Source organism: Toxotes jaculatrix, chromosome 2, assembly GCF_017976425.1.
Source record: "Toxotes jaculatrix isolate fToxJac2 chromosome 2, fToxJac2.pri, whole genome shotgun sequence".
Lineage (NCBI taxonomy): Eukaryota > Metazoa > Chordata > Actinopteri > Toxotidae > Toxotes > Toxotes jaculatrix.
Window position 1 is genome coordinate 10,110,198 of NC_054395.1, and position 121,162 is coordinate 10,231,359.

The 121,162-nt window shown below is 39.7% G+C and overlaps 8 protein-coding genes across 12 annotated transcripts; 2 read left to right on the forward strand and 6 right to left on the reverse strand.

Moving 5' to 3' along the window:
• The first annotated feature begins 3,309 nt into the window (after positions 1–3,309).
• Positions 3,310–11,346, forward strand: ttll10 (tubulin tyrosine ligase-like family, member 10). Its single transcript, XM_041061600.1, has 12 exons — positions 3,310–3,531; positions 3,771–3,921; positions 4,181–4,299; positions 4,483–4,580; positions 4,675–4,682; positions 5,937–6,052; positions 7,600–7,786; positions 7,900–8,071; positions 8,549–8,689; positions 9,992–10,108; positions 10,192–10,285; positions 10,515–11,346. The coding sequence occupies exons 1-12, from the start codon at positions 3,330–3,332 to the stop codon at positions 11,219–11,221; spliced, it is 2,112 nt and encodes a 703-aa protein (XP_040917534.1). The 5' UTR covers positions 3,310–3,329; the 3' UTR covers positions 11,222–11,346.
• Positions 11,347–11,951: 605 nt separating this feature from the next.
• Positions 11,952–38,288, forward strand: LOC121194719 (probable pleckstrin homology domain-containing family N member 1). Its single transcript, XM_041057721.1, has 11 exons — positions 11,952–12,490; positions 14,766–14,865; positions 16,110–16,256; positions 34,049–34,135; positions 34,300–34,387; positions 34,480–34,616; positions 34,726–34,872; positions 36,250–36,333; positions 36,632–36,707; positions 36,837–36,913; positions 37,604–38,288. Exons 1-11 carry the CDS (start codon positions 12,396–12,398, stop codon positions 37,733–37,735), a joined length of 1,170 nt encoding a protein of 389 aa, XP_040913655.1. The 5' UTR covers positions 11,952–12,395; the 3' UTR covers positions 37,736–38,288.
• Positions 38,289–38,674: 386 nt separating this feature from the next.
• Positions 38,675–57,297, reverse strand: arhgef19 (Rho guanine nucleotide exchange factor (GEF) 19). The gene is made up of 16 exons (XM_041057708.1): positions 56,962–57,297; positions 44,783–45,473; positions 44,178–44,669; positions 43,362–43,497; positions 43,191–43,276; positions 42,820–43,076; positions 42,524–42,684; positions 42,254–42,406; positions 41,797–41,926; positions 41,536–41,610; positions 41,349–41,438; positions 41,078–41,241; positions 40,477–40,635; positions 40,290–40,369; positions 40,107–40,211; positions 38,675–39,916 (listed from the first exon to the last, which is right to left on the reverse strand). Exons 2-16 carry the CDS (start codon positions 45,450–45,452, stop codon positions 39,762–39,764), a joined length of 2,913 nt encoding a protein of 970 aa, XP_040913642.1. The 5' UTR covers positions 45,453–45,473; positions 56,962–57,297; the 3' UTR covers positions 38,675–39,761.
• Positions 57,298–60,169: 2,872 nt separating this feature from the next.
• On the reverse strand, positions 60,170–77,099 carry ano11 (anoctamin 11). Its single transcript, XM_041054113.1, has 24 exons — positions 76,968–77,099; positions 76,286–76,406; positions 75,981–76,174; positions 75,762–75,869; positions 75,091–75,227; positions 74,949–75,006; positions 74,751–74,861; positions 74,489–74,654; positions 73,329–73,419; positions 71,079–71,175; positions 70,845–70,988; positions 70,097–70,234; positions 68,707–68,805; positions 68,374–68,476; positions 67,872–67,983; positions 67,721–67,775; positions 67,456–67,553; positions 65,142–65,278; positions 64,840–65,045; positions 64,616–64,752; positions 64,284–64,374; positions 63,745–63,928; positions 62,607–62,629; positions 60,170–61,454 (listed from the first exon to the last, which is right to left on the reverse strand). Exons 1-23 carry the CDS (start codon positions 77,097–77,099, stop codon positions 62,613–62,615), a joined length of 2,736 nt encoding a protein of 911 aa, XP_040910047.1. The 3' UTR covers positions 60,170–61,454; positions 62,607–62,612.
• A 3,523-nt stretch (positions 77,100–80,622) lies between these two features.
• On the reverse strand, positions 80,623–96,662 carry plekhm2 (pleckstrin homology domain containing, family M (with RUN domain) member 2). Of its 2 annotated transcripts, XM_041051574.1 has the most exons (20): positions 96,065–96,662; positions 93,897–94,003; positions 93,564–93,673; positions 93,348–93,447; positions 93,052–93,139; positions 92,790–92,964; positions 91,962–92,021; positions 90,201–90,483; positions 89,286–90,092; positions 89,132–89,201; positions 88,381–88,471; positions 88,073–88,137; positions 87,641–87,729; positions 87,256–87,388; positions 86,704–86,894; positions 86,428–86,493; positions 86,120–86,279; positions 85,184–85,363; positions 84,242–84,358; positions 80,623–84,067 (listed from the first exon to the last, which is right to left on the reverse strand). In XM_041051574.1, exons 1-20 carry the CDS (start codon positions 96,122–96,124, stop codon positions 83,930–83,932), a joined length of 3,090 nt encoding a protein of 1,029 aa, XP_040907508.1. In that variant the 5' UTR covers positions 96,125–96,662; the 3' UTR covers positions 80,623–83,929. The 2 variants fall into 2 exon arrangements, with proteins under 2 accessions (XP_040907508.1, XP_040907516.1); XM_041051582.1 differs by lacking the exon at positions 91,962–92,021.
• A 624-nt stretch (positions 96,663–97,286) lies between these two features.
• ddost (dolichyl-diphosphooligosaccharide--protein glycosyltransferase subunit (non-catalytic)) lies at positions 97,287–102,239 on the reverse strand. Its single transcript, XM_041066949.1, has 11 exons — positions 101,986–102,239; positions 100,966–101,076; positions 100,778–100,864; positions 100,585–100,688; positions 100,380–100,474; positions 99,792–99,885; positions 99,417–99,565; positions 98,899–99,046; positions 98,654–98,774; positions 98,374–98,480; positions 97,287–97,977 (listed from the first exon to the last, which is right to left on the reverse strand). Exons 1-11 carry the CDS (start codon positions 102,218–102,220, stop codon positions 97,828–97,830), a joined length of 1,401 nt encoding a protein of 466 aa, XP_040922883.1. The 5' UTR covers positions 102,221–102,239; the 3' UTR covers positions 97,287–97,827.
• Positions 102,240–102,701: 462 nt separating this feature from the next.
• zbtb17 (zinc finger and BTB domain containing 17) lies at positions 102,702–111,184 on the reverse strand. Of its 4 annotated transcripts, none has more exons than XM_041065448.1 (15): positions 111,041–111,184; positions 109,826–110,070; positions 109,470–109,649; positions 108,750–109,079; positions 108,551–108,640; positions 108,052–108,335; positions 107,581–107,723; positions 107,175–107,475; positions 106,885–106,972; positions 106,001–106,117; positions 105,748–105,868; positions 105,384–105,514; positions 104,954–105,217; positions 104,683–104,772; positions 102,702–104,088 (listed from the first exon to the last, which is right to left on the reverse strand). In XM_041065448.1, the coding sequence occupies exons 2-15, from the start codon at positions 110,028–110,030 to the stop codon at positions 103,649–103,651; spliced, it is 2,784 nt and encodes a 927-aa protein (XP_040921382.1). In that variant the 5' UTR covers positions 110,031–110,070; positions 111,041–111,184; the 3' UTR covers positions 102,702–103,648. The 4 variants fall into 4 exon arrangements, with proteins under 4 accessions (XP_040921382.1, XP_040921373.1, XP_040921401.1 ...); XM_041065439.1 differs by having other exon boundaries at positions 108,750–109,082; XM_041065467.1 differs by lacking the exon at positions 109,470–109,649.
• Positions 111,185–111,568: 384 nt separating this feature from the next.
• hspb7 (heat shock protein family, member 7 (cardiovascular)) lies at positions 111,569–115,925 on the reverse strand. The gene is made up of 3 exons (XM_041045921.1): positions 115,511–115,925; positions 113,255–113,379; positions 111,569–113,031 (listed from the first exon to the last, which is right to left on the reverse strand). The coding sequence occupies exons 1-3, from the start codon at positions 115,674–115,676 to the stop codon at positions 112,852–112,854; spliced, it is 471 nt and encodes a 156-aa protein (XP_040901855.1). The 5' UTR covers positions 115,677–115,925; the 3' UTR covers positions 111,569–112,851.
• Between the last annotated feature and the right edge of the window lie 5,237 nt (positions 115,926–121,162).

Below are 121,162 nucleotides of genomic sequence, written 5' to 3' on the forward strand. Positions count from 1 at the left end.
AAATAATGGGTTGTGTAGGGACACCATTGCTGCAGGCTGCATCCCTGTAATTGCTGAGCACTTCCTGGTACAGACGGCAGTTGAGATGACATGGGAATGGGCGAGTCTCCAAAGACACACACACCTTATGGTGTCACCGCCCCGAGACAGACAGACAGGCAGGCAGACAGACAGGCAGGCAGGCAGGCAGGCAGGCAGACAGACCAGCAGACACACATACATTTTAGAAAATGATCAATTTTCATGTGTTTCATTTCCATAGCAGCAAATATATGTTTTTGTTTCTCTGATAAAACACATGAAACCTTGTGAAAACACATTTTCTTCCACTGTTGTCTTTCCGTGTAAAATCCTTTGATTTCCCCCAGGAAGTGATGCAGTGATATAGGGTATTTTATGTGAGTGGTTTGTTTGGAGTAAATAGAAGAAAAACTGAGCTGGTCGTATGAACATTAGTAGGTGCCAGAAGAGAGCACCATCTGCAGAAAATAGGGAAGTAATTAACATTTTAATCATAACATATGTAGTACAACAAGAACAAGAAAAACATGGACTCATAGAGCATGTACATTTTCACGTTCACACATGCATTTTCATATATACACACACACACACACACATACAGGCGTGTGTGCACCTCTTGGCAGATGGTGAACCATGAGGTCGACAGGGCTGTAAAACAAGCCTGTTCTCTTTGTCCACCTACGCAGCACTTTGCACAGTGTGTCTATCAGATGGCGGCTTTTTATCAAGGTGTGGCTGACACTGGCTCCACACAAAGCTCTGTGAAACAGGAATATGGGAGGCCCGCTTCTAATAACTGGGGTGCCATGGCTGGACTCACATCGTTTGTCAAACAGCTCTCTCTTATCGCTGCCATTTTGCACGCAGCCACCTACAGTAAATGAGACGTTTACAGCCGTGTGCATGTAAATGACTGGACTGACAACACTGTCTGTTGACTGTTGCTTCCTTCTTGTAAATTTAGTTGTGTGAAATGTGTGACAACATGCTCTGCATGGTGTGATGACACCTGCAGTTGTATGTCTTTGACCTGAGCAATGGAGGAAAAAGTTGACCTTGTTTTTTAAATGGGTTTTCTTAAAGTACATTATCACTTAGCCACAAGCGAACCAGAGCCTTTGAACCAATATTTATATTTTATTCTACCCTGTCAGCTGCCAACATCAGTCTCTTTTTATACCCATAAACCCTTGCATTTAAGGCATTAGCATTTAAATCCTTGCATTTTGGGGGCTGTTCCCCATTTTGTTATGGACAGTTCAGTTCTGGTATAACACTGCATAGTTTAAAAGACCTGCCATATATATGTTCTAAATGCACTCTACTAGGCATGATTGTGCATTAAAACTACAGCGGTGTGAGATGTATGTGTTGCTCATGGCTACCCGTCTGTATGTGTAATTATAAGGTTGCATAGATGCTGGATCTAAGAGGCAACCACCCCAATTATCAGGCTGTTGGGAGGAAGAGGAAAGATTATGCATAATTACCAACTGTGGCTGGGCTTGGGTGTTTCCTCCTGAGTCAAATCACTGAGACAGAAGGTGATTAGTGGATTTGCCATGAGAGCAGACAAATACTATGTTGCTCAACTGCATACTTGCTACTGGATTTGACTCTAGACCGTATGATTAATGCTAATGTCTGCCAAAAAAAGAGACAACTCCAACAGTGATTCAGCAGAATGCATTAATGCTCAAATATGTTGATGGTCACAGTCAAATTATGTCTGGAGGCTTAAGGTTTTAACAAGGTGAACTTACAGTTATTTTGTATCTTAAAGTTTTGAAGATGGAATTAACTTTGATGGTTTGTGCTCATAATTAATTATTTTATCCAGTACTGCACTTTTCTTACAGAATCTAAAACTTAGGGACCATTACTTTTCTAGTTTAAATAGATGAATAACTGTTAATGCTTTAAGGTTTATTGGAGAAAAAGATATGGGGAAGCATAAGGACCAATAAGTAAAGCATACTCAACCGGTATAAAATGTAAGTGTAAAATATAAGTTTGACACCAGAATATTTACGTTAACACATTTGTCGCTTTTCTAATGACACTTTGCAAAACAAATGTCTCTGAACCAGCAGGAAATATTATTTTACCCTTTGTGTCAGGACATAATACCCTGGAAAACTGGCAAATCCGTTTTGATTGACACTCTGCTCTCATGTTACCATAGGGTTCACACAACAATGGCCTACAGGCAATTAATATTGAATGAAGCTAAACTTAGAGGTGGGGTGAGTGTGGGATACATAATCTTGAGTTGTTAGTTTGTCTTGTGCTGCTGTTGTTGTAAGATTCAGTCTACAAGAGGCAACTGTTGCTAAGGGCCCCATTACCCGAGTAACCGGTGATTGTTTACTTTGGTCTTCTGGGTTTGCTTACTTGCAGCGTGACAGACTATGTCTGACTTCAGTGGGCTAAACTGCAGACACACCATGTTATTTCACCCTCTGTCAAGCCTGTGGGTTTGCTGTTTGTCTGGGCCCTGCAGTTGGACTACAAGGTTGAGCACACATGGCGGAAAAAGAGTGGACTGAGTAGGTTTTCTTGGAGTTTGGCTGCTCATGTGTGTGACACTGGAGTTACAGGTAAACCCCCTTTGTTTCCAAATGTAGCTACAATAAGGTCATAGTTCAACTCCTGTCTTCTAATACAAAACATCACATTTATTTCCAGATGGTGCATTATATTCACATGACATTCTCTTTTAAAATGTTATTGCAAAATGTTATATGATATTCAAACTCTGCATAAATACATATACAGAAGTCTTACATGGCAGTCTGGCCATTAGTCAAAAATCTGCTTAACATGCTGATGTGTAGTGGGTATCTCCAGTTTGTTGGCATGCTAACATTTTCCAGTTAGCACTAAACATAATGTGCAGCTGAGGCTGATGGTAATGTCATAAGTTTTGCAGTTATTTGTTAATAAATCAAAATATTATACAAATTAAATTTTGGACTTGATGATGGCGCTAGATGGAAAGTTTCACTCAACAAAGTTATTACAGTTCATCCTCAGGGGGCCAGGAATACACCAAATCTTCAGCATATTCTGACTAAAAATAAGAAACATCATCACCTCATGCTTTATCTCCATTTCTTACAACAGGGACACTGCACACTAAAAGAGGTCCACCTCTCCTCCCATGTTGGAACATAGCCATTGCCAAGAATCTGCTTTAGCACGCGGATATGTCATCTGAGTCCTGGGTGGAGACCTGCAGTGAGGGCCATGGAGAGGACACCAGGCTGGAGAACAAACTAGATGAAGGGCTGGAAAAAGAGCAAATGGACATTCCCTGTGTGGACAATCAGCCCAGAGGAAGTCTGAGGCATGGGGTATCTGTGTCACTTGACCATAGTGGCAAGCAGGAAGTGACATCAGAAGGTGAACTGGAGCAGGTCCAGAGGAAGGCGACGCCGACTCTGGGAGAGAGAAAGAGTGTTTCCCACACGACAGTCAACCAGGAGAGCCGTGCCCGAGGGTCAGGTGTGTGTGTGTGTCTGTATGGTAAACCTTTATTGTAGCACATCAAAATTTAAATCTACAAATTTCAACACTCAAAAATGCATTTCCCATTCGTACATTCATACATTGTACTATGTATTGTAAATGTGTGTCCATGTGAGTGCAACAAAACAAAATATTGATGTGCATATGTTAGAGCTTATGTGTTATGTGAATGCATTAATGATTTCTGTGTGTGTTTGCGTTTGTAAAAATAACAGGTGCTTGTCTGGTGGAGCGATATCTCCGTAGGTCCTTCCCCAGGGGCTTGTCCAAGTGCTCCTACCCAGACAAGAACAGGGAGCGGCATGTAGACGAGCCACGGGGGCCTGGTCCTTTCTACTTCTTTGGAGGAGCCAATGGGGCTGAAATGTAAATAGAAAAATTTGAAATTAAAGTGCTGAATGTTCAATATTTTAAAAGATATCACACATCCCATGTAAAGTTTTCCTATGAATTGAAAATGTAAATCCTCAGAAAGTTGATGATTTGATTTTACATTTGAGCAAAACAACATTCACATGCTATATATTTCATTTAGTTTTTAGATTTTTGTGTTCCCCCTGTCTTCTGGACTGTTGTGGGATTAAAGCTGAAGTATAACTGAGTTCCTCTGGGACTTCTCCTTTAGAGTGAGCAGTTACTGTGAGAGCAGAGGGTGGAAGAGGATTTATAACAAGCACAGAGAGGATTTCAAACTCAAGTGGTGTGAAACCAAATCACCAGCCAACTACTACAACTTCAGAGAAGGTAGTGAGAGTGCACAGGACATGATCTGGATCTTATGTTTTACTATATTTACTACACCATACATCTGTATCTCATGTTTCATTCCTCTTTTTAATTCTGTTCTCATTTTACATTTGGTCGAAGCAGGTTTATCACCTTCCGTTCACAGAAAGAAATCTTGAAATCCTCATATGATGTTTCCAGGTGAACAGCTGATGTACCAGATTCCTAACAACAAGGTGCTCACCACTAAGATCGGCCTCCTCAACAGTCTGCGAGAGTATGAGCGAGTCTGCAGCAAAGTCAGCCACGGTCGAGGTCTGAGGTGAAGTGGACGGCTGTTTTCCTGCTGTGTTTGTCTCCTATCGCTCTCTTACCCAGACTAATCATATACAGTCTAGGTTGTGTTGCTTTGTGGATAAAATGTGCTATAGAAATAAAGTTGAACTGGCTTGACTAGGTTTCACTTTAAAGTCCCCTTCTACTCAAAAATAATTTTCTTCTTGTTCCTCCACTTATTATATTTCCACACTAAAAGGCTGTTTTCACACTTCTGTGCTGAAGGTGGAAAGTTTCTCTGAGCATGCACAAGCTGATTTTGTGACTTCACAGCTAGTTTTGAGGCGAATCATAGCGCGATAACCTGAAACCTCTGGGACATATAAACTTCAGATGAACTTTTCGTTGAAGTAGGAGACAGGAGGAGACATCTTGTGTCCCGTAGTTGCCCTTTTGAAGGAAGGAGAAGGCGTAGGTTCAATTTTACTGAACCAAACTTTTATTGTGGAAAAGTCAAATCAGGCACAAATTATTATTTATATTTTATATATATTTTATTTATACGTCTAAAAGGAATAGTTTTTACATTTTGTAAAATACAGTTGTTTGATTTATTGTGGAGATCTGGATGTCAAGATTGATAGCACTGTGATGTCTGCATGCTAAATAAGACGCTCCAGCCAGCAGTCGACTGGAAACAGGAGGAAACAGCTAGTTTGGCTCTTTCCAAAGGAAGAAATCTGCTAACCAGTGTGTCTAAAGCTCACTAATTAACATGTTATATCTCTTAATCTTTCTTTAATTCATGCAGAAATCAGTGGGTAAAAACAACACACTGTCATTTTACCACAGTATAAATATATTTTATTGTGTCTTTAGAATAATTAACTAGGTTAAGTCAAACAGATTTTAAAATATCCAAGTTTTGCTGGCAGCTGAATATAGCAATTTATCAGCAATCATACTAATAATATGAATACTGACAGATTCTTCTATTGGATAATAAACTAATGCTATAAAATGTATTTCTGTGTTCATCACCTGTGACGATATGATACAATAGACCATACAGGCAGTTATAGGTTATATGGTTCTTCCTCTCTCTCTCTCTCTCTCTCTCTCTATATATATATATATATATATATATATATGTGTGTAAAAAGTCAAACTTTTTATATATATATATATATATACACATATACATATATGTATGTATTATTTTCTGAATATGTTTTTCCTTCCTCCCAGGCAGCCACTAGCTTCATTCTTTTCTAAAATCATTTTGTAGTATCAGAACTTGCTTGAGTCAGTGACACACTTTTCTAATCCTTCCTTAAGGGCAGTTTCAAATGTCTGAGAACACGCAGATATTAATCCAGGCTTCCTCCTTGTTGTGTTGTACTTTACAGGAGGCTGAAAATGGAAGAGTTCATTCCCATTACCTACCGCATGGATGTGAAGGAAGAGAGGGAAGCTTTCTTTGCCCAACAGGAGGGTAAAATGCCCACACACATCCCACCAACATTACCTTCTAACCCATTAGTATCCTCACGCACGCAACAACAACACAACACTGGTTCAACTGGATATGTGTTTTGTTAACAGGCTCCATTTAAAAATAAGACCTGTCGTGCATCCAACAATGAAAAGACACAGAACAGTTTGTGCTCGGCAGCGTTAAGACAACAGTTGCCTTGGTGATTGTTTAATCAAGAGGCTGCGGACGTTGGAAAATAATGCACTTCACCTCCCATAAGGCCCTGATAAAATCACCAGGGGAACATGCTGTTTCCATAGAGATGAGTCAGCAGAGGGCAGGGCTGAGACACAAACACAAGGAGAGACTCTCAGCAGGATCTGGATGTGAAGCTGCTGCAGCACTGGACACGACTGAGACAGATGAAATACATTTAATACAGTAACAGAACCTGGCAAACATTTTCATTTATGTTACAGACTGGAGATGAAATCATTCGCTTGGTTCTGTATTGTTTGCAGCGATTGAGACACACAGCTTTATGATGAGTGGTGTGCAGGTTATGACAAATATGGTTATCAGTAAGTAAACAAGAGAAGGAAGCAGACAGGTGGTTCACATCTCTGGGTGACAGATGAATTTGTGGAAGAGAAGAAAAGAGGAAAGAAAAGGAACAAGAAGAGTGGAAGAGTGGAAAAGAATAATATAAGAGAAAAAAAAGAAGTCAATACTGAAATCACCCCATTTGTCTCTTGTTGACAGTTTCCCACATACATTCTTTTTTTAAGCTGATATGATTTTGGATCATCACTGAGGTGTAGTGTCATCATGTAACGTCTGTGGAGGAAGTTATTCATGCATTTCTAATATTAAGTAGATTTACAGAAGTGTTGAAAAAGTAACCATCAGACAGTAGAATACCCTAGAGTCTCATATTATCCTGTAACACAGGAATATTAGTACTGATGCGTCAACATGTAAGCGGCATTTTAATGTTTTAGCAAATTTCAACTACTTTATATACAGTTGGGCAGTTCAATTTATTGCAATCCAAAACGTTTCATAAACCAATCTATGCTTTGTATGTTTATCTGTAACCCCCAAAATGTAGTTGATAAAGGAAATACTGAGGTAAAGTACAGGTTCCTTAAAGTTAAGTACAATACTTAATGTTTTAATAATACTAATTCACACATCTAGCAAAGGTGAAGAATTGCAGCGTGTGGTTTTTGCAGGCACAATATCCTGCAGAGTTTGAAGAAGTGCATCGAGGACCGAATAGAGAGTGAATGATTTCACAAATGGCACTTCTCATTCACAGAATAAAAACAATAATAGAATAATATTACCTTTATTAATTAATTAATTAAATAAATAAAAAACATCAGGAATAAATTGCTGAAAATCATATTAAACACAATACAGCTGTTTAAAAGCTGTATAGAACAGGAGACCACAGACCACAGAACAGAAAAGCATTGAACAGAGCTTAAATCAGAGCAGAGTAGAATGTGTCATATACGTTTATAGGAATTTACCTGATGTATCTTCGTGACTGTAACCAGGTGTGAGGAACAATGAGAGTTGTATGTGGATCTGTAAACCCACGGGTCTGAACCAGGGCAGAGGGATCTTTCTGCTGAAGAGCCAGGAGGACTTAGCTGCCCTCAGACTGAAGCTGCAGCACATGGAGGACAGCTTGGCCAACAGGAAGATGCATCACTGCCAGCCTCAGGCTCACATCGTCCAGCAGTGGGTGTGATGAAATGAGAAAGTGATAATGAGCCATAAAAACAATACTGGCATACAAAAAAAATTGGTAATCTAGTAAATATCTTGATGGTAAACTGTCATTTTGCCCTCAGTTACATTCAGAGCCCGCTGCTGCTGAAAGGGAAAAAGTTTGACGTCCGCTCTTACCTTCTGATCGCCTGCACCGCACCTTACATGGTCTTCTTTCGGCATGGTTATGTGCGACTAACCTGTGACCTCTACGACCCCAGCTCCAACAACCTCTCTGCCCACCTGACCAATCAGGTAGACCGACTGCAGTACTGTGCACACTCTGCTTAAATATCCAGGTTAAACTGGCACGTCAAGCTTTAAACCAAGACTTTTAGATGATGGATCCTATCAAAATAGATTAGAAAATGGGTCATGCCAGTGGTGCTTCTCAACATGGCTTAACATGTGGTCTTGACTAACATATTCAATGTTAAAATAAGTCCAAGCTGTATAACACTCTGGCATTTTGGTTTCTGCAAGGTAATTTCCAAAAGACACAAAAAAATTTAACTTCCTTGCAGGTGCCGGGTTAGTTCTGTTTATTGTAAATGTACATAATTTCAACCACAGTTACTGGTATGTCAACATAAACAATAAAGAAGAATTGGAACTTGACAAGCAGTTTTTAAACTGTGCCTTTAAACTGATATTTAGAAATCAAGCATCAGCTGTGGTACCATTCATCTCTCTGCTTTGTGTGTCTCTGGTCCCCCTGCTGTCCGTCTCCAGTACATGCAGAAGAAGAACCCTCTGTACAGCCAGCTGAAGGAGGACACTGTTTGGTCCATGGAGAGCTTCAACGCCTACGTCAACGACAGGTTTCGGGTTGCCAAGGGTCTGCCCAGGGACTGGGTGCTGGGCACCTTTGCAGTGAGTGCTGCTGTGTGTTGTAGCTCTCAGGGACCAATTACCATTTTAATGATGGTTGTTGGTGCTTGCAGCTAATTGAGTTGGTTAGGTTTGGGTGATCTCATCGCTGACTGACAATACATCATCTTATTCCTAAAACAAAATATCACACTTGCTGTTTAGCGGTTGTTTGTTGTACAGTGCCTTACATCATTACAAACAAGGCTTTCTACAGACTCGAGAAACCTCGAGACCACAGTGTAGCTTACTGGTTTAACAGAAACCTGCTACTATATCACAAAGTCTGTAAGTCAATTTGAGAATTGTCTCTATACGTGAAGAGGAAGACTGATCTAAGCTGTAGGTGTGGACTTTTGGAAATTCACAGTCTGTATCTAATGCGCTCTGGAGTTTTTTTAAAATGTTTTTGGAGTGACATCACCTGGCTATTTTGGTTTGAGGCTTGGTGACGACACATCTTAAACAGGAAGCTAGTTTGGAATTTATAACACCAGACACTTCACCAGACAGGGAGGGCCTAATAAAAGATGTTGTAAGGGAAATGCAGGATGCAGTGTTTTGGACCTTAACCCGTATTAGGGAAAAACTGTCTGGATATCTTTGCCTCTGCTGCTCAGGTTTTATCCATTCTTTTAAAAATCTGTCTCTCACAAATCCACCTTTAACGTTATGGATGTGCAATACCAAGTCACTGAAAACAAAAGCTGTTAAAGTAAACAAAACTGCATTACATTGTGATATGATGTGATGGAAGCTGTTACTAGAATAATAATGCTACAGTGTAATTTTGTACTGCCAATACAATCAATATAAGCTGGTCTTTTACATTAAACTTTAACTGAAGTAATCAACATTCTTAGCTTCTCTCCTGAGATCTTTGCTTCTTACAGCTTGTTGTTTTATATTTGTCTCATAACAGCCTCATGTCCAGCTGCAGAATATGACTGTTTTCTTTGAAACACTAAACTCACTGTACACTATCTGCTCAGCACTAAACAGCAGGCACAGACTAGCTGAACATAGTGGAGCATTTAGCAGCTAAAGGTCCATATTTTTAAATGAGTGGTAATGATAACTTTGCAAGGTGAAATGAAATCAGCGATTGATTTACAGCCTGCTCTGATGCCCCCAAGTGGCCGAAAATAAAATTAAGCTTCAAATTGACTCAATATTTTCAGATATTTCTGCCCAGAGCTGTAGACCTTCAGAATGCCTGGAGTGAGGGCTATATTGTTGTTCCACTCTGATGCCTAATGATCAACGAACTGGCTGACTGGTTGTTTTTTCCTTTCCGTGCATCAGAAGCGCATGCAGCAGATCATGACGCAGTGTTTCTTTGCAGTCAAATCCAAGTTAGACTGCCGACTGGGCTTCTTCGACTTGATTGGCTGCGACTTCATGGTTGACGAGGACTTCAAGGTGGGTGAGGCGTTGGCGAAAGTCTGATTGGTGGTCGGTGTTCAACATGTTGATCTGTGACATGTTTGTGTGGTCCCAAATAGGTGTGGCTGTTGGAAATGAACTGTAATCCAGCTCTCCATACGAACTGTGAGGTGCTGAAGGAGGTGGTACCTAGCACTGTTTTGGAGACACTGGGTGAGCACAGACCTCACATCATCTATTTACATTTCACAGAACAGAAAGTCAAATTTAGCAATTTAATGCCATTAAACCACAGATATCCTCACATATTTGTTTGCATGTTACAGTTGTAGTTCCCTTTATAAAACGTTTGTCTAATTTGTGTGCTTAACAGGCTGATGTGTGACAACACCCAACGGCAGGTTTTTTTCATCCTGTGTTACTCTTTCCTGCTCCTCTTTAGATTTAACTCTGGAGATCTTCAACAAGTGCCGTCTCAGGCAGAGAATCCTGCCTTTGGTTAGTCAGAGGGAGTTTGTGCTGCTCTACAACGGAGTTTTCCCTCCTGATTCAGCACTGGCCTGCGACAAGAGCAAAACAAACAATGAATTCTACTACAAAACCACAAAAAAGACCCAAAAGGCTGAACCCAGAAGGTGTACGACAGGAATGGAGAGCAAAAATGTGCGCTCAGCATCCCCTGATAAGCGTGTGAACGTCTCAGAGAGTGGTGATGGACTGTGTAGTTCAAAGTCTGGCCGTCATCCCACCATGTTTACTGCCACCTCTCCCTTTTTTCAAAACTCATCAGTGCAGGGGCCTTCACATTTACACAGCAGCACCAACAGCATACAGACAGTCAGGAATAAGAACCTCAGGCCTCGGGTCCAGCTCAAGCTGAACAAATGTACTTTGCGTCACCATTTGAAAGCCGCAGATGACCTGAAACACTCTAAGACTCAGCAGAACACGCAGATCATCATGTCGCTGTCATCACCAGCATTAAGTGAAGGGACCTCCACCTGCGGCTCTCAGGAGACGACACCTTTCCCTCCTCACGCTGGACCTCCAGTGTGGGTGGACGAATGTGAAAGAGGAAAGGAACCTGGTGAAAAAGAACTCAGAGAGGATGCAAAGAGTTTAGTGTGTGAGAGAAAAGAGGAACTGTGAAGCATGTATGCAAACAGCTGTGATCTAAACAGCTTTGTTTCAAAAAAAAAAATGTGCACATTGGACACCTGGTGCTTTTTTATTTTCTGAGAAATGCTGAGGAATGTTTAATGTGACAATAAAGAATCTATTTATGTCTTCAACTCTGAGAATTGGTTTCATTTTCATGTTGTTTTGTATGGAATATGCTATAAATAGCACCTTTAATTTCAATTTAAAAACTTTTTTTCTCCCAGTGTTTCTGTAGTTTTCTGTAACTGAAACACATAACCTTCACCCTCAAATCAACCGCAAGTGTCAAATGGAAAATACATCAATCAGTCATCTTGCACGTAGCTCCTGCCCTGTGGAAAGACACAAAAACTTAGACATGGTTGTGTACAAACCCTCCCACCATCTTACTGTAATTGTAACCAGGAAGATCAACACAAAGCTCCACTCTACAGTTGTCGTGGCTTGTTGTTTTGACTGCAGCCCTTTACCTCTTAGTTTCATAACTCATAATTATCCGTCCATATTCAGGCTCTATGCATGTAAACACAGGCAGACATTGTCCCATCTCTCCTGACAGGATGCTTGCTCCATCCACGTTTCTCAAGAAGGAGGCTCAGAGCATCAGAGAGCCTGACTTATCGACATAAAAGAGGCGTAGTTTTCTTCTACCGTCACTTGGCCCGCCGTGCCATTCAAAGGCAAGCAGCTGGTCAAGTGACGTTTTTTTTTCTTTGTTATGCTGAAGCATCCGCACGCTCCCTGTGTGAGTTCAGAGAGTAAATTATCAAACTGAGGAAGCTGTGTGCAGACAGCCAACTGACAGGAAGGAAGGAACAGCTACTACGCTGCAACTCGACACAAACTTCTCACTTTTATCTTCAATTCTTCTTCAAAAGCTGCAGCATTCTTTCATTCTTAGGGCTCAATGGAAATACACACTACAGGCTGGCAAAAAAGGGGGAACTAGAGCTTAGCCGCCCCCCACCCCCCTCACCTCCCTCCTCTTCTCCAGTGCACAATATCCTCTTTTGGACCCAACCAGCCCCCGTTTTTATGTTATCTCTTTTGGTTTTAGTGTGGCACACACACACATGCTGGGGATGAGTGCCTGGGCAGATGGTGCTCAGTGTGTGGACTAGAAGCTGAGACGAGACTGACAGGGACAGACTCCTTGTCCATCATGGGATGCTGCAGTGTGACCCAGAGGCATACTGGAGTGGACGAGGTAGGCCCTGATGAGATCGAGCTCCTGGAAATCCCTGGAGACAATTTCGGGTAAGACACGGACACAAATTCACTGTTAAAAAGCTGAAAAAAACTGGTTAAAAATAGAAAAGTACTGGTAGGAAATTTACACTAATGACAGAACTTTGATGCTGGAACAAAATATTATAATGGAACTAAATCTAAAGTCTGAATTAAGTGATGTTTCATGTGCTTTTCATCATAGATTAAGAAGGAGTGAATCTTTTAGCTATGTTAAAATGTGGTTTTGTGTATGGGTGAGTTCTGGAGGAGGAAGCGGTAACTGTCTGTGAAGTGAAAAGAGCACTGTCCTTTATCAGCTTCTCTTTCAACCCCTGTGGTGTTCTGTGGCATTCAATGTGTCATGTTTCGAAGCTGAAAATGTAAAACACGAGAGGAGGTAGTCTCTTTTGTAACCCTTTTCACAGCTGCAGAGCATTCAGTGGTACCAGGATGTACATGCTACGTGCTTGTTTTTGCACAGTAGCAGGATGTGCTTTCTGACACCTTCCAGGTTCTGTAGTGAGGAAAAGGTTTAAGTATAAACCCTCAAACCATCATGAAAACATGTGCAGAACAACAGTTTACACTCAGATGATGTCCATCCATCACCGCCCAGCACCACAACAAGGCAGGCAAACTAATTGGCTCCTATTTGGTCAACATGAACTTGGGAACTCAGTGATGCTGCACTGATGTGATTAGCAGATTACTATAAGACAATGGCTGCAGCATGGTGGGGTTTAATACAGAGTCAGAGCGGTACAAATCTCCATTGGTTCTCAGGCTGGGGGATTAGCAGAGGCTAATCACAACAGTAGCTACCACTCCTTATGTGCGGCGGTTTGATGATTACTACTTATGACCACATGCCACACATATTTTGCATAAACATATTTTGTGTTTTATAGATATACACTTGATCAGGTGTGTGAAGTTTGCGCTCAAATGTAGATTCAAACCTATCACTGAGGTCCAGTTCCATATATAGTAAATGTTAGTGCGCAAACAATTTACACACTTGTGCCTACAGGAAATGATGAAATTTGTGCATGAATGTGATCAGTGGCATCATGTCATTCAAACTGTAAATTTGGTTTGTCACTGGTAGCAAAACTTCTGACGGAGAGAGCAAAATCTCAGACCTGTTGTCACCACCACCCAGAATTAGTTTCAATTTTTTAATTCATTTTAAGTCCATGTTTATGGGGTCCTGAACGTAGCATCAGTGCCACATAGCACAGCAATTATAGCCTCTAGTCTTCAGAGGAGCCTTGACAAAAAAAACAATCTCCACAAGAAAACACAAACAATGATACAATCAAATTACCATAAATCTCAATGACATGCACCAGATCATTCAAGAGTATATGACTGATCCCTCTTTAAAACTGCTTCAACACGAGTGGAAAATGATTCCATTGATGATTCATTTTGAGTCCTGTGGGTAATGTGTTCCTCTCTGATCCCCCAAACAGAAAAAGATGCCTGTCCAAAGGAGAATTTAAGAGATTCAAGAGACAAAAGGGCACCTTACAATTCCTTCTAGATACTCCCAGAGATGCTGAGCCAGAAATCAAGCTCGAAATGAAACAAAATGATCGAAACCTAAATTTTTCCAAAATTTGAATTGTTAGATTTGAGCCATATCATCTATTGTGATTAGCTCCTGTACTTCCTTTGTGAATTGTATTGCGCAATAGCATAAGTTTACATTATACTAAATAATTAACCATTTTTTGTGTGCATGTCTGTTTTAACGATGCCTGATTTTGTCACTTTTCCTGAATGTGTAAATCCTCGACAGCACATGTTCAAAAACCTGCTTAGAGATAGCATGTGGCATGAAACTGGGACAAAGCTTATGTCTGCAATGGACAACGGCTCCAAAATATGGTGGTAAGGGGTCAGCAGGTGGGTCTGTCTCCGCTGTGACTACTGTAAGCTGATTATGTCTAGCTTCTGCCGGGGGGTCAGGACAAGTCAATGAAATTGTGATATCTTCTATTCTTTACTTATTTTTTTTTAAGCTCACTGAGGTCTGCAGCCAGTCTTAGCATGCACCATTTGGAAATACATACACACAGGGACTCATAATGATTGTTTTCACAGTTTAGAGTCTCTAGTCGACCTGAATCATGTGTCTGTGGACATCAGAACATACCCACACATAACATGCACCCATATCCGTGCTAAAATAATACCGCAGCACAAACCACAGAGCCACTGTGCTTTCAGCATTCACTGCTGAAACGTCACAGTGGTGTCTGGTGAAATGTTTCAGTACATGTGTGTGTTTCTTCAGGGTGTGGAGTCCAGGAGAAACCAGGCTTCAGCTGTCAGTGAGGAACAGCAGAGATGAGCAGCCACTGCACTACCCTTCAATACGGCACATGGAACAAGAGGTCACCGTGTGTGTGTGTGTGTGTGTGTGTGTGTGTGTGTGTGTGTGTGTCTGTGTCTGTGTTTGTGTGTGTTTGTGTGTTATACAGGGCAGTGACAGAGACACAAATGGAAACTTCAGTGGTACTTTTCACAGTAGGAACCCAGCATGTAGCTCACTTTGGGTGAAGATTTTTAACACTTTCTGGTGTTCAAGCAGAGTGTGGTGAGATGTGCCTCACATGAATATCAACAGTTTCCACCCGGTGCTGGTATTTGTGTTGAGGCCAGACACACTCTGTTTACACACTGTTGGAATTTCCATGACAAAAAGCGAGAGATGCTGCATTCCCGGTTTGGTGTGATTCAAACTTTACAGGAAATAAAGGAGAGAGGAAACACTGCCACACAAACTTGAGTTTTCACACTTTTTTCCACTTAAATGAGAAATTGTCTAAATATGGAGCATCCAATCCATTCCACATGAGCTTGTACCTCGAACTGTTCTCGATTCTGATTTAAATTTATACATAGCACATGGTTGTGCAACATTTTGCTCAAACAACAACTTCAACAGTGAAACAGTTCAGTTTGCTGCGTAATGCATGACTCATTGTAATGTGGAATATGGGCACCTATTAGTACTGATGGGGGCAGTGTTTTGCGATGATTTAAAATAAAAACTTTAAGTGTTTGTGGTGGGGTGGACCACTGACCTGTCGCCCTTCACAACTTAATGCACTTCAGAAGAAACAATATACAACAGTCCTCTGAGTCTGACATATAATTGACTTATTAGTGATACATAATTGGTGCCAGAGAGAACTGAAAGCATGGATCAGGGGCTTTCCCTTTAGTACCATTCTCATTACTCGAGCTTAAACTTTTGACAACTCCTTCACCTTTATACACCATTATTTCCAGTATGTTCTGGAAATAATGGTGTATAATGTCTTGAAATATTCATATAAAAAATTACATTTGCATAATTCTGAAAACAGTGTATTTTCTTCACACAAACAAACAATCTCATGAAATGTGATTGATTACATTTAATTTCTAATAATAAATAATCACATTTATATACATTATAATTGATTCCATAACTTTTCTACTAAAAAAATAAGTGTTGAACCATTATTAAACATAATATATGAACAAAATATTGTCCACATGTAATCATCTTGAGAAAAAAAAACGAAACTACAAAATCCATAACAGGTAACGATCAACAGCTATGGGCTGACAGTGAGTTTTGTGTCTGTAGGTGGTGCTGTGGGGCAGAACCAGAGATGAGCTGCACCATAGGATTTACTCCCAGCAGCCAATCAGGGGGTGGGAGGGCCAACCTCCTCACATGTATGGAGAGATTATCCACTCCTCCCTGGTGTCTCTCTACAACAGCTACTCACAGGTAACATGGCACTGCATGGATGGGAGTCAGCAGGGTTATGACATGAGTCTCCTCCAATACATTATCTTACACTCAGTCCAGATTTCAGTGGAAGACCACAGGAAAATCTCCAGAAATATGGGGGCAGGGGCGGGCTGACCATCGGCAGGTTCGGGAGGTTTCGCGAACGGCCGGTCTGTTCCCGTGCGGGGGTCTGAACGTTTTTTCACTCCATAAAATGCAGCATCAGTGTACCGCAACAGCCTGTCCTCGCAGCCGCAGTTGGCACAGAGTGGAACGTAATAGTGATGTGTCGGTCATGAATGAAACGGCTCTTAGAGCCGGCTCTTTGAAGTGAACAACAGGAGCTGGCTGCTGATTGGGAGCCGTTTTTTTTTTTCATTTTCACTTTTTTCTTCAAGCCGCACGTGATTGATCAATGTGTGTTTGCGCTGAGTAGAGGGGAGAGGGGCAGTAGTTACACTCGCAGCAGCTGTAGCACATGAACAGGAGAGCAGGAGGGGGAGAGAGATAGAGAGCCAGGAGCTACGAGAAAAGACAACATCGACGCATTAGAAAGGTATAGTTAAGAAAATGAGTGACACCAGGAAAAGAAGTAGTATAGTAAAGCTTCAAAATAGGCCAAAAAAAGTCATACTTTAGTATGGCCTCAAAATATGCCAAAAAAAGTCATACTTTAGTAAGGCCTCAGAATGTCATAAAAAACGTCATAGTATAGTAAGGCATCAAAAATTGCCAAAAAAGTCATACTTTAGTAAGGTTTCAAAATATCATAAAAAACGACATACCGCGGTATGATGTCAACATATGCCAAAAAAAGTCATACTTTAGTAAGGCCTCAAAATGTCATAAAAAAGGACATACCGCGGTATGACGTCAAAATTTGCGAAAAAAAGTCATGTTTTAGTAAGGCCTCAAAATGTCATAAAAAACGACACGACATCAAAATTTGCGAAAAAAAGTCATGTTTTAGTAAAGCCTCAAAATGTCATAAAAAAGGACATACGTCAAAATTTGCCAAAAAAAGTCATACTTTAGTAAGGCCTCAAAATGTCATAAAAAACGACATACGTCAAAATTTGCCAAAAAAAGTCATACTTTAGTAAGGCCTCAAAATGTCATAAAAAACGACAAACCGCGGTATGACGTCAAAATTTGCCAAAAAAAGTCATACTTTAGTAAGGCCTCAAAATGTCATAAAAAACATCATAGTATAGTATGACGTCAAAATATGCCAAAAAAAGTCATACTTTAGTAAGGCCTCAAAATGTCATAAAAAACGACATACGTCAAAATTTGCCAAAAAAAGTCATACTTTAGTAAGGCCTCAAAATGTCATAAAAAACGACATACCGCGGTATGACGTCAAAATTTGCCAAAAAAGATCATACTTTAGTAAGGCCTCAAAATGTCATAAAAAACGACATACCGCGGTATGACGTCAAAATTTGCCAAAAAAAGTCATACTTTTGTAAGGCCTCAAAATGTCATAAAAAACGTCATAGTATAGTATGACGTCAAAATTTGCCAAAAAAGTCATACTTTAGTAAGGCCTCAAAATGTCATAAAAAACGACATACCGCGGTATGACATCAAAATATGCCAAAAAAAGTCATACTTTAATGAGGCCTCAAAATGTCACAAAAAACGACATACCGTGGTATGACGTCAAAATTTGCCAAAAAAGTCATACTTTAGTTAGGCCTCAAAATGTCATAAAAAACGACATACCGCGGTATGACGTCAAAATATGCCAAAAAAAGTCATTCTTTAGTAAGGCCTCAAAATGTCATAAAAAACGACATACCGCGGTATGACGTCAAAATTTGCCAAAAAAAGTCATACTTTAGTAAGGCCTCAAAATGTCATAAAAAACGACATACCGCGGTATGACGTCAAAATTTGCCAAAAAAAGTCATACTTTTGTAAGGCCTCAAAATGTCATAAAAAACCACATAGTATAGTATGACGTCAAAATATGCCAAAAAAAGTCATACTTTAGTAAGGCCTCAGAATGTCATAAAAAACGTCATAGTATAGTAAGGCATCAAAAATTGCCAAAAAAGTCATACTTTAGTAAGGTTTCAAAATATCATAAAAAACGACATACCGCGGTATGATGTCAACATATGCCAAAAAAAGTCATACTTTAGTAAGGCCTCAAAATGTCATAAAAAAGGACATACCGCGGTATGACGTCAAAATTTGCGAAAAAAAGTCATGTTTTAGTAAGGCCTCAAAATGTCATAAAAAACGACACGACATCAAAATTTGCGAAAAAAAGTCATGTTTTAGTAAAGCCTCAAAATGTCATAAAAAAGGACATACGTCAAAATTTGCCAAAAAAAGTCATACTTTAGTAAGGCCTCAAAATGTCATAAAAAACGACATACGTCAAAATTTGCCAAAAAAAGTCATACTTTAGTAAGGCCTCAAAATGTCATAAAAAACGACATACCGCGGTATGACGTCAAAATTTGCCAAAAAAAGTCATACTTTAGTAAGGCCTCAAAATGTCATAAAAAACATCATAGTATAGTATGACGTCAAAATATGCCAAAAAAAGTCATACTTTAGTAAGGCCTCAAAATGTCATAAAAAACGACATACGTCAAAATTTGCCAAAAAAAGTCATACTTTAGTAAGGCCTCAAAATGTCATAAAAAACGACATACCGCGGTATGACGTCAAAATTTGCCAAAAAAGATCATACTTTAGTAAGGCCTCAAAATGTCATAAAAAACGACATACCGCGGTATGACATCAAAATATGCCAAAAAAAGTCATACTTTAATGAGGCCTCAAAATGTCACAAAAAACGACATACCGTGGTATGACGTCAAAATTTGCCAAAAAAGTCATACTTTAGTTAGGCCTCAAAATGTCATAAAAAACGACATACCGCGGTATGACGTCAAAATATGCCAAAAAAAGTCATTCTTTAGTAAGGCCTCAAAATGTCATAAAAAACGACATACCGCGGTATGACGTCAAAATATGCCAAAAAAAGTCATTCTTTAGTAAGGCCTCAAAATGTCATAAAAAACGACATACCGCGGTATGACGTCAAAATTTGCCAAAAAAAGTCATACTTTAGTAAGGCCTCAAAATGTCATAAAAAACGACATACCGCGGTATGACGTCAAAATTTGCCAGAAAAAATCATACGTCAGTAAGGCCTCAAAATGTCATAAAAAACGACATACCGCGGTATGACGTCAAAATTTGCCAAAAAAAGTCATACTTTTGTAAGGCCTCAAAATGTCATAAAAAATGTCATAGTATAGTAAGGCATCAAAATATGCCAAAAAAAATCATACTTTTGTAAGGCCTCAAAATGTCATAAAAAACGACATACGTCAAAATTTGCCAAAAAAAGTCATACTTTTGTAAGGCCTCAAAATGTCATAAAAAACGTCATAGTATAGTATGACGTCAAAATATGCCAAAAAAAGTCATACTTTAGTAAGGCCTCAAAATGTCATAAAAAACGACATACCGCGGTATGACGTCAAAATATGCAAAAAAAAGTCATTCTTTAGTAAGGCCTCAAAATGTCATAAAAAACGACATACCGCGGTATGACGTCAAAATTTGCCAAAAAAAGTCATACTTTAGTAAGGCCTCAAAATGTCATAAAAAACGACATACCGCGGTATGACGTCAAAATTTGCCAAAAAAAGTCATACTTTTGTAAGGCCTCAAAATGTCATAAAAAACCACATAGTATAGTATGACGTCAAAATATGCCAAAAAAAATCATACTTTTGTAAGGCCTCAAAATGTCATAAAAAACGTCATAGTATAGTATGACGTCAAAATTTGCCAAAAAAAGTCATACTTTAGTAAGGCCTCAAAATGTCATAAAAAACGACATACGTCAAAATTTGCCAAAAAAAGTCATACTTTAGTAAGGCCTCAAAATGTCATAAAAAAACGACATACCGCGGTATGACGTCAAAATTTGCCAAAAAAGATCATACTTTAGTAAGGCCTCAAAATGTCATAAAAAACGACATACATTTGACATGACGTCAAAATTTGCCAAAAAAAGTCATACTTTTGTTAGGCCTCAAAATGTCATAAAAAACGTCATAGTATAGTATGACGTCAAAATTTGCCAAAAAAAGTCATACTTTAGTAAGGCCTCAAAATGTCATAAAAAACGACATACCGTGGTATGACGTCAAAATATGCCAAAAAAAGTCATACTTTAGTAAGGCCTCAAAATGTCATAAAAAACGACATACCGCGGTATGACGTCAAAATATGCCAAAAAAAGTCATACTTTAGTAAGGCCTCAAAATGTCATAAAAAACGACATAGTATAGTATGACGTCAAAATATGCCAAAAAAAATCATACTTTTGTAAGGCCTCAAAATGTCATAAAAAACGACATAGTATAGTATGACGTCAAAATTTGCCAAAAAAAATCATTCTTTAGTAAGGCCTCAAAATGTCATAAAAAACGACATAGTATAGTATGACGTCAAAATATGCCAAAAAAAGTCATACTTTAGTAAGGACTCAAAATGTCATAAAAAACGACATACGTCAAAATTTGCCAAAAAAAGTCATACTTTAGTAAGGCCTCAAAATGTCATAAAAAACGTCATAGTATAGTATGACGTCAAAATTTGCCAAAAATAGTCATACTTTAGTAAGGCCTCAAAATGTCATAAAAAACCACATAGTATAGTATGACGTCAAGATATGCCAAAAAAAGTCATACTTTAGTAAGGCCTCAGAATGTCATAAAAAACGACATAGTATAGTATGACGTCAAAATATGCCAAAAAAAGTCATACTTTTGTAAGGCCTCAAAATGTCATAAAAAACGTCATAGTATAGTAAGGCCTCAAAATATGCCAAAAAAAGTCATACTTTAGTAAGGCCTCAAAATGTCATAAAAAACGTCATAGTATAGTATGACGTCAAAATATGCCAAAAAAAATCATACTTTAGTAAGGCCTCAAAATGTCATAAAAAACGACATAGTATGACGTCAAAATTTGCCAAAAAAAGTCATTCTTTAGTAAGGCCTCAAAATGTCATAAAAAACGTCATAGTATAGTAAGGCATCAAAATATGCCAAAAAAAGTCATACTTTAGTAAGGCCTCAAAATGTCATAAAAAACGACATAGTATAGTATGACGTCAAAATATGCCAAAAAAAGTCATACTTTAGTAAGGCCTCAAAATGTCATAAAAAACGTCATAGTATAGTATGACGTCAAAATATGCCAAAAAAAGTCATACTTTAGTAAGGCCTCAAAATGTCATAAAAAACCACATAGTATAGTATGACGTCAAACTTTGCCAAAAAAAGTCATACTTTTGTTAGGCCTCAAAATGTCATAAAAAACGTCATAGTATAGTAAGGCATCAAAATATGCCAAAAAAAGTCATACTTTAGTAAGGCCTCAAAATGTCATAAAAAACGTCATAGTATAGTAAGGCATCAAAATATGTCAAAAAAAGTCATACTTTAGTAAGGCTTCAAAATGTCATAAAAAACAACATACGTCAAAATATGCCAAAAAAAGTCATACTTTAGTAAGGCCTCAAAATGTCATAAAAAAACGACATACCGCGATATGACGTCAAAATTTGCCAAAAAAAGTCATAGTTTTGTAAAGCCTCAAAATGTCATAAAAAACGTCATAGTATAGTAAGGCATCAAAATATGCCAAAAAAAGTCATACTTTAGTAAGGCCTCAAAATGTCATAAAAAACGACATACCGCGGTATGATATCAAAATTTGCCAAAAAAAGTCATAGTTTAGTAAGGCCTCAAAATGTCATAAAAAACGACTTACTGCGGTATGACGTCAAAATTTGCCAAAAAAGTCATACTTTAGTAAGGCCTAAAAATGTCATAAAAAACCACATAGTATAGTATGACGTCAAAATTTGCCAAAAAAAGTCATACTTTTGTAAGGCCTCAAAATGTCATAAAAAACGTCATAGTATAGTAAGGCATCAAAATATGCCAAAAAAAGTCATACTTTAGTAAGGCTTCAAAATGTCATAAAAAACGACTTACTGCGGTATGACGTCAAAATTTGCCAAAAAAAGTCATACTTTAGTAAGGCCTAAAAATGTCATAAAAAACCACATAGTATAGTATGACGTCAAAATATGCCAAAAAAAGTCATACTTTAGTAAGGCCTCAAAATGTCATAAAAAACGACATACGTATGACGTCAAAATTTGCCAAAAAAAGTCATACTTTTGTAAAGCCTCAAAATGTCATAAAAAACGACATACCGCGGTATGACGTCAAAATTTGCCAAAAAAAGTCATACTTTTGTAAGGCCTCAAAATGTCATAAAAAACGTCATAGTATAGTAAGGCATCAAAATATGCCAAAAAAAGTCATACTTTAGTAAGGCCTCAAAATGTCATAAAAAACGACATAGTATGACGTCAAAATTTGCCAAAAAAAGTCATTCTTTAGTAAGGCCTCAAAATGTCATAAAAAACGTCATAGTATAGTAAGGCATCAAAATATGCCAAAAAAAGTCATACTTTAGTAAGGCCTCAAAATGTCATAAAAAACGACATAGTATAGTATGACGTCAAAATATGCCAAAAAAAGTCATACTTTAGTAAGGCCTCAAAATGTCATAAAAAACGTCATAGTATAGTATGACGTCAAAATATGCCAAAAAAAGTCATACTTTAGTAAGGCCTCAAAATGTCATAAAAAACCACATAGTATAGTATGACGTCAAACTTTGCCAAAAAAAGTCATACTTTTGTTAGGCCTCAAAATGTCATAAAAAACGTCATAGTATAGTAAGGCATCAAAATATGCCAAAAAAAGTCATACTTTAGTAAGGCCTCAAAATGTCATAAAAAACGTCATAGTATAGTAAGGCATCAAAATATGTCAAAAAAAGTCATACTTTAGTAAGGCTTCAAAATGTCATAAAAAACAACATACGTCAAAATATGCCAAAAAAAGTCATACTTTAGTAAGGCCTCAAAATGTCATAAAAAACGACATACCGCGGTATGACGTCAAAATTTGCCAAAAAAGTCATAGTTTTGCAAGGCCTCAAAATGTCATAAAAAACGTCATAGTATAGTAAGGCATCAAAATATGCCAAAAAAGTCATACTTTAGTAAGGCCTCAAAATGTCATAAAAAACGTCATAGTATAGTATGACGTCAAAATTTGCCAAAAAAAGTCATACTTTAATAAGGCCTCAAAATGTCATAAAAAACGACATACCGCGGTATGACGTCAAAATTTGCCAAAAAAAGTCATACTTTAGTAAGGCCTCAAAATGTCATAAAAAACGTCATAGTATAGTAAGGCATCAAAATATGTCAAAAAAAGTCATACTTTAGTAAGGCTTCAAAATGTCATAAAAAACAACATACGTCAAAATATGCCAAAAAAAGTCATACTTTATTAAGGCCTCAAAATGTCATAAAAAACGACATACCGCGATATGACGTCAAAATTTGCCAAAAAAAGTCATAGTTTTGTAAAGCCTCAAAATGTCATAAAAAACGTCATAGTATAGTAAGGCATCAAAATATGCCAAAAAAAGTCATACTTTAGTAAGGCCTCAAAATGTCATAAAAAACCACATAGTATAGTATGACGTCAAAAAAACGACATACCGCGATATGACGTCAAAATTTGCCAAAAAAAGTCATAGTTTTGTAAAGCCTCAAAATGTCATAAAAAACGACATAATATAGTATGACGTCAAAATATGCCAAAAAAAGTCATACTTTAGTAAGGCCTCAAAATGTCATAAAAAACCACATAGTATAGTATGACGTCAAAATATGCCAAAAAAAGTCATACTTTAGTAAGGCCTCAAAATGTCATAAAAAACGACATACCGCGGTATGACGTCAAAATTTGCCAAAAAAAATCATACTTTTGTAAGGCCTCAAAATGTCATAAAAAACGACATACCGCGATATGACGTAAAAATTTGCCAAAAAAGTCATACTTTAGTAAGGCCTCAAAATGTCATAAAAAACGTCATAGTATAGTAAGGCATCAAAATATGTCAAAAAAAGTCATACTTTAGTAAGGCTTCAAAATGTCATAAAAAACAACATACGTCAAAATATGCCAAAAAAAGTCATACTTTAGTAAGGCCTCAAAATGTCATAAAAAACGACATACCGCGATATGACGTCAAAATTTGCCAAAAAAAGTCATACTTTTGTAAAGCCTCAAAATGTCATAAAAAACGTCATAGTATAGTAAGGCATCAAAATATGCCAAAAAAAGTCATACTTTAGTAAGGCCTCAAAATGTCATAAAAAACGACATACCGCGGTATGATATCAAAATTTGCTAAAAAAAGTCATACTTTAGTAAGGCCTCAAAATGTCATAAAAAACGACTTACTACGGTATGACGTCAAAATTTGCCAAAAAAGTCATACTTTAGTAAGGCCTAAAAATGTCATAAAAAACCACATAGTATAGTATGACGTCAAAATTTGCCAAAAAAAGTCATACTTTAGTAAGGCCTCAAAATGTCATAAAAAACGACATACCGCGGTATGACGTCAAAATTTGCCAAAAAAAGTCATACTTTTGTAAGGCCTCAAAATGTCATAAAAAACGTCATAGTATAGTAAGGCATCAAAATATGCCAAAAAAAGTCATACTTTAGTAAGGCCTCAAAATGTCATAAAAAACGACATACCGCGGTATGACGTCAAAATTTGCCAAAAAAAGTCATACTTTTGTAAGTCCTCAAAATGTCATAAAAAACGACATACATGACGTCAAAATTTGCCAAAAAAAGTCATACTTTAGTAAGGCCTCAAAATGTCATAAAAAACGACATAGTATAGTAAGGCATCAAAATATGCCAAAAAAAGTCATACTTTTGTAAGGCCTCAAAATGTCATAAAAAACGTCATAGTATAGTAAGGCATCAAAATATGCCAAAAAAAGTCATACTTTAGTAAGGCCTCAAAATGTCATAAAAAACGACATACCGCGGTATGACATCAAAATTTGCCAAAAAAAGTCATAGTTTTGTAAGGCCTCAAAATGTCATAAAAAACGACCTACCATGATATGACGTCAAAATTTGCCAAAAAAAGTCATAGTTTTGTAAGGCCTCAAAATGTCATAAAAAACAACATAGTATAGTAAGGCATCAAAATATGCCAAAAAAAAGTCATACTTTAGTAAGGCCTCAAAATGTCATAAAAAACAACATACGTCAAAATATGCCAAAAAAAGTCATACTTTAGTAAGGCCTCAAAATGTCATAAAAAACGACATACCGCGGTATGACGTCAAAATTTGCCAAAAAAAGTCATACTTTTGTAAGGCCTCAAAATGTCATAAAAAACCACATAGTATAGTATGACGTCAAAATATGCCAAAAAAAGTCATACTTTTGTAAGGCCTCAAAATGTCATAAAAAACGACATACCGCGGTATGACGTCAAAATTTGCCAAAAAAAAGTCATTCTTTAGTAAGGCCTCAAAATGTCATAAAAAACGACATAGTATAGTATGACGTCAAAATATGCCAAAAAAAGTCATACTTTAGTAAGGCCTCAAAATGTCATAAAAAACGACATACCGCGATATGACGTCAAAATTTGCCAAAAAAAGTCATAGTTTTGTAAGGCCTCAAAATGTCATAAAAAACCACATAGTATAGTAAGGCATCAAAATATGCCAAAAAAAGTCATACTTTAGTAAGGCCTCAAAATGTCATAAAAAAACGACATACCGCGGTATGACGTCAAAATTTGCCAAAAAAAATCATACTTTAGTAAGGCCTCAAAATGTCATAAAAAATGTCATAGTATAGTAAGGCATCAAAATATGCCAAAAAAAATCATACTTTTGTAAGGCCTCAAAATGTCATAAAAAACGACATACGTCAAAATTTGCCAAAAAAAGTCATACTTTAGTAAGGCCTCAAAATGTCATAAAAAACGTCATAGTATAGTATGACGTCAAAATATGCCAAAAAAAGTCATACTTTTGTAAGGCCTCAAAATGTCATAAAAAACGTCATAGTATAGTAAGGCATCAAAATTTGCCAAAAAAAGTCATACTTTAGTAAGGCCTCAGAATGTCATAAAAAACGACATAGTATAGTATGACGTCAAAATATGCCAAAAAAGTCATACTTTAGTAAGGCCTCAAAATGTCATAAAAAACGTCATAGTATAGTATGACGTCAAAATATGCCAAAAAAAGTCATACTTTTGTAAGGCCTCAAAATGTCATAAAAAACGTCATAGTATAGTAAGGCATCAAAATATGCCAAAAAAAGTCATACTTTAGTAAGGCCTCAAAATGTCATAAAAAACCACATAGTATAGTATGACGTCAAAATATGCCAAAAAAAGTCATACTTTTGTAAGGCCTCAAAATGTCATAAAAAACGACATACCGCGGTATGACGTCAAAATTTGCCAAAAAAAAGTCATTCTTTAGTAAGGCCTCAAAATGTCATAAAAAACGACATAGTATAGTATGACGTCAAAATATGCCAAAAAAAGTCATACTTTAGTAAGGCCTCAAAATGTCATAAAAAACGACATACCGCGGTATGACATCAAAATTTGCCAAAAAAAGTCATAGTTTTGTAAGGCCTCAAAATGTCATAAAAAACGTCATAGTATAGTAAGGCATCAAAATATGCTAAAAAAAGTCATACTTTAGTAAGGCCTCAAAATGTCATAAAAAACAACATACGTCAAAATATGCCATAAAAAGTCATACTTTAGTAAGGCCTCAAAATGTCATAAAAAACGACTTACTGCGGTATGACGTCAAAATTTGCCAAAAAAAGTCATACTTTTGTAAGGCCTCAAAATGTCATAAAAAACGTCATAGTATAGTAAGGCATCAAAATATGCCAAAAAAAGTCATACTTTAGTAAGGCCTCAAAATGTCATAAAAAACGACATACCGCGATATGACGTCAAAATTTGCCAAAAAAAGTCATAGTTTTGTAAGGCCTCAAAATGTCATAAAAAACGTCATAGTATAGTAAGGCATCAAAATATGCCAAAAAAAGTCATACTTTAGTAAGGCCTCAAAATGTCATAAAAAACGACATACCGCGGTATGACGTCAAAATTTGCCAAAAAAAGTCATACTTTAGTAAGGCCTCAAAATGTCATAAAAAATGTCATAGTATAGTAAGGCATCAAAATATGCCAAAAAAAATCATACTTTTGTAAGGCCTCAAAATGTCATAAAAAACGACATACGTCAAAATTTGCCAAAAAAAGTCATACTTTAGTAAGGCCTCAGAATGTCATAAAAAACGACATAGTATAGTATGATGTCAAAAGATGCCAAAAAAAGTCATACTTTAGTAAGGCCTCAAAATGTCATAAAAAACGACATACCGCGGTATGACGTCAAAATTTGCCAAAAAAATCATACTTTTGTAAGGCCTCAAAATGTCATAAAAAACCACATAGTATAGTATGACGTCAAAATATGCCAAAAAAAATCATACTTTTGTAAGGCCTAAAAATGTCATAAAAAACGACATACCGCGGTATGACGTCAAATTTTGCCAAAAAAAGTCAGACTTTTGTAAGGCCTCAAAATGTCATAAAAAACGTCATAGTATAGTATGACATCAAAATATGCCCAAAAAAATCATACTTTTGTAAGGCCTCAAAATGTCATAAAAAACGACATACCGCGGTATGACGTCAAAATTTGCCAAAAAAAAGTCATTCTTTAGTAAGGCCTCAAAATGTCATAAAAAACGACATAGTATAGTATGACGTCAAAATATTCCAAAAAAAGTCATACTTTAGTAAGACCTCAAAATGTCATAAAAAACGACATACCGCGGTATGACGTCAAAATTTGCCAAAAAAAGTCATACTTTAGTAAGGCCTCAAAATGTCATAAAAAACGTCATATTATAGTATGACATCAAAATTTGCCAAAAAAAGTCATACTTTAGTAAGGCCTCAAAATGTCATAAAAAACGACATACCGCGATATGACGTCAAAATTTGCCAAAAAAAGTCATAGTTTTGTAAGGCCTCAAAATGTCATAAAAAACGTCATAGTATAGTAAGGCATCAAAATATGCCAAAAAAAGTCATACTTTAGTAAGGCCTCAAAATGTCATAAAAAACGACATACCGTGGTATGACGTCAAATTTTGCCAAAAAAAGTCAGACTTTTGTAAGGCCTCAAAATGTCATAAAAAACGTCATAGTATAGTATGACATCAAAATATGCCCAAAAAAATCATACTTTTGTAAGGCCTCAAAATGTCATAAAAAACGACATACCGCGGTATGACGTCAAAATTTGCCAAAAAAAAGTCATTCTTTAGTAAGGCCTCAAAATGTCATAAAAAACGACATAGTATAGTATGACGTCAAAATATTCCAAAAAAAGTCATACTTTAGTAAGACCTCAAAATGTCATAAAAAACGACATACCGCGGTATGACGTCAAAATTTGCCAAAAAAAGTCATACTTTTGTAAGGCCTCAAAATGTCATAAAAAACGTCATAGTATAGTAAGGCATCAAAATATGCCAAAAAAAGTCATACTTTAGTAAGGCCTCAAAATGTCATAAAAAACGACTTACCGCGGTATGACGTCAAACTTTGCCAAAAAAAGTCATACTTTAGTAAGGCCTCAAAATGTCATAAAAAACGACATAGTATAGTAAGGCATCAAAATATGCCAAAAAAGTCATACTTTTGTAAGGCCTCAAAATGTCATAAAAAACGACATACCGCGATATGACGTCAAAATATGCCAAAAAAAGTCATACTTTAGTAAGGCCTCAAAATGTCATAAAAAACGTCATAGTATAGTATGACGTCAAAATATGCCAAAAAAAATCATACTTTTGTAAGACCTCAAAATGTCATAAAAAACGACATACCGCGGTATGACGTCAAATTTTGCCAAAAAAAGTCAGACTTTTGTAAGGCCTCAAAATGTCATAAAAAACGTCATAGTATAGTATGACGTTAAAATATGCCAGAAAAAATCATACGTCAGTAAGGCCTCAAAATGTCATAAAAAACGACATACCGCGGTATGACGTCAAAATTTGCCAAAAAAAGTCATACTTTTGTAAGGCCTCAAAATGTCATAAAAAACGTCATAGTATAGTAAGGCATCAAAATATGCCAAAAAAAGTCATACTTTAGTAAGGCCTCAAAATGTCATAAAAAACGACATACCGCGGTATGATGTCAAAATTTGCCAAAAAAGTCATACTTTAATAAGGCCTCAAAATGTCATAAAAAACGACTTACTGCGGTATGACGTCAAAATTTGCCAAAAAAGTCATACTTTAGTAAGGCCTAAAAATGTCATAAAAAACCACATAGTATAGTAAGGCATCAAAATATGCCAAAAAAAGTCATACTTTAGTAAGGCCTCAAAATGTCATAAAAAACGACTTACCGCGGTATGACGTCAAAATTTGCCAAAAAAAGTCATACTTTAGTAAGGCCTCAAAATGTCATAAAAAACCACATAGTATAGTATGACATCAAAATTTGCCAAAAAAAGTCATACTTTAGTAAAGCCTCAAAATGTCATAAAAAACGACATACCGCGATATGACGTCAAAATTTGCCAAAAAAAGTCATAGTTTTGTAAGGCCTCAAAATGTCATAAAAAACGTCATAGTATAGTAAGGCATCAAAATATGCCAAAAAAAGTCATACTTTAGTAAGGCCTCAAAATGTCATAAAAAACGACATACCGCGGTATGACGTCAAAATTTGCCAAAAAAAGTCATACTTTTGTAAGGCCTCAAAATGTCATAAAAAATGTCATAGTATAGTAAGGCATCAAAATATGCCAAAAAAAATCATACTTTTGTAAGGCCTCAAAATGTCATAAAAAACGACATACGTCAAAATTTGCCAAAAAAAGTCATACTTTAGTAAGGCCTAAAAATGTCATAAAAAACGACATAGTATAGTATGACGTCAAAATATGCCAAAAAAAGTCATACTTTAGTAAGGCCTCAAAATGTCATAAAAAACGACATACCGCGGTATGACGTCAAAATTTGCCAAAAAAAGTCACAGTTTTGCAAGGCCTCAAAATGTCATAAAAAACGTCATAGTATAGTAAGGCATCAAAATATGCCAAAAAAAGTCATACTTTAGTAAGGCCTCAAAATGTCATAAAAAACGACATACCGCGGTATGACGTCAAAATTTGCCAAAAAAAGTCATACTTTTGTAAGGCCTCAAAATGTCATAAAAAACGTCATAGTATAGTAAGGCATCAAAATATGCCAAAAAAAGTCATACTTTAGTAAGGCCTCAAAATGTCATAAAAAACGACTTACCGCGGTATGACGTCAAACTTTGCCAAAAAAAGTCATACTTTAGTAAGGCCTCAAAATGTCATAAAAAACGACATAGTATAGTAAGGCATCAAAATATGCCAAAAAAGTCATACTTTTGTAAGGCCTCAAAATGTCATAAAAAACGACATACCGCGATATGACGTCAAAATATGCCAAAAAAAGTCATACTTTAGTAAGGCCTCAAAATGTCATAAAAAACGTCATAGTATAGTATGACGTCAAAATATGCCAAAAAAAATCATACTTTTGTAAGACCTCAAAATGTCATAAAAAACGACATACCGCGGTATGACGTCAAATTTTGCCAAAAAAAGTCAGACTTTTGTAAGGCCTCAAAATGTCATAAAAAACGTCATAGTATAGTATGACGTTAAAATATGCCAGAAAAAATCATACGTCAGTAAGGCCTCAAAATGTCATAAAAAACGACATACCGCGGTATGACGTCAAAATTTGCCAAAAAAAGTCATACTTTTGTAAGGCCTCAAAATGTCATAAAAAATGTCATAGTATAGTAAGGCATCAAAATATGCCAAAAAAAACATACTTTTGTAAGGCCTCAAAATGTCATAAAAAACGACATACGTCAAAATTTGCCAAAAAAAGTCATACTTTAGTAAGGCCTAAAAATGTCATAAAAAACGACATAGTATAGTATGACGTCAAAATATGCCAAAAAAAGTCATACTTTAGTAAGGCCTCAAAATGTCATAAAAAACGACATACCGCGGTATGAAGTCAAAATTTGCCAAAAAAAGTCATACTTTTGTAAGGCCTCAAAATGTCATAAAAAACGACATAGTATAGTATGACGTCAAAATTTGCCAAAAAAAGTCACAGTTTTGCAAGGCCTCAAAATGTCATAAAAAACGTCATAGTATAGTAAGGCATCAAAATATGCCAAAAAAAGTCATACTTTAGTAAGGCCTCAAAATGTCATAAAAAACGACATACCGCGGTATGACGTCAAAATTTGCCAAAAAAAGTCATACTTTTGTAAGGCCTCAAAATGTCATAAAAAACGTCATAGTATAGTAAGGCATCAAAATATGCCAAAAAAAGTCATACTTTAGTAAGGCCTCAAAATGTCATAAAAAACGTCATAGTATAGTATGACGTCAAAATATGCCAAAAAAAGTCATACTTTTGTAAGGCCTCAAAATGTCATAAAAAACGTCATAGTATAGTAAGGCATCAAAATATGCCAAAAAAAGTCATACTTTAGTAAGGCCTCAAAATGTCATAAAAAAACGACATACGTCAAAATTTGCCAAGAAAAGTCATACTTTAGTAAGGCCTCAAAATGTCATAAAAAACGACATAGTATAGTATGACGTCAAAATATGCCAGAAAAAATCATACGTCAGTAAGGCCTCAAAATGTCATAAAAAACGACATACCGCGGTATGACGTCAAAATTTGCCAAAAAAAGTCATACTTTTGTAAGGCCTCAAAATGTCATAAAAAACGTCATAGTATAGTAAGGCATCAAAATATGCCAAAAAAAGTCATACTTTAGTAAGGCCTCAAAATGTCATAAAAAAACGACATACGTCAAAATTTGCCAAAAAAAGTCATACTTTAGTAAGGCCTCAAAATGTCATAAAAAACGACATAGTATAGTATGACGTCAAAATATGCCAGAAAAAATCATATTTCAGTAAGGCCTCAAAATGTCATAAAAAACGACATACCGCGGTATGACGTCAAAATTTGCCAAAAAAAGTCATACTTTTGTAAGGCCTCAAAATGTCATAAAAAACGACATAGTATAGTATGACGTCAAAATATGCCCAAAAAAAAAATCATACTTTTGTAAGGCCTCAAAATGTCATAAAAAACGACATAGTATAGTATGACGTCAAAATATGCCAAAAAAAGTCATACTTTAGTAAGGCCTCAAAATGTCATAAAAAACGACATGTTATGTATGTTGTCAAAATTTGCCAAAAAAAGTCATACTTTTGTAAGGCCTCAAAATGCCATAAAAAACGTCATAGTATAGTAAGGCATCAAAATTTGCCAAAAAAGTCATACTTTAGTAAGGCCTCAAAATGTCATAAAAAACGTCATAGTATAGTATGACGTCAAAATTTGCCAAAAAAAGTCATACTTTAATAAGGCCTCAAAATGTCATAAAAAATGACATACCGTGGTATGATGTCAAAATTTGCCAAAAAAGTCATACTTTTGTAAGGCCTCAAAATGTCATAAAAAACGACATACCGCGGTATGACATCAAAATTTGCCAAAAAAAGTCATACTTTAGTAAGGCCTCAAAATGTCATAAAAAACGACATAGTATAGTATGACGTCAAAATATGCCAAAAAAAGTCATACTTTAGTAAGGCCTCAAAATGTCATAAAAAACGACATACTGTGGTATAACGTCAAAATATGCCAAAAAAAGTCATACTTTAGTAAGGCCTCAAAATGTCATAAAAAACGACATAGTATAATAAGGCATCAAAATTTGCCAAAAAAAGTCATAGTCATGGTCTCAAAATGTAATTTAATTTATTCAACAAAACAATCTGAAGAGCCGCTTGGGAGCAGAATGAGCCAGCCATTTTTAGTTAGCCGAGTCAAAAGAGCCGGTTCTCTAAAAAGAGCCAGTATTCCCATCACTAGAACGTAACTTTAGACTGGGATGATTCCGTACCGCTGGACTGGGTCAGACTAATATTTTGTACATTAAGGGGGGATACAAGCGGCCCCTCCTAATTTGAGCTGATCTCTGTTTCTACTGAAATGTGATTGGCTCAGTCGTCAAACTGTCAAAAGAAAACAAGAAGAATGAGCAGGGTAAATTAAGAAAGAAGCCACACACACACACACTTTTATTTGACCAAAACTACATATAAGGAACACACAAAGCAGCTTCTTTTCCATGTTTTCATGCTACCAAATAAAGCAGAAATGTAACAGATTTGCCAGTCTTTTTGCCTCTGTTCTCTGCACACACACATACAGTAGTTTTAATTCTTAAACAAACATATTGTTTGAGTATGCATAGTATGTGTGAGCATATGTAGCTTACTTTAGTACACTCTACTGACTGTATATCATGTATATTATTAGATTGTTTTCATATTGCAAATAAAGTATTCATGTTAAAATCACAGCTCCACTTGCGTCCTTTGTGCGATCGGATAAAAGGCCTCTCCAAACCAAGCTCCCGGGCTGAATTTCAGCCCCAGCCTGCCCCTGCTAGGGGGCCATAATTTTAATGGTTTGTTGGTTGTAAAAGTGATCTAGCTGTTGGGCTCCATACAGCTCAACAAAGTGAAGATTAAAAGACAAACGTCTGTGTGACATCTTTTTGTTGAAAAATAGTAACACAGCTTAGTTTCATTGTTGTGAACACAAGAAGACAAACTGTTTCCAGACTGTGAGTTCATGAAGTCAGGTTTAAATGCTGCATTATATTTGTCTCTGCAGGAAACCAGCGAACACTTCCTGGTGTTGTTCTCATTTCACCTGCTCATCCTCTCTCTGGACCACTTACGACAAGACTTGATCTATGAGGTATTCTGTGGGGAATATAACTTTAAAATGATAATCGTTCAGAAATGCGAAATAAAACTAGGAAAACAATGGTTTTATGTTTGAACACAGGATGCAAACAAAAAGCGAAAACTCACAGTCTGTTCATTCTCAGCAGCATTGCTTTGTCTTCTCTTATCTCACAGGGCATCCTCCCCCTTTCTGGACTTACCTTCCAAGCTGCCTCCGTGGACCCTGACACGTCACATTCACCACACATGTTTGAGATTAGCGGTGAATCAGTGGAAATTACCAAGTTCAGCTAAGACATGGCAACACAGTGTAAAATACTGAGCGTGATTTATGTTGTTCCCTCTTTCATCCAGGTCCAATGGTGGATTCCAAGGTGTTCATATGTTCCAGTGCTGCAGAGCTACAGAAATGGAAGCAGCAAATAGAAGACAGGAGATTTAAATCAATGACAAAACCCATGAGTCCCTCTCTCTGCGCCCTCTCCTATCTAGTAAATTAACTCTTTTATTTCTGGTTATAACCATAAAGGCCAAAAAAAAAAAAAAAAAAAAAAAAAAACAAACAGCCTGGTTAATAAATTGTTCATGTTTCTCCCCCAGTTACCATGTGATGTGCGCTGGAAAAGAGAAGAACTGCTTCAATACCTACTACAAGCACCGATATGGCAGTGGGAGGGCTCGCCCATACAGCACATGGGTCAGCCAGGATACATATCTCCTGTCCATATAATCAACTCACAGAGACAGGTAATCAATCTTTCTCTCACTCAGTGTTAATAATCTGCTCTACAGTATTACTTCACAGAGTCAAAAAGTAAATAGTACTACACACATTACACATTATAGTACACAAACATGTTAGTACAGTAAGAAACAACCAGTTGTATGCACAGTACTGTACTGTACATCACTGTATATCACTGTACATGAAGTAATAACTTCATGTACAGTGATTATGACTAAGAGAAGAACATGTGGTTTGACAGGAAAAATCTGTTCCACTGTTCATTTCCACTTTTTATTTTACACTGCATTAACATTGTATTACACAGAGGTTAAGATGCAGTGAATGTCAATTCTATTCAGATATGTAAACAAAGCAGAACCACAACAGCAATATGAAGTCATGGGGAAAAAAAAACAACAAACCAAAAACACCAAAACTAAACACATCTGCCAACCTGCTGCTGACACTCTTCATGGTTCTCCTTAACTGACCTGGTAACTAATGATACTAATTTACACAGATCAGATCATTTGGCAGAAACTTTTAGTGTCAGGCTCCACATAAATTATTATTATTATTTTTTTTAACTCATGTCCTTTCTGGCCTTTCATACTAACCACATTATACTAAATGATATACCAATTACAAGAATCCTTCTTCCTTTTGTGTAAGAAATCAGAACCACATGCAAATTTCCTTTCTGTTGAAATGAGATTGTATCTTAATAAACTGAGATATTTCGTGCCAAACAAGTTTCCTCTGAAATCTGATCTACTGCCCCACAATATGGCATGCACCGTAAAGATTCTCATTATATAATTATTTGTTATGACAACTGTACTAGTTTCAACACGGAAGTGATTTAATTATATTAAAGGATAATTCAGATTTATTACAACTTGTGTCTTATCGGTCATGTAAGTGTGATGGGGCAAAAAAAACAAAAACATGCGTGACGATCAAACACATGGTAAGATAACAGTATCAGTTAATCTAAACCACTTTGTTTAGGGGTAAAACTGAAACTGAGTGCAGCAGAAATGCTGGTAATAACTGCGCTGCTTAAAAACTCTAAGTGTTCACTTTTGTTTTTATTTCTGAAGAATTTTTGCTAACGTAGGAATTTGTTTACAGTCTGTCTGATCATCTGACTTCTTGTAATTCTTGCCCCCTCTGACTTATTATAATTATCATTATTATTATTATTGTTGTTGTTGTTATCAATGCTAATAAGAATGATGGACAAAGTTACAAAAGTAAGATGCAAGTTGTAATACATGTACATATGTTGAATATCATAAATATCCATAAGCAGAGAATATCAAGTGTCACAGTACTGTGTCAATGGCATTAGCTGGGTTGAAAAGATGGCAGTAACTGTGGTTTTGTCCTCTCAGGGACCCCAAGAAAGACTGATGGTTCTCTTCCCTCACGACATCCTGCTGCTGTCAGTTGAAAAACAGCTGAACATAAGATATGAGGTAGTGTAAAATGACTCTATGGGAAAAATCCATAATAATACCTCCTCCATCGCTGTGGTATAACTACGTGTCCAGGTAGTCATTGCACAGCGCTTGTTCTTTTGACACATGACACATGACATATAGCAAGGGTGGAACATTTTGTAACTCAAACCTGCCGCCTGCAACATCAGTAAACGTATTTCAGTCAGCAGCTAAAATTAAATACTTACTTTACAATAATTTTAATGATTTTATAAAGGAGAAAATTCCTGCACAATTTTCAGAATTTCTTTTTTCTCTGTGTCCTCTCTAACAGGGCAGGCTGCCTCGACAAGGCATCAGAGCAGTGGAGCAGTCAGCATTTTCTGGACGACTGGAGTTTGAGCTGATAGGTATACTGTACAAACATGAAAGAAAGAAAACTTTTTTTTTTTTTTTTAGCTAGAAGTAAAATTGGATTATAGCAAAACTACCTGCAGTGATGATCACAGTCATTTCTTATAATCACTGTTTTGTTTTAGGTGAGCTGGTGGAGCCCCTGCAGGTCTCTTGTACCTGCCTGGAGGATTATCAGAACTGGATTTTCCAATTACAACAGGTTAGATTGAAGAATATATTAGACTGCTGCTATGGTCCTTTGAACTGAACATACACAAGATATACACAACTGATTCAATAATGTTTAAAGCTGCATTAAATGGGCAGCAGAACACCATAAAAACACAACATCTGACATATGAACACATTATTTGCTGTGAGCAGGTCAACCAGATTTTTATTTTTCAGATTTAGTTTTTTTTTTTTTGTTGTCAATTGTTTGACTGTTTTTTAGATATTATCCAGCATTTCACAGGAAAAAAAAGCTAAGATTTGAAGCTGCTATAAGCAAGCAGCCACAGAGCGTTTCAGCATCTTTCAGCTCATCGTTTTGTTTTGTTTGCAGCTTGTTTATGCTGCTCCACAGTAGCCAAAAGCTTAGTCAAAGCAGGTTTTAGATTCAAGAGTAGGTAACACATCCTGCAGTTTTCCTAGCTCCTAGGCAGCCACTGGTTTGGTTTGGTTTGGTATGAAAATTAACTTGTTCAAACTTGTTTGAGATCAAGAGCTTACTTTAGTTGATTTTTTTTTTTTTTTTTTTTTGTCCATTTTGACCCATTTCTTGATTCGGTGAAAAAATACTTTCTGAAGTTGTGTTTGCAAAAAACATTCATGTGTGCCAAGGTGAAGTCTAATAACCTTAATTATGAAGCCACTGTGCATCAACAAGGTTTTTGTCTTTGATCTGCAGCCAGACAGAAGCAGCCACACTACTGTGAGTCAAGCTGCACCTCCAATCATGCCAAAGCTGCATAGGAGCAGGAAGGAGCCCCGGGAACCGATGATACCTGCCGAACAGTGTCACATCAATGGACGTAGCTGAATGTTTCCAGAACGTGGAAAAGCTTTAAATTTCACTGTAATTACAAATCTAAAAATAACTGTGTAGATAGCATGTACATATTACTCTTGTGTCTAATTGTGCCACAAAATGGAAGTACAGCAGAGACAGAACTGACAGTCTGAAACATTCTCACCCTAATTTTGATGTATTTGGGTGATTTCGTCACTCTGAGTGGCTGAAAAGATACTCACAGTCCTCTTTCATGTGGGGACAAACAGAAACAAGGCCATGACCTAATTTAAGAGCAGATCACAGCTGGAGAAATGTTAGATGTAGAGTATGTAGAGCATGTAAAGGTTTCAAAAGCAACTTAGAAATGAACAAACTGTACATACAGACATGGGCATAACAGTTTACCTTTTCAAAAATAAACTGTTTATAAATTCTAATGTACAGAGTTTGAAAAAAATCATTATTTCAACATAACATAAAATGGAAGTATCTGTTTTTATTTCAGTGGTTAAACATTTACAGTAGAGTGGAGAAATCCAGTAAACATCCAGTGTATTACAGTATTTATATTCATTGTGGTATTAGAAATTACTCTGACTGCAAAGTTTATAGCTATGGAATGTCATAATATCTGTTACATCTCTTTTTCATATAAATTACTGTCAAAAAAGTAAAGGAACCATTTTCTACTCTTTATACATGAAGCCATCTACAGAAAAGTACATTTACATCAGAATCTCCTTAGAGAATAACCAGCTAGAGGAGCATAAATACACCTGCTGCAACAGCAACCACTTAAATTACAACTAGCAACTTAGATAGAGGGGAAAAAAAGGAGGGTTATAAACATTTCATGTGCCACTGGTAGAGTTTCCGCTTGAATGTTGATTATAGTGGTTCATAAGCTACAGGTCTCAGCTCAGTTACACTGTGCTGTTGATCATTTGGAGATTTAAAAAAAAAAAATTTACACATATTGAGGGAAATGATGCGAGTGATGTAGGCCTACATGTAATTCAGTGCTTAGTGTTCAAAAGCATTATTTTATTCTGCATTATTAGTGTAATACAATAATGTTGAGCTTTCATTCAACTGGTGCTAAACTGGGGCTTGTCAAAGTTTTAAAATTAGTAACTTTGAAGCTAAATTTGCACATTTACCACCCATGTTGCCAATGTAAATGCCTTCCATGGGGAATTTGGTATATTTTTCCACTTCCAACGAGGCTGGTGTTGATTTATCGTTTTTTTTTTGTTGTTGTTGTTTGTTTTGTTTTTTACTGTCAGCAAAATGCATGAAAAGATCAAAACCTTCAATGTTTTGAACTTTCAAATTTTATTTATGTTACAGCAGAACTGTGAGAACCATCTGAAAACTAATTAAGCCACCATGTGGTTGCCTTGTTTGGGCCAAACAGCAAGAGTTCATTCAGTCCATATTGTTAGCAGAGACCATTTGCTGTCCATACAGGGAGGGTGTCATCCATGGAGGGAAATGAACAGGTGCACTGTAGTGCATTGATACTGTTGTATGCTGAAATTAAAGCAGCACTTAGTGTGAACAAAGACAAGCTTTTTGCTGCAAGACAGCTCAAAGAGGGACTGACAGATGACAGACTCTGAGTTAGCCTCACACTGTTACAAGCTGATCTCCTCTGACATGAATCAAGAAATGCACACATGTACCTTTACAAGCTGTGCTGGTAAATGTGCATGCATGTATACCACATTTACATTTGTGAAGATGCTTGAAGTTTTCCTCTGTTTTTAAGAAAATGTATTGAGATGCATTCCCAGAAAGCATGCATACAGTAACTGCTCATACAAAGTTTAGAAACTACAGAGTGTGAATGTGAACTGTGGTCAACACGCTGTATTCACAGCTGTATTCACAGCAAGTGTGCTAAAAGAAATTAATAAGAACAGTCAAAAATGTTGGCTTGTTTTAGAACTTGGAAACTATACAAAGGTCCCACATCCATCTAAAATTAAAACAATGATCAAGAAGCTTAAAAATGAAACTTAGAAACTGAAATGCACCTCAGACAAAAGGGTTAGTCCTCTCCCTCCAGTTTCTGCATGACACATTTGATGCGGATATTTTCTCGGAGGTTGCGGAGTCGTGCACTGCGGCTTGTGATTTCCTCCACATAGGATTTGGGGAACCAGCCCCGTTCCCCATCTGACAGTCTGATGCCTTCTACCCAGCCTGGTGAAAGACAACATCCATCAGACATCAAACAACCCACTACATCTTATTTTCTATTGCTCGTTTAAAGTTCAAACAGACGTTGACGCACACAATCCCAACTTTTTATGGCCACAAATTGCATTATTTTAGGCGCAGGATGAAGTTGGAACACAGTTTATCTGAACGAGGACTTTATCCAGATCCTTACCATCACTTGTAATGGTCTTAGCATGAAGAATGTCGGCCTTTTCCAATGTTAACTCATCGTGCTCTTGGGCCTGATAGCTTTTGATGCACTGAACCTGGGATATATCTAAGAGGAAAAAAAATATGAATGAGAGGACTAAGAGGTTTCTGCTGATCCATGGTGAACTTCCGGCTCTCTACTGACCATCATTCTCATTGGCTTGCTCGATGTCCTCGAGTGGATCAGACGGAAACATCGCTGTGATCCACCTCTGCTTCCCGCTCCTTGGAGAACACAAAACCAACAAGGTTAGTTAGAGCACCGTCAGCGAAGGCATCCAGTTTTGAGTGAATTACTGTTGACAGTATTTGGACACAGTGTTGTTACTCACTCTGTGTGTGATTTGAGCAGGATCTGGTGTTTAAGCTGCTGGCCTTCACACAGCTGCAGGTGGAAGATGAAGCCTGAGATGCCCTGTAGCTTCTGACTAAGATCCTTCACTTTCAGCTCTCCTATCTTGGCATGTACGAAGACCATGAACTTCCATGTACTGCAAAACAAAACAAAAAAAAACAACAAAAAACCCCCCATTATTTTTCTATCAAGATTAACAGCAAACATCAATACAGTACATGACTATTTCACATTCATTCACCTAGAATTTAGTCTCTTTCAAATGATTCTATGGTGATGATGGTGTGAATTTGTGTTTGCTGGAAAATGAAACTGAAAATGATTTCAGCCCTTTAAATGTCACTGTCCTCAGGTCAGATCCATGGGGAGGTGGGTGGGTGACTGATGGGAGTTGTATGCATTGTAGTCTTTTACAGGGTTGTTTATGAGATGATCACTGGGAGGTGCCAAAGTTGGAAATGTTTAAATCCTTCACATGGTTGCTTAATAAGAAATGGAACTAGAGTACAGCCAGCAGCCGACTAGCTTAGCTTAAAAGATCAGTCTTGGTCTCTTTGTATCAACTGAATGTCACTCACTCCTTCCTCCTGGACAGCAGGAGACAGTCATTGAACAGGTGGAGGTACACAGGTTTGGTGGGTAACTTTAGCTTGGATCCAGAAATACTCATCGTCTGAGTGTCCACCTCCAGGAGTTCACCATGTTTCACCAGCCAGCGAGACTGAGAGATCAGAGGAAAGATCTACAAAGAAAGAAAAGAAGTTGCTGACTAATAAATAAATTAAAACAAAAAACAGATGAATCCTAAACCACCCAGACTCAAGAACAATTCAAAAAGATTTTAGTCACCTTTCCCTCAAAATGAATTTTTTTATTGAGGTGAATGAGTTCCTCCATCCTCTTCATTGACTGCACACTGGAGTTACATTCTTTGATGATCTAAGAAGACACATACCAACACTGTCATTACTGTTATGCCTCACCAGTGATAATACTGGTGCTCATCCAACTGGGTATTAGAGATGATAATGACCACCTTTTTCAGCTCATTGAAAGCTTTCGTGGCAGTGTCCTCATCTCGAGAGCCTGGTGTTGTCCTCTTTAAAATATTCTGAAAAATAAAGACGTTTTTGAAGATAAGCCAAGGAGTAAACAATACCCTTGTCAAGCACTGTTGGGGAAGAAAACCTGCTGCGGCAAAATGCTTGGCAGGTCCCAATATTACCCCATTTACAGCTTCACGTAATTGGGTTTCAAGTGCAAACATGAATTCTGCAGTGAATGTTTAATCATGTACCTCCACCAGCATTTTAAGCCGTGTGATCCTCTGAAATGGGAGGATTAGAAAAGAAGTAAGAGGAAGTCTTTGGCAGATAGGGTCCTCCTCCAAACGAGCCAGGATGCCAGGGAAACGAGGGTTGTCGTGCCTGAAAGGACAAGATGAGGAAATTCAGAGAAACACTTTAATGACTTTTAAAACAACTAGCTGAAAATTCCAGCATGCTGTTTACCCTGACAAGAAATCTTCAGCTTACTCAAAACGAACCATCTGCAAGTCAAGTCATGCAGGTGTGAAACAACACCTGAACACCCTTAGAGGAGATTATGGACATCCAGAATGAAACAATTGGACTATATGCATTACATCAATGAATGTGCACAAAGAAATTTTTCCTGCACATATATGTAAGTTCAGGTTTGGGTTCCAAATCAAGCTATGATTTATTATACATACAGTGGAAGCAGTTACTCACAGCAAACGCTGGTACGTCTGTTCTTGGTAAGCCTGGTTGGTTACATAAGGTAAATAAACCCTTCGCAGAGCCGGGCAATGATCCAGGACAATGTCGCACACATCAAAACGAAGAATGTCTTCCTCCAGTCTGTGTTCCAGGTCCTGAAGAAACCTACAGGCAATTAGAGAACAGAAAAGACACTCAGAGAAGGAGACATGATAACTGAGATCTAAAAAAAAAAAAAAAAAATCTGAGGGCAACAGAGATATCAGTGGGATTTTACTTCACCTCTCACTGACATCTTTGACTTCAGGCAGCTTGGAGAAGAGCCACTGCTTATCCTGAGCTCCAAGACACTCGGCGAGCTCCTGCGACAACATGAAGTGGTCCACAGCGATCGTCAAGCTACGGATGTATGACGCTTCAGAAGTCACCAGTTCAAACTTTGCCTGAGTGGAGGAGGACACAGGATGTCAGCCTGCCATGTGGTACATTAACTAACAAACAGCTGTGGCAATCCAATAGGGAAACAAATAAGACCCAAAATACAAATGCCGTTACAAAATGTGAAATGTCTCACTCACCTCCTGTAATTTCCTCTCCTCATTGCTGAAGTTGTCGAGCTGACCACTGGTTCGTACATCAGGTATATCCTGCCACAGTGCAAAAGCAGAGCCTCGTGAGGAACGAAAGGAGCTGGACGGCGACAGATTAGATGGGGACGGGGTCCCATCAGACCCCTCGTCCCTGAGGCCCTCCTCCTCTGTGCCCGGCTCCTTCCCCTGCTGCCTCTGGATCTCTCTGTTGATGGCGACGTCGCTATATTCTTGGTACAGAATTGCTGCAGGAGTCAAGCATAAGAAATGTTAACAATAAGAAACATGGTTTCAGGAAAATGTGTAGATAGATTAAAAAGTTGCAATGGCAACAGCTTAAGGAAAACGTCTCTACTTACAACTGGGCAAAAACCTTGATAAGCGATTCGAACTAGCAACAGTTGGAAGTGTGCCCACGTCTTCTTCAATGGATTTCTTTCGCATTCTGGGAAGAAAATGTGAAATGACATTAATACAAATCTTGTGATTTTTACACATTTTCTGTTGAAATATTTTAAGTCTCTATTTACCCGAGTTTTGTGCTCCACCGATGCAAAGGCATCCCATTGTCATTGCTGGGCAGAGGCGGTGCAGGTCCTACAGGACTGTGGGGGGCGCTATCACTAGAGCCTCCTGAACTGCGGTGCTTGGAGTTGGACTTATTATCTGGGGAAGATGAAAAGCAGGTTGTGCAGAAGTGAGGCCAAGGCACGAAGCGAGGCACCTTATGTATTAAAAAGGGCTCACGTTCATTGTGTTGTACATTCAGTGAACAAATCACTGAACATGCACCATGAAGGTGTGCATTTGTGTGCATATATATAAGTGTAACTACATGAGGATTTAGGTCATTGATTAGGCCTAATTGTCTTGTGCTAACTCCCGACTCCCGTTTGGAGAAATGAATGGCCTCCATGTGAGTGTATCCCTGCGAACAAATCAATGACTTGAATCACTCACACACTCATTGAGTGTATCCCTGCACACACTTGAGAGCTCAACTGAACTGAGAAATGAATGAACAGTTTCAGGAAGTGATTCAGTTCAGTTTGTTCACCCAAAAGATTCGTCCTGTTTAACAAATTGTTTATGAACAACACATTGTTACAGTGCAGATGGTGAGGTTTTACATTAAGTGACATTTTTGTGACTAAGTTCTGGATCTCTTATTCTAAACTACACATTAATGACAAATTAAAGGAAAAACCTGAATAAACAAGTTAAGAAACATAGCAATAACAGATGCTTCCATTCTGGACATGGGTTTGAATGAATGGTTTGATAAATATGAAAATAAGCAGCTTCAATGAAATGTGACCATGATGTTGGGTCTGTTGTCTACTCACAGTCAGGGTTGGGGCTGAGGCTGTTGGTGCTCTGTCTGTCTCTGGAGGCTACCCGTGCTGACAGTGACTTCCCCAGCTTCAGAGTGAAGGAGTTCTTCCTCTGAGACAGCTGAAGTCTAGATATGAGTTCTGAAGCTGAGAAGCGCCTCCGCTCTTGGTCCCCTTGACGGCTGCGTGACAAAAAGCTCCCCCCTGTGGCGCTGGATGTCTCTGCACTACCGCTATCTTCCCTCTCCCCCAGTATTGAGTCCTCTATTATCTGCAGTGGTTCTGAAGGTAAATTAAAAATATCATTGTGACTGAGGTTTGGGAGATCTGCAGCACCATCTGTGGATGACGGACATGAAATGGCCTCCAGGGAAGATAATCCACTGAGGTCCTCCTCCAGGAAAGATGCAAAAGGTCCAGGAAAGATGTAGTCTGCATCCAGGATTGGGCTGCTGAGAGATTCATCGCTTGGGCTGTCAGGGGAATAAACCTGCATCTTTCGCCCTAGAAACAAGAAATAACTTTATTAGATTAAGAGGAAGCATTTAAGTTGTTTTTTTTTAAAACCTAAATTGTTATGTTAACTTTGTCCATAATAAAATAAGCTGCACACTCACGGATGGACTTCTCTTTCAGTGAACCTTGTGATGTCCTCCTCTGTGGCTGGCAAGAGTCTGGGCTCTGAAACCCAGGACCTTCAGGTGAGGACGGTGAGCAAGGCAACTGAGATTCCCATGAGTCACTGTTTGTGTATAGAGAGGACAGAGGGAACGACAGGGGGAGGCTAAGAGCTGCGTGGTGAGGACGACATACTGTTGTGACAGTTCGTGGCTTTTCAGTCTGCTCCTGCATAGAAGAAGTCCCATTGGGGCATTCAAGATCACCATCACCGTCAGGTGTATAAGAGTTCAAATTCTGTATTGTTTCATGTTCATTGTCTGTCCTGTGGCAGCCGTTCTGCATGTCATTGTGTTCGTTTAGCGTGTGTCTGAAACCATTCAGTGGCCGGGAGTGTGTTATACATTGTGCATCTGGAATAACTGTTGGCCTTAGTTTAGGAGTCACTGGTGGCTGTAGCTCAATAAAAGCCAATGTTTCCTGCTGGCACACGGCGACATGCTTGTGGTGGCACGGGTGGAGGAGAGGCCTGTCCTCCTGGGACTCGCTCAGAGCCTGGGACTCTACTGAGCCAGGGATCCACATGCTGGGACTCTCTCCTCTGCAGCGAAAGGCGTGAAGGTGGGGTTGGAAATCAGGAAAAGGTGAGAATCCATACCCAGGGAGCATGGCTGAACGAGCACATGGGAGCTGCAAAAGGAAAATGGAAAAAAGAAAACTTGTATTCAAGCTCTACTTGAATGGCCAACATCTTAAAGGATGGGTTCACATTTTTTCAAGTCCGTCTTTAAACAATAATCACATATACATTAGTCACTTCCAGAAACAACAGTTTCTGGTTGCTGTAATTGCTCCTGTTCATTACTGACCAGATTAGAAATTAAAAGAGAATTTATATAGAAGATATGAATTGATATGCAAATTCTGTTTGGTCACCTCTGCAATAAGGAAATTTAGACTATTTATGAGTAACTTGTACCCCAAATAAATATTATGCTCCATTTTTAGTTTTATATTTATTAATTTATTTTAGTGTTGTTATCTGTGATCATGAGGACAAAATGTGCTGGGATGACTGAACAGTCTAAAGCAAACAAGGGACAAAACAGGGGAAAACTGGAATGTTTCCATAAGAAACAGCAACAAACTACTTATCCAGCAATCAAACATGGCTGACTGGACACAGCTCACTGTTAGCCACTTAGCTTAGTCGTGCCAGAGATTCCTCAGACTCGATTGAGTGTTACACAGTATATTCAGGTATAATGAACAGTAAGCAGAGTTATGTAAGTTTAATAAACTGTTCAGACGGTCTGTGGAGGTTAAGTCGATGAGGGTGGCACAGAAACAACTTTCTAAAATGGCCTCTGTACATTTTTGTATGCAAGCAGCCTCGTTCAAGACGTATGTGCACACACACACACACACACACACACACACACACACACACACACACACACACACACACACACACACACAGAGTAGACTTGAATTAGCGAGATGGGCCCTGAAACTACTGACACGTGCAGGATGTTTCCCAGTCAAACCCAGTCTTTACACAGACACACACACATGCACGCACGGACACACAATCACACACACTTAAGTTTGGAGTAGTGTGTCGGTGTGTCTCATGAGCCGTGTCTTCCTGCTCTAATTAAAGACCTCTCTGCACACAGCATTCAGCCCCTGTACTTAACATCTCTCTCTCTCACTCACACACACACACACATACACACACACCAACACCAGACAGAATACCACAACAGACGATCAGACAGAGGAAGAGAGCATATCCTCCACACTCTCACCTTTCACCTGAAATTTATACTCATCTATCACTCTGGCGGTTGGTCTACCTTCCTGTCAGCCCAGGTTAGCTAGCAGGCACCTTCTCGGATTGAATATTTACAGTGAGCGTCTGTTAAAACCCAGCAGTGGGTCATAAAGTTGGCTGTCCTGACAGGCTGTTTAAACACACACCAGTGGAGCTCAGTCTCTTCTTACCCTCCTGCTTCCTGAGCAGGTAATCCTCAACTTCTGGCTTAAACACCAGGTAAAATGAATGGTGCAGACACTAAAACATTACACACACACACACACACACACACACACACTCCCACATGTACAGAGGGATGCAGGAGAACTAGTTTGATTTTTTTTTTTTTAACAAAGGCTGTGATGTTATTCTTTTCTAATCAAATAACTGTAGATAGCAGCAACCACTAAGCAAAAGAAATCATTGTAGATCATTCTTCTGTTTATATAAAAAATATTTGGCAATTAAAAAAGTAAAAAATTATACTGCAGTTCAAGCAGATAAAACATCCAGCTTGTTTATGAACCTTGCTTTTGTGAAGCACTAAGCTGTGTAGTTAGGAGTTAGCCAGAACAACTGACAGAGCTGACTTCCTGTGTGAATGACAGCTATTAATGTTGTGTTTCTTGCTTTCTATCAGTTCAGAGGATGCAAAATCAAAACAACACAACAAACACACACATACAACTATGCAACTGAGTGTCAATTAGCTGTCTCACATTTAGAGACTCACTCCACCATTTCAAGCCTGTTCCACTTTGTATGATTTAAACAAATTAATTAGCGACAGCTTGTGCCAAAAGCAGCATTTGTTCATTATTCTTCTGTGGACAGTTAAAGGAAACCTAAGCTATTTGTTCTCAAAGGTCAGTCTTATGCTTGTGGCTTTATTTCAGTCAACACTGAATTTTTTTTCTCTGTAAGCTGCTCCCCCATTACCATTGTGTAGTGTACTGTGGGAGAAAAGTACTAATCAAAACGACACTTAAAAAATGGTGATTTTAGTCTGCACGCTGACATTTTTACGCACACTTCACTTTGTCATTATTCCACTGTAAAACTGCAAAACACAGAATCACTCTACTGTCTTTTATGTATGTCTCTTTTATATATTTGTTCACACACACACACACACACACACACACACACACTGCAGATTCTTGGTCAATTATACCCTTCAATTCATGCATTTTTATTTGTAATTTAGAGTTTAATTATCATAGTGATATGCTGTAAATCTTTATGGGATACATATATTTGACATTATAGTTAGTAGTACCACAGTAAACTATATACCTGTAATTTACATGAACATAGGAGCGTCCTTTAAGAGGATAAAAGCATAAAGTAATGCCTTTCCTGAAAGTATAACTTTGTTTATAATGGTGTTTGTTTGCCTGGAGAATCACAGACTGAAAATCATAGTTTACCTTTCTTTTTGTTGAGCGCACATGTGCTGTATGATGTGTTGTATGAGGCTGTTGAAAAGCCACACCTGTTCTTGTGGCAACGGTAGGCTGCCCAGTCAGTCCTACCGCTCTGTGTTTCTCTCTTACACTCACAGACACACACACACACACATATGTTTGCATGTATGCATGCACACACACAAACACAAGTACACACACACACACACGGTAGTGCAAGCACAAATGGTTACCTGTTCCCTGCTGCAGACAAAGGCAGCCTTTATGTGTGTGCCTGGGCCAGGCTGCCCTGAGCACAGGACACCTGAGAGGGTGTGGGAACTGCTTATGCTGATCTACTCGTATAGTGCAGCCACTGAGCCATATAAACACATCGAGACCATGGCTGCATAATGACACAAGCTTATTGGTGTCTGGATGTGATTACTGGCTGGTTATACTGTAATCCTGCTGTAGATGTACAGCATTATCTAAACTTTACTTACTTCTGTCTGCAGTCTGTCATACGAGATTAAACATGACTTATTTCCCTGTTTACAGTGTATTGTCTGGAAATAAATTTTAGTTTCCATGATCGTCTCATCTTTCAATATTATACTAATGAATGAGTGTTCACATAATCCTCCACCAACAGCCAACTCGCCATAAATCAACATGCTCTTTGTAGAAAATTAGGTATATGCTCATTTGATCAAGAAGCCTCAGAGATCCCAAAAACTGACAATAAACCTCACCACCACATTTATCAAAGCATGACAGTCTCCGATTACACGTACTGCACATTCCTCATGCTGATACAAATATATCACGCTATTAAAATTTCAATTCCAAAGACATGTAATTTCCCTTGTCATAGCAGGGTGTTATTTGTGACTGTTACGGACTTTGCTGCCAGTGTTTCCCCCTGTAATTTCACTAGGCTGCTCTAAGACGGCGTGTCTGCATACAGCAGTTAATGAATGGCACTCTGGCATGCCTTTAATGCCAGCAGCCATACGAGGAGCATTTTTAATTGTGATATTTTTCATCTTAAAGGTCTCAGAATAATCCTTTAATGGAGTGTATCATATGAATATGAGCATAAATCCATTGCTGATTCAGCCTCATGACAGAGTCAAATGTTGTGTAATCGGATAATTAAAGTTTGTTTGATGTTTGCCAGGGGGGAGATGAGGGTGTTACAACAAATAGATTTGCGTTGGAGCTGTTTGTGGCTCATGAAGGTGAAGAAACACACTTCTACTCTGTTTACTTTTCTAATGTTAGGGAATGTGATGGTGACACGGCCTTAAAGGGGAAGTCTGGAAGATACTTAATGTTCCACAGAGATAAATGATCATTGTACATCTGTACATGGTAAAATATGTTGCCTCTGAATGTAATCTGGCCAGCTATTACATTCCCTGCTCAACACGTTTTTTTTAGTTGTCTAGAATCACAATCTCTAGGCCACAAGATTGCTATCAAATGAGATTTCTAAGCCTGGCAACAACAGCCTGTTTGGCTTTGCTCTCTGTGGTTGTCCAAGGCTGACTGTCAGATATCAATGTATCATTTAAAACATCAACATCAAACAAGTGCGCCACAAGTCTGGCTGTGACTGTCTCTGACTTTCAAACCAAAAAAAGAACATGGCAGCTGGTTTAGGCATGTCAGTTTTCACCTATCTACTTTTAATTTACTTTTTAAATTCTTCTAATAGTTTATAAAACATATGATGGTTCGGCAGCTCAGTACAGTTCTGACCAGCTCACTGACTATAATCACATACTTTTCATGTCTTCAGCTTGGGGTTTTCCTAGGCTCTTCTTTTCACAGGTCTGGTCTAGTCTACTTTAAAGAATAAGTCTTTGATATTTTTCTTTCAACAAATCCCATGAAAAGACAAAAACCAACAATGAACTGATCCAACTATGAATATGGGCACTGTAGTTTATTTTAATTTATTCCCACATGTAGCGTCCTACTGCTGGAAATACTCACAAGAGCCCCAAATCCATATTAATCCACAGCTGGAAATAGTTGCCAACAAATGCACCACTTTACTGCTTTAACTGCATTTGCTAAAACTGCAGTGTCCAGCTGGTTAATGAAACTAAATATTTGTGACCCATTTTTAAAAATGTATGTCTTCAGTAGAAAAGTTTCTTTAGTCTTTAGTGGGGGTCAGTGCCAACTTCAGGGAAGCAAATTCACAATGTAATGAGAGATAAGACACAAGTATACCAAAAATATAGAAAACAACCTGCCTTATCCTTTAATTGTGCCAAGCCAGACTCACAGTAGGGATAACAGGGCTGACCCCTGCTGTTGAGGGCTGATCAAGGCCAACTCTCAAGATGTTTTTTTTTTTTTTTTTTTACATTGGTCCTGTTTTCTGGAACAAAGTTCCTCAGTACATGAGATCTGCCACTGCATCCTGAAAACATTCATTTTTTTTAGGCTTAAGTCTGGCTTTGGCAGGACAGAGATTTCACACTGCTTAAAGTCACTTTCCATCCTTCTGTTTGATATGAAGACTCAAGACTTTTTCTAACATCCTAATCATATCTACACAAACATGGATGTTGAAAAAAAAAACAACAAAACCCTGATTCCTGTGAACTGTCCGCTATCAAACACAGACAAAAATAGAAAAAATATTTCAATCTGTGTATTTAGTTTAAACATATTAAATTAAATGTTAAGTCAACTAATAAATGACAGAGGTGAAGCAAACTCGATATTCAGTTTAATCATCAAACTACAGTGTGAGCACTTTATCAGACATTTTATCCATTTACTGAAGACTGTGAGCTTGTGAGAGCATTTAATGACTTTCAAAGGTTCATTGTTTTGAGTAGTTTGCACCGTTGAGGTGTGGGTGATTAAAACCTGCATGTCCTGCCAACTTATATTGTATCAAATCACAATGTGGAACTTACATTATGTGAAACTTCCTCTGGAAAATGATAGTGTCTGTTCCCTCCCCCCACACGCTCTCTGTCCGTGAGCCTAAGTCCGGTGTGTTTGGTCAGACAGACTGGAGTGTCCTAACAGTGTGGTGTGACCAGCTCATGTGTGTGTGTGAGATCACAGTTTAACTCGGTCACATCAGACCACTAATTGCCAAGCAGTAGACTAAAGAACCCAGTATTGTCTGCCGAGACAAGACATGACATCATTCAGCGTCACTTCTGGGAAAACCGCCCTCCTGTGTTTTGCAAAACCAGTTTTTGTAACATTTTCTATCAACTCTGTATCAACGTATAGAGATCACACTGCTAACTTGGTAACACAAAACAGCTACAGTTTTTTTGTATAGTCATGGTGAGTTATTGTTGGCTGGTGTCAAGCTCAAACACATTAAATATACAAACCTCAAATCTTCACCACGTCTTTTGTGTGATGATTTTCCATCCAATTATTTTGATGTAATTATTACGTGTTGACGTAAAAATTATTAAGGGCAACTGGGAACTTGCTGTTTAAATACATTATGCAAGAAGTTCCTATGCTTGTTTGAGGCAGGCTTTTTTGTCCATAAACAATGTGGCTTTTTTTTATTTTGAAACAGTAAAACTTCTCTCCCACGTGTCAACTGAATGCTTTGACAATAAAGTTACACTTTTTCCACATCAGTTATTGAAATGATTTGAATTTCTTGGATGTTATTTCAGTAGATTAAGCCAAGAGATTTGCTGTGAATAAGATGAAGGCAATGCATGTAACTTTGAATTTTGTTTGGCACATTTTAAATGTACACCTAAAATACCCGGATAGAAAGCCAGGAAGTATCTTCTAGGTATTTTAATGGGCTTCATCTAAACCTCTCAATCAAGGCAACCTCCTCAATGAGGATTCCACTCAGAGAAAGCAAACCAGATGTCAAGGTGACATGCTAATCTGCATTTTTATGTGTGTATCATCAGAAGCCTGGAGGGTGTGAGAATAGTTGAGCAAATTCAGGTCAGGGAGTTTCTTGGTATTCGTTCCCCTTCCAGCCTCCACCCACTGAGACAGGTGAGCACCCCAGAGGCTATGGAGGAGGTGGGCATGGGGGGGGGTAACCAAATGTTTACACATGGTGTGGGTCCTCCTAATCCTCCTTTACAGCCTCAGGCAACTTACCCACGACCTTCCGAGACACTACGAAGATGCATACTGACAACACGGCTTATGATCACACAGAGCTATGACACACACACACAAGGCACACCTGAATGTGAGTTTGTGTGTGTTTGAGATGCTATCAGCCTTTGATTGAAAGTGACAGGAAGTAGAGGGGCCTTCCCTGACCTTGTCTCACTCAGTGGTATTTCCACTAACAGGAACAGACAAACAGTAATCTCTAATTTAAAAGCCTGAAAAAATGGCGACCATCTCACGCGTAAACGCAAAATCTTTTGGACCTTTAACCTCCCCTCCCCCTCGCTTCACTTTGGCACCATAACAACTGCAGTCAGATAAGCTGACACTGAGGAGACACACAGCCAGGATGATAAAGACACAAAGGAGCTATTGACAAACTTATGGAAATAACCTGATCTAATTATGGTGCTTTGTCATAAGTCACAAAAGCTACCAAGCTGATGGAAGGCCAAGGATCCAACACGCAGTAAATCCAGAAAATCTCATAATCAGTACCTTCTGACAGACAATGGTTATCTGTATGCAATGAGATTCTAAGAAAAGGAGTGATGATTTAGGATTTTTTGGCAGGTTACATGAACATATGAAAGTTAAACCCAGCACCTTAGGAATATATCTTGACCTTGATGGCTTACAGTATTTTCCTTAATCTAAATGTTCAAAAATACACAATAGTCCATCATCAAAAAAACAATTTTACAAGCAGCTCAACGTAAGCCAATTTTATGTTTCATATATAGAAATTAATAACAATGAAATAAAAGTGATGGGCCAGTGTTTAAGGCCCCTCATCCTCAGATCAAATATTTTCCTCAAACTAACAAAAAGTTACAGTGTTACAGTACTGCTGCACTGGGTGACTTGTTCCTTCATTACCATGAGGATGGGCACTGTTAAGTCAACCACATACACTGTCTTGCTGCTATAAATACTCACTAGAGCACCAAATGTGTATTACTTCACAGCAGAAAATAGTCCCCAGCTAATGCACTATTTAAAGCAAGATTATGCAGCAATTTTAACTTAAAATAACAATCCCACTGCACACCCTGAATGTCTTAACTTGGGTTAAGGGGGTACAGTCTCCTGCGAGAAGTGCGTAAGACTTTACGGCACCACATTCAACTATGAGTGTTCAGCTTGCTAGAAGAAGAAGCTTGTGAATTCTTTCTTTTATTTATCAACTTCTTCGATGATTTAACTCACTGGTGCAGTTGCTCGTTTGCTTGTTATCTCATGTAACCTGGTTAATAATTATTATAACTAACTTCCTTCAGACTGTATTGATATCTTAAATGGTTATCAGTAGAGCTAGGGTACATACATTAATACCAGACAATAGCGAGAATTTGCAACAGTAAAGTTAATCTACTTACTAGCGGCCAGCAGATTATATTTTCTGCAGTGTGTGAAAATGATGTGGATTGTGTTGTCACCCCTGACTTTTCATGGCATTTGCTGACAAGAAGAAAGTGTGGAATATAACCAACCTCATCCCTTAAATGTTGAAGTCGTTAAAGTGATTAATTTTCTGTTTATCGACCGACCGTATCAGCACTGGAAGTTTTGTAGTAATTGAGTAACATTAAAAGAAGGTGTGCCATTCATGGATCTGCAGGAACTTCATTTCAGATTTTTTTTTTTTCAGATCTAAATTCAGTGAAAATGAGGAGGCTGGGTACTGTACTCTGTACTCAAACTGTCAATCAGAGCACTTTGATTCCAATCTGATCCTTTGCCACTGAGCTCTCAAGAGGCTGACCTACTTTACAACAAATTGCTGATGCATCTCTTGCATTCATCTGCTCTTGTATTCACTCGCGTGCTCTTCCTTGCTGTTTTTTAGCACTCTGCTCCACTTTTTCCCAGCTGAGCACCAGCAGTTTCTCCCCACCCCCCTTCTCCTCCACCCCACTTCTTGCTTTTATTATCTGGACAGGTATGCACAAGCAATCCACTGGGCTGCCTCTTGTTTTGAAATGTGATCGGGTAAAAGTGGAACACACCTAACAAGCTGACCATCCAGAAACTATTCCATTTTAGCCCAAAGCTGAACATATTCACAATTCAACTCTGAGCACCAGCAGTGTTGTCAGCGTTAGAGGAATGAATTGAGAAAGCACTAAAAAAGTTTTTGTTTTGTTTTTTTTTCAGAAGAGCAAAGACTCCAAACAGACAAACAGACAAAAAAAACATCTTAGTGAAGAAGCTTAATATCTTGCATGAGTACAAATGTGAAAAAAAAAACACTGCATTGGCCAAGTCACCATGTGAAATAACCTGAGGGCTACAGTGCTAGACAGGTGTGCAGCAACGCAGTCACAGCAGTGATCGGAACACATCGCCTCTGGGCTCAAGTTGTTTGAGCTCTGTTTGTTTCACCCTTCATGCATGGGCCAAATATTCTCAGACACGCACACTTACTAATAAATAACGCATCCTGTGCCCTGCTGCCTAAAAAGTGAATGATTTGTGCTTTCAAGGAGTTAGAGCCCTCTGGGAACTTAACTTTTCTATCTACACGTCAAAGCGAAACACATTATTAAATTATTATTAACTGAATGCACAAATAGAAACTCAGTAGGTGGCCTGTTTTATAGGCCATGTTTGAGAACAAGTTCATGTCCTACTTCAGAAGCGCCCAACCCCCAGATGAAACCCCCTGACACAGAGACACTTTTCCACATTCCCTGGATGACTCGGCACACTCATTCCTCTGAAATTGACCACTAAGCTGGGGCAGGAGACAAACAAAGAAACTCAGCTCTACACGTGCAGAAGCAAGGGCTGCTATTAAGGGCCATTAGGGCCGCTGCTATTTAGGCCACAAGCCAAAAGGCTACGAAAGTGACTGAGCGTCCTGAAAATATCACTGTCACTGAAGTTTAAAGGGCAGGTCGCTTTCAGTCAATGATGCTTAATGACTTTAGCCTTGTTTTAACCAGAGCAGTGTGTGCACGTGAACGTAAGCACCACAGGAGGAGCACAGGTAGGATTTGCATGCAGGGTTAGCTGAGGGAGGTCAGGGAGGTAAGGGGTAGGATGAGGGTGAGGTGTGGCATCCTGGATCATTTCCCCACAGCATGCACACGCACGCACGCAAGCACACACGTGCACTCAGACAGCCACTGTCTGAGTGGCAGGTGATGGGGCAGGTGCTCTCCAGACATACAGTTGGGGGGAGGGAGGAAGTGGGAAGAGGGAGGGGCCGTGTGGTGATCTGAGCTATAAATCTGTGAGTGATATGAGCAGGCATGCAGAGTGAAATCAAATCTACAGTAGTGTGCTTACAGGCTAGAAACTGAATCACAGCTCAATGAAATCAGAGATCCTGAATCTTTTTGTTTACCAGTTTGATGACTATTCAAAAAAAACACAAATGTATGGTTATCAGAAGTCTGCCATCAAACAGGGGATCTCCGGCCTGTCATAAAGTGCAGTAAAACGGTTCAAAGTTCTGATTTATGCTTTGTCCTGGTACACATCTACCCAACATGCAGGTGGTGCGTTTGAGTCAGACATACCGTAGTAAATCAGATAATGCAGAAATCACCCACAGCTATCTAATTGTGCTGCAGCCAAAATATGCACCCTTCAGACTATCCATACGCACAGCACCAGTCAACTCACATGACAGTACACTTACTCATCAGGACAGCAGACAGCAAGGCAGCCATCACCTCAGCTCACCCTATTGCTGATGGGTGTTTGAAGGATGTTCAGGACAGAGGTCATCTGTTTCAGATGTGGTTCACAATTAAAGGGAACAGTTTCCAGAGAATTAAAAATTAAAACCTGGTTGCTGAATGTCCTCCTTTTGTTATTGTTTATCCCTCATGAAGCAGTGTCAACAACTTGACCAGCTGGAGGCTCCACATGAGTGAACAAACAAACAGTGAGACAGGGTGAAAGAAAACCCAAATTACTGTGTGCACACACATACATGCAGATCCATGTACAGGCCTCAGTTAACAACCTAAAGGCTCTTGCTTCGCCCGAAGCCGCAGGCAGAGAAGGTGTTTGAGTCTTATGCTAAAATATCCCACAGAGGAGAACAGAGCAGAGTGTGTGTGTGCCACGGCGCCAAGTTTCAGCCATGTACAGTTTTTAACAACCCCTCATCCAACATACTCCAGACATGCACTTACCTGCCCTGCTCGGCAACAACTCATTGCTGCACTGTAACCATCGCATTCAAGGCTCACCTCACTCTGCACTGCCTAGGGAGCTGCTGGAAACATTATTGATGCAAGCAGCAACTTCTTCCAAGAGAATAATTGAATAGAGAAGCTAATGATGCCACTGGCAGGATTTGTGCATCTACTTGAGCTGGATGTTTGCAACTTTTGTGTAGCAAAAAAGTGAAAGCAATGGTACAACTGTCAAATTTCACATTTTAATCCAGTATCCCACTGTAACACACATGCATACGGTGAAGGATCTTATTTAAATGGCCGGTTTGGTTAGTAGAGACAAAACAATGTCCAGGCAAACAGAGTCCAGAAAACCCATCTCATGGTGGTATTGTTTCCTGAATTCTACTGTTGTTTTCAGAGCCTTATGCTGTCAAATTACATGCAATGCACCTGACAAGCTGCACAGTCCTACTTTATCTAAATTGCACCACACAAAGCTCAACCTGCAACGGGCAAATAACACAGCTCAACTTTCACTCTCGGCAGCAAAACTCCCCAACTTGCAGCATAACGGTGTTGACATGAACGTGGAATGTGTTAATAGATTTCACTGTTTTGCTCATTTCTGTGTACAGCAGTCATTGTTTCGGTTTTCAGTACCGTACCTCATTTGCGTTAGCAGTCTAGTGTGTGTGCTGGCTGGTGGCCAGCAGCAGTGTGTGAATCCAGGCCATCCCAGGGTCAGATTGAGCCACTCTGCTATCCATTGCTGCCTTGTGTTCCTCCTGGCTTCTCTCCTCCCTTCTTCTCCTTCAGCTTCTTCTTTTTTTTTTTAAACACAGCTCAGACTTTTCAAATCTGTGCTCTTCTTCCTGATTCTTCTCCTCCTTCTTCTTCTTGTTCTCTTGCTCCTCCAGAAAACAAAAACAGGTTGAAAAACGGCCACCACTTGCTGCTCTCAGAGCTACTTACAATGCAGATCCCCTCTCTAAGCTCCTCTGCTCTCCCTTCCCTCTCGCTCCTTTTCCCTCCCTCTCCCTCCCTCCCTCTCTCTCTCTCTCTGCTACTGTTGGGGAAGCGCTCTCTCATTTTCTCTTTCTCCTCCCCCTCTCTTGCCCTTCCTCTAACTCTAATAGTTATTTAGTGTCTCATTTCAGCACCTGCTTTGAGACAGAAAGAGACAGAGAGAGGAGGGAGCTGACAGAGTTGGAGAGAAAAATGTTGCTCCTCCGCGGTAGTGTGTACCAATAAATACATGAGTTTATGTGATGCTAGTGGGGTCTGCTTTATCAGCGAAAATGAATGCATTGTGCTTCTGTTCATGTACTGTGTGCTATTTACATTTACACATACAAATGCTAAAAGTGCAAAGTTGCATGTTTGTCATTGTGCATGTATGCATTTGCATCACTGTGTGTGCAGATCTCTTGCTAGAAGTGCCTGTGGCTGTGTATGTGTGTGTGTGTGTGTGTGCACCTGCGTGCAGCTTTCATTAAACGTGAGACTGTCAGATGGTGACAGAAAGAAGCTGCTAAGGCATGCTTGAACTCTCTCATCTCTCTCAGTGCTCCCCGCTCGCTGCTGTATCAACTATGTTCACTAATCAAACATGAAAAGAATGGTGGTGGGTGGTGGGGAGTTAGGTCACCTCGGGACAGCAGTTTACTCTGGTGGACGTCTAATTGTCCCCATTTTTTTGTTAGGGGAAAACAAGTCACTAAAGGCTGGAGAGTTGTTTGTGATTTTCCTGTATCTCCCCTTAACTAGCTTTAAAGCTGCACTAACCAGTATTTCTATAACTATGATTAACAATGTATAAAATGATTATGTGTAATGTGATAGGGGTCACTCATAGTGGCAAACCCACAGAGACTCACTCAACTCTGGAGTTCCCCACAGCTTTCCAGAGCTTTTTAGCCTCTTTTAACTTATTGTTTTTGTTTTCTGGCCTGTAAACTCCGCTCTCATCAACCTTCATCGACCCCAGCAGCAGCTATTTACAGAAAAAAGGCACTAGGCACAGAACATAGTGGAGCTTTTAGCTGCTACACAGGAAGAATTTTCTCTCAGTGGTGTAGGTGGAGACTAAATCAGAGCAAATAAGACAAATATTGGACTGTAGTTTTTTGGATTTGACATCTGTTACAAACACACAAACTTGAAAATGCTGATGTTGCTCTGCATCAGATTTATGTGTGTAATTAGGCAACTGTTTGCTAAAGCCCTGTTGATGTTGTTTTTTTTTTATGTTCAGCTCTAAAGTGGAAAAATAAACCTGCAGCTTTAATGCTGGAAAAATTATCTTGTTCCACACTGTCAGACAATATCATATTTATTGTGTTACTCAGCTGCACCTCTAAATTGAAACTATAAAAGGTTCAAGTTCACATTGTTTATGGTTGTGCCATCAAATGGAAACTAACGTAGTCATAATCTAATTTCTTTGTTTTGGTTTCAACATAAAACCTTTTCCAAATACCTGCAGAGAGCTATAATTCAAAATGACTGATTATCAACATTCAGTGGAACTGTGTCCTGATGAAAATTACATTGTGTAATTCAGGATTTTTGTGATTGTCTTTATAAGATAAGATGCGATTGTCACTGATCACTGTATGTAATTTTGCATATATTCTACATATTACAAATATAGGCATGGTGGTGCAGTGGTTAGCACTGTCGCCTCACAGCAAGAGAGCTCCAGGTCTGAACTCCAGTCTGGGCTCTTCTGTGCGGAGTTTGCATGTTCTCCCTGTGCCTGCGTGGGTTTTCTCTGGGTACTCCGGCTTCCTCCCACAATCCCAAAAACATGCATATTAGGTTAATTGGCTTACTCTGAATTGCCCCTAGGTGTGAGCGTGTGTGTGAGTGGTTGTCTGTCTTTGTGCAGGGTGTACTCCACCTCTAGCCCATAGTCAGCTGGGACAGGCTCCAGCTCCCCCGTGACCCTGACGGATCAAGCAGTATAGAAAATGAATGAATAAATTACAAACATATTCTTATCAATAATATCATGATACTGATTTTGCATGTATCATCCAGCCCTCCAATATATCTGCATCATATTTAACCTTTCAGAAATGGATCAGCCTCATCACAAATGCAAATAAAAAATATATTCAAAAGGGCAAATCTCTCTCTTGTGCCATGTGGCAGTATCTCGTTTGCTGCACTGTTACTGTGTGGCTGATTCAGGGCTCGGTTTTGCAGCCTGTGCATGTGAGCAGTTGGTGAATGAGCCAGCCAGTGTCCATAGTGCATACCTGTGCTCACTGACATGTACTAACTCACTCTTCCTGCAGGCCATGGCAGAGGAACGCACAGCAATCATAACAATCAGAAGATGAACGTGGCCAAGAGAGAGAAAGGGAGGGAGAAAGAGTGTGTATATTAAAAAAATATGCAAGACAAGGATGAAATAAGAGACAGAGAGAAGAGAGAGTGATGAAAAAAAGGAGGAAAAAAGGTAATGAGAAAGAGAAGGGGAACGCGGAGAGGAGATAAAATAAAAGTCAGGATTTGCCCAAGGCCACAGCCATTGGTGTGAGTGTGTGAGGGGAGGAGGGAGAGGAAGAGAGAAATCATTAACGAACACCTGTCTGTTTTCTGACTCCTAATAAATCAGCGTCCTCTTAATCTGTCTGCAGGTCTGTTTTGGAGAAGGTTACTGTACGTCCTGTGAGGGGGCGAGATGGAGAGAAGAAGAAGAAAGTGCAGAAGGTAGATGGAAAGGAATGATAACATTTAAAGTTCATCCCTACAGCAAGGTGAGAACAGCATCTCCCAGCTGACACATCAGCATTTCAAAATCCTGCGCTGAGGAGGCATTTGCATTCATCAAACTAGATTTATTTTGGTCTGAAAGGGTCTAAAATGCAAAACAGCTCACACACAAAATATGTCCTATATCGAGGTACTGTTTCACACCTGTTTACAGTATTGTGCATTAGCAACTCTCCAAAATCCTCCATATAAACACTGCACAGATTGAAGTAAAAAGACAAGCATGCTCAGCATTCGTGGACAGTAAACATATACAGTATATGTGCATTGGATGAACATACTGCATTCATTGCAGGGTGTAGATTTTTAACCCATAGTGAAGACAACAGATTTGTGTCAGTACTGTCAGCTCATTATCACAGCCTAATAAAAATTAGCTAAAAAAAAAAAGAAAAGTTTGCCGGTTTACAGTATCAGCCAGAAATTGTAGTTTAACTCAAGTGGTCATCATAAGGAAGAAAAAAACACAGCTTAAGTTTCAACAACAGTTTCAGTTGCTCTGGAGTAGTTGTGTCAAGTCTAATCAAGTTGCTAATAAACAAGTCAGAGCAGTCGCTGGTTTCGGAGGGATCTTCCCCATCTGTAAATTCCCAAAATTAAAATACTTGTTTTAATGATCCTAAATGTTCTGGTGGTCTGACCCACACTAAAAGTCAGGACACCTCAGCCTCTGCTGTATTGGCCCCTCAGTGCAGAGTGCCCCTTTAATGTTACATAAGTTTAGGATTACAGCGCTCACTGTGACGTACTGTAGAGGCCAACTGACAAAACCTGACGACAGTATGATGGCACTAACAATACATGCTGCAAATTAGCCAATTAGCCAACTAGCCAATCAAAACACAACAAATTACTGACATGATGTGGTGTCATTATTGTAGATACTGTCTGTTACATTGAGGATGTTGCATTTTAGCTTAAAATGCCCTTGTTCCAACATCATACTGAGATATTATTAAACTATACTGATCATATTTTTTAAGATGTTTTAGTCTGCTCAGGCTGGGGCCTAGTCGCTGCAGGTCAGTACCCAGAGTGGATGGATCAAGGACGGACCGTGAAGATGTAACCTGTATAGGTCTCATGTGAACATAAGTCATGGATTTTCAGTGAGTCTGCCTGAAAATGTTGGTGGAGTGTGAATTCTCTAAATGAAAACGTGGGTGAAGCCTCCATTACAAACCTGTTTATCATAATGTCCATGCAGCAGTATGCATGAGTATAATGACAAAGAATCCCAGTGCCAAGACAGCATTCCTCTCAGGGAAAAAGTTCACTCATGTTATCCCAGATGCAAAGGAGTGCCTTTTATTCTCCCTGCACTCCTTTTCCACGGTGGAGTCCTAACTCATGTTTCCAAAGGACGCGTCGCTTGCTTCAGGGGAGGCAGTGCAGTTGGGTTTGGACACGGAAGGAATGGGGAAGGAGTCGACAGACAGAGGAGATGATTAGTTCTGTCAGACTTACTACTGTAAGAGATATGGCACTAAAAAAAACATATCCTTGTGGCACACAACGGTCATAAAAGTGACACTGGCTATAAAACATATTACTTCAGTTACTATGAGTTTACATTTTGGTAAATATACTTGTTTATGTTTTTTTAAAGAGTAAAATTAGAGTCGACTTCAGTCTCATGTCTGTGTGTTAAGTATGAAGCAGGAGTCAAAATGTGCTCAGCCTAGCTTAGCATGAAGACTGCAAACAGGGGGGACACAACTACCCTATGTCCAAAGGAAACAAAATCCACATACCAGCACCTCTAATCTTGCTTCTTTAATCTGTACAGAAAAAACATCTATTCACCATTTTAAGGGAGTTATGTGTGAAACTATTGCTTGGCTTTCTTGGCTATGTCATGCCTGTCTACCAGTGGAAATATTTCTTGATAAGCAGCAGACCGGGTGCAGTGGCTCTGCACAGCATCTCGGCGCCAGATTTGCCAGACTAAAACCAAAAGTTGAGTTTACTGACTGTGAGATAGCCTGAGAGACATTCTGTCCACATGCAAATCAAAGAAACAAAATACAACATGCTAATTAGCTAATTAGTCACTAATGTCCTGACACCAGCTCCATAGTTAATAAACAACACACGCATGAGATAACTTACACTGATGAGGCCGTTGTTTAAGTGACAATTCAACAAGTCAACATTATTAACTACTGACTTCGAGTAGTGTCATATTGTAATAATAGCATAAGCGCAAATGCACAATAACAAATAAATAACCTCTATAACTATAATTCCTGGCATGATTCAAGAACCATGTCCACCTCTGGGTGAATTCTGTTCCCTCAAATTTTGATTTAGAAATTGTGGCAGGAGATGATGCTGGGTGTAACTGTACTGTAGTATTGTATGTATTTTAGGCTTTAAGATGAATTAATATCGCTGAATGTTTTATAAACTGATAGTTTTATAATTGATCATTTTAATTTGATCAGTTCCGCTGTCATTACTGAAACAATGACCTCCCTCTCAAGAAAGTTATTTACTTATTTGTGTGTAGTTGTGTGGTACTCACCTGTCCTCATCCAGCAACATTCACTACATGAGACACATGACAACAGCATGGGTCAGAGCACAGGGACACACACACAGATGAGGGTGAATATACACTTTACGGGACTATAATTTGAGCAAACTGTTAATGTAAGGAACTGTGAATCTCTGTGGCAGTAAACAAACTTTGACAGTAGTTGTATTTGAACTGTTCTGCTGTTCACTTCCTGTTTCCTTGCTTCTTGAGAGTAATGGTTTTTCTTCTTCTTTCCAGTGAAATCATTTCCGTCACACCTTTAGGTTAAACATCAACAGCCGTGTTGACAGAGGAAATAATAAACTGTGCCCACAGACATCAGCCATCAGTCTATGGATGCTATCAAATTCATCTGACACTGATATATTTGGCTCAGATCCCACACAGATTACCTTTAATGATCGTGTTGTGTGCAGCGTAGCGGGTTTATGACAGCTAGTTGAGCCGCAGGTGCTTCGCAAATGCTCAGTGGAGGAGTGTAGGTGGGTGGGTGGACTTTTAAAAGCCTTTAAAATGTGGAATTTATTTATGAGAATCAACGGACTGGAGTGACAGGTTTAACACTGTATGTAACCTGTGAACTCTGCCGGTGCATTGTTTTATTGATCACCTGTGTGGAACCACAGAGACAACATACATACTCCAGAACATTTATCATATAATTCTGATATTTAAATTAGATATCATAAAGCGAAATTGAAGTAAATTAGTATTTTATTATAAACTATAAATAGAGAAAGCAAAACAGTGAGGTCTGTGGATTATCTAGAGTAAAAAAGGCAATTTTTCTGTTTAGTTTTTGAAACGTAACTTTGTACTTTTACGCAGCACAAACAAAATTCTGTTCTCCTCTACTGTATCAGGATGGCAGATATGGCAAAAGATATTTCAGAGGTAAGTATCTGAAAACATCAGCATATAAATTAGAAACATCTTCAATCAAAGTGCCTCTGTGACCTTAACAGCCTAATATTTCCCTGACATTAAAACATTTGTGGACCCCTGATCTATAAACCCTAAGAGTCAAAACTTGTTCTTGCCTTAAATCTTTAATTACAGAACAGGAGAACTGTCAGGTTTTATGAATGAGTGTGTGTGTGTGTGTGTCCCATGTTCTACTGACCTGGGCTGGAGGTGCCCGGAGTGGCAGGGACGGCCCCTCGGCCTCGACTCACCAACAGGGCCTCCTGGTTTTCAGCCAGAGCTTGTTTGGCCAGGTAGCGCTCCCTCTTGATCTTCAGCTCCAGGGACTCAGGGACATCGGGTACAATCCAGTCAATTGCTCGCAGCACGAAGAACACCACATGCTGGAGGGGGGGGGCAGGCAGACAGCAAGATATTTGACATCTACATCAGACTGAAGAAAAATATCTGTCCTCTCTAAAGTTTATATTGTGAGGATGGTGAACAGCTGGACTATTTCTCACTTTACAGGGCATGTCAGATACAGCACAACACAAAATGAGCTGACACAGACTGGAACAACTACAACATACACTGAGAGAGGGCTAAATGACCAGAAGTTCAACATGCAACTGGCTACAGAGGAACAGCTGGTGATAAAGATGTGGGCGAAAAATAAAAATGAATAAATTGTGGGCATTAGATTCACTGGAACAGGCAAAAGAAAACAAATAGAGAGTGAAAGCAGCTCTCTCATACCTCAAAAGCAATGATAAAACCAAGTCTGACTGCAAGGAGCTCCCAGTAGAACAGTGTGTAGTTTCCTGTGTTGTCTCTGAATGCTTTATATCTGAAAACAAAAGTAAAATTACTGCATAACATATTGTGTAATGGTTGGTGTGTGTGTGTGTCATATACAGCAGAACAAACTGAACAAAGAGTTAAACATCAGTAACACCACCCTCTGTTGGTCAGGTCTATGATCCGAACGTTTCTGCTAAACGTGAAATGAAATTGAACAGATTTCAGAGGCCAGCTGTGTTTCACCACTATCAGATTACATGCATTAAGTCAAACAACACATAGCATACCTGCACATGGGGTACTCAGTGTAGTTGAGTGGGGCGTAAGCCAAGGTAAAGTTGATGTATCCATGGAGATCATTATTGAACTTGTACTGGTAGAGCAGACGAGGTAAAAAATCGGATGTGAAGGCTATTAGAAAAGCCTGCGGAAGGACAAAATGTAGCGTTATAGAAAAGACATCCATTTTGTCAGTGTCATGGCAATGACACGTTATAATTAGTCCACTCACGTTGGCGATGACGGACAGGTGTGACAAGGCCTCCAGTATGTTGAACCACACTCCGATGTTCTGGGCACGCTCAGCAACCGGCCTCCGATACTCACACACAAACTTGTGCGCGTCCAGGCGAATCTCCACCCAGTTGTTGAGGAGGGCGAAGAGCGGAGCGAGGGGGAAGGCTGCCACGAAGATGGTGATGAACCCAAACTGGAGCACTGAAGCACAAGAGTCATTTTTGTGCGATGAAACACAGCAGACGATTTAAACATGCAGTGATATCACATGCTTTACATTCAGTTTCACATACTCACCCATCTCCAGATACTCTTCAAAGAGGCCCTCACACTCCACCAGCTGGTAGTCTTCCTCCCAGCGCTGAGGCTCATGGGATGCTTTACCCCCCAGCACCTTGGCCAAAGTTCTCTTCTGCTGCCAGGCCTTCACTTTACTGTCCGAGCAGAGAAACAGAGAGCATACATGTCGATGTAAAATAAACATAAACATGAAAACAGTGTTAACATGGAATATTTACTTTCAGCACAGTGAGGTCAAAGGTCAGGCTCATCTACAAAACAACAGATCTGGAGCTGGTAGTGATTCTGGTGTTTTATCTGATTCTAATTTAATATGTTATTTTTTTTCATGTATCATTTATTTTAGTGTTTCATTTTTATTCATTTTTTTTTTATCTCTACTGTTGTACACCGTGATTACAAACTATAATTTATAGATATTATATTACATGGCTAAATGAGTTAGCTTCATTTCAGTGTTGATGATCTGCTGTGAGCATGGGCTTTTCATTTGTACAAAGCTGGATTTATCTGGAGCTGTTGTCACAGTAACAAGTCCCTTAGGCTGAATCAAAAGTAGCTGCAGACGGTTCTGTTATGGCTTCGCTGCTCATTCTTGCTTTGCTGTAACACATATCTGCCTTTATTTTTCATACTGAGACAATGGTACAAGCTTCTGCCTAACATCTCCAATCCCCCAGGAGACACAAACAAGAGGAACCACACCCAGTCCTCTGTGCTGACTCTCACACGGAGCTGTCACAGGTCAAAGCCCGTGCCTTCAATCAGCTGTTGATGTTAAAACTGGCATGACACCGATCGAGTGCTTAATGGGTTTCATTTAAAAATGTTTCCCTTTCTTCTACTCAGCGGCAGCCATCCTCTCAGATATGAGCAAGAAAGGATGACTGGAACAAGATGCCGCCTCTTTGAAGGAAGCTCTGCCAGTGTAAGATTTAGATTAAGGCAGTGGGTAGTAAGTAGAATAAAACCCTGTGGGCTGTGTTCCTCAAAGGATTTGGGTCCTAGAGTTGGATGCAGCTACAGTATAGAAAGGAGAAACTGAAAACCGCTCTGACAAGCAGACCAAAACTGGCTGCCAATCCACACACTCAGCTACAAACAATCATTTAATCAATCTGACAGCAGCTGCACATTAGACCTCACTGTCAGCAAAGAGATCTACGGAAACGCTGCATCAACCACCCAACTTGTGGTCAAAACTACCATAGTTTTGGCACCGACCTGAGTCTTTTAACACTTGGTGTCTGTGTGGTATCATACTTAATTTACCATACTTAAATAAATAGCCTGTGTGTCTGACACACTGAAAAAGCACAGCTGTAAGGTAGTTAATCTGACACACCTTATTTTTTATGAGCTTCTTCATGCAAATACTGAAGATCATAGTTCAAGTGAGTAAGAATATAAAGTCTGTTTTATTGCTTTGATATGAGTGAAGGCTGCTGGGAGAGTGCCACCACAAACAGTGACACATCCACTACAAGGAAGATAAAAGACATTAGAACACAGTGATGAGAGGGTCTGATTTTATACCTGGATCAGTCCGGGTACCGGTCTACTACCTGACTATCTGCTACATTTTGTTATTTACAGCCCCCTGCAGCTCTGATTCTGGTCTGCTGTGTGGTCTGCTAAGTGTCTGTCACACACACTCACACTCACACACACACACACACACACACACACACACACACACACACACACACACACACACACACACACACACATTGAGCCAATGCCGCATAGGCACCATGGTGAGCCTTAATGCACCAAAGAAACACAGCTGCAATCAGGATGCCAAGCAGTCTAATGCAACACTTCAAAAAACAATGGCTATGTCATGGAAGTAACACCCCTGGTCAACATCACTAATATGTTAAATGATGTCAAATCCTGTCCTCAGGTGTTATCAAATGTGTTACCTGTTGATCACAGATAAACTGACTTTTGTTGCAGTGGTCAAAGTCGCTTTTGTTACATTGAGGTTTTACCTTGGGGTCAATGTTTTCAGTGTAGTTTTGAATGACACTGTTTTAAATCATTTAATTTTAGTGAGAATGCACAGGGGTTTACTCAGCTGTACACTGTAAATAAAGTAAACATGGATAATATGCCCCCTTTTTATAGCACAAATATCACATACTGATATTATTCTAGTCCTAATTTTAAAGAGGTCTGATAGCCTTCAGGCTATCAGAATTATCTATAATGTTGGAAACAGAGAATACAATATTTTCAGTAGACTAACTGACATAAGTTTGATCTGTCAGAAAAACCCACACAGTCAATCAGTCAATTGGAAACATACGGGATAATGAACTCCTGAACGTTGTTGATGATTTGCTTTCCCACCATGATGATGAAGAGTTGTTCAGCCAGCTCAATGAGACAACCCCCAGGACCACACTGCAATATGAAAACACACAGGCACACACAGACGGGCAAGCAGAACATTAAGTTTTCTGTTTGGATCAAAACCAATAGCAGGGTTTAAAAACAACAACAAAAAAACTTCTTCCTGTGACATTTATTGTGAAATTATAGATTATCCAAAAGTAGAAGAAAGGACTCACATCTTCATTTCTCATCCCAAACAAGGTCCCATAGTTGGTGGGATAACCCACAAACCTGTTCACACAGAGAAATAAGATTCAGATCTTATTCGTCACAACATTTTCTTTCTTTCTTTATTTCTGTGTCTGTTGAGACTGGCTCATGCCTCACCTTCCTTTAAAGAAAGCCACATAGAAGGGAGAAGAGTAGAAGTTGACAAACTGGAAGATGAACACCTTGAAGATGAAGGCATTGTCATACTGGGTTTGTGTTCTGTGCATCTCTGCCACAAAGAAAACAAGGAGACACAGTGTCAAAGACATTAAACCCTTGATAACAATTTTAGTGTTTGCCTTTGTCTTCTAACCTCAGGGCTTGATTAAAACCTGTTTGATCTTATGCCTGGACTCGCCTGACTGACTTTTCACACGTTGCCACATTCATAATGCTGCAGGATTTGGTTTCTATGAGATGCAACTGTAACACACTGATAAAAGCATGTCAAGGTGGCTTTGTTGCCTTCAGGGATTTTTACCCCAGCAGATGGGATCAAATTCAAGACGTCATCTCCTCTGTGAGGATTCAGCCTTTAGTCAATGGACGTCCGGTGAGAGTCTGATATCAATACACAGTATTGAGGTTTGAGGTGTTAGAGAGCGGTATTGATTCTTACCCCATTTAGTGAGCTGCTCAGCTAATGCAGTGTAGACCCGGCCCATCAACAGGATGAGGCCCAGATTCACAATACTGCTCAAGATGTTGGCTATGGTCCCTGCCTGATGAGGAAGACACACATACACATATGACGTACATTATACAAAAATAGACAGTACACTAAAATAGATGCTACTTCACATACAGACCTACAATACAGTCTACACATGCATTCAGTCAGTAAAACAACAATGCTACCTTCAAAATAAAATTACATTATTTTAAAAAATCAAAAACAGAACAGATTAAATGCACACATCTACTGTAGATGTTCTGTGTAGCTCTAACGTACCTCTGTACGCAGGACGGGGCTCCCAGTATGGAACATCATCACGCTGATGATACCACGGCACATGACCACCGTCACCAGGAAGATCATCACCACACACAGCTGAGAGGAAACACACACAGAGACATTGCGTCAAAAGAAATACCACAGAAATAACATTGTGATGAAGCAGTTCACACTGAGGTGCACCACAGGTAAATGGAGTGCAGCCATCATCGTCATCATCATCATCTACACCACTCCCCATAGCTGGCTGACTGGTTCAGCTTCCTCATTGCTGGGCTCAGAATAATTTACAGGCTGACACCTCTTGTAGCATGTAGCAACTAAGTTTATGAGAGTAAGTTGTGTTTGTGTGGCTGCATCTGTCAGTGATTCAGTATCACTGCCAACCACATCACGTGATAGCTAATCAGAAGTCTTGCCTGAAATACATATTATCTTTTTCATGAGGTCCATGTTTATCTTTGGGTTTTGACTATTTGATAACAAAGTCAGTTCAGCAGGCAACTCTCAGCCCTCACATGCTGAACTTCTCACCAGCACAGAAACACTCGATCAGTAGATTTCTAAAAATTAATTTGCAGCCAAGTTGATTCTCCTTAATAAGCACGACATGCTCTTGTTTCCAAGGCCAAGCCCCAATAAACCAGTGCTTTCACAGTTTCTGAACAGTCTGCTGTATCTTTTTGTTTTCTAGATCAGTGATCATGGATCATACTGTTCTGTGCTTACACATTTAGCTTTTACAGACCATGTGTGTTGATGCCATGGCAGCATTTTCAATTTTCCACCTCTGTCACTATTGTCAGAAAAGGGGTGAAAGAAAACTGAGATCCCTGTCCAGGAAGAAGTTAATCTTGGATACAGCATACAGTGTATTGCTGAGGTTATCAGATCTTATCTAGCCCCGTGGGCAAATGACCTGGATTCATTATTAGGAAAGGGTTTAGTTACCACTGTAGGATTCAGTGGAAGAGCACACAGGTGCGCACAGGTGTAAACCCCACCTCTCTTTCTCTTCAGGATTTTGAGAGTAAAAGCTCAAAAGACACTGAGACTCTGAAACCAAGTACGATGAGACTGATTATAAGAATAAGAAAAGAGGAGGAAGTTTGTACATACTCGTATGGGAACTGATCAGGATGTTGCATGAGAATCACATTATGATAAGTGACTCTTGGAAATTAATTAATTAATTAGTGAACCAGTGTGAGAGTGATATAAATAATCGCTGATATCAACAGAAACAATATACCGACATATAATTGTATTCAAGTCTCAAGATGGACTTGAAAGATCCAAAATAATTCATTTACAGTTATGCTACCATGAACTGGTACACCTGAAAGTCAAAAACGGCTCAACCGCTGCCTTTAAAACCGTGTCTCACCATCATAATGATGACCATGGAGCCAGTGAACATACGGGACAGCCTGGTCTTTTCTGGAAAGTAGGGCTCTTTGACCCCAGTCACTGGATTCTGCTCCATCATTGGGGCCATGGCTGCAAATTCTGGTCGAGGACGCTCCTGAGGGAACACAGTGATGACATCAGCCACAATGTACGCACTCTTAAATGGTTCGCTGAGAGCAGTCCAGCTGCAGACCTCAGGTCCAGGGACCTCACGTCTGTGAACCAGTGTACCATAAAAGACTGGCATGGTGTTTGTCTCCAAAGTTGGGGTACGGATACCTTCCTTTTTTATGTATTCATTTTAACTGAAACACTGTGTGTTTAGGTACATTAACACACAGTATGTGTTTAGGTACATTAAAACTAAACGTCGATGTTTATGCTTTAAGTTTTGTTCCAGAGGTTACATATACACATTTTCCAACAGGCGAACATCACCTATACGTTACGTATTGTAAAGAGTTTTATGGTTTAAAACATACTGAGCCAGCTGTCAGGATTGCCTGTTGAACAACTATGTGTTAAGGCTCAATACAGTCCTGTGTGGATGGACTTCCCATGGACTTGCAGACCTGGGGTCTTCAGATGTGATGTTTGCAGTTGGACCCTGTTGTGTTTGTTAGTCCTTTCATTATGACACCCTGAAGAACCATAAAGTGAACAGTATGAGACCAGTATGGCCATGGTAATAATGAAAGAGAGCAAGAAAAGAAGGATTATGAGACCTCTTCTTCATGGAAGTCCATGCAATCCCAGTGATGGGCCAGAGTGGCCATCTTTCGCTTCCAGTACTCCAGAAAGGTTACGGCCCAGAAGGACATGAAGACACTGAAGAGGACTGTACCTGGGTGGTCAAATAAGTAGCCCAGCTGCAATACAGAAAGATACAGTACATACTTTTTGAAACAAATATCACCTCCAGGTCCGTTTGCATTATGATTGTCTGGGGAGTTCTTTACCTTGGCCATGGTGCAGATATCAGACATGTTCCAGGCCTTACACGTGTTACAGAGAGGACACATCAGATAAATGGTTCCACTAGTACAGATTTCCTTACTGTTGACAGACACACAGACACAGATTAGTTACAACTGAGAAAACATGTTTTAAAGCTTTCAAACCAGGACGGCTTTTCAGGTTTGTGATGAATCTGGTGGCCGACTGGTTTGACAGAAACTGAGATATCTGGTCCTCACATCTATGCATAATTATCCATGTGAGAGATGAGGGACTGGGTAAATTAACTGTAATGGATTTTGAATATGCATAAACCCAGGGCATACTGAATCCAGGATGAGTGAGAATATAGCACAGAAGAAACGTGTTGAAATCAGTCACTGAGAAACACTTATCTTCCTTATTTTTGTAATGGGGGGATTATTCTGCACTAATTGTACATTATCACATGAGACGGCTGTAATTTATTGTTTTCCGGAGACTGCTCTCCATCCATTCTCCCCTAATCAATGGCTTTAATCCACAGTGTGAACTAATGAACCTCATGAATCTGAGACATTTGATTGTTTTCTATCCCAAGATATTGACTCGTCTTCCATTCTCTCTAAGCTTCCTTGTTATTTTGTTGTGGGATGAATTTTCTGTTGCAGAAACCAACTGGATGCCGCAGAAACAGACTGAAAACACAAAACAGATGGTAAGGCAATATAGCACACAATAATACACACACACACACAGACAATGAGAGCGAGAAGGGATTCCTCAGTGCTGTGTAGGTGGAGCAGAAGCCAGTGTGATAAATAATGTCTAATAAATTGGGCACAGACCTATCCCATGTGAACTGTACGATTAGGGTATTCTTTTTATGCAGAGCAGACTGTGCTTCGATATATTTGCATCCAGATTTGTGCTTACACAAATAAAATATTGTACATAATTTGGGAGAAAGTGTGTGAGAAAGCGTTTAAGTTTTAATTTCTGGGCAAACCTGGCATCGCTTAAAGGAATGGTTAAACATTACGGGAAATATGCTTATTTACTTTCATTCAGAGAGTGAAAGGAATAGATCAATACTAATCTCATGACAGTGTGTTAGGTTCAGAGCTGAACTGTGGCTACGGTGCCTGATGCCAGATATGGTCTCTAAGCCCAGGTTTTGGTGTAGATGTCTGTGCAGGCACAATGGCTCTACAACAACTGTGCTCAGTTGTTGTTTGCTAAGAAATAGTTCCACCACTGAACTGACTATAAAACTGCACTGTCTTTTTTTACATCCCAGTTAAAAGATAGTGGTGAGGTATGATTTTTGTGATACATCTATTAAAATGTTTATCTGTGATATGACAAAATTGACAGAAACACAAGTATTGAAGAGTTACAAAGACAAAACATTGGCACAGTAAGGTCAGTCACATAGAAATATACAGTATATCTCAAGTTTGTGAACATTAGCCACCTTAAGCTACTGGTCACACCAGACCAAGTAAGGCGGTAAAGAACCTCTGTCTACACTGAATCCAGTCAGGGTGTTTTTATTGCTTTTGAAGTCAAGTTTAAATTTGTAAGATTGTGTAATTAATTTTTTCATATCTTCACAGTGAGCACAAAGGAGCATACAAATCATCCCATAATGATTGCAAGCAGAAAGAGAGACAGCTCAAACAGTTTCTCAAGCGATAACAGGATGTATTTATGATTTAATGTCTAGACTTACAGTAGCCTTGACTGAGTATAATGTAGTGTCCTGCAGGGATCCACTGTTGTTTTTACTTTAGAGCACATCCCTGTGTTGGTACATCCTCTTGTTTGTTTTGGTAATGATAGAAATTCAAGATTTTTATGCCATGAATTCTCATCAGATGGACGTCATCGAGGGTTATTCCCCATGACTGGTAAACTCTCTATTTTCATGTATTTTTAGAATATTTTATGGCTTAATTAGGGAGCTGATGAGAGGAAGATGACAGGAAATGAGGAAAGTCAGGCATGGGGATTCAGCATCAAACAAAGATCCCTTGCTGGACTCGAACCAGGGCTCAGCCGCCTTAACACCAAGGCCAACAGGGTGCAGAGTATACTGGCCTTTATGAGTAAAACTGGTGGAATTCCCCTTTATTATTTGACCAACACACTTTGATACTTCAGCTACATAGTACCCAAGACTTCATTATAAATGGGCACTATGTAATGCTTCACTGCTCCTCATCTTATACTGTTAAAGCATGTATTTTGTGTGTAGTGTGTGGACTCACGCTGGTGTGTTGGTACCCATGGACATGACTCCAGAAACAAAGACCAGGGTTCCAACCACTGCCGCCGGCAGCAGCCAGGCTGTGTAGAAACCTGCAGAGACATAAAGCTCCATTAAGCTGCAGCTCTTGGATGATGCAGGGGGAATGTGCAATTACACTGCCGCACTGCTGTTTGATGCTGGAATGTCCTTGATGAAGAGGTCGGGTTGGCACCAGAGAAAACGCGTCTCATGCTGAGGATGAAAGCTTTGCTGTCTCAAGCTCGTCCTTACATTTTCTGCCGACTAAGTTTTACTTTTAAATGTAACTAATATGCGACATGAAAGGTAGAACAACAAAGAAAAAACTGACACTGAAGGAAAGAAAAACATTAATAGAATAAAATAAAAATGAATGGATAAAAAGAAGCAGAAACAGTAACACTAACAGTAACTATCATTATAAGCATGATCACCGTCACCAATGGATTTCACTGCCAAATACCCATCTGCTGTCATCAGTCTACCATGGTTATAGCCTGGACTACTGTGTGATACAGTACGTTACATGAGTGTAAATTAATGAAATCTGTAATTTACTACGGATTTACAACTACTACTACTATATTAATGTCAACTACTAGGTTTTCCAGACCTTTCGACCACATTACATGGTCTTCATCATATAAAACTACTTGTTACTATATGATCAAAGACCAATGTTCAAAGGTCCTATGATAACAAGTGAGAAAAGTCCATCAGCTGATGGAGACTGTAAGATGCAGCTGAAAGCTGAAATATTTAGTATGTGGACCTTGAGTTTGTGTGTAGTGCATCCAGATGCAGGTCCAAAAAAAAAAGTAACCTCAAATCTCTTGTGAAATAGTGATTACACATAGTTTATCCCTTAATTGATTTAAATTGTTGTACAAATTGGTAATTTATTCAACTTCTTATGCACCGAAAAACAAATGGTGATTAAGGTGTGTCACAGTAAATACTTGTGAAATCAAATATTTTTTGTTTGTTTTATATTATTACAAAATTGTAATTCATAGTGATGTGGCTTCTGTTCTGCGGTTACAAATATAACCAAATTATATCCACATGAGGAAGCAGAAGGGAGCTGAATGCTTTTTATAGACTCCACATTATTAAGTCTAAATAAGAATTTATATTTACCCAGCCAGGCAAAGTAGAGTGCAATCTTCTCTCCAAAGTACTCCCTGATGTGGTCCAGTGGTTGGTACTTGTACCATTTGCACCAGCGGGCCCAGTAGTGGTAAAGAACCTGTCTCTGATTTAGTTCATCAGGACGGATCTCAAACTTTGGAAGCTGAAAAGGGCCCTATCGGGAAAAAAAAAAAACACATGTTGCTGATTAGAGACTGAAAAACAGCACCAGTCTGACACCAGATTAAAGAGCAGATAAATAAAATCTGACCTCATGCAGAGGGAAAGCTGCAGTGTAGGCCCCTTCGTTTATCAGTCTGTCCACACCTACTTCAGCCCTCTTCTTTTTGCCATAAATCGTCCTGGCAAGAATCTCATACACCTGAAATAAAACACAAAGTCTCGCTCCATTAGAGAAAATGGACACTGAATACACCCAGTATACTGTGGAGGAAGTCCTGTTACGCACAATACGGTGTCTCTGTGTGTTAGTGAAGTAGGTCTCATGGTTGTCACAGCCAAGGAATCTGGAAAAAGACAGTAAACACTTTTATGAAGGGGCATACGATGTGATCTGATTCTGTTACTGACCAAAGTCAACCAGAACTCACCTGTTCATCTTTGACTTGCGAAAGGCACATGTGTAATAGTCCAGCGGCCTGTTTGGTACTGACTCTGTCATCGCGTTGGGTATGCATAATCTTCTCAGAACCTGAGCAGATGTGTTTAAGTCCAGATTTTGCTGTGCCTGGGAAGCAAACACACTGATTCAGCATTAAGAACATTCCTTCAACATTGTCTCTGTAAAGTTATAAACCTTAAACCCTCATTTGATTTAGTGGCACCTGTGGTTACTGGTGATAACTGTAAGTGCGTCTTAGTAATGAATGTCCCAAAGTTTTGTTCAATATGAGATGTGTATTGACCACAGGAGGCAGCAAGCACATTTTGAGAGGCTACTCCATAGGCTGACAGGTTTCATCGTGGAGAAGAAGATTTAACACTCAGTGATATTGTCCAACACAGTAACACTCATCTACTTCTGTCCTCTACATCCATATGTTATTTCCTGTGAATTTCTTATACAAATCTGAATCCCAAAAACTGGGGTTTGATGTAAAAAGAAAAACCTACAGCTACAATTTCCAGCTTTACTAAACACAGAATAGATGTTGCTGGACAAATCCAGCCATAATTAGTAAAATTGGTGGTTGATGTAATGAAAATGTTAAGGATTATAACTTTAAATTAGAAACATTTAATTATACACAGCTGTGTTAACCTGCAGTGGAGCTCTCAGACAGAGTTCCTCAGCATAATACACCAACACATCCCAGGGAGCACTAAGCTTCAGAAAATGTATTGTTTTCTTCTCATTCGCCGTTTCCTCCTAAAGAGCAGGGAGGCAACAAGGAGAAGTTGTTAATTAATAAGTCAACAAAAACAAAGCGCAGATTTTGAACTTAATACAATGAATAATCTTGAATCTGGTCTACAGCACCTTTTCCATGACCAGCCCAGTACTCTCCAGATTCTGAACAAACTTCTCCCTCCACTGTTCCAGCTGTGCCTTCCTTCGCTCAGACCTGCTGCTCTCCTCAGTGGGCACGGTTTCCCTCTCCTCACCGGCCACATCGCTCTTCCCCTTCCCTCGCCGCTTCCTCCGCGAGCGAACCTCCCACACCAGTACAAAGTCTAAACCCAGATCAACCATAAAGGACCAAAAGGTTAGGTGAAGGACTGACTTGGTCATCCATCACTGAGCTTGTGACAGCTAATACAATGTGAACGGCCGATGCTGCCTACCAATTTTAGTTCTTCCATCTCTGAAGTAATTCCCCAGCTGTGGAACTGGCTGACTGCTTCTTGTATTACAGTGAATATAAATGGGATCATCCCCGTCCATATCTTCATCTGCAGCTGAAAGCTGAACGTAACCACAGTTTAGTTATTATTAAAATCTGTTAATTGAAAACAAGTGAGAGCTGAAGGCAAAAAGACTATTTTCCAGTCACTTTTCTGCATGTTAAACCCTTTGTTCTGTTTGTGGATGGTTAATTTCCATTTGATGTGGTTTAACAGTAAAATCCTGTGCCATTACACAGCTTCATAAAAGCCTCCACTTTGCGGTAATGAGTTCAGAAAGATGAGACAGAAGATAACTGTGCTTTTTACAGTATGACTGAGAACAGTCTCTCAGTGCAGCAAAGTCATGTCTCACCACAAGACATTTTTCGATATCCTGTACCTCTAAGTATATTGTACGCCTGTGGATATCACATCAAGAATAAAACCCCCTCTCGATTCACTGCAACATCTCTGAGAGGTCAGTGAGGTGTGAAGGGATGAGGCAGAGGAGCAGAGTCATTAACAGCTGCTGTGTGAATGAATGTGCCGTTATTTTAGTTGTTATAAGTTCATGTGATTCTTATATGAAAGTAGAAAATACTGCACCATGATAAGACAGAAAAAGCAAAATAGTCCTTACATATCTCGGTGGGATGAATCCCCCATTCTGCAGACTCCCATAGCTCTCTGTGGTTTGTGCTTCACCCCCATAGTCCAGATCCAGGAGGACCTCCCTGTCACCCTTCACCAGCTCTGAGCCCTTCCTCAGCATGATGTGGAGGATGAAAGGTCCTGTGGCTGAACACATTCATGTGAAATTACACTGCTGAAGAAATCTGTGCTGAAGTCTTTCAGAGATGATGACTCCAAACATGCTGTGAAGAAACAGACTGAAAAGAGAGAGAAAAATGGTTGATCCTGTACCTTTGCTGTAGTGAAAATGATGCTGCTGCTGAAGTCTGGATTTGCAGCAATTTGTGCTTCCGTTGTCCTCTCCCTCTTCTCTATCTCTGCATCCGCCCGGCTCCTCTGTTCCACTGATAAATAGCTGTGGAATACCGTAATGGACCTACAACGCAGGCAGCAGCTGACGCTGCCTGCGTTGTAGGTCATGATTGAAAATGTACATCAGGACATACAGCACACCACACATCCCCAATTCATAAATAATGCAACAGTCAGTCAGGGGGCAGTGAATAGGAGAATGAAGTCAGAGGTCCCTCTAACACTGTTTATGCAGGATATAACACGTGTGGGGGGAAATGTCCTCTTTGATGATAATGAGTATTCCCTCATCCATAGAAGCTGTTCTGCACATTTCATTTCATTTAATTGGTTTTGAAATGTACACAAAATTAACATAAATTATTAATGGAAGAGAAACTCCGCCCCTCTGTAAGCTTCATTTCCTGATGTGCTGTATAACATCACAAGCATGAGAGTGAAAATTTTTCACGCTTTCAAATGCTGTTACAAATCAGAGATCCTCCAATTTGACAACCTGCACAAGCATCAGCACCATAGGTGACATGATTTGTTTTCTCCATTATCCCTCCTCCTTCTCAGCTGACTGCATCGCTGCAGTCAAAACAGAGCTGGATGTAACGTAAAGAGGAGGAGGATGGGTAAGGCAGACAGCAGGAGGAAGCAGGAAGGTGTCTGCCTAATGGAGAGTGAGGTATTAAAATTGTATTATGTGAAAAACTGCAGGGCAAAGTAAATGAGGGTAGGCAGGGCATGTTTTAAACACCAGTACAATCTAATGAGAAGAAATAGTACAGTTTTAATAGAGATACTAAGTACACTTTTGAGGAAATACTACATCAACTTGCATTATGGGAAATGTAGGATCTCGTGTTAATATAGTTTAACCAAAACTAGGGACTAAAGATCATCATATCCTGGACTCTACTGCTTTGATTTTAACCACGCAAAATGTCTCATGAGCTGCAAACTAAGTTGCTGCAGTTGCCCTTTAATATGTGCTTTAATATGTTCTGTTAAACTAGTATTTAATTTACTTACAGAGCATCAATATTTACACTATTCAGGGCTGCTTCACGTTCAGTGTAACTGGTCTTGAATCACTTTTATTTTGGAGGGGAACTTGTGTTTTGGGTCTGTGTCTGTGAATGAGGTGGCTGTTTAATAAGGCCAGTAGGATCTTGGAGTGATCAGACATTGGCTGGTCCAGTGTACAGTGTTCTTGCTTTTTTTCTTGGCCAAGGATTTATGACGAGCTGAATCATCACTTTGCTGTTAATTCGATCCAACACTTGCATTTTGTAGAGTGGAGTGAAAACTGGCTTTGGTTAAACTGTTTTTGAGAAGTTGCTCCAGGACGACATCTGGTACTGTGGTCATCTTAGTTCTTTTGATCTTTGTTTTTTCATTTTAATTTAATTTCCTCCAACCCTAATGTTTCCTGTGAAACTCCCAGATGGACACAACTTGCACTATTTTACTTATGGTCTGTCTCATCAGTCTGACAGTGTCTCTCTTCTTTGACTCAGGTTTTCTACTCCTTGCTGACTCATCCTGTGATTTCACTTTATGCTGAAGATGAGTCCACTGCATGTTGTTTCTACACAGATTAAACCTGGAGCCTGCAGCACTTCACTGTTCCAGGGTTGTGCTCAGTTCCTCGAATGCTGGATAATATTTTCTAGTGGTGTCCATATTTTTCAAACTGTATCTGTGACAATCAGCTTATGCCTCCTGCTGGGTTCTCCTCAGTGTGGATTCCTGCAAGAGATCAGAGAGCCTCTTCCTCCCATTCCCTTTAAATCTCTTGAATCTCTGTTGGCTTACTGCAGCTCCTCCTGAAATAAGGAGAAAAAAAACACTTTCCTATAATGCTCTTTGGTCCGTTTCTGTGGACCTGTGTTCTGTGTTTTGTGGTGTGCAGCGAAAACAATACAGACAAGGAAGAGAGTTAACGGTTTGTTGAAACCATGGTAACAGCAGAAGCCTACCCAAGGTGGAATTATTATGGTACTAAAAAAAAATGCATCTGAACGAGACCAGTGATATCTTGTTGCCCTAGCAACTACAAAAAAAGATTATCAATAATACCAGAGGGTGTGAACAAGCTGTGTTGGATGTTGTCTTGTCTGTCTTCTTTTCACTATGATCACATTCACAGCTGTTTAGTTGTCATGGCCTTAAAGTTAACTCAGGATCTGTGTTCTTAACATTCTCGAAAATATCTCATTGATTGGTGGTTTTCAAACTTTTTCAGCCTCTGTCGTACTGCTGAGGTGCTCCAAACTCAAAACTACACGATCAAAGGCAGAGAAGACAACTTGGGGGACATGTTTGCTTTTGCTTTGAGAATTGAGAAAAGAACTTGGACATGAATCAAATAAGAAATCCATTTCAGCATTTTCTCAGTGATGAAGAGCTGCACAAAGGTAGAGACTGTGCTGGATAGCTGTAACAGGGAATGTGAATAATTGAAGACATAAAAAATAAAAAAGCATACTTACTTTCTTCAAGATTTTGGAACATGGAAGCAGGGATTTGCTCTTCTTCAGCTGCAGGAGTATTAATGAGGTTGGCCCCGGATGAGGGACTGTTAAGGTCTGGCTCGTTCCAGTTCATCCCAAAGCTGCTGGATGGGGTTGAGGTCGGGGCTCTGTGCGGACTCTGTGATTGGATTACTCCAGCTGTGATGCCTGACAACATGATGTTCCAACCTATGAGTACTCAGTAGTCAGTACTACATTATTACATGAGCTCTCAGTGCTCATGGGTTGCACCACACTCATCTTCAAACTTGGCCTTCATTTTGATCTCAGCTACAAACCTGTAAAGATTCATGACTGCATCTTGCGCTATTGCAGTGACAAAATCTGTCCACAGACAAACTATAAATATGCCTAAATACAAACATTACTCAGAACCACCTCTGTGGTAGCTCCTGCTTCAGTAGGTGTCTCCAGACCCACATTTTGCCATGACGACAAACACAGACTCAAAGGGTGAAAATAATTATATCCTGGTAACTACATTTATGACCCCTACTGGTGACTGGGGGGAATTGCAACATTTATAAACCTTACAGTGGGATCCAAAAGTCTGAGACCTGAGGGAAAGTGGTCTCAGCCTTTTGGACACCACTGTACCTATGACATAGCCACTGAAAAAGCAGAATAAAGGGTGAGCATATTACCAGAAAGTTGGGGTGTCCACTCCTATCGTAAGAAACAAGGAAACTGGTTTGACCTGTATCAGAAATGTAAATGTGAAAAGTGCTAATACTGCTGAAGTGCTAATAATACATTTAGCCCATGTATCGCCACAGGAGCCATTTTATTCAGTTATGCTGTCCAATCACAAAGGTTTATTTGTACATTCATTACCATTATGAACAGTATAAAACCATCTGGACATGCACGTCTTTACTGTATGTGTGAGTTTACAGTATGTTATACTTGATTAGTGCTCTATTTACAATTCAATAACACTACTAAACATAACATAAATATTACATGCAGTATACATTTATGAACAAAATCAAGAGGCGCTTTTTCACAATGCATCACTCAAAAGATGTCAACCATCATTGGCCAGCAATGTCCCACATTCAAAACACTGCTCAGAAACTCTTCTTTATATACACTTCATGGGTCAGAACTCTAAGCACTTTTTTTAAACTGATAATCCAAAAAACATTTCAAGTAAATCCAACTATTGCAACTGTTCTCTCCCAGGTCAAAAAGTCCTTAAGTAATCCACTGGAGGGGGGAGAGGGAGGATTTCAAATACACAGCCAACCAATCCTATTTTGGAACCCACTGAATTATTAAAGGACTTCTACATAAAACCTTTTTCCACCAATTGGTTTCACTTTGCAGTCTTCTCTGTGTGCGCAAAATAACTTCATAATGCTGCATGGAACATGGGAGGAACCAAAGTAGAAAAACAGATATAAAAAATACTGAATTAGACAAAAAAGCAGCAATTTAAAAAAAAAATGCACGGTGACTCTTAAGGTTTTGATTGTGAAGTACCTTTTTCACCTGAGATTAGATTTCTTGGTAAAAGAGCAGAAGATAAGCGAGACCAAGTGGCACTTAGAAAGGCTTGAAGCACTGAGTAATGCTGACGTAAAGGTTACACGGGGTGACTGAGAAAGACAGACGTTTGTACAAACATATGCAAGCAAGTGACACACTGTATGTAGAGAACTGGGTATCATGTGAACGTTTTTATATACTGGTGCCTGTTCAGTGCCTAAATTTTGGTATTTTTACCAGGACAGTTTTTTTTAATAAATACCTTACTTTGCTAAAAATGCAACATTTGGCAGAGACACCATAATGTCTGCACTCAGAGCATTAAGGTTTGATTCCCGTCCCATACATACAGCACACTTCTGACCTGCCCTAAATCCACATCATAAACTAAGACGATTGTTAGAGTTCTCCAATGCAGTCAGCCAAACTGTACAGTGTAAGGCAACTACTAAACAGAAAAATAGTGCTTCATTTAAACAAAATTGCCATTTCATCCAGTTCAGTCAAGGCTGTCAAAAAGGCAACACTGTCATTACAGAAAAAAAAGCAGTATCACTCTAATCAATGTTAATGTTAAGGACAGATGGTAACATCCGCGCTACCACCCACTGACTATAATTTGAAGGGTTAATGTAGGAGTTTCTAATTCTTAAGCTTTAATATTTGATACAAAGCAATGATCTGCTAAGAATAAGTGCTAAACCTGCTCTAAGTTGAAAGGCTATTTAGGGGATTTTCTGCACCTCAAACACAGTCCTCCACCACAAAGTGATATCTAGCTTAGAAGAGGATGTTCTAATCCAGGGTCTTCTACCAAGTAGAGTGGCCAAAGCTTACTGTTGATGCCACCAACCACTGGTGTAAAATAAAAACCAGAAGCTAAGACAACTTGTAGCTCTCAGTCAGTGAAGGATTCTTCACACAGTCCGTAATATCTTACATGATGTCTACCCACACTAAAGAAGTCCACATCTGCTAACGCAGGCACAATACCACGTCAATACCAAGACAATGTCACCGCTCTACTGAATAATTTAATATCAACTGTTCCCACTTTTACCTAAAATGGAAATAAAACAGAATGTTATATTATAACACAAAGCTACAATTGGTACCATTAAAAAAAAAAAGACCATCAGCAAAAACAATGTGCAGGGAAGCCTCCGCTCGTGTCGAGAGAGTGGAGAAAAAGGCAAGTCTGCTGCGTTTCCTGATAGGTTTTTTTTTCTTCTTTTTTTTTTATCTGAGTGACAACATTTACATCAGTAAGATAAACGACACAGGCATGAGCATGTCACGTAAGAGTGCAACTGTTAACTATCCAGGCATACTTCATTTTGAGATGCTCATTCTCTTGGGCTAACGTACAACATGGATGTGAGAATAATCCGGTGAAGAGGTATGTGCCCTTAGACAAACCAAAACTGAATGTCAGACACATACACAACCATCAATGATGAATTATGCGCTGATACTTTACAATAATGTACATTTGCTCTATAATCATACCACAGTTAGGGTACAGTATAACATCTTCCAACTCTTAGTAAGCCAGGAGTGACTTTGATCATCACATCACAGTTTTGTGAGTTGTGCAAGTAGAGAGCGTTACTGATATATACATATGTATATATTGTGAGTGTGAAAGGCAAGGAGTGTGACATTTTCCCACATGGAAAACAAGCAGCAACTGCCCCCTTCATTTATGGCTTTCTTGATACAGTGGGGTCCAAAATATATCACAAGAAGTATCCATACCGGTTTGTTAAAGAAACAATTAGTAATTCTCTTATCTCACTATACAGGGAAGCTACTAGTAACGGATCATTGTCTTCCTTCCCACTCAGCTTTCTCAATGTAATAAATATGTAGTTTATCCCTGACTCATAGTCAAGGGTTATAAGAGGAAATCCTTACTTAAGTGTTCGTTTTCAGATGGATTATCCACTGAGGTAAACCGTTTCACGTTTACTTGTGGAGACAAAATCCTAAAAGTAAAAATGACTCAGTTAATCAGGCTATGTTTGAGTCCATGATGTACTGAAGGTTGTTTTCAAAGTGTTCTCATGACACAACTAGTGTATGTGCGTTGTACATTTATCTGTCACCATTTCCTGCAGAGCTTTTTTTTCCATTGAGAGCACTCTGTATCACATCTGACTTCCCTGATGAAGTATATTTTTTTCTACACTGCAGCTATGTTTGAAGAGCCCCTAACAAAGGAATAATGGTAATGTATCACCAGGATCAAATAACTCTACTGGAGGTTCGTTCATTTCAATTCATTTCAAGTGCGAATGTCTCACTGCTGCATCTTTGCGATGTGATGTGCCATATGCATTGCTACTTCTGCAGGACGTTTCTCTGATGGGAACATTTCATCAGTAAATTAGTTCATCACAGGCTGACACCACATCTGATTGGTTTATCTGTCAGCTTAGAACTCAGTGGTTTGCAGTAACACAGACCGTGATATCCAAATCTCTTTCTCACACTATCACAGAAATATGTCAGGTTGTTTAAACCATCTGTTTGTCTCTGTGGTTACCCACAGGCGCGCATTCATGTATGTGTGTGTCTGTCAGCACCAGGGTTCACGCTGAGATCTGCCTCGGGCCAGACTGTCTGCCCTCTGCCAGGCGCTCTTCATCAGGGCGAGGGCCTCACTACAACGCTTCTGCACCGAAGGATCAGACACCTCTCTGTGAGGAAGGTCAACCTGTGTACAGTGAGGACATACAGGAGGATTCAACCTGATGGACATTCAGTGTCAGTAGTTGCTGGATTTTATCTAACATGCTTATATTTTGGGTCACTTAATATTGTAATCATTGTAAAATTACTGTACTTCCCAATAAACCTATGATAATAGCAGCCTACAGTATCTTCTGACCTGGAAAATGGCTTTCCATGTGATGTCTAATGCCTCCAGCAGTCGATCTCTCTCTTCACAGCCGCTGAGGTACAAGACCCATGGAGGGAGGAACTGGGCTCGATCAGCCGCGAACTCCTAGCCACAAAACAGAGGGAGAAAAACAAAGTGAAGGCTTACATTATAGGTCCTAAACACAGGAGAATTAAAACAACACCATACACTGGTATATATGATGTACTATCTCATCAACTGTTTAAACCAATGTTGCTCTGCGAGTGTGTGTGCAAGAAAACAGTTACAGTGAGATATTGGTAAACCAAGTTAATGGATAAGGAAAGTTTATATCAGAATCTCTAGCCAATGGAGGACTTCTATCCAGTGTCATCATCCTGTTCTCATGGTCTCATTTGGGAGTTTTCAAAAATACAAAAACATCTAGAATACCTAGAATATAAAACAACCGTCACTACTCGCTTTAACATAGCTGGGTAATTTAAAATGCCAAATGGATGAGTGGTATGTTCGGGAACAGCCTTTCCAGAGAGCAGGGTGAGTCTCTGTACCATGAGGAGGTATATATTTCAAAATGAACGAAAAAGATTTGTCAAAGATTCAAAGAGAGAATTTTACGGAAGGTACTTAATGACAAAATAAACTAAACCTTAAATCCATCAGACACCTGACTGATAAAGCTGGATGACACTGATACCCAAATAAGTTTGGTATAAACTGTAATGTGATGTATAATGTGTATCTTTTAAGGTGTTGAGCGCTGGGCCCCCTCTCAGTCTGGAAATACTTTATTTATATCAGCTTACTGTGGTGCTGTCTCTTCTATAAAGATTTAGTTCAATTAATTAAACATTTGACTGAATTTGAATTTGTTTACAAAATAATCCTGAACTTTTTAAACCATATATTGGACCAACACCGGGAGGAGCTAAACAAATGGTCACTCACAACCACACAGTACTCCTTGTCGGCCTCGAGACTGACAGCAGTGACATCACAGATGTCAGCGCTGCCCAGCGAACGGAAGAAGCTCGTCTGACAGTCCTGATGGCAAGTTAGCAGCTTCCTGTCTGTCACCACCAGGCAGCATGGGATACATGGGGTAGGGGCCACACCCTGAGGGATGACCTGGAGATAATATGGTTGCAGCTTAATTATACCTTGCTTATATGAACTGAGCTTAAATCAATCCACATTGACATTGTGGATAAAAGAAGCTGTACAAGCAAAATCCTGATGTCCCCTGTGAACAGTGAACATCAGCAGCTGTTGTAACAAAGTCCTAATGAGCGTGAAATTCCAGCACAGTGCAGGCCCACAGGGATTATTTGTCAAGGTGCCTTTATGCGTTGTTGCTTCTTGTGGAAAGCTGTGAGGAAAAGCCAATTAAGACTGAGTCTGATGAGCTTCCCACTTGATATAAAGATAATGTGTGGGATATCACAATGAGCACTTTGTGTGTTATCATCACAAGAAAGAGTGCACTGTTTGCTCTAATTCAGCAGGTCAGAATTATTTCAGTTCGAGGTAAATATGCATGGTCCACATGTTTGTCCGATTCTTGGAAAAGTGGTCATAGTTCAAAGACAGGCTTCCTCTGTAACAGATGAATTTAGCATATGGACATTACATGTGACTGACTGGTGGACGGTATTTACTCTTACACCATGTACACACAGTATAAAGTTATACAGTTTCAGTTTGAAGGTTTGAAGTTTTATGGACTGTGTAAACCCTGTATTCACTATTGAACAGAAAGAGTGTGTGACACCAATCACTGTCTCCCTGTGTCTCTAAAAACACTGAGATAAATGCAATATTGGAAATATAAAACACTGGTTTGCCAAATCCATGGTGTGGGCACTACGCATTTCTCCCTCTTACCCCTTTGGAGACGGACTGGCAGAGCAGCTGCATCCACTCCGCCATGTCCTGCTCATTGTTGGCGCTGAGCTCCAGTGGGGGGCGCTCTGTCAGGATGACTTGGAAGGCATGGGGACGCTCTGTGCTGTTTGAGCGACGGCAGCCTCCACAGTGCTCTCCTCTGTTGAAGAATGAAGGAGAAAGAGCATGAAAATATAGCAGTGATCATCACTGAACACAAGGTTGTTTACTGATTTTGATAAGTAAAAGCCTCAGTGTGTTAACCACCAACCATCTCCAGTACCATCTTTCAGACAATGGGATCTTACCCCATAGTGACTGACAGCAGAGGTATCACATCAGTTCTTTCTGCATACAGGTAAAGAATCCCATTGCTGCAAGAAAAGAGAAAGCTGTTTATATATAAACTGTTCATATTCATCTAACCAGAAGCTTATTATATTACAGTGGGATGTGTCATGGATGCTCATGTTTTTGTGAAAATGGGAACACATAATAATGCCAAGTGTATGGTATGTGGTCTGGAATAAAAATCACTGTATCTTTAAAAGAACTTATTAACAGCAGTAGAGACCCACCCATACCTGAGGACAAGGTAGCAGCTCTTCCACAGCTCTTTGCCCAGGTAGGTGGTTCCAGATCGGTACTGCAGAGTCCCTTCCTTGGTGCTGGAGGGTGCATGAGAGCTTGGTGGGCCACCTTGGGGAGATACAGTCATGTCCATAGGATCCTCCCAGTGGACCAGTGAATAGAGTTGGATTGACACCTCTGATACCTGGAAAAACAGGCAAGCGTTAGTTTATCAGTGCTTTAAAAGTCAAAGAATATGAGAGTGGTAAAGCAGGGACCAACAAACATTTCTAGAATTGCAGAAGTACTAATATGTCATGGCTACTAAGACTTTTTGAAGTAAAATTGAAGTTACTGTGAATGCAGAGGTAACACAATGTCGTCATCCATGCACATTCTTGGTAGGTGAGAAAGTAAACGATATCAAAAGGACCATAACAATGTTTTGCATGATTTACTTCAAATCATGTGTAATTATCATTATTGCTCAGTTTCCAAAGCATAAAGCACTGCTTTAGTCCAGTTTTTAAATTCATTTATGAAAACTAAGATCAACATTTCTTTACCTCACAGTGAGACTCCTGGGAGACAAATTTAGTGAGAGCCAGTTTTTCCATGGTAGCATCAGTCAGAACAGAAGGGTAAGGAGGCTCACGACAGCCCTTCACCATGGCTGACTTGAGAACAGACAGGAACCAGCTGTATTTAAGAGAAGGGATGAACTGGGTGAGTGGATGCAACGAGGATGCTATTTGTCTATTTGTGATATGCTCAGCATTACTCTTTAAAGTTAATAGTCCCGCTCTGAAATGTACAGAAACACAAATTTAACAACCTATTATGGCTGAAACAGACTAGATTCATGGTTGAATCTATATGGTTCACATTCCAAAGCAGGACATTGGATTAACGACACGGGACCACAGATGTATACCAGTGGGGAACACTCACAAAGTCAGGGAGGCATCAGCTGTATCCAACAGGAATTTTCTTCGTCTGTTGGTGCAAACCACTGTCACCGTCTGTTGGTCAAGGCCCACCTAAAGGAAAACAGCATTACAGCTACTTTATCAGAAACATAACTAAGACTGTGCTCCATCACCCATGCTGCCACATCACGCTTGAGTCTACATGGTTCATGAATATCATGTGATCAATGGTTTGACTGTAAATGATTAACTGTACATGGATCCACATTGTTACAGATCGCGCAATGGAGCACTGAACAACTAAAACATACAACTCTTCACTAACACATACATGACTTTAAATAACTATATAAGGACAACATGAAAAACTAAGGCAAATGTATGCATATATAACACAACAACAGCCCAAGGTATGGAGAGAAAATGGCAAACCTTTGTTGTGCCAGACACTTACTGAAAGATAGTCCAACTCATTATAAGAAACAGCATCTTCCACTGTGTAGGGCTTCTCTGCTGCACCTGTGAAAGAAATCAAATGTCACTGCAATTTATTTTTGCCTTCAGAATAACCTTATCTAGACTTGCTAGAAACAGAATCTTTCCGGGTTGCTAGTACAGATGGACACAGTGTATATAAATGTGAAAACCCATGTACCATTTTATTCCTTGAATAAAAATAAATCAGTCCTAACTTATGATTTGAACTATTCCATCCTATTTTACCATACAAAGCCAATTCACGCTGGGCCTTTAGCCACTCACCCTTCCTAAGCAGGTAGATGTAACAGTCAGTCAGTAGCAGGTAAAGGGGCTGCAGGTCCCCCTCCATGTGGCCTGTGCTCATCCTCACCATCTGAAAACACAAAACTGGGTCAAGCATTGAAAACCTCCATATTCATGTGTCTCAACACTCTTCTGTTCACCTGTGAATAGTTCTGGCAACTGGATACCAGATTGTAGCGTGCTGCAACAAATATATTAGCAGACTATATAGTTTAATAGATATATAGTCCATAAGCAGAGGTTGGTTTTGATCACTTATCATAAACCAGTGTCATCTTTATTACACTAAATACACTTGCATTTTTTTGTTTACACAGTCTGGTTCAATGTTTGAAAAAGTGTGAATAGTGTTGTTAACTAATACCAGACAGATAAAGTACCACAGCCTCAGTAAAAGCAATTAAAAGCAATTAGCAAACTGAGCCTTGCAACACTTTCACTGAGCAACTGTCTCCAAACCACTTCTATGTCAAAACATGTCTGAGTGAAACGACACGAAAACTGGTTTAAAGATGTGAGAAAGAGGATTATTTCTCAAGACAATCTTCTTTTTCTAAAACAGGCACGTTCAATGGTCATGACACCACCTACTGCGGTAACTCTTTGAATTTTGTCATTCAACTATTCCTGTTACAGATGTGAAGAAACAGTCAGCACTTCCCCATTTTTCCCCAAAGATTTTAACAACTTTCAAAATGAATAAAATAATAAAGACTTTCTATGTCTTCACCTTGAAGAGCTGCTCCTCATTCTCTCTGAACACATGGATCATGAGAAGAAGCAAGTGATTATTGTCCACCCTGAAAAAGCAAACGTGAAGAACATTACACTCACATTAAATAACATTACAACAGCAAACAGCTCATTCTGAAGAAATGTCATACTTAAACTCCGCGGGGTGAGAACTTTCTGAGGGACTAAGCTTCTCCTCTTGTAGTTGTTGTGCTTCCTCCCTAAATGTGTTTCTGTCTGCTTCCTCTCCTTGTACGTCCTCCTCTTCATTCTTCATGTCGGGTCCCTGTCCTGCTTGCACTTTTGCCTCTCCTTCATCTTCAAGGCCACCTGAAAGAGTCTGCGATTGGCTATGCTCTGTAGAGTCATAGCAGCCACCACCTGTGGGAGCAGAGTCTGGACTGTTGGGGGTAAAGTAGTATAAGTCCGTAGGCGCAGGAGAGGCCTGCAGGAACTTGGAGCCTCTGGCCAGAGGGGAGCAAGACGTCTCTCCTGGGGCTGGGTCAGGGGGCTCGCCCCCTGAATCCTCTCGAAAGGGCTGCTGAGCAGGGGGCTCGGGACCCTGGTCACGGCCTTCACTGTTTTTCTCCTCCTCCTCTGGGTGCTCCCAGGCCTCCTCCCTATCCAGAGCCCCGTTGAGCCGGTCCATGACGTCACGGAGAGGTTGGCCCACACTGTCCATGGAGGTGTCTGTCATCTTTGGAAGGCGTAGGAGGGCCACTACCCCATCCTCATCGGCTTCCTCCACAGCCTCTGATCCTACCCTGCTTCTCCTCAATTCCACTTCACCATCCAGCTGAATTACAGTGCAGTTTAATGAATCCACATCCTCCGAGGCCAGGAGACTGTTGTTGTCCATTTCCATGTGATCAGAGGACACAGAGTTATGGATGCTGCTGCTGGAATCTGTGGAGCCCTTCCCTCGTCGCTTCTTGGCTGGTTTCCTTCTTCTGGCCATCCTGGAAAAACACCATGGTTAGCTGTGTTTCCTGGGTTCTAATTACAATTTGATTAACTCTGCAGATACATGTGATGTGAGCAAACCACTGAAGCTGTAGCTACTGTACCTGATGACCTCAAGCTCTTTGCTGGTGCTCTCTGTGTCATCCCAAGTGGAATTGTAGCGACTGGCCACGTGAACTGGCGTGACATCGGCTGAGGTGTTGGTGGTGTTGGTGTCTGAGTCCTCGTTGAAGGGGTTGTGTCTGGATGTGGGGCTGTGTGGAGAAGGATGAGCTGCTACCTTCACCTTAACTGTGCCAACAGGAAGGACTACTGTGTCGCTAATGACCGTTTGTGGATCAGAGCCACTGGATCGTGGGCAGCTGGCCTGGTCGGTCAGGTCACCCTCTATTGTGAAAAGCCACAAGAACACACCGACTTAATGCAGAAGACCATTTACCCACATTTATTCAAAGAAATACACTGAAGTTTTAGCACCGACTCGCTGGTAAGCTGAGTGACAAATGTTAACCTCAGAGACTTTTGTTATTTGTGAAGAAGCAATTTAGGGGAGGGTTGCTTCCATTCATATGTTTATGTACATACATCTATTTTCATTAGTATTAGAGCAATAACCAGCGAGACAATTTCACCAAAACTTTGTGTATTCCTTCATCAGCATCACATACAAATAAATGTTAGGTGCTGCAGTGCTCTTTGTAGTTCTTTGGCAGGGTCAGAGAGGCACAAAATGCAATGCTTGAGACATCAAGAAGGTACACAGGCAGCAGCTTTCTTTGCAGTGGCACAGGCCTAGGACAAACAATGCTAATGTAGCTTCTACAGATGGGTAATGCACAACAAATATTTGAATAATTGAACTTAAACAAATCTGTATATATATATTTTTTGCTTTCAATCATCATGAGTGGACTTTATCTAAAATCATCCAGTTATTTCTACAAGCCAGGAAAGTGGACTTTAATGATTCTGCATTAAAGTTTGTGCATGACAGAGACCTGGGTGTGTCTCAGTCCTGACAAATGCTATAAATAATAAGTATAATTAAGAGTCATCTATAAGACAACAGAAATGTATAGTGCATGTAACAGCACACTGCCAACAGATGCTGTCGTAATACACAGCAATTTGCACTCTCAACCTTTCACAACTATTCCTGATTTTTACCTCACACTACCATTTGAGCTGAACCTAGGCCAGTGCCACGTCCCACACAGGAAGAGAAGACATTACGAAAAAACTACAACAGACAAACAGAGTTCACACAGTGTACTGGAGACAGACCGGACGAGGTGAGTACCAGTTACATCAGGCATTTATCTCGCGGTAACAAGGCCAAGTGAGCATTAGGATCATTCCCCAGATGAGTAACACATGCAGAACATGACAGAGAACAGCTCCATGTACCCATCCAACATGTCCCAGCTAAACCAAACTTACCAGTCAACTCTTCTGCAAGATGACACTTTCTTATTTTTTGTTTACTTACTTGTGTTGATTTAACTCATAAAATTACCATCACTAAACGCTTGTTGTACAGTTCGTTGTATAGTAATAAATTAAGTTATAGGCTTCCTATTTAATGTTCATCACATGCAGTTGTACAGTGATCAGAGACATGTTCCTCCCAACTTTACATCCAAATGCACATGAATCCATTCCAAACATGACGGCACTTTTAACCATGTTTCTTTTATCATCAGATTGTATAAGCTAGCTGCATTTTACAGTTAACATGCCTAATTACTAGCTAAAGTATGCAGCATGAATCAAGCACAAGCTGTGGGGCGGCCATGCTAGACAGGAGGGAGGGAAGGAAGGAGGGATGGGACGGCAGGAGGGGGAGGGGTTGACCAATGTCCCACCTTCCCAGTCTGCACTTGGCAATGACTGCAACACAGGGAAGATGTCACCGAAATCATAATCTAAAAAAAGGAGGGATAACATTCAACATTAGAAATATGGAATGGAGAGAGGAGAGAGGAGATTGAGACAATGGAACAGAAACATATAAAAAAAAAAAAAACATGACATGTGGTATTCGAAATTACTGATTCAATGGAGAAAAACAAGTGGGAACTAAAAACAAGGGAACTGACTCAGTGCTTTGTGGAGAGTGATGGGGAAAGCATTCGCTGTTTGCTGCAATCACCCCAGTGAGAACATTCTGTAACCGCCGGTCTCTGTGTACCACGAGATCCTTTTGCTTTAATGCACTTTGGTGTTTGTGAGTCACACGAGTCTGCAAGGATCAATCCAACTTCTGCTTCCACATGCCATTAGCTTGACATCACTGTATGAACTTGTGCCAAAGCATATGAGTGTGTACTTGCATGGTGCCAGGCCACATCATAAATCCCAAAATAAAGACTGCCATTTTCTGAATAGTCATCGGGCGGCAATGTAACATTAATATCATAATAAGTGTTCGGGTTACAGCCATTGCACGTGGTAACAGCACACAGAACTGACACTATTATGATACCATTTTAAACAGAAGCAACACAGACTGGCCAGTCCGAATTAAAAGCCAGTACCAGCCAAAATGATTGTCAAACCAGTCTGTGTGCCCCTCTTCTAAACTATTAAACAATAACTGCTGATTTAGTGAAGCAGGGGAGCAAATACTGAGGGAGTTATGAATAGGGAGAAAATGGTAAATATGGAGGTTAGAGAACAACAGTACACCTTACCTTCACTGGAGGGGGCTATGGCACTGTCATCCCACTCCAAGTTGGTGGAGGTGAGGGAAGTAAAGGAGTGCAGGGACAAGCTGTCTGAACTGGGAAGCCTTTCCTCAAAGTCCAGCAGGTTCTGGGGTTTGTAGTATTCTGGCATGTAGGGGGCCACATCCAGGTAGGGGACATCCTAACCCAGCAGGACCCAACAAGAATGTTACTGGCATGCTGTTAGCATAAACCTTTGCATTGATATTGTAATGAAATAAATGCTGACCAGCTCCAGATCAAAGCGAATGAACTCCAGGCCAGACACCAGCGTGAGGAAGAGTGTGAGATGGTCATGACTGCAGACCAGAGCGTTCCTAACAGAAAAGGAAATCGGTTAACTTCTTGTGAGTGACATTCGCTTAATACAAAAATATGTGAGAAGAGTTTAAAAAAAAAAAACACCACATCAATTTGTTCTCCAACATAAAAACTAAAGAAAGCTACTCCTGGAATGCACTCTAGCTAAGGCTGGATCTTTCCTTTCCATCAGGTAATAAAGATCAGGATTAATGGATGACTTACTTGAAATAATACTTCTGCAGTAATCCTTGGTTCTCCTGGAAGAGACGCAGGTAGCTCTCTAAAGAGCTCTCACTCAGTGCCAGGTATAACCATGCTCGACCTGCACAGAACAGAGAAGAATGCCTTTCTATACATATAACTGAACGATGACTGATGCTTTACACCCCATGTACTGTATGTGTGAGCATGTTTAACTGTATGAGAGAGATGTCTCACTTCGTCCAAGGTTGGTTGCTATGTGCTGAAGTTCATCTATCTGACGGACAGCCTCTCTCCTGGTGAAGTGAAGGACGAGAACCCAGTAGCCTGAGGAGATGTCCTGAAGCCTGTGCGTCGAAAGCAGTCAATAATATTACATGCATGAGGCCAAAAGGGGCAAGGAGACTAGAACTAAATTTATCCACACCTCTATCAATTATTTGTAGCTTGAGTTAAGACTGTCAGAATCGACAAAAAAGCATATGTTGACTAAAAACATATCAGATTAGTATTTGAACTATGCGCCTCTACTCTTTACACTGTGCAGTTTACTTTCAGTAAGGCTCTTACCCATACAGGAGAGCATGGTCAAGGTGTTCACAGAGCCGCTGCAGGACCCGGTCGTGATTCCGGATAGCTGGAGTCTCATCTTCACAGGCCGCAAAGTAACTCTGCAACTGTACAGAGACATGATTTCTCTCCTGCTTGTTTTGCTAGCAAGGGAAATTTTTTTACTCCCAATCTAGTTACAAAGTTGTTAATTCTTTTTTAAAGATGCACTTTTAAAATTATCCTAATTCAATGTATTGAATGTATTTAGTATCTCTTTTATCATCACCATCATTTTCCTTATTATTTTTGCACATACCTAAAACAAGCTATTCGTCCAATTTGGCATGCTGAATTGCTCTCAGAAGAAGCTGGTAAGAGCTTTTAATATCAAAACTGACAATCATGAAATTAGTGCAAACAAGCCGAAAAGTGGATGAAATTAATTTTTAACCTAATGATCAACTCATATTATTGTTCTGGCTCTGTACTCCAGCACAATAACACATTGATATGGGTTGAACACTGGAGGACCCTTTTCATATATAGTTCCCAAGGTTTAGGAAAGTACAATGATCCTACAGTAAAACATAAAGTCAAAGTAAGCAAGGAATTTAGGGCCAAGCAGTGGAATGTGTCTGACCTAAATCCAAATGAGTATGTGTTACTGCTGTGGTTGCAGTGTGTTTGTACTCCTTGTATTAAATTTTACTGCTGAAGACAAGAAACCCATGAAACAAGCAGTAAGTGAAGCTGGGCGCAGCAAAGATACGAAGAGCCTGTTGATGTCTGTGGGATGAAGACTTTAGCCAAGTGTTTTTTTTTTTTAAGTATTTCTGGTCAAGTTGGAGGACTGTGTATTAAAGGGCCCACAGTTCCTAAATTTTTGATCATATGCAATTAATAATCAAAGATGCCACTTTCAACCTTTTGTAGTCATTGTTTCATTTCAAACCCAGTTGGCATACAGAACAAAAGCAACACAATACTTGCTACAGTCTCACTGTTTTCCTTTGTGAATGCACTACACTTGCACTACACTGTCTTATTGCATTGGAATTGTTAACAAAAAATAATATATTTCCACTGACATATACACACATGGATATCTAATTGCTAACACAATGTTGAATCAGCTCTGTTAATCATGTCCATGCAGATGATGCTAAATGTATGTCATTGTGGTCCACTGTCCTCCAGTGACCTGCAGGACCTTATACAGAGTATTGAAACCCTGAGGCACGGCCAAGTGTAGGTCTGATAAGCCTTGAAGCTGATTGTGGTCCAAAGAGAGAGTATTTGTATCCTGTGACTATCTCCACATGACTAAGCAATGTTTGTCTGAGGGAAAGTCTGTACACTTTCTATGTAGCTTGAAGGCACACCACTTCATAAACACTTCCACAGCCTTTATGCTGTCTTTACAATGAAAGAGATAAATGTGTTAAATGGACTATAAACTTATTAGACCAATGTGGATTAGGGAAGTAAGACATTGTACTGGGCTCACTGCATTAAACACACCAAGATAGGGCTTTCTAATGCAATCATCTCATTACAGGACTGGTGTACTCATAATGGGAAATAACTGAGAAAAATTACAGGAGAAAGGCAATGCAAAATGAAAACTTAAATACACATGATTTTGGAAAGTGAATGAAGAAACATGCGGGTAGAGGAGGGAGAGGATGCAATGCTGTCTGTCAGGTTATAGGAAAGGTAGTTTCACAATGCCAGACGTGACTGGTTACAAAAAAACGTCTAAAATAATTCATAGTGTATGGGCATTTGGATTAGATATCTAATTGTTAATTATTATGTTACAAATGTGTGTCCATAGTATGGTTGCAGGTGTGTTCACAACACATGCCGCATTGAGCAAACAGTTGGTGCTATTATTGCTCACCATGGTTCAAAAGATAAACTAGAACATGACAACCGAAAGCTGTCGCTGTAAAACATGAAGGTGAATTGAAAAATTGTAGGGAATAGTCTTTACGCTGTTTAATTATATCAGTAAGGGGCAAGGCCCTCCCGTGACAGTGAGCTGGTAATGTCCCCCGACTTGAAAGTTGCCCTCTTTGGCAGACAAAAGATGACCTAACGTTAGCGACAGTAATTGAAGCATGTGAAAGCGCTTAAATTCACTGACAGTATTCAAGTGTGCTGACCAACCGGGCAGCGCTTACCTTCTTGACAGACAGGGAGATGTTTTCCAATATGCGATCCTTTACTTTCAGTTGATCCATCACTGGTCTGTTGGCAGCTTACAGCAGGTTGTCAGCTGACTCCCAAAGAAGAGCTCTTGTTTTGCTAAAGCTAACACCGCCCGCTCTAGCTAGCTAACATGATCTTGCCCTCCAGTGCAGCTGGCTCACAAACTAAAGACACAGCTATGGTTGTCAGCTGTACCCACTGATTTCTTTGACAGCACCGCTAGTTCACAACCGTCATTTTAACGTCGGGAAAGCAGCGTGATATGTCGACCTTTGTCAACGGATCCGGTTAGCCAAGTAATGTTTGCCTAGCTTCGCGTTAGCTGTAGCCACTTGACTTTTTTTTAACGCTACTCAAGCCGGGGGTGGCTAGCAAGTTTTAGAGTCCAACCATTGGTAACTTTTAGCAGCAATTTATTTATCATGCTCTCCGTTTTTTTTTAGCTAACTCTAGTTAGCTATCGTGAACGACTCTGAGTGGCCTTTTCGCGAATTCGCCTACTTAGCTTATAACATCAAACTTTTTGTGCTACTGCCCTAAATGCTGTGCACTGAACTCCCACTGTCAGTGGATTACGTCACCACTAGCCTCAATACGCTTCGTTAACGTGTGGGAGGACTGGAGGAACTGAACGACGTTCAAAATTTTGAAAAATAAAGGGCTTTCGTGCTCAGCTCAGTCCAAAAACAAAACACATGGTAAAATAGGACTTGATTTTGAATTATCAGAGTTAACTCTTGAATTCGGCGCATGTGCAAGACTACACGTTTTCACTGGACTTACTCAAATACATTTTTTGAATTGGTTCGTACTGTCCTTTTATTCAGTGACTGAACGCACCTTGGTGAATCGATCGACACAGCAAGGACGGTGCATTAACTTAAGGCCAAAATGACCAGTAAATTCCCTTAAGTCATTAAATGTATAAATTCAGTTATATCGTACAAGCTATGCTTGCTTCGTTTTTGCAAAGTAGATGCAGATCTAAATGAACATAGTTTTATACTGAGTATGGCGTATGTAGTCTCTATAACAATAAAGTAACTGCCATGACGCATGACGCTCATTATGTTTGTCAACCACAGCGTGCAGCATTACAGAGTAAAACGTTTAAATCCTTTAGGTCCAGGAGATCAATGCATTGTGAAAAATCACACAATTATTTAATGTTTTAATAATAGCAGGGATTTCAACTGAGTGGAATGTCAGTGTTTTATTGTGAGATGACTCCAGGTTTTTGGAAACACATTAAAAGTCTTATCAACCCCCCCCCCCCCCCCCCCCCCAAAAAAACATAAAAAAACAAAAACAAAAAAACAAACAAAAAACGGTTGGCATATTCAGTGCATGTATTTACCACAATAACCTTTCCTGATTGAAAAATGTATGTCAGATTTTAATATGGATTTTTTCATGTCCCAAGGCAAGTGCTCTACTTTGGAGTCATTTCATCACATGTAAAGCAACTTTATACAAACACTGACTTCAGAACATATACAGTGATTTCAAAGTAGGAAAAAAAACAAACTGCATTGCATTACAGTCAGCACCCCTTTTGGCCTTGAGACCCCGATTAACTGAGAGTTCCAATAACAAAACAGAAACTGTTTTTAAGGAGGACTGTAGCCCAAGTCCCTGCGTGAAGATTCAAGCCATCAAAACATTCAATTTCAACTCTTCACACCAGAAGTTCAAATCTATAATCTCGTTTTCCCTTCCCTGTGGTTTCTCTGCATTAGTCTGACTTCTCCTTCTCTTTCATGTGCAGGAAGACTATGCTGAAGATAAAGAGACCTGCCATCATGGAGAAGACGCTGGCGTAGTATGGGTAGGCTGAGGGGATGAAGCGCTCGTACTGAGTGTGCTGCAGGGGACGCACTGATACCTGTGGTAAAGAAACGCAGTTGTATAAGTTAGCCCACCATACATTTTCGCATGACTATTGCATGCATGATCAGCAAGGGGAACCCTTTTGATTATATACCAAGGTTTTAGGAGATTGTTCTACTGGTCAACTTAACTGCAGATGATGAGCACACAAAAACCATCCACATTTCACTACAGAATATGTAGAGAAGTAGGTAACTAGGACATCAAGTTTTGAAAAAACTTGTATTGGAGCTCAGCAAAAGGAAGATACCTAATTAGATAATACCATCAATGATTTTTTTTCATGTGCCTTTGCCATTAAACTAATAAATGTAAATAAAGTATTCATTTGTCTCATTATTTTCATGGAGATTTCCCAAGTGAAGAAAAGTGAACCATCTGATTAACTTGCCTGGGTGGAGGAGTAGAGGTGTGTGTATCCCAGGCGGTTGTAGTCCACCTTGAACTGGAAGACTCCGTACACATCAGGCAGCTTGAACTGGACGCTGTATTTACCTCCTAGCAGAGATGCAACACAGCAGTTAATGGATACAGTTTACTAGAGTAGAACAGTTTACTGTGCAACTCAAATCCCTCAAATCATAAGGATGGAATGCATTTAGGTTGTATGCCTTAATTAAAGTGAATTAATAAGTGCATGCTCTATAAGTTCTATAAGCACAGCACCATACCATTTTTCTTGAGGTAAGTCCTGACGAAGGGATCAATCCTCACAAACTCGAACTGAATATCATCTCCATCAAAGGGGACCCAGCGGCCCTCGGACAACATCTCAATGACAATGCTGTACTCCTGTGTGGGAAAATTTTGCAATGATTGATATACAAGTACAAATACGCAGCTCCTCATTCAGGATAAAAACAAACACCTTCAGGGGGATGATTGTTCACACAAGTTACTGAAATTTTTAACTCACCACAAGATCAGTTATGGTGTATGCTGCAGGGGGAGTGGTCTCTCCAACAGGATGATGGGTAACAGCTCCCACCCTGAGGACTCCAGCCTCCTTGAACACCCAACGGGACAGAGCCTCGGCCAGCAACATGTTCCCTGTCTGCTCGTGCCTAAAAAGACCATGACAAAGAGAGGAGAGCTTCAAACACAGTAAACTGATATCTGGACAATACTGAATTTTGTATGAAAATGTAATTTAGTCCGGTGAGAACTTATGATGGGATGCAGCTTCTTTAATTACAGAATTTACAGTAGAATTGATCAGTGCTTTACTGGCAACATTCATGGACTGTAAGAACTGTCAGCATCTTAAGAATGAATAAGGCCAGGAAGCAACACAATGTCAACATGGTAAAAAACAGAAGCAAGACAACTGAAAGTAAACAGGACGTGTGATGACAGTTTTGATTGTGTGACTAGAAGCTGTAGTAATATCCAAGACAGAGAAAGAGCAGGGATGCGTTGAACAGTGAGGCCCACCTCTGTGACCCAGGTGTAGCCTTCTGCACAGCAGAGTTGAAGAAGGCGTCACTGAAGAAGTCCAGTGAGCCGCTGAAAACCACTCTGGCATTGTTTCTGGCCTGGAGGCCAGCAATCAGCAGGGTGTTCTTGCCAACAGCATGGGGATACTTGAGAAGTAAAAATTAGTTATTGGTTAGACATAAAGTAAATGATGTTAAATCATATGTAGTTCATTTTTAATACAGAGAGTCTAATGCTATCTATGGCTTCTGATGCCCCACCTACACACCTCTTGCATTCCCAAAGCTTAGCTACAGTTGGGGACAATGAAACAGAATATTGATTCAGGCCTCCAGTAGTTAAAGGATCTTGAGGATATGTCTGTAAAGTTACCTGAGAGATGGGTCTGTCAGGGAAAAAGGAGTAAGAGGTGGAAGAGCCCGTGAGGATGTCCAGGACAAGAGGGTTGTCTGGGTCTGCCACCATGCTGGAAGAGAGGGTGGCATGTTTAGAAAAATGTTTATATGGCTTGCATTGCTGTGAACAGTACAATTAATCTTTGAACAGTATTACAACAGTAATAAAAGCAAAAGTAGCAAATAAGAAATTTATTTCATGGGACATAGTAATTTAAAATGTATGTGAACAGTGAGTGCATGTTTTGCTGCTGCTATTTGAAATATCAGCTGTATCAACATACTGAATGTTAGTGTGGAAAGGTGCAGCACATCACTTTGAAACAAAGACAAATAAATGTGAAAATATTTTTTATCAGACCAACTGAATATTGGGCAGTGATTTGTTATTGCCAGAAATCTCAGTACCCTTCCTGGACCCCAGGAAGAGTAGCTGTTGTATTGTAACAGCTAATGGGGAACCTAATAAACAAAAAACCTTCCCAAATTCAGTATATTATGGTGATCTACTGCTGCATGTGGTACAGAGGACACATGCATTCTAACTGTATCAAGCTGTGCTTACCCAACACCCTTGAATAAAACTGGTTTATTGGTGGGTTTGCCGACGATGGTGGGAGCTTTCAGCAGGTTCTCTGGGTCAGCAACAATTAGGGTGTGCTGCAGACAAGAAATATCATTTGTAAATAACAATGGTAAATGTCAATGTCAAGAATGGAGTTGCGAAACAAAGTTAATCTGCCCACTGTCTTAAACACAGTTCTCTTTACCTCTCCTGGATCAGACACATCATAGTTGTGATGGTCAATGACAGCAGTCTTCTCCTCATCAAACTCAATGCCACACTCACTGCCCAGCTCCCTCAGTGGGTCACCTGTGTAACAGGAGAAAAGCATGAATATATGACAATATCCTAGTATTTTAGATTATGTAATATTCGAGCAAAAGCTGTTAGAAACTGACCAATATCTGAACTGGCAGCAACCAGGACATTGCCTCCACCATCAATGAAGGATGTAATAGTCTCCACATTTATGTTTCCTCCAAAGTCTGAAAATGACCACAAAGAAAGAAATACATTTACATATTTAACAAATTCTACAAGTCATAAAACTGTTCACTCCATTTTGAATTAAGAGTTTGAAATTTACCCTCAACTGATGGTGAAAAGATGATTAAATGATCATACAGGAACTGGCCATATTTGATCAGAGATAAGGAGGGATCATCCGCTGTCTTGAATGTGAGGTCAAAGCCACGATCTGTAAAGGAGAGATACATTATCAGCAGATCTAAAATATTACACGTTATTACATTTTTACAATAATTTGTGAGAAGTTAAAGTTCGAAAGGACTGGGAAACTCTTAGGTTCTATAAGACCATTAAAAGTTTGAAAGCATGTCATATTAATAAAACAGCATAACACAATGATTATAATCAAGTGTCAAGTACCACCAGTATTGTAAAAAGTTGCATTTACAAGATCGTGTTTTCTGTTTTACACAACTCCCTATTTACATTTTAAATTTCTATTATTAGGTGTTGTTGTTGTTAAATTCTACTGCCCAAATGGGAAGGTGGGTTTCCTTCGCAACAGTGTACCTCCTTGCAAATCTTTAAAGCGAAAACGCTCAAGTTACATTGGTAAGGCAACTTACAGCACATTAGCAAGTAAATCATTAAGTAAGGATAAATTGTTAACATCCTGTCAGCAATCTTATGCAGATTCATATGAAGTTATTCCAGTGTAGCATCGAATGGGGAGGGGGGTGCGTGGATCTTTGGTTGAAAATGACTGTTGCATTGATGATAAAATATTAAATCCGGATCAAAATGTTAACGGTTTGGTGTATTAGAGGTACGCCGAACTGAAGAGTGGCCCGTACGAATTCAGGGAAATATAAGTTAACATTATGAAGCACGAAAAGTATAATTATTTAACAAAAAATACTCTAAACTGCCAGAGGCTTGAATGAAGTTTGGCGAGACACAACCAATATAGTACAGCTAAGCTAACGTTAGCAGCCTTGCTGTGCTACATGAAGCTCAGGTCTACATGTTTACGTCCCAAAGGCTCTATATTCCCTGCCAGCGACCTGTCTGCAACACAACGAGGATCTATTGCAGGATATAGGATCCATAGATAAATAAGCATAAATCTTGCACTGACCTGCCAAACTGCGGAAGAACATTGAATGGGTGTCTCTCATGTTGAGGTTGTCCAGCAGAACCAACGTCTTTCCGTCAGCCAGAGCGCAATGCAACATGGAGGCCAAGGAAAGGACTAAAAGGACATTGTTGTCCAACAGTCTAAATCCCCTTTGGGTCATGATTCCGGTCCGTTTTTTGGACGATGATACAGAACCGGACCGGTTTGTCTGCATGACTGCTGTCAGCGACGCCATTTTGCAGCAGAAGTGGACGTCAGCGTTAGCAGTCGACTTAACTTTGACCCCGAATTCCAGCCAATCACTGAGAGGAACGCGTCATACCAACTGCGACTCCGCCAATGGGACCAAAGATTCATTATAAGACTGACAATCACGGAAATTTCTGCCACATTCACTGAAGAATCATAACCAAGATCAGTAATTCTATGACTTAAGGAGTCATGACTTGAGTTGAAGAACATAAATTATTTAAAATATTATTTACACGTTTGTGTATGCTTATTTAAACTAAAACCATAAAAAAGCAATTAATGTGTAGTTATTATGCTATATTGCTGTTAAATGCCTCATTTCCCTCATTGAATTTGTACGTTTTATTACTTAAGGTAACTGGAAAGCACCATTCCAAACTCCATAATATTCTAGGAGTTTCCTGAGGAAACAACAGTATATAGTTTTTATAGAAAATTACAGTACAACACAAGGCTCGTCAGACTGTGATGATTGTTTATTGATCTGATGATGACTTCTGAGTCTAAACAATGTTACTGATATTTTGAGTATCTTGCAGGTGTTAAAATAAACAGACAATATAATGATATAAAACCACTGGTGACAGGACACTGTCATCAGACCAATGTAATCAGTTTACTGCAATAAAAGGGAAAAAAAGCTGCTTGCAATCATGGTAAAAGTGAGAGTTGCTAACCAGTTTATCATCACCACAAATATTTCTTATCTTTTATCAGAGGTAATAAGACTTTTTTTAGAGGACACATAACAAATATACAAATATTACACATGCACAGCATTTACAGTGTTTGCCAGAACATGAACAAATGGCCTCCCACTTCTGGAAGAAGGAGGAGGGGATAATTATCCCTCATTTAACCTACTACCCCTACTTGTCCATGTAAATAATCTCTGTATAATGTGCTTTCCACAAAAATACTTCAACTAAGTACAATAAAATATCTTGGCTGTCAAAGGAAAATTTACATATTTCACCTGAGTGAAATGGAAAAGTAACACAGAGAGGTCTTTAAGTTATATTAGGTAAGACTGAATAGTGATCTAAATGTTTAATACAAAGGACAATTCACAACCCTGTATGTCAGTCTAAAAATAAACAAACTATATATAGTATAACCATCTCTGAAAGAGTTTTCATTATTATTTACCAAATCACTGAACGTCACCTCATCTGACAGAATTAGGACCAGAAAAAATGACTTGACTTATGACCATAAATCTTAAGATAAAATAGTTTAAAAACTGTTGTACTTTATGAATCCAGTTTAGGTAAAGTTTACTTTTAACATCCTTGGACGCTAAAATTCTGAGGCCTCATCAGCTCTCTTCATTTCTTGTGTTTCCTCTTCCTGTATAAATTACATTCCTGTCACAAACGATATTTCACACACCCTTTACAAATCTGCTCCACTACCCCTGACTCTCACATTCCATCTCCTCTTCTTTTTCCTCCTCCACCTCTGCTGCAGCTTCATCTTTTCCCTCTGTTTGGAGCTCAGTGTGGGTTTCCACCTCTCCATCCTCCCTCTCCTCCTCATGAATCACCCCTCCCGACCCTTCTTCTTGTTCTTGTGTCTCCCCCACGATCCCTCCTTCTGTTTCTCCCTCTCCATCCTGGGCACGGAAGATCAATTCCCCTTCCTGGATGACCTGTTCAGTTGCGGGCTGCCATGTTGTGGCAGATTCCCCCTCAGTGGTAGTGGCTGTGGTGTACTGGTAGAAGTCAGAATCTGCCTGAAACATGACCAAGGCCTGAGCTGTGTGGATGCGTACATGCTGGGCAAGGGAGCTTGCATCCAAGAATTTATCACCGCACGAGTCACAAGCATATAAGATCTGGGTGTTGGGGTCTGGGAACAGAAGAAGAGTTGACATACAAAATAAGTCATTCATATTTCTCGTATTGTTTTCCCTTTTTCACCTGAAAGGTCTGACAGCCTTTATTTCTTTCAGTGGTTTGGGTTAGAATGAAACTCAACACAGCAGCCTGGTGTAAAATATCAGATTAGAAGTTATCACAGCAACAACAAATGCTTAAAGTGCTCCGATAAAATGTACCAACACACTGCTGATAAAGATAGTGGGACATGAATAATTACTGAGCAGGTTTTGTGGTGAGACTGTTTTCTCAACATCATGTAATTTTTATTTTTTTATCACACTTGTTATCATGCTGTAATACAGTCGTACAATTTAATGACAAAACCAAAATTTTATGCAGTAAGACCAGTTCAGACAGGAATTCATGTTTTCAATCTGTCATTAAGCTAAATGTGTTAATAAAAATTTTAATGACAACTTTTACATTTTAAGATTGATGAGATATATGTACCTTCTCAAATCCCATGTTTTTCATCTGATTTGCAGATTGCTTGTATGGTTTTCTAATAGTATAAAATTATTCAGATGTTTGTGTTAATATTGTGAGTTCTCTGAAGTCTTACCTGCTTCTTGCACTTTTTCTACTGCCTTGGTGATTTCGGCTTTCAAAGCCTCCGTCTCATCTGCAGAAACCGAAGCAGCCACTGGAACTACTGTAAACAGACACATGACACAACGTAAACACACACTTATAACTTAGCTTAGGCCCTTTTGTCCTCTACAAGCTTCTTTTGTTATCTGCAGGGTGCTATCTGCAGCATTTATCAGGTCCTCGCTAGAATACTGACATTTGCTCTAAAATGACTGAACTCTGCACTTAGGGTGCTGTCTGACCTGTCAGCTGAGCTACAGCACTGGCTGCCAGGGCCTCAGTTGCCAAGGTGACGATGTCCTCTGTGGTAACGGTAACTATGTTGATCTCGCTGTCAGAGGAGGCCGTCCCTGTGCACCCATCAGCCCCCTCGTCTGCGCTGCCCCCGGCTACTACCAGCCGCTTCATGCCGGCCTTGCCATGGTGGACAGTCTTGACGTGGGAGCGCAGATTGTCCACCCGATTGAAGCCTCGTCCGCATTTATCACACAGGAAAGGTTTCTCCCCTGAAAGAGCAGGACAGAGAAAATGAAAAAAAAATTCAGTGAAAGCTGTAGGTTCAGCGTGGATGTGGAGAGGCAGCCAATGAGACTGAAGTGCTCATTAGGTCAAAGTCAATCCCCTCCATTAACCTGAAGCTTATTAACCATTTGACACAAAGTTTGTCCTTACCTGTGTGTATGATGATGTGCTTCGACAGGTCTCCCACATTGACAAATGCCTTGCTGCACATCTGACACTTATGTGGCCGGACGTTGTCGTGATGGCGAATGTGATTGGCCAGTTGACTGGACTGCACAAACCTGCCCAGAGTGAAACACAACATACATCTTTCATCTGTCTTCCTGTATTTACCCCAGCACTGTATTTAAAGGATCAGTTCTCACTCACTCATAGTGGAAGTTTTTGTTTAAAAATGTCATGTCAGTACAAAACCTTTGAAGGACGACTGAACAAAACACGTTATATAAATAAGTCTGAAAAATTAGCCTAGTATTTCAGTATCGCTGTATCTCCTCTCTTGTGCCAAGCTGACCTTTTGCCGCAGCGATCACACACATAAGGCTTCTCTCCCGTGTGCTGGCGGACATGAGCGATAAGGGAGCTGGCCTGGGTGAAGGCTTTGCCACAAATGAGACAGACGCAGGGCTTCTCTCCTGTAACACATGAATTACTGTCTCACTAGGGCGGGATTCAGAAAATATTAATGTACAGTTTCATACTGAAAAATGAAAAGAAGGTTATGTTGCCTTCACATTCCACAGTCAGTCTGAACGTCTTGGGAGTACCTGTGTGGATGCGTTCGTGCCGCTGCAGAGCTCCAGGGTCACTGAAAGCTCTCTGACAGTGCACACAGACATATGGTTTCTCCCCACTGTGAACCCGCAGGTGTCTCTTCAGATTTCCTAAAAAGCAGATACCATCACACAAAGGTCAGAACAAAATGACTCAAAGCAAAGACACAAGTCAACTTCTGACATGCACATTAAATGAAAGCAGCAGGAACTGCTCAGGATGAAAATAGTCTAAAAATACAAACTGACTGATGGATTTTGCCGTTTTCTTAACGCTAACCTGAACGGTGAATATAATACTAAAATATCTGAAAAGGTCTGTGTCAGAACATGGTTATACAGACTTTTATATGTCATTAAGGAATTTAAAGATGAAGCTCAGCCTGTGGATTGGAGGTGACTGTAGGCTACATGTCATTTACTGAGGAAAAAGAATCCCTTTGATTCATACACACCACAAAATCTAACATGTCAGGCATTTGGTTCACAAACTACAGGGGTCTGTATGGACAGTGAACTGTAGCTTTGTGTAATGACTGCATTAACAACACTGGTAGCGGCTTAATAACTTTAACTGAAAACATGTGATGACAGTGGGGCTGAAACTAACAATTATTTTCATCTCCAATTAATCTGTTAAATAAGAGTCCAAAACCCAAAGATATACAAAAGACTAGTTATGAGAATCACTCATAGCTGGTAACTTTTAATTGCTGGTGAATCATTTTCTGCCAATCAACTAATCAAACAGTTTCAGCACAAGACAACAGTGAACATTATCAGTGGTGTATATGAATTAAGATCCAACTGCTGCATCAGAATGAACAGAAGAAAACAGCAGTTAGAATAAAAGAATATGGTCCATACTGTCTTCTTACCTGAAGTGGTAAACTGTTTGCCACATTCTTTGCACTTTAGAGGTCCGTCTGCAATATGGATTTTTAAGTGAGCCTTCAGATTTCCCAGCTAAAGAGAACACAAAATCATCTGGTGAGGTGACCGCACATTTAATATAAAATGTTTGGTAACATTTGACTGTCAGTTAAATGTATATGGACCTACTGAGTTAGAATTAAAGATATCAAAACAGCTTTCTCAAAGGTCTGGAATCAAAGGTGTTTTAAGAAAAAACGCAATTATGGCTGCTGCTTTTCTTCAACGCCCTTACCTGGTTGAAGCGTTTGTCGCAGTGTGGACACTTGTTGCCCTTCTCTGTGTCGTGTGTCTCCAGATGTCGCATCTTGGCGGTGGGGTCAGAAAAGGCCTTCTCACAGTAGTCGCAATGATATGGCTTCTCACCACTGTGCACAAGCTGGTGGCGCTTCAGGTTGCCAGATGTGGTGAAGAGCTTGCCGCACACGTCGCAGCTGTAGCGCGCCTCACCTGTGTGGCGTTTGCGGTGCAGGTTGAGCAGGCTGATCTGACGGTAGCTCTTTCCGCAAGTAGAGCAGCAGTATGGCTTCAGAGGGCTAGGAGGAGACAATAACTCACATAAGACACAAAGCTAACAGAGCTCAGTAAGGCAGGTGTCATTAGAAAGGAGTGCAGGTAAACTAAAGGTCTCTGTAATTCACCTGTGTGTTTTCTCATGGGCTTTACAGGCCGCTGGGTCAGAGAAAGCCTTGTTACAGTCCCGACAGCTGAACGGCTTCTCCCCTGTGTGAATACGCATGTGTCTCTTGAAATTACCAGTGTGGGTGAATTTCTTTCCACAGTCCTGGAGAGAAGAAAATATGTTGTGAAGAGTGAGCTGACAAACACTTTAACGCCAAGATGTACATGGAAATACAGCCAGCATTTGCACAAAGACTCCCAGAATTTCCATATTCGATGCAAATATATCAGCTTTAATGCCTCAGCACACTGCATCAGGCTACACTGCTGTACCTGAGGCTGGTGTGACAGTGATGAGCAGAGCTATTCCATACCTTGTAGCAAGACATGCATACTAACGTTCCTTCACAAGCTAAAAACAACATCAATTATAACAAAAACGTAAACACTAAAGTATTCTTCTCTGCTGCACAAAGACTAATATTTCTCACCTCACATCTGTGTGTCACAGAGCTGTAAGGTTTTGACTCTGATCGGCTGCTCATTGATGCTGACTGAGTTTGTCTCCCGTCTCTGTCGCTGCTCGAATCGTCTCCTTCCACCTGCTGGCAGACCTCGTCGTCTTCCTCTCCAGCTCCTTCTTCATCCTCATCCTCGGCTCCCCCATCGCCAGTCTCCCCAGAGTCGTCCTCCTGTCCTTCAGCCACCTCTACCGGCTCCACCACCTGCTTCTCAGGCTTTGACTTTGATGTGCCTTCATCCTCTGAGTCATTGTCTATGGAAATGGCAGTTACTATAACAGCAAACTCTCTGCAGATTTCAGAAAGCCACTTTTAAAACTGTACACATTTTACTGTTAAACTGGAACTGAATGTAAAACTAGGATAATCACATAGGTTCTAATCAAACTCAGTTGATAAAAATCCTGAATGTTTCCTTGACACAGTGTTCGGGTTGACACAGCAGAGCAAACTTGTGCAACTTGCTCACCAGGTGGAAAGTTTCGTCGAGGTGGTTTTCGGATTCTTCTCCCCCGAGAGCTCATGTAGGATGAGCTGCCAGCAGATTTCAACTGTGATTCTGAAAATAAAGAGAAAATATCTTCTGGTTTATTTGTTGAATAAAAAGATTGCTTGTTACACTTTAAGGCATGTGGGTCTTCGACAGTTGGATGTGTGCTAGCACTTACTAGGTGTGTAATCGGCATCAGAGGGGTCATCTTGAAATCCAGGTGCATCTTGTGCTGCACTTCCTCCCTCCTTGTTTACAAATGTCTTCTTTTGAGCGGACAGGGGGCCGGTTTTTGGGGGTCGTCCTCGGCCTAAGTTGGTTTTGGCGGGGCTGGGCTGAGAAGTGGTCTGTTGTGTTTCAGTAGAGATGTCTTCCTTTAAATTGTCCTGATCTTGTGTGGGCTCTTTATCGTCTGTGGGAGCACAGGAAGGACTCTCCTCTGCCTGTGATGCCACCTCTGCCAGGTTACTTTCAAGCTCCTCCCTCTGCTCCCTTTCACCTGTTTTTTCTTCTGGTTTGTCAAAGAAAAACGTCATTTGTAATGACTGTGACCCACCATGGAAAGAGTGGATATACATTTTTGTCACTAGCATTATAAACACCTCATGCATAGGAAAGTGAAAACTGAGATTACACATTAGATCGTTGAATTATTTTAATTCCAAATGACTAATGTTGTTAACCTCAACTGCGCCTTTGTACTCCAGAATCAAATCATTAACCTGGTTCAGGTCTTAAATTAAAGGCACAGATTATTATGTTGAGTACAATGACTGTTAATTTACATGAATATGTAAAGAAGGTTGATGCATTAATTATGAAAAAATAATTATACTGAGTATTTACTGGAGCTCTACATTGAAATTGCCCACAAAGATAATCTGAAGACTGGACTCACCAACAGTGAAATCCAGTGTTATGACGGAAGGAGTTGGATTTGCCATTGACTGGTACGCAGAGCAGGCATTTACAATCTCTTGCATTTGCAGAAAGTTGGCAACAGCCAGCACATCTTCTACATTCTGTGGACTTAAACTCAGCTTAGCTGTGTACATAAATTCCAGGACTTGCCCCAAACCTGCAATGATAATCAGGAATACACTAGGTGTGTCAGATGGACAGCACAGATGGTGGGGTGGAGTACATTTATAAGTAGTAGTAAGTGCTTATGGGTAAAAAAAACAAACAAAATAAATCGAATACATAATATGAAAGTAAACAGAAATGGGTGTCCACAGACAGACTGGACCCGACCTGCTGCATTGCTGATGTCCAAATGCACCACATCTTTCTGGTCCAGGAAGAGGGTGCGGAAGTAGACGCTGCAGGCTGCCAGGACAGCTTTGTGGGCTTTGAAGTCCACCCCATCCACAACAAAGGTGCAGTCACACAGCAGGCCCTGCTTGCGCTGTCGGTCAAGCTGCTCCAGAACCTTTCCACTGTGCCATGGGAACTCCATCGTTCTGATGGCTTGAGGCAGGCGCAGGCTCTCTGGACCACTGACAAGTAAAATGTGACACTTTAGGAAAGATTCAAATGTCTGATAATCAGCTGAGCTAGTGGGTTATGTTTATCTTTACTCTGGCATGTCATTCACTGGCCTTTTATTAAACTCTACCCATCAGTCAGTGCTGTCCCCCAATGATATGATTATGTCTTCTCCCAGAGCAAAAAGTCAATCAAGTACTTTCTTTATCTTGTAGAAAACATGTCTGGTTTGCGCTGTGTTGTTGGTGAATGACAGGGCTGTCTACACTCATGTACAGATGTCAAGCTCCTTTTTCTACGGGACACCACCAGGATATATCAGAGACAGAAAGATAGGATTTCAGTCCCAAACGGTGTTTTAACAACGACGAAACAACCATTCAAAACCCAGCTAAAACATGAACTGTGTTACACCCATCATGGTAAACAAAAAACAAAACAAAACACATTAGCTTTAACATTAGCTAGCTCACTAAAGAAAGAGTGGTGAAATTAGCCGATTAATCTTCAACTGATGTCTGATGTCCATCCAACTAAATATTAAATGAGGGTCTAGAGTCATGGGCCGTTCCCCCTTCAGGTGTTTTTCCCTCCCGTTAGAATTGAGTTTCCCACAACGCACCCTCCGGTGGTTAGTGTTAGGATAAGGTTAGGTTGAGATTAATGTAAGGGGAAACACACTGCGACACTACACCAACATTTTACAGAACATTAAGTACGCCGTACGACTAGACGTAGTTTCTCTAAAAGTTTTAACAACTTGGTTTGACAGTGCAACATATCGATTACAATTCCTCCATCCTTGCAGCTTTGTTATCGGGGATTAATTTAGCATGCCTTGACATGCATGTAATGTAATATTGGGACAAGATGGCGGCCCGAGGAGTCGGGCCTGCCTTCATCCCTTGTTGTTTTCACAGCTAGCTTGCTTTCTGGGCGCAGAGAAAACGCCATTTTAACAGAAACTAACTCCGGAATTACCTCTTTATTATCTCTTCTTCACTCCGAGTTCAAACTGCTGGACCAGGCGGGGTTTTGGAGTGTTTGACTCAGTTATGAAAAGCTAACCCAATCGAGTTTTTCGGTGATCGATCCTGTCCCGCTTGCTCCATGCACCGCCATCTTCCTCTCTCTGATCGATTGATAGGGACCGGCCGGATGTATCACAGGAGCACGCGCAGTGCGAACACGTGGTTTGGCGATCATGACCGCGTGGTGGCGCAATAGACTCGATCTATGTGATTTACTATATTGATAAGAATGAAGTTCATCTGTATGGAGGGGGATACGTAACACAACTACCATCAGCAACACATAAGATGTTATTAAACCGATTTACACACACATATAGTTGGTGCTGCTGATGTAGTTAATAGCAAACCCACACAAAATGTGTTAACTCATCTCCTTAGGCTGTAGTATGAAAACTGTTATATAATTTGTATTATAGAAATAATGACATAGAATCACCTCCAGATCACCTTTTAATCATGTGGCTTTCCTCAGGTAGAATCACACCAAAATACAAAGGCCACAGCATGACTGTAAATTATTCAGTAAATTATAGCCACATAACAGTGGCCTCTACATTATTTTGCTTGAATAGTGCCTTTGATAATGTGTTCCCATGAAAGCAGGACAGATGCTTCATAAATGCCTCCACACACAAAAGACTAAATAGAAGCACCTTCAGTCTGCTGCACGGTGACTGAATAATACTGTCACTATTGATTTTGAAAGAGTTTGCCGTGTGCTCACATCTTCTATTTCCCTTATTCTTTATTTTTGATCTGGTTGTATGGTGAAGAAAACACTGCTGTCACAATCATACTTAATTCATCAGCATGTAAAATGAGTGAAGGCTTCTGTCAGGCTCTGCTTCTTGTTCTGTCACTGAGGAGACAGGGTTATAACCAGGAAAATTAGAGAGAATTTCTAATCATGTTTTTATTAGTTTCATTTTAGCCATTTACATTTTGTTCTCATTTTGTTTATATATATTTTTTGATACAGCTCTCTGGCCAAACAGGAATTAAAATGTTCACACAGATCAGGATGTTTACTGTCAAAGAAGGAGTATTTTATTCACACAAATAATAATATACAATAAATTATTATTAATGAGCAACCATCAAATTCAAAATTGAGGATTAAGTTTTATCACTGTGTTAGAGAACAGGAGTGAAGTAGTGAACTGATCAGTTAATGGCAGCGTGTGTATGTGCATGCAGGGTTTTCCCTAGGTTTCTGGAGGGCTTAGGGTCTTGTGGGGTGGGGGGTTGTCGTTCCTCATATGATTTTCTCCATGGTAGCAAAACATATTACACCAGCTTTCAGAAAGATTAATCAAACACTCTGAGAGCTGACTAACTCTGAAAGACTCATTATAAATGGACTTTTATAATAAACATTTACAAGCCTAGCAACATTAAAGTAACAAACAACCTATAATTCAACAGTCTCTGTAAGATACCATAGTAATACAGATTAGGGCACGTTCTAATAATAGGAAAAACTCTGTCCATGTGTGTGTGTGTCCTTGTGCAAATGTTGTACATGTCCAAATCCCTATGTCTCAGTTTGCTGCTGTGTATGGTGAACTAACTCAGAATATATATGAGCAGCAACAGGCTTTGTTGCGGTCATGGAGGGAGGTAAGGCATGTTTTGTGAAGCACAATGTCGACTCTGAGTATTAAATGTAGAATGGTTTCAGTGAAGACAGGAAATTGAGGAAGTAGCATTAAAAAAGCACAAGAAGTCGGGGGTTTGTCATTGGAAAGTCGTCACTCTCTAGATCTTGATCTCGGTGCGGAAGGTCTGTGCGAGCTCGTGTTTGGCCGGGTGCCGCCGTGCCCGGACTGTTAGGGTCCCCTCGGCACCCAGTGATGATGTCACTGAGGTGGGGTCCACATCCTCAGGTAGCTGGCACTTGTGGGTGAATGTGTTCATTACCGAACCATCCTGAGCCAGCTGTCAAGGAAGGAATATTCAAGATGAGTTAATGGATTATAACTGAAGACAGATCCTGTGGTTAATGGTTCCTCTGCTCATATTTTAACACATGCGAAAGCAACAGATCCCTGTGTAATCAGATTTTAATCCCAGGGTTCAACTTTGGGAAGAGTAACCTTGTTTTAACACCTCTGAGACATACAGTTTGTTATTATTATAAATCAGAAGGAAAGCTACCCACCTTTTCAGCACGAACTTCTATCTGGTTGTTGGACGTGGTGACGATGACATCTTCAGGGGAGAAGTCTCGCACGTCAACTGTAAACTGGTACGAGTCCCCAAGAGTTTTAATATTTCCAGCCCCACCTGAAACCACCACAAGATGAGAAAGGATGTTTGACCTCAGGAGAAAACAGGTTTACAGCTTTGCAAATTAATTTTCGCTCAGTTTTCATTTACATTACTTGCTATTGAGCATAACTCACATCTTTCTGGTCTGATAATTGTGTTCTGATGATAGTTACAATGGCTGTAGGTGGTGCTTCACTAGGGACTGCTTAAAGACGTTTAACAGGTACTTGTTTCAAAAGACCACACAATGTTATTGAAAAAATTGCACTTAATTTTTTGTATTCCATGCCAAGACTAGTATCACATTGTCATCAAATCAAATGTAATTCAGGCTTACTATTTTCAGTTTTACTGGGTCTTTTTACACAAAATGGCCATAATAATACCAGCAGGGGTTCCACAGTGTTGCTGATCCATGGCCACTTCTCTGCTACTTCAATAGCTGTGGAAATTTAATATGCTTTCTAGACAGGCTAACCTGGCCACTACCTGGAAACCTAATTTTTAAATCCACACCTTTTAAAAGATTTGAGAACTTAACTCTTTTTTGAAAATCTGTGAAAAAACAATTATAATTAGCTAAAACCTGAGCCAGGCAGAAACACTGGCTAAGTTTATCTAACAAACCTTCTTCACGGAAGACATTATTATATTATTAATCACCTGGGCGGCTTTTCATACTATGAGAAGTCAAAATGTCTGCTGTAAAAGGACAGACCCATAACAATGTGAAAGTGGCATTTATTGTGAGTCAGACCAAAAGAATTATTAACAGCTGAACATGTTATATTATTTATTATGTTTAGATTAACAGCACAGCAAACAAAACATGTTGTATTAGTAATACACAGTTCATCAGTGACTGAAAACAATGTTGCTCTTGTATTCATTTTACATGTGTATGGCCACTACTGTGTTTGAGCTAAAAGAGAAAGGGGAACTGCAGAGTTAGGCAATAATTATCTGTGTGTGGTCATTTTATCCATTGTAAATATAAAATTGTTTAATAATCTGTATGGGAAAACAGGTTAACAGGATATGCAGACAAACATACATGATAGTTATGCAGTCTGACACAGTCAGTGACAACTGTCTGTCCCCAGTGATTCTGAGCACAGTGAAGAACTACGTGATAGCACATGAGCTCAAACACATGACACCAGACTGGAAATGAGTGTGTGAGTCACTTTAGCTCTGACTTCACCAATGCAGGTTAGTTTGATTATGTGACATCATTCCAACTGTGCGTGTGTGTGTGTGTATGTATGTGTGTGTGTATATACTGGTCACCAGGCAACCATCTGGTCATTCCTTATGCAGGCGTCATCCCAGATACTCTGTGTGTGAAGTCACACTGCTGGCAGTAGGTTCAGCATTCCCCAGCTTGCATGCATGTGTGTGTGTGTGTGTGTGTGTGTGCGTGCGTGCATGTGTGTGTGTGTGTGTGTGTGTGTGCTTTGCTTTCCCTCTAGCTGCACCCACCCTCAGGCTCCTGTGCTGCACCTATGGGATACCAACCACAGCTGCAAAACAATTCCACTCTGCCCCTGACACATGGTGCACGTGGAGCCTGTGTCCATTTAAAGTTCAGATGTCACATATTCACATGTCTGCGTGCACCCACAGTGAACTCATACAGAACACTTCACACCAGCTCCACACATTGCTGAGCCAGAAGATGAAAAAGGCGCCGTAAATTGAAGTGTCTGCTGATCTTAATGCATATTTTAAACACACAGATGCCTGATAAACCTGGAATAGAAAGCTGACCGAAAAAATGCACTTTCAACTTTGAGTGTTCTTTCATGTACATCTGTTTTCTTTTCATCTTTTTTACACTTTAGTTACTCCATCAATCAGCACCATGGCACTCTTTCTCAGAGACACATTTGTCCACACACCAGAGTCCTTTTGCCTTTTAAACTCAGTCTTGCCTGTTGACTCCCTCCACTGAACTGTCACCTCTGACATGTTTTATTACCACTTTATGGAGAAAAACACCACACTGTAGGCAAATCGCTTCCAAGCAGAGACATAAATCTACTTTACAGTACAAAACTGTCATTTCAACTTGCCGTAGCTATTATTTTATACCGCTTATGTATACAAAAAGAGTTACAGAGACCTGAAATTGCTTCCAACTTACTGGAAAACCCCAAGGCGTCGCTCCCAGGCCTCATGAAGGAGCCAAAGTCCTCAGCGAACAGTCCCCGGCTTTTCTCCATGTATGGGTTACCAGAGGACGAGGATGAGGATGAAGTCTGGTGGAAACTACGCTCCGATCGATAGGCGGAGGAGTTGGTCACACTCATGGATGGCTGTGAGTGCTGGGTAAGGCAGAGGAGGAGAGTAAATGGAGAGAAGAGGGAGGCGGAGAGAGTTGATTCTTCTGTTGTCTCCTCTGGGAGTCTTCCAGAGGCTTAAGTGTTAGAAATATTACACACAGCTCTTCTGTCTTCCTTTTTTCTATCTTTCTTTCTCTTTCTATTTTTTTTAACTTCTTGTGTGTATAAGATAACTTATTTTACCACTATCCTGCAGCCACTCACCCATGGCACTTATATACTGTCTGGTCCCATGCGTGGTTGGGAGGTGTGCACGTGTGTCACAGCTCATTGGGAAAGGGTAATAGTGTTCTATATTTATCATGAGACGCACAGAGTGATGGAGAGAAGGGTCTGTGGTTGGAAAAGTTCTGGGCATTGAAGGGCCCTGAGGTTAAGAGCAGGAGAGAGAGGGATTTGATGGAGAGAGGTAGAGAAAGAATGGAGGGGGGGTGTAACAGTTGTCATTCCAGACACACTATCCCTGAAATAGCTTCGCTCTCCTCTTTTTAATTCCCCCTGCACTCCATCATTCCATCTGTCTGTTTCTTCTGCTTTCTAAATATTTAGTGCCAGGTCTTCGTCCTGAAATTGGATCCTCACATGGTTCTGCCATTAAATAACATAGTGTCCAATGTTTTCACAGCATGGTTTCATCTCATTAGAGAGATTTTTGTGTTGTTTTTATTTTCAGGCCCCATTTCATCTGTTTATTATTTTAATCTGTCTTTCAGAGCACGCAACATTAAGACTAAATGATTTGCTGGGAAATGCGGTAGTCTCCCACTGAGCTGGATGAAGAGGGAAGATTGAATTGAAAAGTGAAAAAGGGAGACTTCTTATCTCAGAAGATAAGTAAAGAGCAAAACAAAGATGGAAAGAATGTGCTTGAAAACAAAGCCGTCAGCAGGAGCAGGGGACTTAGTAGTGACATTGCTTTGTGGCTATAAATATCTGGGTGGAGAGCTCGGCCTATCGTGATTAGAAAACACTCACTGTTCTCCTCTCTAGTTAGTGCTGCTGACAGCTAATCCATTAAAGAACATTTATGGACTATATCAGGTTCTATCTATTGTGTCATTGGGCATTTGACTTCTGTTTTGTCTTTGCTTTATTAAATCATGAGTAGGTTGTCTATAATTATCAGATGACCTGTATATGACACATGCAACAAATGACTGATTCATTGACCGACACCACAACCTCAGTCCCTGCAGTCACAGTCATCCTGAAAACACACACACACACACGCACGCACACACGCACGCACACACACACACACAGGTTGCCATCTTTTATTTTGAAGCGATGTTTGAAAGGTTACCCAGCATTACCAAAGACACCAAACAGTGTTATGGGCTTCCAGTCTTATCAGCACAGAGCTCAAAGCCTCCTGCTGAAGGTCTAAATCCAGCCCAGCAACTCACCAGGCCCCTGCCAGAGAGCACTCAGAGCCTCCTCCCCTACTTAGTAACAGCAGTAATATTGTTTGTTCATACGGGTCTTTTATTCATGGGGCTATCTTCGAGACCTGACACTATTCACTTAGTTATTAATTACCCAATTATGTTCTTAGGGATTTTTAACATAGTAAAGATCTGATCTCTAACTGATCTCAGCTGCTAAACTTTTAGAAAGTTTGATAAAATTTCATTTTTTTTCAGTTTTTTTTTTTTTTTTTTTTTGAAGGGTCACAAGATGCTGAACCTGTTACGAGACACCCCCGTTTTTGTGCACAAACTGAAAAATAATGTATCCAAAACATAAAGATCACTATTCTTCAACCCTTTTGGTCACAGCCATAACCCTGATCTCCTCTTTAAATTTTACTAACAAAATGTCCTAATGAGCACAAGAGGCACTGAACAGAGGCACAAACATTATTTTTGGCATAAAAAAGGGAATAGAATAGAATATAAGGCCTTTCTGTGTGGAAAACACTTCAAGCCACAGGCCACAAGTCTGAACCACTTCTTTGTGTCAACATCTGTTGCAGTGATATGGATCATAGTTGATATCTATCATAGTTTTTTTTTTGTTTTCCAACTTTTCTCCAGTTTTTGCTTTTTTGTGAAACACTGTATAATTTTTTATCACTTTTTTATCCAAAAGCTATGTAAATGAAACTATCTGACACTGGTTGAACTGTTCGCAACCATTGACAAGGGATCAGATCAGATGATATCCTCAAAATCCACAAAGCTTCTCACATACACAGTCAAATTATGTCCTCTTTTATAACTATAAAACTGGCTGAAAAAAATTACTATAGTATGCTTCATCTCATCATTAATAACAAAACCCTCAATCAGTTAAGAGCCAGCTGCCTGACCAGCCTGCTATTCAAGGGAAATTATGGGTAGAGAGTGAAAGAGGGGTGAGTGTGCAGCGAAGCTCCAGAGGGGAGGGATGGGAGATTCTGGATGAGCATCGACAATAGCTGGACAAAGGCAAGAGGGAGCCAGATGGAGCAGTGATTGGAGACAGACAAGACAAGAACTTTTCATGCACGTGTAGAAGTCTGGTGTTTCTATTTACAAAAAAAACTATAAAAGGAAAAAATATAGTTGTCTCTTGATTTCACTTTGGTAGTGAGAACGAACAGCAGCTCTTGATCATTAGAGGGGTGTGTGTTGGAATACTCGGTGGATCACCTTAACAGCTTCAAAAAAAATGGATGGCCTTTTGTAGGTATCCAGTTTGTTTGTCACCTCAAGGCATTTAAATATGTTGGTCAAACTGAAAGAAGATAAATACAAAAATACTGTAAGTGTTGTCATGTGAGACTAAAACCAGGATAAATAATGTGGATCCTACTTAGCAGCTAAGTTTAGCATCAAAGATGAAGTTAGAAATGAAAAAAGAGGGAGAAACATAAGATCCGGCAGTGAATAAATAACAACAATATTGCCAGTAATATCTTCAGCGAGCAGGCCAGGAACACAGGGATTATAAGATGAAAAACTGACAACAGAGTGGGAGGAAGAAACGTAAGCAAGTGAATCTGATCCAGTGCTCAGTAATCCACCAGTCCCACCACTGACATTGAGTCACCTCTATGTGTGTGTGTGCATTCCTATCTGCCCACAGCTCTCTCTCTTTCACACACACACAGACACACACACAAATACAAACACACATACACATTGCGTCTGCTTCAGCTGCTGTGTTACATAATGTTGCAGACAGAGGGGACAGATTCCTCAGTGATAGACTGTGGCTGAGCTGGAAGGTCATTTCACTGCTGCTCACTTACTTTCAGAGGCAGATGCTCGGCTTTGTATGCAAATGTAGTTACACAGGTAGGAGCTTTAGTCACCTTCACCTGGGAACCCACCTTTATAAAAAGCTGCTCTTTTCTTGGAAAACCCAAAACACCCAATTTATGCGTATACAGTCATTTCATTTAAATGTATACACTATTCTTCCTTAGGTTAATAATATGAACATTGTACATATATTGGACTGTGAAAATGCAAATAAAACTGATAAAAATGTAAATTTTAAGACAAATATTTACATTTAATCTGTTTATTTTCAAGTGCTTTCTTTTTGTAAAAGTGATGTAACTGCTGTATGTAAATCCAGTAACAGACCAAGCAAATGGAAAATTAAATTGCTGATTTCAATTATCAGTGTCAGATGAAAACTGACAATGACAATACTAATGTGTCGTCTAGTCTAGTCAGTGAGGCACTGTGAGGAAGAAAAAATACAAATGCAAACCTTTCCTTAAAATTGCAGTAACATTTATTTGGATTTGTGTTTGTGGCCACCTGATGAATATTAGTACAGTTTTCACTCTCCTTTCAGCTGAGTTTTAGTCACCAATTTTGATAAATATATTGATAATGTTTTTTTGTTCCCAGCAAGTTGCTTTGTTTGTTTGTCATTTGGTGTTGGGCCTGAAGCATACAATGGGCTAATTAGAGTTATTTCACTGAAAACAGCTGCCTGCTGCTGCTGAGAAAGTATCCTAGACTGGAGTTTGTGGTTGGAAAAGCAAAACAATGAATATAAAGAAGCTGAAAGGCTTTGAGGAACTGAAAAACACTGACGAGTCAGATGATACAGTAAAGGCAGTGATACAGTAAAGCGATGGGTTTCATCTTGACGAGCAGCCCCCTTCATATCACACACACATTTGCTCTATTGCTTCAATAAGAAACACTGATTAGTGCAGCTTTAAGACATGCATAAAATTCCATAATTGTAAGTAGAAGTAAACTTCTAGTATTTGATTCCTTTGAATAAAAATCTAGGACTTTTTTCTCTCAAATAAAGCTATATATTTACTTGTAAATTATTTCTTTTTCAGTTTTGGGATTTGAAAACCATTCCATTATTTGATTTGCTTATATTCTTGTTTGTCACAGGAAAAACTTCTAAAGTCCCATGATTGTTTGATTGGTTGATGTGACTGTTTGTGAGAAAAGAGTGAAGTAACCTCCAGTCTGGCTCTCTAGTCGCCTCAGTGTGCTGTTCCCATGGAAACAAGTTTTTATACTGAGAGGAGCAGCCTGTACATTTCCATGGTGCGTGTGTGTGTGTGTGTGTGTGTGTGTGTGTGTGTGTGTGTGTGTGTGTGTGTGTGTGTGTGTGTGTGTGTGTGTGTGAATGTGAGTGTGACTGATGCTCACAGCGTGCAGATTTCAAATCTCTAAAATAACACAAGTGCTAATTGAAAGCCTGAAGGGGATGTAGAGATGAGGAAAATAAACATTAACTAAGGGCTATTTCAAAGGCTGTGTGTGTGTGTGTGTGTGTGTGTCCATATCTGAAGAATGATTACCTTGACCTTGAGCAGACCTCAGAAATTCAGAAAGTGAACCCTGCTTTCTTTCAAAGTGCCGGACATTTAGAGGATTCCTGATTATTGTTTCGTGCTCAATGTCTTTTTCTGGTCCTTAGGCACTTTTCAAAGGCCTAGGGCCTTTGAAGCCAAACACCGACCTAAAGAAGGTCACAGCGATGACATCTGTTCATTTTCGTCTAAGCTGTAAAATGTTAATCATACTGAACTCCGCTCTCATGGTGCTAATAGAGGAAAGACAGTCATACTAAAACACCCTGCTTCTAAAACATGTTTAATTATCCTACAGCTGTGTGATTATTTTTGGTGTGCTTCGAGCACCTGTGCCTCGTGACGTGGTTTAACTTGCTGCTGAACAACAAGGCACCAAGTATTAAAAATGAAAAATGTTCCTACATGCAGACCTACATATTCACTTCAATCACAGTGACCTTTCACAGTTAAATAGCATCTGAAAAAGACTGTAAATATTGACTTTTTTATAAGACTAGTATGAAAGAAAACAAATATGTTATAAACAGAAATAAAACTGGGGACTTCTTGGCACTTTCAAGAGGACGTGTGGTAAATACATGGTCTGTGTAACAACCATAGTTCACACTGCAGCTGGGGGAGGACATCAGCCAGCTGCCAAATGCCATTTTTCCTTGATGCAACAACA

Coding starts and splice junctions, on each gene's coding strand:
- ddost (XM_041066949.1), bottom strand. CDS start 102,220: ATGGCGTCGCTGACAGCAGTCATGCAGACAAACCGGTCCGGTTCTGTA. Junction 100,865..100,965: donor CTTTTCACCATCAGTTGAGG/GTAAATTTCAAA, acceptor GGTCATTTTCAG/ACTTTGGAGGAAACATAAAT. Junction 100,689..100,777: donor TGCTGCCAGTTCAGATATTG/GTCAGTTTCTAA, acceptor CCTGTTACACAG/GTGACCCACTGAGGGAGCTG.
- zbtb17 (XM_041065439.1), bottom strand. CDS start 110,030: ATGGAGTTCCCATGGCACAGTGGAAAGGTTCTGGAGCAGCTTGACCGA. Junction 105,869..106,000: donor GCACGAACGCATCCACACAG/GTACTCCCAAGA, acceptor CATGTGTTACAG/GAGAGAAGCCCTGCGTCTGT. Junction 105,218..105,383: donor GCACATCATCATACACACAG/GTAAGGACAAAC, acceptor CTGCTCTTTCAG/GGGAGAAACCTTTCCTGTGT.
- plekhm2 (XM_041051574.1), bottom strand. CDS start 96,124: ATGGATCAACTGAAAGTAAAGGATCGCATATTGGAAAACATCTCCCTG. Junction 92,965..93,051: donor TTCGCTTTGATCTGGAGCTG/GTCAGCATTTAT, acceptor CTGCTGGGTTAG/GATGTCCCCTACCTGGATGT. Junction 86,494..86,703: donor AGCTGCTACCTTGTCCTCAG/GTATGGGTGGGT, acceptor CTTTTCTTGCAG/CAATGGGATTCTTTACCTGT.
- arhgef19 (XM_041057708.1), bottom strand. CDS start 45,452: ATGCTCCCTGGGTATGGATTCTCACCTTTTCCTGATTTCCAACCCCAC. Junction 41,927..42,253: donor CAGACGTACCAGCGTTTGCT/GTGAGTAACTGC, acceptor TTGTCCTTTCAG/GCACGACAACCCTCGTTTCC. Junction 41,439..41,535: donor CTTTCAATGAGCTGAAAAAG/GTGGTCATTATC, acceptor GTGTCTTCTTAG/ATCATCAAAGAATGTAACTC.
- ano11 (XM_041054113.1), bottom strand. CDS start 77,099: ATGCTGAGGAAGGGCTCAGAGCTGGTGAAGGGTGACAGGGAGGTCCTC. Junction 71,176..73,328: donor ATGGGTACCAACACACCAGC/GTGAGTCCACAC, acceptor GTCTGTCAACAG/TAAGGAAATCTGTACTAGTG. Junction 67,554..67,720: donor TTGGGATGAGAAATGAAGAT/GTGAGTCCTTTC, acceptor TTCATATTGCAG/TGTGGTCCTGGGGGTTGTCT.
- ttll10 (XM_041061600.1), top strand. CDS start 3,330: ATGGACATTCCCTGTGTGGACAATCAGCCCAGAGGAAGTCTGAGGCAT. Junction 3,532..3,770: donor GAGCCGTGCCCGAGGGTCAG/GTGTGTGTGTGT, acceptor TAAAAATAACAG/GTGCTTGTCTGGTGGAGCGA. Junction 3,922..4,180: donor GGAGCCAATGGGGCTGAAAT/GTAAATAGAAAA, acceptor CTTCTCCTTTAG/AGTGAGCAGTTACTGTGAGA.
- LOC121194719 (XM_041057721.1), top strand. CDS start 12,396: ATGGGATGCTGCAGTGTGACCCAGAGGCATACTGGAGTGGACGAGGTA. Junction 34,873..36,249: donor TAATCAACTCACAGAGACAG/GTAATCAATCTT, acceptor TTGTCCTCTCAG/GGACCCCAAGAAAGACTGAT. Junction 36,708..36,836: donor ACTGGAGTTTGAGCTGATAG/GTATACTGTACA, acceptor GTTTTGTTTTAG/GTGAGCTGGTGGAGCCCCTG.
- hspb7 (XM_041045921.1), bottom strand. CDS start 115,676: ATGAGTGTGACCAACTCCTCCGCCTATCGATCGGAGCGTAGTTTCCAC. Junction 113,380..115,510: donor CGACGCCTTGGGGTTTTCCA/GTAAGTTGGAAG, acceptor TGGTGGTTTCAG/GTGGGGCTGGAAATATTAAA. Junction 113,032..113,254: donor TAGAAGTTCGTGCTGAAAAG/GTGGGTAGCTTT, acceptor CTTCCTTGACAG/CTGGCTCAGGATGGTTCGGT.